Genomic DNA, 128,961 nt, shown 5'->3' on the forward strand with positions numbered 1-128,961 from the left:
GTTGTGCATTGAAAACGTTGAAGTGTTGTAAATATTTCCGTGCGTGTGTTTGTTACTCTTTCACAGCTGAAGCTACTGCCGAGAAAAGCTCACCCGCCAGGCAGCGCAGGGAAACCCTCCCCCTCCTCCTTAGGCAGCGCTGGTTAGCCCCTGTTAGTATTGTTACGTTTATGGGGGTAAGATAATACCGTAGGAAAAGTAGGATTGAATAGAAATAGTATGGACCGTGTGACAATGTGACATGTAGGAGCATTTCAATGTAATAAGTAGGGAAAATGTAGCTTAAGGTTGTTTAAATGTCATCATCCAAGGGATGCCGTGCTAATTAATAGTAGGGTTTAAGGCTAATTCCCCTGTTCATGATGCCCTCTGTGGCCATCCCTAACATTTATAACAACCGCTGGTCAAGCAAAACATCAGCCGGCTAGTATTCACGCTCCATGAACATATACGGCAAAGACCCGTCCAGGAGAGGCGGGGCAAAAATGGTTCGATGGGCTGGGATTTGGACCGGCAGGCCACACCTTCGCCCCCCCCCCCACCCCCCGTTCCCCCTCCCACCAGTGACGCAGCCGGATGAGGTGGGGAGAGCGGCAAGAAAGAGCTTGGACATTTTGTTTCTGAAGAGCGTTTTTGTGTGGTGACCGTGAGGAGGCTTGTCGTTTCTGGTGGGCTAGAGGCCGCGCTGTACTTCCCCAGGAGGGTGTTATCTCATAACAAAAAAAAGGAGAGGAAACTTTGAGAGACCAGAGAGAAGGAGGGCCGTCTACGCCACTCGCCTCGGTACCAGGTGCCCTCGGCGTTCGACATTGCTGCCATCTTTCCGAGCTTCTCGCTTGGAGCTTCCATCCCGCATGCGTCATAACTGCCAGATTGGGAGATTGCCTCGGGAGTTAAAGCTGGTTCGGTTCATCCGTTCACGGCTGGTGATAACTAGCTGCCGACTCGACAGTAAGGCAATTCTCTGTATATGTATGTATGTATGTATGTATCGACATCTAAACATAATAGAACTAGAAGGGCACTCGGTAGAGTGCACACCTCTGCCAAGCTGAAAAGTTTACATTTTGTATCCCACTGATGGGCCGGATCTGGATTCAGACCTGAACCAAAATCGAAGCGGCTTGTTCTTGTCAACTAACCAACTCATCCACCACATTTTGTACTTTGTACCAAGTTGTCCACAACCTTTTGAAATATCATGTTATTTATTATTTCTGTAACTAGTCTGTACTCTTCCAGAAGGACACAGTGGGATGCTTAACATCCACCGATTAATGCCAGAAGACGGGACACAGAGTTTAATGTCTTTCTGAGGAAGAGCGTACACATTGATGCTTTGTACACCTGCGAAACACCAGGTTGATAGTTCATACCTGAGCTAAGATTTGAATCCAGGTTAGAGTTGCCCTTTGGATCATTAAAATAATTCTTATAATTACAGAAGCGTTCACATAAGAAAGCTCACAAGTGACCATCTATAAAAAGTCTAACAGTGCGTCTCTTCCACAACTCCAAAACCAGGGAACCTCGCAGGCCGAAACTGCACACAAACCAAGGGAACTCCAACGGAGTGCATGAATGAAAACTGGGTGTTATGGGTAAATGTACCTTTCTAAGATCATTCAGGGCCTACCGAGGAAGAAAAAGTGAAAATCGTGACTTTGTGGTTTGAGACAAAATTATATGTGCAGGTGTGCCGATGATACTGTCAGTACCACAATGTTCACACCTGTAATGGACCTTCCAATGGGAGCATTCGGTAGTTTGTGGAGCACTTACAAAAACAAGGAAGCGTGAAAAACTGATCTTGTGAGAGATTCTGCTATCAAATGTCCAAAGAAATCCCACCATACCCCCGACATCATCTCGAAGGCATAAACTAACTGAATGACGTGGCAAGATGAGAAACAATGTTTGATTGGTTCAATGACCGAATGGAAAGGTACCCAAATTGGATCAACTCCTTGTGGTTCAGTGATGAAGAACACGTCCATTTGAAAATGTCTATCTATAATCGCAACATCTTCCGGGGTTCTGATCCTCCTGAGGAGGTGTCCGAGATGTCTCTCAAGGGCCCCAAGTCCACTTCTTTCTGTGAATTGAATGCGAGATGAGGTATGCTGGGACCGTATTGGTTCGGGGACGCCATTGTTAAGACTGTGACGTTCAACGGCGAGTGGTACCGTGAGGTCTTCCACCGATTTCATGCTGATCTCGCTCAACTTCTGTCTCCAAACCAACTCAGACTTGCATGGTTCATGCAGGGTGGTACCCCACCGCACACTGCAGGTGAAACCATCGACTTGCTCCACCAGCTGTTTGGAAATCGTGTCATCAGCCTGGGTGCTGCACATGAGTGGGCCATCAGCCTGGGCACAGCACATGAGTGGGCCATCAGCCTGGGCACAGCACATGAGTGGGCCATCAGCCTGGGCACAGCACATGAGTGGGTGCGCCCCACAGATTGCATCAGACGTGGCAACAAATGTGAATTGTTGCTCCCAGCTTGCCGGCTCTGTGACAGAAGATGCCATTTGCATTTTTTGCCACCTCCCTCCCTGCCTCATTTCGAATCCCGTGTGGCCATGGGAAACTTGGTCGTGTTGTAAAAGTTGAAAGTGTTACGGATCCGTCACTTCCGCCTTTGTTGTTATTATATAGTTGTAGGATTTTTAGTTTCAGGTAATATTGTTGTTCAGATTTTTGTGTGAAATGGAGATGACTTTAGTAAAAGGTAAAAATAAATGTTTGTGAAGGAAAAAGGAAAACGCGGTAAAGAGACCGGAAGTGGAGAGATCGATATGGGCAGAGAGAGGAGGAGACAGCTGTGAGTCACGTCGAGGCAGCGAGTGGACTTGTTTTTATGTATTGGTCGCGAATGAGTTGAGGTTTCCCGTGAAAGGGATTGCGCAAATCGTCATATATTGTGAGTGCAATTAAGGGTTGTTGCAAAATAAATGATACTTTTCCCCCCAAAGATGAAATGAAGATTCAATCGGATGAAAATCCAACCAAAGGCTTTATTTCATTCAAATATTAAAAACTCACGCATGTCCACCATTAGCTTCAGAAACCATTTGAAGTCGACTTAAAAAAAAAAAATTTCAGCAAAGACACGAACATTAGTCGCAAATATGACGGAGACAACACGCAGGCAACGTGCGCGACACGTCATGATGACGCACGTGAAATTTGAATTTAAAAATCGCGGACATGTGGTCAATACAATTTGGGGGGAAAAAGTATCATTTATTTTGCAACATGTGGTCAATACAATCTGGGGGGAAAAAGTATCATTTATTTTGCAATACCCTATAAACCTGCATCTCAGGTTTTATCACCAAGTATGTCATCGTTGGAGAAATCAAGCGCATTCATTACGGGTCTATACGCCATTTTGTCCTCGAAGAAGAAGAGGCTGTCCGCTTGGTGCATCTTGTTTTGCCATTGGGATTTCCATATCGACCTCATCGTGTTGATTGCCGTTGATTTACCTATCAGCTCAATTCCCATATCGACCTCTCACCTGGTAACTCCTCATCCACAGTCTATGTACCTGCCTATTGATTTGCCATTCTGCACGGCCTCGATCTTTAACCAGCGTGGAGATTAGTGCACGGACTTTGGGGAATGTTACATTCCACTCACGTTTGGCATATCGTGAGTTTATTGCTTTGAGAGCATTGGGGAATGATGGTACCATCATATGTATCGTTCATTTGATGCAAGTGATATTTTCATTGTACTTTCTTTAAGTGTTATTATTGTGTATGTGAGAGTTCTTAATATAATTAATTGTTTTGTTCTACAATTGCATTGGTGTGGTTTTACCATGGTTTATTAGAACACTCAAAATAACATCTTTCTGCCGCGTTCCCGCTCCAGACTCGGAGGTGCACCGTAGCCAGGGTTTGGGGAGGTAATACGTAACAAAAGCTACTGCCATGTTTACCAATCATCGCTGTAGATGTTGCTGTCACCAGCTTTGGAAAACAGCGAAACAAAGCCCGCTTCTGCAATATTGCGGTCACAAGCTGCAGCCGAACAAAGTAAAGTCACGTGACATTTGGCATGAAACTGCGCTGGGAAAAAGTAAACCCACCTGTGTGAACAGTAACAAAGACTCCTTCAAGAACAGGATGTAAAGATCAATTCCGTGCCTGCACTATGGAAGAGAAACGACTAACTCGGACTGTGAGGGGTCATTTGAGGGTTGAATTGCAACGTTAACATGTGCTTAGTGATTAATGTGAAAATATATTCCCTTGGTTGAGTGTAATTTTATGAGTAAAACGTTTTATACAAATTGGTTTCAACAAATAAAAAAAAAGGAAAAAAGCCCCATTTCCTTATTATTGAATGCATCATTTAAAGGATTGCAGGAAGTAATTAAAGTAGAACTCATCTTGATTGTATCGTTTTAGTCAAAATTCCGTGCATTAATATTATCCCTTAATCATCTGGGACAGAGGATTTGGTACACTCATCTCAGCCATCTTGTTTCCTATGCACCATAACGCTTGGGGTAGCTTCATTGGCTGAAGACGTGGCTGTGTGGCTGAGGGCGTGGCTGTGTGGCTGATGCTACGCCCCCTGTAGGTTGAAGCAGGAATTTGTAACTTGTTCATGGTGCCAGCGATAGCTCGCCGACTTCGTGGACACCGTGGGATCTTCATCGTCCACCAACTGATGCAGAAGGTGGAACACCCAGTTGGATGTCCATTTGAGGAATGGCACAGACATTGATGAGTCGCCTTACCTGTGAAACATTGGGATGACCGTTTATAGTTGGGTCAGGATTCGAACTCAGCCGAGATAGATTACAGGCGAGTGTGCGCAGCTCTAGACCATCCTGGCAGCCGAATAATATGCCGGTACATGAAACACCCTGCAACCCAAACCTACAGAAAACAGGCTTTTTGGAACGCTGGGTGTAATTTACATCCAATCACCATGTAACTTCGGTTTTAAAAAATATCTAAAGGTAGGTGCTCCTGTGGTGAAATATTCATGTCAATTGCTCAAGTGTTGCAGAGAAAACGAATATAAAGGTGAAAAAGTGAGGCCTTCGGCCGACGATCCACAACATGGTCAAGGATGGTTGTGGACGCCGATTACTAGTATAACCAGAACGACACTCAGCGCACACCTCCGCCAGGCTGAAGAGTTGTTAGGGTTCGGGTTGTTATGGTTAGGGTTGTTATGGTTAGAGTTGGGGTTAGGGTTGTTAGGGTTAGGGTTGTTATGGTTAGGGTTGTTAGGGTTAGGGTTGTTATGGTTAGGGTTAGGGTTGTTATGGTTAGAGTTGTTGGGTTGTTAGGGTTGTTATGGTTAGGGTTGTTATGGTTAGGGTTAGGGTTAGGGTTGTTAGGGTTAGGGTTGTTAGGGCTAGGGTTGTTAGGGCTAGGGTTGTTAGGGTTAGGGTTGTTAGGGTTAGGCCAGTTACCCATTGATAGGCCGGATCTGGATTCGTACCTGAACCAAAATCTAATCGGCTTGTTCTCGTCACCTACCCCAACTCATTCACCAAATGTCATTTGGACAAAAACACCTAACCAGCTCGTCCACCTAATTTCGTCCAAACCCCATAAAAAACCCTCAATGAGCGCAGATTTGATGCGGTTAATACACCTTCATTCGGCATCAGATATGGAAGCTTGTGGCCAAGTTTCATCAAAAGTGTGTGTAGTTTCGGAGAAGAGGATGAATACCTATTTTGAGGGGTCAAAGCCCCCTCCCCATCACCTCCCCCCCATGGACCCCTCAATGAGCGCAGATCTTGATGCGGTCAATGCACCTTCGTTAGGCATCATTAGATATGGAAGCGTGTGGCCAAGTTTCATCAAAATCGGGTTTGGTTCAAGAGATGGACTGAAGTGTTTGCAGACTCACTCACTCACTCACTCACTCACATTGACTGACCCACGGACACTGCTCGATCACATAAGCTCACCAGACTAAAGTCCAGATGAGCTAATAATTGTAGTAAGTCAAAGCTGCAACACGAGTGAGAATGAGAGATTGAAATGCTCCTTTCATGCAATTTTGGTGATTTCCTACGGACCGATTAATTGTTTGCTCTTCATTTCCATATCGATAGTGAAGACGGTTGAAGAACGTCACAAATGTCCCAAATGGAATCGAGCGTCGAAATGAATACTCGAGGCAATGACAACGTTTCCTCAAGTTTCACTCACTCATCGCAGGCAGGTTGGTGGTCTTTCCGTCATCTACCGACTCCTCTCCGGCCTTGCTCCTCCAGCTCTCTCTGGGCTCTGTCCCCCAAATATGCCTACAGGTCGCACAAGATCTGCATGCAACCCTCTTACGGTTAAACTGCCAAAATCAAGACTCTCTGCTCACCTTCACTCCTTCATTCCTCTTTTCTCCCGCCTCTGGAACAAACTCCCTCACTCTCTTCAATCCCACTCCTCCCTCCAGGTCTTTAAAACAGCTGTTCACCACCATCTCTTATCTTCCCCCATCCAAAACCTTGATCTTTTCTACCCCCGCTAATTCACCCCAAATCCACTTTTTTGAAATACCAACTTCTTTCCTGGAAGTCCTTGGTGTCCTTGTGTTTTATACTTCTCCCACCCCCTCCCCCTTCCCACGCCCCCTCCCCCTTCCCACGCCTCCTCCCCCCAAGCCCTCTCCCTCCCACACATCTCCCGATGTCCCTCCTCTCAAATGTTGTGTTTGTGTGCTTCCCCTTCTCTCCACATCTTGTCTACCGCTCCCTATTTTTATATATTTTGTTTGTCTGTTTGATTTGTTTGTGTGATAAATGTTAGCTCTTTCACGAGCCTCGATTCTGTATACAAAAAAAAAAGGTTTACAAGCTCCTGGCACAAGGGCTTCGTGAGTTGCCAGGTTGTTCTTTCTGAGTGGTATTACACCTGTTGACCTGAACACCCATCCATTCACAAAGGTTCTGCAGAACACCGTCCTTTCTCAAAGCTTCTGCTTCAGGTGGACGTCACAGAAAATTTTACTCGTTTGTCACAAGATGAAATTTTAAGTGCTCAATGAGTAAGAGCTGGTGAGCTTTTTACCTGGCGCTTGCGAAGCGAAAAGCAGGTATTCGGTTGCGTACGTGTCTGCATTTTAAAAATTCATTTTCACGGAAACCGTTGGTCCGATCGACACGAAATTTTACCATAGGAGTACCGCGCGTCATAGGTCACGACGTCATAGGTCACGACGTCATCGGGCACGTGGTACGAACGAAGAAGAGGGAAAGAAAGATAAAGAAATGGGGAATCAGAAGGATGAACCCCCTGTCAAGCTCATCTATGGACCCTGCCGTACATTTTGGGATCTCGCTTCCCATCGTCACCCAGACAAGTGCTGACCCATACGCCTCCACGGTCGTCGTCGTTAGCGACGGACAGCCGAAGAAGACGACATTTTGGGAAGAGGTTTGCATGTTGGTAGATCCTGAAGAATTGGGAAGAAAAGTAGAAGTAAAAGTATGAAATGCACGTTTCCACATTATGCATCACAGGGATGTCCCTCTGAACATTTCCTTGGTTGTAATATCGTTTCGAATCAGACTATGGCGGCCATTTTGGCTAGCATAAGGAAGCACCTCTCTCAATCGTTTGCTGCACTTGCCGAGCGGATAGTAAAGCGGTTAACACGGAACTTGTGGTAAAAGGTAACGAATTCCCCGCCCAAACCCACAACTAACCCTTTTCATCGTCGTACAAGCTAAGTACAAACGAGAAAGGCACCTATGTACAAAGAATGAATAACACTTTGGTAATGTTTTATTTTCAGACAAAAAGCGTCTCTGGTGAAAGTAGTAGTATCTGTAAGCAGGAGGCAGCAAACTTTTGTATCAAATACAAGGGAGTTGTCAGTTTACCGAGTTAATATTGTTACACAGGGAAGACCTGACTTTCAGAGGAAAGACACGAGTCGACATTTACTCTTACAGACAAAATTTGATGTCCCGAGTTTATCTATCACGTCCTGAGTTTACAAAACTAGAAACTCAATCAAAGAATAATGCTGTGCTCAGCATCAAGATCCATCTGTGTCTCCGGCGTGTCTGAATCCTCCTCGTTTACTGGAAGTTGATGACAAATTGTACCAACAGTGTAAACTACAAATCCAAATTGCTATCGATCATCAAATCCACCGACGTTGGTTATTTCTCTCCCCCTTCTTCCGTATACACAGAACTCCTCAAAACGGACGTTAGAAGAGGAGACGACAGTGTGCATAAGGGGTGTTAGAGGAATACGTCAACAACGCAAAAACCAAACCGACAGAATCAAGAAAGCACTTGGGTTGTAACAGTCAGTCAACATCGGTGATCGGTCATTTTGGCATTGAACGATTTACAACGCATCCTAACATTTTGGCATGACCCTAAAGTTTCCGCAACCCCAAAACCGAGTGCCAAACTCGTGTGACATGACCCTAAAGTTTCCGCAACCCCAAAACCGAGTGCCAAACTCGTGTGACATGACCCTAAAGTTTCCGCAACCCCAAAACCGAGTGCCAAACTCGTGTGACATGACCCTAAAGTTTCCGCAACCCCAAAACCGAGTGCCAAACTCGTGTGACATGACCCTAAAGTTTCCACAACCCCAAAACCGAGTGCCAAACTCGTGTGACATGACCCTAAAGTTTCCGCAACCCCAAAACCGAGTGCCAAACTCGTGTGACATGACCCTAAAGTTTCCGCAACCCCAAAACCGAGTGCCAAGCTTGTGTGACATGACCCTAAAGTTTCCGCAACCCCAAAACCGAGTGCCAAACTCGTGTGACATGACCCTAAAGTTTTCGCAACCCCAAAACCGTGTGCCAAACTCGTGTGACAATGCTGTTCCGGCCTAAATGTGCAAAAGATTGCTTTCGCCTTTTTCCAACCCAATCCCAGTGTTTGCCGATGCCCATGGGGAAAAGGGGCGAGTGAAGAACCGATAAATAGGTACAGGGAACTCCACAATGCACCTTGCCTCAACTTTAACACTCCAACCTTAACCGAAACACTGTTGAATGAGAACTGTTAGTTTCGAAAAGGACAACCAACAGCATTGGCAGCTCTTGCAACCCTCTCATCCCCGACCTCTCGATAAACACCTGGACATAAAACCACGAGGAAATCTGAAAGGGAATTGTGAAGGCAAAGTGAGGTGACAAAGATAAGACCGGTTCCTGACAGTCCATGTGATTTCCGTGTCGAATGCAAATTCTTCTTGATCTTCTTCGCCGATTCTGAAAAGCAAGTTCCCAGTCCCCTGACCGAATTTTTGCTTCGCAATTGCAAAAGGCCAAAAGGGCCAACTATTTATTAGAGAAGCATTCATGTCGTAGGTTGGGGGCGAAATTATCTCAAAAAAAATATACAAGGCAAAAGTTCCATATTTGCATATGTAATAAATAGATGGACCTTTACCGGTCGTCAGTTGGGTCTTAAAGAACGTTCTACTCTGCAAACAGAACTGGTCACCATAAGGGCTGCGTTACACATTGCATCACACGTGCTGAATGCAAGTTCACAGAAGCTATCCCACATGGCATTCGGTATGTGCACAAGCCGACAGCAACAGCGGACACTGCCTTAATTGGCAGCCGGAGGGGGGGGGGGGGGGGGTGAGGGGGTTAAATTAAATTACGGGGCATGCGAAGGCCAAATAATTGAACCTGAATGGATGCTGCCGTAAGAAAAAGACAACATGCTACATATTGTTTGAGAAACATTTTCATAATCAAGAAAATGCAAATTGAAGCCAAACCATACCGACCAAACTTGTCAGTTGTATGTAAAGAACAGCCGTGGGCTTTAGTTTTAGACCTGAGGTTTTCCGACCCCAACACCAAAATGTCCAAACCTCAGGTGTGTACCCAAAAGCCCTTTAGTCTAAGCTCGTGCAGTTCTTCCAGTGTCCAGAGTCAATAAGGTCCACAGAACGTGCGGTTTTTTCCAGACTGGAGGTTAGCCAACAGGCCCAGTTTTAGCAGCATATCTCGGGCTGGATTTCACCCTCAGAATCCATATGGCACACACCAGGCCGATATAGACCGGAGAGTGATGGCATCAATTGAGAACTCGCTCCAGGTACTGTGGCAGGGGGTTGTCCCGCACAAACTTTTGGATGTACCAGCAAGTGAGGTGTGCCTTCAGATTTTCTTCGACGACGAAGTCCATAGCTGCCTGTGGAGGAGCACAAGATAGAATGGGAGTGACCCTCTTAGTAATGATTTTTTTTTCATGCACCCCACAGATCTACTTTCAGTTCACACCCACTGCCACCTTACCGAGCCTCATTGTTATAGATAAAAATAAAAAAATAAAAAAATTGAATGAATATATATGTATATATATTGTTGCGAATATGGAATTTGGCCTCCATATCCGCTTGTAAATATTCCCCTATTTCCCCAATACTCCCCAACTATCCCCAATCCCCCATTCCCTAGTCCCATTGTCTGTAAACAACACTCTGTAGAACCGACCTTCCCCTTTTTCCCCCATTAAATGTCGTGCCCAGGTCCACCGCATCTCACGTAGACAACTTTCGGACATCTTGCTAGTTATTCTTAGTCTATGTCAGTTAAGGACTCCTTTCCATTAATTCTGACTCTTCGTTGCACCAGAATGTGATTATATGGCACCAGTAGTGAGTTTAGGACCTTCCCATACCTCCTCCCATCTTCTTCCCCAAACAACAACAACAACAACAACTACAGCAACAACAACAACTACAGCTACAACAACAACTACAACCACGGCGCGTGGGGGGAGTGTGCGTCCTCCCACCAGCTCGGTTAGCCGCCATGACCATGCGCTCCACGGGGTTACCACGAAGGGGCTCCCTGTCAGCCCCTCGTCAAGGGTGGAGCCGGTAACCCCCCCGCACGCACCCAATGAGAAGCAACGAGCCGATTCCATCTGGGGCGGAGCTAACGAGCCGAGGGCGTGTCACTCCCCGCCGGATATACGCAGCGACTTACCGGATGTGAGGTGAGATGCGCCCCGAGCTTGAGCCTTGAGAAGACAAGAGAGCCACCTCCGAGCGCTGAGAGACCTCCTGCATCTTTTGGGCCGCGCTATCCTGTCCCTGAGCACAAGGTGCACCTTGTGCTGGCCATCGAATACCCGCTTTCCTTGCCATCAATCCCCGTGTGAGTCAGTTTTTGTCCTGTTTCTCTGTGGTCTGTCGGGAATAATATAAGATTATGTCTAAGTGCCTGTCTTCCTTTGCTGTCCCTCTTGTAGTTGTAATCTAACCTTCCGAACGAATATAACCTCCTCCGGAGGTCTTGAGAACCGTATCCCTGGTGTCGTGTCATTTTAATCCCAGCCGTGTGTCTTTTCCTTCATTGACCTAGCGTAGCGCGATTAGTCAACGTTCGGGTATAATCGGGTAACCTGTGCAGACGTGGTCATACCAAACCGCTCGGTAAATAACATCTAAGCCGCGTCGGTAACAATATATATATATATATATATATATATATATATATATATATATATATATATATATATATATATATATATATATATATATATATATATATATATATATATATCTATATATCTATATATCTATATATCTATATATCTATATATCTATATATCTATATATATCTATATATATATATATATATATATCTATATATCTATATATCTATATATCTATATATCTATATATATATATATATATATATATATATATATATATATATATATATATATATATATATATATATATATATATATATATATATATATATATATATATATATATATATATATATACTGAAACGCAAAAGAAACTTACCACCTTTGAAACCTTTAAATATCAACAATAACACTGCGTGTAGTAAATGTGTGAACTTATTTGTGGACAATAGTGTCCTCACTGTCAGACAAAATGGTCACGGATGGTCACTTGAACCTTCAATGGTCACTTCATAGCACAGCTGTTGAACAGCCGTTTTGACTGTCAGTGATTAGCCAAGAGGTACGGGATGATTTTAATGAGCTGCACATGATGTCTTGATATTGGCATTAAAAAGGCCAGTGCAAAATGGGCATTTTGACCGAAAAATTTGACCATTTTGACCAACTTCAAAAAGACCGAAAACACAAAAGAAACTTACCACCTTTGAAACCTTTAAATATCAACAATAACACTGCGTATAGTAAATGTGTGAACTTATTTGTGGACAATAGTGTCCTCACTGTCAGACAAAACGGTCACGGATGGTCACTTGAACCTTCAATGGTCACTTCATAGCACAGCTGTTGAACAGCCGTTTTGACTGTCAGTGATTAGCCATGGGGTACGGGATGATTTTAATGAGCTGCACGTGATGTTTTGATATTGGCTTTGAAAAGGCCAGTGCAAAATGGGCATTTCAATCAACATGCCACGATTGTCAAGGGATCAACGGCAGCGTGCCCTGGGCATGCTGCAAGGCGGACTGAGCTACCGTGAGGTGGCACGTCGCCTTGGCTGTTCACACCAGACGATATCGGCCCTGGTGGACAGAGACACCCTCCACAACTCTGCAGATGACAGACCTCGATCAGGGAGGCCAAAAGTCACCACTGCAAGGCAGGACAGGCACATGGTCCGAAGTCACCTGTGGGATCGATTCCGTCCAGCATCCCGCACTGCGGCAGAAACGCCGGGGCGTGCAAACCCACGGATCTCCAATGATACTGCACGAAGACGACTGCATGACTATGGTCTGACTGCCAGAAGACCATACAGAGGCCCCGTGATGACGGTTGCCCATTGCCGCAACCGTCAGAGATGGTGCTAGCAGTATCAGCGGTGGACCTTGGCGCAGTGGAACGAGGTCGCTTTCAGCGATGAGTCAAGGTTCTGTGTGGACAGTCCTGATGGGCGTGAGTGTGTCTGGAGAAGAACTGGCGAGCAATATGCCGATTGTTGCGTGCGTCAAGCCAACAGGTGGGGTGGCCCAAGTGTGATGGTGTGGGCAGCCATATCAGGCCGGTACAGGACGCCACTGGTGGTTGTGGATGGGAATCTTAACGCCCAGCGGTATGTGGATAACATCCTGCGACCTCATCTGCTGCCATTCCTGCTAGACCACCCAGAACTGAGAACCTTTCAGCATGACAACGCTCGTCCCCATGCTGCTCGCTTTACCACTGCATTTCTCCAAGGCGAGAACATCAACACCATGCAGTGGCCTGCGCTCTCCCCTGACCTGAATCCCATAGAGCACCTGTGGGATGAGCTTGGGAGACGCGTAGTTGGCAGGGCCAGGACACGGGCAGAGCTGCTTCAGACATTGAGGACTGAGTGGGACAGAATCCAGCAGCAATCCATCCAAAGACTGGTAGGCAGTATACGCCGACGATGCACTGCCTGTATCCAAAACAATGGTGGCCATACACGCTATTGAAAGGGGACTGACATTGCACCCTGTGCTGTTCTGTACTGTAGAACAAACTGATGAGATGGTGTATCTTGGTCAAAAACTTGACATGTCATCAATAAAATGCCAATGTTTCAATTAGCAATTGTTGGTTTGTTTTATTTTGAACTGTTACAATTTTATTACATTTCAAACAAGTGGTAAATTTCTTTTGCGTTTTCGGTCTTTTTGAAGTTGGTCAAAATGGTCAAAATGGTCAAATTTTTCGGTCAAAATGCCCATTTTGCACTGGCCTTTTAAAAGCCAATATCAAGACATCACGTGCAGCTCATTAAAATCATCCTGTACCCCTTGGCTAATCACTGACAGTCAAAACGGCTGTTCAACAGCTGTGCTATGAAGTGACCATTGAAGGTTCAAGTGACCATCCGTGACCGTTTTGTCTGACAGCGAGGACACTATTGTCCACAAATAAGTTCACACATTTACTACACGCAGTGTTATTGTTGATATTTAAAGGTTTCAAAGGTGGTAAGTTTCTTTTGCGTTTCAGTATATATATATATATATATATATATATATATATATATATATATATATATATATATATATATATATATATATTGTTACATATTTATGTGAATGTATGTGAATTACCATTCAGGTCTTTGCTTATCAATGTGTAGTAGATTAAGGGTTGTTGTGGTTGGAGGGTCAGGAGCCCTTCTGAAAAAGAGACCGGAAACGGAAGAGGAAAAGACACGAGGAAGAAAAGCGACGAGGATTCTTCTTCCTCGCCCCGCTCCGACGAAAGGTGGGATTGATATTGAGCCGTGTGGAAAAGCGGCGTTCCCGAGCCCGTCTGGCGAGAGGAGTTACCGGGACGGATACCTGCCTGGTGGACGTCAAACTGTCGTGTGGCCGTGCACCGACCCAGCGTCTGGCACCGTTCGCGACACCGTCTAAAAAGACGCGTACGGGTCGCACGTTGGGGCCTAACACGCGTTGCAAGCGGCGTGGGGCTTTTGCTTGCTTTACCGTACCCGCTTCGCGTGGCCACGAGGGGCTGCAGCCGTGGTGCCTGGTACGATACTTGCCCGGTGGAAACACGTCCACCCGGGGTTCGTTCAACCGCCCGAGTGCGGCGACGCCGACCATCATCTTGGTCAGGAGGGGCCCAGAGACATTGTGAGGGACAGAGACCAAAAGGGGGTCGTGAGTACCAACGGGGACACACATATATAAGATGGCCATCTTAATCATATAGGGAATTGATTGTGGATTGGGAATTGTTGATGGTTGTTTGTTGTTGATTGCTCGGGGAATATATCCTGGATTGTATCATTGAAATTGTATGATATCCTTACCCTTGAAATATATCATTGAACATCAGTTTTCTCTTGGGTGGAATTCATAGGGATTGCGTTGCGAAAGCGCATATATACTACTACTTTCTGGCGAAGTTCCTCTCACGGTCCGGGGGTCACCGAGACCAGGTAGTCACCGAGAGGACCACGTAACAGAATTGGGGGCTCGTCCAAATTACGATTTGCGGATTCGCAATTGGGTCTACGTCCGGGATCTAAAATTGTATAAAATAATAAAATAATATTTTTATTAATTAAAATTTATTAATTAAGTATTAATTGGAAAATTTTTGGGGATATTGGGGTAAAGTCTTGGGTGAAGGTTAACAGGGGTTAACGATAGTCACCATGGCGTTTGTGGCACAGAACTTTGCGGTAACACCGAGTGAGGCACAGTTCCGAGCGTTACTAAAGTCGGACCTCTTGAAATTGGCCAAACATTTTAACTTGGAGGTCCGAACTAATTTGAGGAAGGCAGAGTTGCAGGCCACGGTGATACAATCTATGGTGGGATTAGGAACATGGGACGAGTTAGCCTGGGAGTGGCTACCCGAAGAACCAGAAGACGTTGAGCTCCGGAAACTGGAGTTGCAATTACGGAGCCAGGAACGGATCAAAGAAGAAGAAAGGAAAGCAGAAAATGAAAGATCAGAAGAGGAAAGGAAAGCAGAAAAGGAAAGAGCAGAAGAGGAAAGGAAAGCAGAAGAGAGGAGAGAAGAGAAACAAGCAGAGGAAAGGAGAGTGGAACGAGAACTCCAGGAAAGGTTAAAAGAAGAAGAAAGGAAAGCAGAAGCGAGGAGAGAAGAAGAGAAACAAGCAGAGGAAAGGAGAGTGGAACGAGAACTCCAGGAAAGGTTAAAAGAAGAAGAAAGGAAAGCAGAAGAGAGGAGAGAAGAGAAACAAGCAGAGGAGAGGAGAGCTGCAAGGGAACTCGAAGCAGAGGAGAGAAAAGCAGAAAGGGAATTAAAGGAACGTGACATGGAGCTTCGGCAGGAAATTAAATTCAAGGAGCTGGAGTTAATGAGAGAACGGGGAGAGGCACCACCCTTGCTGACGGGGTCGACACCTAACCAGAAAACCTGGGATGTGGGCAGACATGTGAGGCTGGTTCCACCGTTCAGTGAAAAGGAAGTCGCGAAATTTTTTCCACACTTTGAGAAAGTGGCTCGACAATTAAACTGGCCGGAGGAGGCCTGGAGTGTGCTGGTGCTGGTGCACACTCGTGCAAAGTGTGCTGGTGGGAAAAGCTCAAGAGATTTATTCGGCGCTACCAATGGACCAATGTGCAGATTATGAGGTACTGAAGAAGCACATCCTCAAAGCCTATGAGTTGGTTCCGGAAGCTTACAGGCAAAAATTCAGGAATGCCAGGAAGAGGGAGAGTGAGACCCATGTGGAGTTTGCCAGAGTGAAAGAAAACATGTTTGATCGGTGATGTGAGTCAAAAGGAGTCGGGAAAGACTTCGAAACATTGCGTGACTTGATCCTGGTGGAGGAATTTCAGCAGTGTGTCCACGAGGACATCAAAGTGTACCTGCAGGAAAAGAAAGTACCAAAGTTGTGGGACGCAGCCACCATGGCAGATGATTATGCTTTAACCCACCGAATAGGGGTCCACGAACCTAACTCCTCGCCGAGATCTCCGCAGGGGAGGTGGGGAACAGCAGGTGCGGAGAACGACAATACATGGCGGCGGCCTCGAGAGGAGTATGGGGACAACGCGGATACCCCACCTGTTCGAAATCAGAGGGATGCGGGCCCAAGACAAACTTATATTTCGGGGGGCCCGAGGCAGACCACGAGTTTTTCCTCCGGGCCTACTTGCGCTTTTTGCAAGAAACCTGGACACTTGATGTCCAGTTGTTACCGCATGAAAAGGGAAGACCCCGAGCGGAGTCCGACTATTACGACTCCAAATGCAATGGCCATTGTGAGAAATCGCCATCAAAAGGGTTACCAACCATTTATCTCAGAGGGGTTTGTGTCACTGGATGGAGCCTCGACTAACCGGAGACCGGTTAGGATATTGAGGGACACAGGAGCACATCAATCTTTAATGCTTGAAGGCATTTTTCCATGGTCCGAGGAGACGGCAACGGGGGATAGTGTTCGTTTACAGGGGATCGGGGGCGGTGTTAGTGCTCCACTTCATGTCATCCATTTGGAGTCCGATTTGGTGTCAGGACCGGTCACCGTCGGTTTACAAGCCACGCTTCCGGTAGAGGGTGTATCTGTGGTTATCGGGAATGATTTGGCCGGGGGTCAAGTTTATGGTAACCTGAGGGTTGGTAAAGAGCCCAGCAGGGAAAATAACACCACACCAGCTCGGGAGGGCGACAAAAGTACCAAGTTATTTGTAGGGGGACTGAACGTCAAAACAGAGGAAGAAGTTCTGACCTCTGTCTTCAACAGATATGGGCCGCTGGTGGAAGTGCGGTTGGTAAGAGACAGGGAAACGCAACAGTCAAGAGGGTTCGGCTTTGTCACGTTTGCAAGCACAAAAGACGCCAGAGAGGCAGAGAAGAATTGGAATGGCAAGGATTTGGAGGGTCGGACCATAACAGTAGGGAAGGCATTTCGTCGGCGTCGAGAGGTCTACAGGAGAGGACAACTGGGCGGTAGTTTTGGTGGTGGCCGCAATCAATATTATTATGGAGGCTCCCTGAGTTACGGCAGCTCCCGAAGGAAGGATTGTCAAAGTAGTGGCCGAGAAGGAGACCGCTATTCATGGGACTACAGGGACAAGCGGTCCCACCATAATTATTAGGGAAGTCGGAGAAGTTGAAGCACTGAAGGCGGCGGAGCCGCCGAGCCAAGATTCCTACACGGATTAACCGTGAACGCCGTTCCTAAAGGCGTCCATGTAGTGAACTTTCATGCACGGACTAACCGTGAACTCCACGTTCCTCAAGGCGCCCATGTAGAGAACTTTCCTGCACGGACTAACCGTGAACTCCACGTTCCTAAAGGCATCCATGTAGTGAATACTCGGCTTGGCCTCCCGGAAAAAGTGCTATCGAGTTGCTTAACTTTGGATCTTTGATCAACCCCTTAACCTTCATTCACAAGAAACTGACAGTCAAAGTCAGAGGGTCATGAGATGGAGTTTGGCTGGGCAGGAGTCCAAGGGGAAATTGAACATGTAAAGGGCAGGGACAATGTCGTGGCTGGTGCTTTGTCCAGAGGGAATTACCTTTGAAAATCTCTGGGGGTTGTGTGAAATTTTGTTGCTTTATTGTTAAGTGATAACTGTGCCCGGGGGGAACTGATAATGTGGGGGGGGGGGGGGGGGGGGTGAGCTATCTGGTTTGTTTATCCAAATTGGCCGGCAAAGAAAGTTTTCGCTGGGTTCAAACTTTCTTTCTTGAAGGGGGGGAGTGTTACATATTTATGTGAATGTATGTGAATTACCATTCAGGTCTTTGCTTATCAATGTGTAGTAGATTAAGGGTTGTTGTGGTTGGAGGGTCAGGAGCCCTTCTGAAAAAGAGACCGGAAACGGAAGAGGAAAAGACACGAGGAAGAAAAGCGACGAGGATTCTTCTTCCTCGCCCCGCTCCGACGAAAGGTGGGATTGATATTGAGCCGTGTGGAAAAGCGGCGTTCCCGAGCCCGTCTGGCGAGAGGAGTTACCGGGACGGATACCTGCCCGGTGGACGTCAAACTGTCGTGTGGCCGTGCACCGACCCAGCGTCTGGCACCGTTCGCGACACCGTCTAAAAAGACGCGTACGGGTCGCACGTTGGGGCCTAACACGCGTTGCAAGCGGCGTGGGGCTTTTGCTTGCTTTACCGTACCCGCTTCGCGTGGCCACGAGGGGCTGCAGCCGTGGTGCCTGGTACGATACCTGCCCGGTGGAAACACGTCCACCCGGGGTTCGTTCAACCGCCCGAGTGCGGCGACGCCGACCATCATCTTGGTCAGGAGGGGCCCAGAGACATTGTGAGGGACAGAGACCAAAAGGGGGTCGTGAGTACCAACGGGGACACACATATATAAGATGGCCATCTTAATCATATAGGGAATTGATTGTGGATTGGGAATTGTTGATGGTTGTTTGTTGTTGATTGCTCGGGGAATATATCCTGGATTGTATCATTGAAATTGTATGATATCCTTACCCTTGAAATATATCATTGAACATCAGTTTTCTCTTGGGTGGAATTCATAGGGATTGCGTTGCAAAAGCGCATATATACTACTACTTTCTGGCGAAGTTCCTCTCACGGTCCGGGGGTCACCGAGTCCAGGTAGTCACCGAGGGGACCACGTAACAATATACACACAACATGCATTTTAAAGGCCATTTTCCCTGCTAGAGCGGGGGTTAGCCTTGCGGTCCCCATGACAATCTTCTCCATTTTGCCCTATTTTCTGCATCTCCCCTTGTATGCCCCCTTGCCCGCATTTCTTCTTCAACCATCTTTAGCCAAGTCTTTCTCGGTCTTCCCCGTCTTCTACTTCCTTCTACATTGATTTCCATCACTTCTCAACCAGTCACTTTCATCCTTCCTCAACACATGACCAAACCATCTCAACCTGTTCCTCTTCACAGCATCAATCACAGGCTCTATTCCCATCATCTTTCGCAATTCATCATTTGTCTTCCTCTCTCTCAACGATACTCCGCACATCCGTCGAACCATTCGCATTTCCACCCTTTCCAACCTTCGTTGCTGCTCTACGTTCATTACCCATGTCTCGCTCCCATAAATCACAACACTTCTCACACATGCAGCATACACCTTTCCCTTCAGCTTCAACGACACTCCCCTCATCATCAGCACGCCACTCAATTCCCGAAACTTCTTCCATGCACATCTCACTCGAGCAATCGTTGCCGAGTCTGATCCACCTTCTCCATTCAGCATGTCTCCGAGGTAGCAAAATGTTTTCACACCTTCCAGCTTCACGCCGTCTCCAAGATCCAACTCAACATTTCCTCCATCTGCAGCTCCCTCTGTGCACACCTTACATTTGAATGTAGCTGCCACACTGGTTAATGACCCTCTCAGACCACTACATTTTTGATGAACCCACTCAGCGCACATTGTACACTGAATGGAGTTCACTCCGACACCCTTCCTACACACAGCACAGGGCCACTTCCCAGTTCTTTCCACCTCACCACATGCTTTACCACTTGCCATCACCTTCGTCTTTCCGATATTCACCTTCAGACCTTTTGTCTCCATACATTCCTTCCACGTGTTCATCCACGTATAAATATAAATCGGCAGAAATTAAATAAGTTACGGACATAGCTGAAACACAATTGATCTTTTATTTTGATTATTTTTTATTATATTTATTTTGATTTATTTATTTTGATTTATCTTTTAAACGCTTTCAGCTAAATAGGCCTTCTTCTCAGTCTTCCTCAAGTTAAAAAAGAGGCACCCTTGCTCGTATTGTGGAGTTTATGCTATTTCTCATAGTATTATACGTATATATATACATATATATATATACACATTATATTTTATATATATATATACAGTGAAACCTTGACTTACGAGTGCACCAACTTACGAGTTTTCCGAGATACGAGCCGTCGCTCGGGCGGTTTATTGCTTTGAGATGCGAGCCGAGATCTGAGTTACGAGCTTACGCCACCCGCCACCAGGTGGGTTCCGGTCACGTGGTTATCTTGCCGTGCAAGCATCTCTGCCGTATATCGCTGCTGCTTTGTTTTCGCATTTTGGTTATTTTGTAAAATTTCTTAGTTTTAACCATGGGTCCTAAGAAATTGAGTGTCAAGGGCAGTGCTGAGAAGAAGAAGAGGATGATGTGCTTGGATATAAAACACGCAATCGTCGAAAAACATGAGCGAGGTGTGCGTGTTGTCGACTTGGCGAGGCAGTACGATCGTAGTACTTCTACGATATGTACGATTTTGAAGCAGAAGGAGTCGATAAAGGCTATAACGCCAGCCAAGGGCGTTAGGATTATTTCAAAGCTCCGGACCTCTGTCCATGAAGAGATGGAGAAGTTGTTGTTTGTGTGGTTGACGGAGAAGCAGCTCGCAGGAGATACCGTGACCGAGAGCATCATGTGTGAGAAGGCACGAGACATTTACGGGGATTTGGTGCAGCAGACGGCGGGAACATCAACGGACGAGGCATCGGAAGTCATTCAAAGGCAGTCGGGGATTGTTTGATAATTTTAAGAAGAGGACCGGCATTCACTCCGTCGTCAGGCATGGTGAGGCAGCAAGCTCGGATGTGAAGGCAGCTGACGATTTTATTATAACTTTTGCCGAACTGATAGAAGCCGAACGATACATCCCCCAGCAAATCTTCAACTGTGACGAGACAGGGCTCTTCTGGAAAAAGATGCCGAGGAGGACGTATATAACGGCAGAGGAGAAGAGCATGCCAGGCCACAACTTGTTCAGAGTGCCGGCGATAGCTCGCCTTCTCTTTGTGGAAGACACGGATTTTTTTGATTTTTTTTGTATACAAGATCGAGGCTCGTGAAAGAGCTAACATTAATCACACAAAAAGACAAACCGACACACAAAACACAAAAAACAAGGGGAGCGGCAGACAATATGGGGAGAGAGGGGGAAGGACACAAACACAACATTTGAGATCAGGGACATCGGGAGGACTTGGGGGGAGGTGGGAGAGGAATAAAACATATGAACACTGCAAGGACTCTGGGGTGAATTACCGGGGGTAGAAAATATCAAGGTTTTCGATGGGTCATTGATGAGGTCATTTCGATGAGGTCATTGATGAAGACCAAAAATAGCACAGGGCCCAGAACACTACACAGATCCTCATTTCGATGAGGTCATTGATGAAGACCAGAAATAGCACAGGGCCCAGAACACTACACAGATCCTTAACATCCAACAACTAATGGGACGCAAACGGGGCGCCCAGTTTAGCGGTACACACATTGATGAATCACCCTGCCTGTGAAACACCGACATGACAGGTTATAGCTGGGTCGGGATTCAAACCCAGGCTGGACAGTTTAGAGTCAAGTGTGCGTACCTCCAGTCCAGGCCATCCTGCCAACTTGTATGCTGCATACAGGTGAAATATAAAGCGCGAGATATTTTTATATATACTGTATATTTAAAAAAAAATTGGTGTGGTTTTTGGCGGGCTGGAACGGATTAATAGCATTTCAATGCATTTTAATGGGGAAATTTAATTTGAGAAACGAGCAAATTGAGTTACGAGCTCGGTCACAGAACGAATTAAACTCGTAAGTCAAGGTTTCACTGTATATATATATATATATATATATATATATATATATATATATATATATATATATATATATATATATATATATATATATATATATATGTATGTATATATATATATATATATACATACATACACACATACATACATACATACACACATACATACATGCATACATATTGTTGTGGTTTTGTGAATAAAGAATGACCCCCCCCCCCCCCCCCCCGCCCCCCTCGTAGGTAGTTGCACCACAACATGTAGCCTCGCTGTAGTTCAGTTATCTCTTAGTAAATGTAACCGTAGTCTCCTTTCCTGTGTTAGTTTTGCGTTGAGCAGGCCAGTGAGTAGGCCTCAATTGGGCTAGGATGCCATGTGCTCGGCCTGGAACAAGTCTGGCAAGGCCGAAGGGAGGAGCTGCAGGGGGAGTGGCCGGTAAGCAACGAGCCGCCAATCAGAGCTCTAGGGGAGTGGCTCACCACGGCGACAGGAGGGGCATGGAACATTCGGGTAAGGCCGGGCGGAGCCATAAAACCCTGCCCAGGGCCCCCCGCCTCAGTTGAGTCGGAGCCCCTGTGAGAGTCAGAGCCAGAGAGTCAGTCAGAGTCGCCCAGCCCCTGAACGAGTCGGAGTGCTTGAATTGAGTTGCTTGTTATAGCCTCACTGTACACGAACATTCCCCGTGCCCTGCGCTCTGCGGCTGTATTAATCGCGCGTGTGGAGACGAACCATCCCGCAGCCACCTTCGCCGACGATCCTCCTACCTGGGCTCCCTGATACGTGCCGTGAACACCAGAGGGCCACGCCCGGTGAGCTCTCCAGGAGCGACCGACGGCAAGGCGCGTTTGGCGCGCGAACTTCCTTCCTTCTTTTTCCCCACATGAGTGAGTGGGCCCTGTGTCCGGGGATAAGTTAAGATTGCTTAAGTGCCTGCTCTGTGTCTCTTCACCTGTATAGCTGTAAATAAACCGTGTCCTTCCTCTTATTTGACCGTTCCCGTCATTTCACAATTGGCTTAGATTCGCACGAACAGAACCGCTCGAATCGGGTTCAATAAAAGGTAACGGCACGAGTCACGTGATACGCACACTGCTCGGGCATACTCGATTAGCGTGGCTTGTGCGAGGTCCGGTCCCCGTTTCCGTGGCAGCAAAGGTACGTGCGGCGTCGACTCGATACTCTTTTCCACGCTCGCTGAGGGAGTGGCGACTCGGCCTCGTGGACACGAGGACCCGAGGGGGAAAAGGGGCTTAACCCCCCCTCTGTACGTCGACGGGCTTCGGGAGATCCGCAACAATATATATACATACATACAGTGCATTCAGAAAGTATTCAGACCCCTTCACTTTTTTCACATTTTGTTATGTTGCAGCCTTATGATGAAATCGTTTAAATTCATTTTTTCCCTCATCAATCTACACTCAATAGATTGCTTCAAAAAGGGGACCAAAAAAAACAACAACAACCATGGTGCCCGAAAAAGGCCAACCACTGCTTTGCAGGGAAAAATGGCCTCTAAAGGTGGTTATTATTATATATAATCTACACTCAATACCCCATAATGACAAAGAGAAAACAGGATTTTAGAAAGTTTTGCAAATTTATTAAAAAGAAAAAACTGAAATATCACATTGACATAAGTATTCAAACCCTTTGCTATGACACTTGAAATTGAGCTCAAGTGCCTCCCATTTCTCTTGATCATCTTTGAGATGTTTCTACACCTTGATTGGAGTCCACCTGTGGTAAATTCAATTGATTGGACATGATTTGGAAAGGCACACACCTGTCTATATAAGGTCTCACAGCTGACAATGCATATCAGAGCAAAAACCAAGCCTTGAGGTCGAAGGAACTGCCTGCAGAGCTCAGAGACAGGATTGTGTCGAGGCCCAGATCTGGGGAAGCCTACAAAAAAATTTCTGCTGCACTGAAGGTTCCCAAGAGCACAGTGGCCTCCATAATTCTTAAATGGAAGAGGTTTGGAACAACCAGGACTCTTCCTCGAGCTGGCCGCTCGGCCAAACTGAGCATTCGGGGGAGAAGGGCCTTGGTAATAGAGGTGACCAAGAACCCGATGGTCACTCTGGCTGAGCTCCAGAGATCCTGTGTGGAAATGGGAGAAACGTCCAGAAGGACAACCATCACTGCAACACCCCACCGATCTGGGCTTTATGGTGGAGTGGCCAGACGGAAGCCTCTCCTCAGTGAAAGATACATGAAAGCCCAAAGAATCTTGTTTCTCACAGTCTGAGAGTCCTTTAGGTGCTTTTTTGCAAATTCCTCCGGAAATGATCTCCTCCCACCGGTTTTTTAAAAGGTTTTGTGAAACCCGGTATAAGCACCTCTTGGCATATCCCCATAAATAACTTTTTTTTCCCATCACATGAAACACACAACCATCTGAATTTGAGAAGACACACTGTTGTTTTTTTTTAGGTGATTTGGAGCTTCGGGAAATAGAGACGAGAGTCCACCACTTCATCTACCCCAGTCCACCCGATATTTAATTCCCTGAAAGTTTTCATCACAACTCTCAAAACTTTGTCCACCATTCTAGATGACCGAACCCCCACTTTTGATGTGAGAGAGCCGGTGGATAACCATCCATTTCGGGAAGGCTTCATCAGGTCTCGCACTCTGTTTATTCCATTACTGGTGAAGCAATGCATAAATGACCTGGAGGTTGAAATTTCAGGGAATAAAAGATTCAGAACCAATGGCTCATGCATATATTTTTTGGCATCGTAGGAGACCTCTAATCGTTGTATTCCAAGGACTTGCCAGGCATTCAAAAGGCTCTGATGAAACTCGGGGAGCAGAGTTGTGTTGACATGCTGCAGGTCCATGAGGAAGAGTTCTCGGTCTTACTTCAACCCATCTGCTTCCTGCAGCCAAGCATTTGTGAGGGGCCACCACGGGACACACTCACCATACAATAAACGCTTTATCATCAACATGTGGAAAGCCATTATCCGACTCGGGACATGCATCAAGCTTTGGCCACCTGCATTTTGGGGTCTGCACACCACGTCTGGTCGAAGCCAATGGTGGCCTCCCCAGAAAAACTGAGTTAGAACCCTCTGAATGCCTGTGACCAAGTATCTAGGAGGTTGGAGGGAGATAACTTTATGCCAAATAAATGGAACCACCAGGTTATTTATTATTGTCACCCTTGCCTTAAGTGATAGAAGGTGGTACAACCGTTTCCATCTAGCCAGTTTCTGCTTAATTCTTTCCAAGAAACCCTCCCAATTTTTTTGTTCATATGCTTGGACTCCGAGAAATGACCCTAAATATTTAAACCCCCTCTTTATTCCACTGCATTCCTCCTGGTTAACACAGGCAGAGCTGAGGAAGGCGGACTGGGGCCCACCCATAAGGCAACACTTTTGTTCCAATTTACTTTTGCCGTGGAAGTGAGCTCAAACTGGGACAGACATCGAGAGACCTCACCCACATCATTTTGGCTGGAAACAGCAACACAAATGTCATCCGCATAAGCTGAAGTGACCATTTTGTAGTTTTTTGTGAAGGAGACTCCTTCCACTGAGTTGCGGAGCAAAGCTAGTAAAGGTTCGACCGAGAGACTGCAGACAGTGTAGAGCATACCTGAAAGCGGGCAGCCCTGACGGATGCCTCGCTGAAAGGGAAAAGGGCGACATAAGCTGTTGTTTACCTTCAACAGACAGGATGCATTTTCACACAACAACTGAACATAGGAAACAAAATTTTGTCCGAAACCAGCTCTCCTTAGTACAGCAAACAAAAAAGAATTGTCAACGCTGTCAAAAGCTTTTTCTTGATACAAAAGAACCAAACCAAAACCATGAGATGTAGTACGACCGAGACTGATCAAGTCTCTCACCAAAAAAATGTTATCGTAAATAGAACGTTCGGGAACACAATAAGACTGATCAATATCAATCAAAAGGGGGATGACTTCCTTTAGACGTATCGCGAGTGCCTTTGACAATATTTTATCGTCCGTATTTAGGAGTGACACAGGCCACCAATTTGTGACGTCTTGCAAGTTCCCTTTTTTTGGAAGGAGACACAAAACTGACCTCTGGCAACTTAATGGCAATTCACCTTGTTCAAGGCTATCATGAAAGATGTCAAGTAGAGTAGGGCCTAGAATGTCCCAAAAGGCCTTGTAAAATTCAACAGGGAGGCCATCAAGTCCAGGGGCTTTCCCACCATGGATTCCTTTAAGAGCAGCAGTAAGTTCTCCAAGAGAGATGCCAGGCTCCAAGTTGTTGTTGCTGGTCTTCAGACAGAGATGGGAGCAGTTCAAACATCCCGTTTGTTTTCCTGGTTCACCATTCTCAAGGCAAACAGCTTTGAATAAAAGTTTTGTAATTCATTCTTGATGTCACTTTGAGAAGACAGAAGCGCACCGGCAGAAGAGCGCAAAGCGTGAATTTGTTGAGAGATCTTGGCTGTCTTTTCCAAATTGAAAAAGTCTTTGTTTGGTTTGTCAAGTTGGATATTGTCCATTCACAGTCGGACGAAAGCTCCAGATGCATGCTCTTTCACCATTTCAGCCAGTAGTGTTCTTTTCACTGACAACTGCTGGACATTTTTGTTGGACATTCCAGATTTCTGCTCACAATAAAGTATATCGTTTTTTAAGGCAGATATCACACCGAGTGTGTTACATGTATTATAACGGCAGTATTGCTGGCAAAAACACTTAATTTGGGATTTTGTGCAATCCCACCATTGCCTTAAATTTAGGTAGGAAAACTTGTATTTCACATTCTTTCCATACCATTCTGAATGCTTCTTTGAAATGTTCACTTTGTAAAAGTTTGACATTGAAAGTCCAATATGCACTTCTACAAACGTGATGAGGTAAGCCACATACAACAACGGATCATGTGATGATCAGAAAAACCAGATGGCCTCATATAAGAATTCTTGACAAGATTTACCTTATCACGGTTAACATAAATTCTATCCAAACGAGCCATTGTCAAAAGATTTCTTGCGGCACAAACCCACGTGCACTGCCGGATGTTAGGGTTCTGTACCCGCCACACATCCACAAGTTGAAAATTTAAAACGAGCTGTGCCAAAGGCCTTGCACTTGGTGGATGAGGCTCAGGAGTATTTCTATCAAGTTGTGGGTTGAGGGTACAGTTGTAGTCTTCCCCCCAGACAAACCAATAGTCAGGTTCACTATGTTTTTTTCGTTCAAAATTTTGGTAGATTAGCAAAACTAATCATTTCTGGAATACTCAAAGCATGAGGAATCCAAAAATTAATGTTTGCATTTGCATAGACACCTTTGCGAAAATGACCCTCAGGACAGTGATGAAGATCTGTAAAAGCATATTCCTGAACGGTGTAGACCTAGTAGATCCTGTGTATAGGACTTATAGTTCAATCTGATACTAACAAGGCTGCTTTCTTGCTTTATAAACCCATACCTATAACTTCAAAGGGCTTGCAATATCATGTATTATGTAATACAGTTATATCACAAATATAAAGACAATGGTTTTCAATTACCTTTGTTTGTTGCTTTTTTATAATCCTAAGCACTATTTTGAGGCCTTTATTGGATTCCTTAACCCAGAAAACATAGGATTAGCATATTTAATTAAGTTTCTAGGTTGACTAGAAGCTGAGATAGCGCAAAATATGTATTTTATGGCGGCCATTTTGAAAATCCAAAATGGCGGCCATGCAGGTGTCTGTGCAAATGCCAACATTGATTTTCGGATTCTCCATGCTCTGATGATTCCAAAAATGTACAGGTTTGCTAATCTCCCAAAATTTTGAACGAAATTATATTTGTTAACATAGTGAACCTGACTCTTCATCACTGCCCTGAGTGTCATTTTCGCAAAGGTGTCTATGCAAATGCAAACATAAATTTTTGGATTCCTCATGCTCTGAGTATTCCAGAAATGTATAGTTTTGCTAATCTACCAAAATTTTGAACGAAATTATATTTGTTAACATAGTGAACCTGACTACAACATGGACAGGTCAATAGTGCTTAAAAAACCTGCTAACTTGTGAAGAAAAGCACTTCTTGCAGAGTTAGCACGAGGGCAGTATACATTAGTCGTGCAAATCTTTTGGTTACCACTGACAAACTCCACAGATAGTAAATGGCCCTTGCAAATTTCCCTACATCTGATCTCCAACGGCTGGAGTCTAGAATGTAAGACTACTGCCACACCAGCCTTGGCATCAACTAAAGCACTGGAGAAAAAGTGACAACCTTTAAAGATTTTACACCACTCAACCTCAGAAGACTGATTTGCATACGTCTCTTGCAACATCAGGTTGTAACATGTGTCCCTCGCCCCGTCTGTGCCTGTGACTTGACGCCTTAGTTTTTATCGGATTTATTTTACTTCATTGAAAATAGTTATTGATTTCATTCTCCGTTTATTTGTTCGGGATTAAACCCATTTGGTTTTATTCAAAGTTTATCCCGGTGTGTACCCTGGTTAGAATAGGTACACCGTATCCCTGCGTGTCGTAAGAGGCGATTAAGAGGGTTGGCGTCAGGAAGGGCATCCGGCCATAAAAACATTGCCTCAAAAAGAGAACCATGACAATTACAACTACATATGGGCAGGGTACAGCCCGAAGTGGAGATCGGTTTCTGAGGTTTGGGACATGGAATGTAGGGACAATGACAGGGAGATCAGAAGAAGTGGTGGAAGTATTGATCAGAAGCAGAGTGGACATATGTTGTGTGCAAGAGACGAGATGGGAGGGAAGCTCAGTCAATCGCGTGAGATCTCGAGACGACGTCACAAATTTTCAAAGCTCCACACGGTCTCCATCTTTTCAAAGTTGTCTGTTCACAATTGTATTTTGTCGTAACTGTATTTTATCTTTCGGCGTGTGAACTTATAGTGTGTCCCTTGGATGTTTCTCGGTGTTTATCTCGGTGTTTATCATAAATTAATCGTTTGTTTGCGTGTTCCTGTCGAAGTTTGTTTCTTCCTTCGCTGGTTTTGCTAGGTTTTTGATTTTCCCTTCTCCCCCAAACTTCACCGAACATCTAATATTTGTCTAAAGTTGTAACCCCCACACCCCCCCCACCCCCTCCACCAAAAAAACAAACAAAAAAAACAAACTTTTATTTCCCTTTCTCCTCGTGTGCTTTTATCCCATCGTGTGCTTTTGCCTCTGCCCATGTGCGCTGTCTCGCCCCGCCCCCATTTTCCCCTTGCCTTCCACATTTTGCCCTGTTCAAGTGACTCGTGGTCGTCCCTCTAGGCTCCCTCTCCCCATTGGTATTTTTGTGAATATAAGATTGTTCTTCACGGTTCTGTTTAAATATGTTTAAACTTTCTCCTGGAATGTTTTATTCAGTAGTAAATTACAAAACGCTGTTTTTCTTCCTATTTAAAAGGCTCCTTTCAATTTCCTCTTCAACTCATTCCATTTCAAGAAAATATTCAATCTCTTATGATTCCAAATCACTCCATGCTCTAAATTCTCATTCATTCCACCCCTCCTCCATCGTTCTTAAATGGATCGCTAACTTGAAAATCACAACAAACCCAATTTGTTATAAATGTTCATATTTCATTAATCATCCAGTTTCTAAACTCCCCCCTTGCCCCTCCCCTCCAAATCTCCCCCCTTGCCCCTCCCCTCCAAATCTCCCCACTTGCCCCTCCCCTCCTAAACTCCCCCCTTGCCCCTCCCCTCCTAAACTCCCCCCTTGCCCCTCCCCTCCAAATCCCCCCTTGCCCCTCCCCTCCAAATCTCCCCCCTTGCCCCTCCCCTCCTAAACTCCCCCCTTGCCCCTCCCCTCCTAAACTCCCCCCTTGCCCCTCCCCTCCTAAACTCCCCCCTTGCCCCTCCCATTCAACTCTCTCCCCCAACCCCTCCCCCCCAACCATCCCTCCCAAATTCTCCCTCCTCCCACCTCCTTCTCAAAGCTGCCTCCTCCCCACTTCGTCTCCCTTCTATCTCATACCTCCACCTCCCCCAACCTTCTACTTTCCTCTGCACCCCCTCAAACAACCCCTCACTGTGCCTCGTCCCATCACCATCAAACCTTACGTCCTCCTCATCCTTCCCTTTCTTGTAACTCTTCTGTAATCTCTGACACACTATCAACTGCTCTTCCTACCTCCCCCTCTCATCCTTCATCTGACCCTACCCCTCCCCTCCTCTGCCCTGCACCCGATGCTCCCCCTCTCTCCTCATTAACGGTATGGACCTCAAACATCCGGGGCCTTCGCTGAAACCTGATTGATCTCTCCATTCAGGTTGCTTCTGACAATCCAGACTTGATCTGCTCAACAGAAACTTTCCTCCTTCAAGATGTCTCCGATTCCTTAATATCTCTTCCTGGTTACTCCCTCCTCCGGTATGATAGACCTGAGCCTCGTTCTGGTGGTGGGGTGGCTATCTTTATCAAAAACTCTCTTCCTCACTCTCCCTGCACTGCCCTCTCTCCACCCCACCCCCAGGAGTACCTCTGGCTACGGCTTCCTCTCCGCTCCCACCTTTTGTTCATATGTGTTCTGTACCGTCCTCCAAACAGTGATGACTCCATTTACATTTCGCTGTCGGACAACATGGACCAACTTCTATCAACTCATCCAAACTCTCTCTTCCTCATATGTGGTGACTTCAACTGTCATCATGCCAGCTGGCTGGGTGTGGGTTCATCTCTCACCAGCCAGGACACCTCAGCAAAGGACTTCTGCGACTCATTGGGACTGACACAATCTGTCAATTTCCCGACCCGGATCTCAGTCAATGGAGTATCTTCTCTTCTGGACTTGGTTATGACTAACTTCCCTGCAAATGTCTGCTGCTCTTATTCTGCTCCAATCGGTTCTTCTGATCATGTGCTTGTTAAAGTGAACATCTCTCTGGCCATTCTCAGAGAGCCTCCTCGGCGCCGACGAGTCTGGCATTTCACTCAGGCCGACTGGCACGGTCTGCAAGCAGCCATCAATCATCTGGACTGGTCTCCCATCTCTACTGCCTCTGACATCAATTCTTCCTGGGAATTCTTCCAAAGCAAACTGCTCTCTCTCATGCACAGATTTATCCCATCTCGTCTTCAGTTGTCTTACCCTTCCTCCCGCCCATGGTACACTGAATCTTGTGGTGAGGCAGTTGCCCTGAAACAACTTGCCTTTGCCTCTTGGAAGGCAAATCCAACTGAAGGCAATCTCAGTTCCTTCCACCAAGTTCGAAACAAGTGTGTCTACCCTCAGGAGTGCCAGGAAGCACTATCTCTCCACACTCAAGATTGAACTCTCAAACCTGTCTCCTTCCTCCAAATCCTGGTGGCGTCTGGTCAAATCCGTTTCTGGTGCTTGTTCCCCCTCCATCCCCTCCCTTCCCTCAAATGGCTACACAGTTGACACCGCACGTGACAAAGCCGAATGCCTCAACTCTGTGTTTGCCTCAAAATCTTGTGTCCCAAACCCATCTCTCTCTCTGTTCCCACCTTTCCCAGTCGAACCCAACTGCTCCTGGACTCTGTGTCCTTCTCTCCTGACAAGGTGGAGAAGTTTTTATCAAACCTCGACTCTGATTCTGCAACTGGACCAGACGGCATCAGCCCACGGGTCCTAAAATCCTGCTCTGCCACTCTATCTCACCCTATCCCTCTGTTCTTTTCACCCTCTCTTTTGCTCAAGGTCATCTGCCAGCATCTTGGAAATCAGCAAACATAACCGCTTTACACAAAAAGGTGCAAAAACAGATCCTTGCAACTTCAGACCAATCAGCCTGCTTCCAATTATCAGCAAAGTCATGGAATCCATCATTGCTTCGGATATCAAATCCTTCCTCTTCTCCAATGGCTGATGTGATGATCAAGACATGTCAAGTGAGACAAGTGAGACAAGTGAGACAAGTGAGACATGTCAAGTGAGACATCTCTGATGATCAATTTGGATTCAGACCAGGTCATTCTACTCTGGACATGTGCTTCTGCTGTCTCAACAATGGATGGAGGTCCTCAATGCCAAACAGGAAATCAGAGCTGTCTCACTTGACATATCACGTGCCTTCGATACGGTCTGGCACCCAGCTCTGCTCACCAAACTCTCCTCCTATGGTATCCATGGAAATCTCCACTCATGGCTTGCGGACTTCCTCTCTGGTCGTAGGCAACGTGTGGCCCTGAATGGATTTCTCTGATTACATCTCCCCTTCCTGTTCTGGCTGGAGTTCCCCAAGGTAGTGTTCTGGGCCCTGTGCTATTTCTGGTCTTCATCAATGATCTCTCCGACTCTCTGGAAAATCCTCTCTATCTCTTTGCTGATGACTCCACTATCTGCCGCTCCATTCCTCATCCCTCAGATCGGCAGTCTGCAGCCTCCTCACTCTCTGCAGGCCTGGACAAAATCACAGACTGGTCAAACAAGTGGAACATGTCTTTCAATCCTTACAAATCTCACACTCTTACAATGTCTCTCCGAAAGGACTGACTGGAAAACCCTCCCATCTACTTTCTCAACAATCCTCTCCAAGAAGTTCTGTCGCTCAAGCTTTTGGGTCTCACTATCTGCCATGATCTTTCTTGGGAAAACCACATTTCCAAGCTGGCTTCCAAAGCCAGTCGCCGACTGGGCATCCTTCGTCGTGCGAAGTCCTTCCTTGGCACACCTGAGCTCCTCACCACATACAAGGCTTTCATCCGCAGCTCAATGGAATACTGTTCCCCCCTCTGGGCTGGTGCTCCTGCCTCACACCTAGCTCAGCTTCACGCTGTTGAGGCCAAAGCTTTCAGAATCATTGGAATCTCCTGCGATGAAGTTAACTCCGAGGGCCTTTCACTCACTCACCGCAGGCAGGTTTGGTGGTCTTTCTGTCTTCTGCAGACTCCTCTCCGGCCTTGCTCCCCCAGCTCTATCTGTGCTCTGTCCCCCCAATATTCCTTCAGGTAGCACAAGATCTGACTGCAACCCTCTTATGGTTAAACTGCCAAAATCTAGGCTCTCTGCTCACCTTCACTCTTTCCTTCCCCTTTTCTCCCGCCTCTGGAACAAACTCCCCCACTCCCTTCAATCCCAGTCCTCCCTTCATTTCTTTAAAACAGCTGTTCACCACCATCTCTTATCTTCCCCCATCCAAAACCTTGATCTTTTCTACCCCTGCTAATTCACCCCAGAGTCCTTGCAGTGTTCATATGTTTTATACCTCTCCCACCTCCCCCCAAGTCCTCCCGATGTCCCTGCTCTCAAATGTTGTGTTTGTGTCCTTCCCCCTCTCTCCCCATCCTGTGTGCCGCTCCCCTTGTTTTTTGTGTCGGTTTGACTTTTTGTGTGATTAATGTTAGCTCTTTGACGAGCCTCGATCGTGTATACAAAAAAAAAGAAAAAAAAAAAAAGTTGTGTGAGAATGGTGAAGGGTAGGCAGGGACAGAAATGCAAGTTTGTGTGGCAAGGGTGCCCGGAGGGCGTGAATGGTGTTGGTATCCTGTTTTCTGAGGAGTTTGTAGACAGTGTGGTGAGTGTGACTAGAGTGAGTGATAGGTTGATGATGGTGAAAATGATGATTGGAAAGCTCTTCGTGAACGTCATCGCGGGATATGCTCCGCAGGTTGGTCGGAGCGATGAAGAGGACAAGTTCTGGTGTGCGATAGAGAAGCTGATGGAAAACGTGAAAGATGAGGAAGTTGTTGTGGTAGGAGGAGACCGAAATGGACATGTGGGAAGGAGTATGGACGGTTTTGAGGGAGTTCATGGGGGTTACGGATATGGTGTGAGAAATGGAGAAGGTGAAAGGATTTTGGAGTTTGCTGATGGAGCTGATTTGTTGATTTGTAATACTCAGTTCCAGAAAGAGGATAATAAGCCTGTTACATACACGTCAGGTGGGTCGACGACAACCGTTGACTACCTGATGGTGCGTAGGCGAGATAGGGGGCACCTCCGGGACACAAAGGTGATCCGGTACCACTTGGTTGTCTGCGACATAAGGGTGAAAGGTGCGAGGAGAGCTCGGCAGGTAAAGTACCAACTGAGAATGAAGGTGTGGAGGTTGAAAGAGGTGACAGTAAGGGAGGCATTAAAAGAGAGGCTGAGTCGGGTAGAGGATGATGCATGATGTGGTTGAGCTTGAACGTGGTTGGATGTCAATGAAAGATAGTCTGTTGGGAGCCGTTGGTGAGGTATGTGGATGGACAAAAGGACCACCGAGGCACTCGGAAACATGGTGGTGGGATGAGGAAGTTGGAAAGAGGATTGACGAGAAGAGGAAGAATTTCAAGGAGTGGCAGAAGGCGAAGGGTACGGGAGCAGAAAAGCAGAGCATGAAAGTTATAAGGCAGCCAAGAAGGCTGCAAAGAAACAGGTAGCAAAGGCGCAGGAGGCATGCAGGAAAATGTTCGGAGAAAGCTTGGATTCGGAAGAGGGTCAGAGAGCGGTATTCAGGATTGCAAAGCAGATAGCAAAAGAGAGGTGTGATGTAATGGGGGTGAGTTGCTCGAAGGATGAAGTGGGACAAATCGTTGTGGACCCAGATGGAATTAAAGGAAGATGGAAAAGATATATGGAAATGCTGTTGAATACAGAGAATGAATGGGATGGCAACATAGAGAGTAACCCAGTTTTAGGACCGGCAGAGAAGATAACTGAGAAGGAAGTTGAGGAAGCGATTAAAGCAATGAAGAGAAGAAAGGTGGGAGGGCCGACGGGAGTTGTGGGAGATATGTTGAAGGCAGCAGGAAGTTGTGGTGTGAAGAGAATGAAAGAGATCTGTAACCTGGTGGTGAAAGAAGGCCGCATTCCAGTGGATTGGGAACTGAGTACCCTCGTCCCTCCATACAAGGGGAAAGGTGACCCCCTGGAGTGTGGCTCGTACCGAGCGATAAAGTTATTGGAGCATGGAATGAACGTATTGGAAAGGGTGTTGGAGAGGAGGATAAGGAAGAAGGTGAAGATCGACGAAATGCAGCTTGGATTTATGCCAGGAAGAGGAACGACAGACGCGCTCTTTATTGTGAGGCAGTTGCAGGAGAAGTACATGGAGAAGAGGAAGAAGTTGTTTCTTGGGTTTGTTGATCTGGAGAAAGCATTCAATAGGGTTCCACGCGAAGTATTGACATGGGCATTGAGGAAGTTAGGAGTGGAGGAATGGTTGATCAGAGTAGTGATGGCAATGTACAAAAGAGCACGCACAGCTGTAAGGATGAACGACGGGAACAGTGGTGAGTTTGAGGTGAAGGTGGGAGTGCATCAGGGGTCGGGACTAAGTCCACTACTATTTGTGGATGTGATGGAGGTGCTGGCTCAGAACGTAAAGGAGGGTTTACCGTGGGAGTTGTTGTATGCAGAAGATCTGGTGTTGATTGCGGAAAGTATGGATGGACTGAAGGAAAAGATGAACAAGTGGAAGGAATGTATGGAGACAAAAGGTCTGAAGGTGAATATAGGAAAGACAAAGGTGATGGCAAGTGGTAAAGCATGTGGTGAGGTGGAAACTGGGACGTGGCCCTGTGCTGTGTGTAGGAAGGGTGTCGGAGTGAACTCCATTCAATGTACAATGTGCGCTGACTGGGTTCATCAAAAATGTAGTGGTCTGAGAGGGTTATTAACCAGTGTGGCAGCTACATTCAAATGTAAGGTGTGCACAGAGGGAGCTGCAGATGGAGGAAATGTTGAGTTGGATCTTGGAGACGGCGTGAAGCTGGAAGGTGTGAAAACATTTTGCTACCTCGGAGACATGCTGAATGGAGAAGGTGGATCAGACTCGGCAACGGTTGCAAGAGTGAGATGTGCATGGAAGAAGTTTCGGGAACTGAGTGGCGTGCTGATGAGGAGGGGAGTGTCGTTGAAGCTGAAGGGAAAGGCGTATGCTGCATGTGTGAGAAGTGTGATGATTTATGGGAGCGAGACATGGGTAATGAACGTCGAGCAGCAACTTTGGCTGGAAAGGGTGGAAATGCGAATGGTTCAGTGGATGTGTGGAGTATCGTTGAGAGAGAGGAAGACAAATGAAGAATTGCGAAAGATGATGGGAATAGAGCCTGTGATGGATGCTGTGAAGAGAAACAGGTCGAGATGGTTTGGTCATGTGTTGAGGAAGGATGAAAGTGACTGGTTGAGAAGAGTGATGGAAATGAATGTAGAAGGAAGTCGAGGACGGGGAAGACCGAGAAAGACTTGGCTGAAGATGGTGGAAGAAGAAATGCGGGCAAGGGGGTTAACAAGGAGAGATGCAGAAAATAGGGAAAAATGGAGAAGATTGTCATGGGGACCGCAAGGCTAACCCCCGCTCTAGCAGGGAAAATGGCCTTAAAATGCATGTTGTTGTTGTTGTTGTTGTCTTGTAACATCAGCACATCAATTTTTTCATTCTGAAAAATTTGAAACACCTGGAGGCGACGCACACAACTGCGACCCCCGTTGATGTTTAAGGATGCTACTTTCATCTCCATTCTGTTAACTATTCATGAAGTTCCTTACCCGCTCGAGTTACACATTTTCTTAGCCTCTGGAATTGAGGTTCTGACATGTTAACCTGATAAGGTTCACGAATCATGTTCTTTGCAGTCAAAATAAAATCATCCAGATTCGGAAAGTAGTCTTTGATTTTTACATGTCTTTTCCTGAACGTTTCATCAAGGAACTTAATAACATTTTCTTGAGAAACCCTGGTGATGGTGTTGTCATCACCCGCCTCACTCTCTTGAGCACTTAAAGCACTAAAGAGTAGGGTAGAAGAGGTTTCATCAGAATCAAGTGCTTCATCTTGATCTGCTGCTTTTCCTACTATTTGTTGAGCACTTCGTTTTGGAAACAGCAATTCTACAGGGTCAAGGACCTCCGCGCTCTTTGGAGACCCTTCCAAATTTACCATATCCCCTGTGGCTATAAGTATGTCCCCCACCTCATCATCCCTTTCATATTTATCTGTCAGGGAAGGGTTAACGTTATCCTCACAGTCGCAAGGACTTTCCCCCTTTATCTATTTTTTCCTCACTAGCAGATCCAGCTGCTAACTCGCCTGAGGGAGTTTGGTTATCAGGACAAGGACTTACCACATCCTGAGAGGATCGACTATTTTCCGGGTCATGCTCAATCTCGGCAAGTGGTGCAAGCGAATCTTCCTCACGTACACACACTCCCGGTACCATTTCCGTTACCGCCAAAGAGTTTCCGGTGTAGGCCTCACCCTGGAGGTCCTGCGAGCCTGACCCGATCTGAATCTTATTTTGTTTTTCTTTGGAATCACAGGATTCTTCACTTGAACGCTTCTGACCTTCTTTCCTGGTGTCCGCTACGGGTACTTCCATGTTATCATCCGCACTGTCGTGTACAGTGGACGAAATGGGAGAGGGTTCAACCACTTTCATTCCCACCTTAAGTGGAGGGGCGGGGTTAGTCACCTCACGTTCTAAATCTATCACTTCCCCCCCCCCGGTCGGGGTGGTCGGGTCTGGCGCTTTGCTCACCGCAGTAGGTGCGGTGGGTGGGTTACACACTCGATCCACTCCCTCCCCGTCAGTGTGCGGTGAAGAGGAATCGCTCCTCACCAATCCTCCGCTTTCCTGCGGTGTAACCACATTGGGGCAGGCACTCTTCACATGCCCGTAAGCCCCACAACCGAAACACGTCATAGCCTCCGAGGAGGCATACATTTTGTATTCAAAAATGTTGCTTTTCACACTCAACATGACATTGAGCGTTTTTACATTTGCAGCAGTATCATGTACACCACTCTCTTAAAGGACATGACATGTTTGAATCGATCGCAAACATTTCGCATCGGCACCATCAAAATCCTCGATACGACCTTACCAAACTTGCTTAATTGTTCACGTAAATCCTCATTTCTAATAAATGGCGGGATATTACTGATGGTAATCTTTACCGTAGGGGCTTGCAAAGTGAACACAGAGAGGAACGTGTTCGGTTCAATGAACAAGCCTTGTTCAACTACACTCGCTACCATGTGCTCCTCGGAAAAAAATACGACAAATTTCTTATTCATACGAGAGGCAGCGCGAATACTGTGTGCACCAACGATGTTTCCAATGGCGAAAACCACATCGTTAATTTCCACCTCGTTGGGAGGAACACAAACTAGCCCGTGTTTATGAGTTAGCGATTCGTAAGTATCAATGCGGAAACGTTCGCCCGCCATTCTAACTTGACCAAAGACAAGTTCGTAACTGAGAACCGAGGAAGCCCAATGTTTGTCGAACACAAACAAACAGATCAGCTATAGCCTAAAGCCATTGAACACAGCCACAGAGTGAAGAAAGAACCCCCCCCCCCCCCCGGCGGCCATACCAAACCGCCGGCTTAGGACCCTCTCAACACCGGACTGTGCTCTCTCTCTCTCTCTCCCTCCCTCTCTCTCGAAGATAAAGGTACAGAAAGGATGAAAACAAAACGCCAAAGCACACAGGATGGAAAAGGAGAGGGAGGGGTAGGGCAGGTGAGGAGAAAAACACACAAAGGACTCACCACAACACAGAGCAGTTGCTCACAGCCACCATGACGCCACACCCAGATCACAACAGCCAGCAGGGGACGACAGAGAGAGAGAGAGAGAGAGAGATAGAGGTGGGGGGGGGGGGGGGGGGGAGAGGAAGAGGGAGAGAGAGAGCTGCATGCAAATGTGCGAGAGTGGCGGAAAGTGATGGGGCAAATTTGTGGCAGACAACTACAGCTAGGGGAGTCGGAGATGGGAGCGGAAAAGAGGCAGGATGAGATGAGCAGACTTTGTGGGCGACAGTCCAAGTGTCGGATAGTAAAAGCATACCTGTGGGTTGGGCTGGAGCCACAAGCCCAGACACGACATTGCCTGCCATCTCCCTCCCACCAAGACCACCACCAGCAATCCATCGCCACCCAGTGTGTGGAGAGGGTTTTGCTGTCTTTCGTTATTTAAGCTGCCTTAGTGCACGTGAGTGACTGGCCCCAAAGTTATATCACATAAGGCGTCAAAGTCTAAGCGTAGAAGGTGTGGGGGAGAGGAGGCGAGGGTGTGGGGGAGAGGGACAGGGGTGGAGAGGATATAGCTTATTTATAGATAATTTATAACTGATCATTGTGTTTGCATCTCGTCTTTCCCACCTCTTTTCTTTAATAAACCCTGTTTCTCCCCCTCCCCCGGGTGTGTGGTCCGAAATTTGAAAGGGTGATTAACAGCATAGATAAGACCTCGACAATGATCACATTGGCAGAAAGACCTCCTTAGGAGGATCAAAATGCAGTGATTGTTCCAGGGTTATCGCTCGGCCCTCATCATTTCAAACGGACGAACCTACTGCAGGCGACAGAACCTGCTGGAAACCGAAGTAAAGATCTGTTCGGCTTTCCCGGCTTACCCAAACACCTTTGGTCACTAAATTGGTGTCCATCCTGGTGGAAGATTTGACCTCGTAATCGACCCACCGCCAACAGTAACAATATTGTGTACCATGTCAGAAGTGGAGAGGTACAATGGATGGATGTGAACTGGCAGAGTATGCCCAATAAACCCCAGCACCGATCTCAATAAGCCAGCTTAGAAAAGTAATTTGACTATGACAGTAAAATCTGATGAAGATGTTCAGCTGAAATTAGACTAGTTTAAGATGATGCCCAAACAAAAAATAAAATAAAACACTAATCAAGATTAGAGGACAGCAACTTACTGGTCCTTCTGGAGTGACAGTAAGAATCCGACACGTGCGTGCATCAAATATTTTGATATTGGGTCATTCCTGGTGGAACTTTTTGCCATCTTTCAACTTTGCTTTTGGATGGGAAGCGTGGGGACTTGTGATGGCACGTCATCGACCACTCCAGTTCTGCTCTAAAAATGTGTTATTCGTGAAATTTTAACCACAGAAAAATACCCGAGTTACATTTATGGGGTTAGGTATAGTAAGGGAAACATATGAAAATCTGTTAACTAAATTGTTACCAAAAATTTTCTTCACCAATATGTTTGTAAAGGTGTGTAATAACATGTGTTAAAATGTTGAAGGTCAACTCCCGTGGGAAACCCAGAAAAAAAGCTGTTGAATTCGGGTACCGAAAAATTATTTTCGAGAATTTTTATTTTTTTAAATCGGCCCTTAAGTAACTTATGAGGGGTCAAATAAGGGTTTTTCATGATTCTGAGTTGATTGTTAACATTTATATTTCACCACAGACACTCCTTTGTGGAAAAATAATTTCTAAATATATCTCATTTTCTACTTTGCAGGACATGGAGTCGAGCAATATGGATGAAGACGTTACTCCACCTGTGCTCAATTGCTTCATCTGTGCACGCTCGGATACACCAGCTGAAAGGCTCATACAGGCAACTCCAAAGGGATACTCAACTTTATTGAAACAAGCAGAAACTGTCGAAATTGTTACTGTTGTGGAACGTATGAAGGAGGCTCAAAAGGAAGGAAAACTGAGGTACCACCAGAAGTGTAAAAATGATCTGTACAACAACTTTGTTGCAACCACCAAGAAGTCAGCTCAAGCATCAAAGGCAGAGAAAGAGTCATCAAAGTTGAAGAGAAGACGCACTACTTGTGAGTTCAGTTCATCAACTGGCTGCAGTTCTAGAAGATCACAGTCAGTTGACCTCCTGTATAAGGATGTATGCATTCTTTGCAACCAACCAGCCCAGCTCTACAAAAATAATCCAGCACAAGCTAGAAAGAAATACAGAGTGCCAGATAATTTGACTGCAGATACACTGAAGGCAAGCTTGCTGAAGACAGCACGGAGTCGCGGGGATGACTGGGGCACTGAAGTCACTGGACGCCTGGAAGGGATCAACGACTTGGTAGCAGAAGAAACACTGTACCATTTGCGATGCAAACTTATGTTTGCGAGAGGTGACAGTTTGTCCAAGACTGATGAGGAAGGAAAAAGGAAGAGAGGACAGAGGAGTATTGATGAGGAGCGAGAGGCAGTTTTTATTGAATTCTGCGAATGGTTAGACTCAGAATTAGAGCATGGGGTAATGAAAAGCTGCAGGAGTTTGATCAGTCACCAGAGAAGAGCCTTTCTTATTCAAAGCATTGGCTAAAGATAAAACTTCTAGAGAAATACGAAGACACCTTGTATTTCACAACACAGGAAAGAAGGGCAGATGTACTCTGTCTCAAAGATGGCACCGACAATATTCTGCGAGTGCATCATGCTAATCTTGACCATGGAGATGAGAAGACTCAGATCATAAAGACGGCACTCAAGTTCATATCCAATGATATTGCCTTGATTGATTTAGGTCCAAAGTCATACCCCACCACACACAGTATGACTGACATTGATAGTCAGCTGACACTTGTTCCTGCAAGCCTTCAGATGTTCTTGAGACCGATTGTCAAGACAGACGAAAGAGTTGCCGTTTGGGGGCAGAATTTTATTAAGGCCTGTCGACCTCGGTCTGGAGTATTGCCACACCAAATGGGGCTTGCCATACAACTTGATCATAGATTTGGGTCAAAATGGATGCTCAACAAGTTCCACCGGCTGGGATACACTGAGTCTTACACGGAGACACAAAACTACAAATACTGCTTCCTTAATAGTAGGAGTGGAGATGATGTTCCAGATACTTCTGGCACTCTTGACACCATTGTGGAGGAAACCGATGAACAGATCAATGATGAGGTTGCGGTTGATGCTGTGCTTGAGGATCAATCAGTGATGACAGCCAAAGTGCCAGCCAGTGAAAGTGAATTGTCAAGTAATGATCAGGTGGTCTTTATAGAGGTTGGGGAAACAAACAATGCAGTCACTCAGTTTGTTGGAGACAATATAGATTTAAACATTGTCTCTATTCACGGAAACACTCCCTTTCACTCAATGGGTTGGATCGTAGTCACCTCTCCGGCACCACCTTTGCCAGATCCACAGACAACAGCAGCTTTCCCCCGGGTGAAGTTGAAGGCACTCGACAAAGCTAAGATCCTGAGAGGAACTGAAGTAAAGATTATTCCATTTACGAACAGGAAACAGATAGGAACGAACGCGATCATGTTTCTCCCCCTCGAAAAAACATTTCCTCCTCCCTGGCTCATGATCAGCCACTCCTCACTCCAGGTGACACACTCTGGGCAGCGGGGTGGGTGATCAAACCAGAGACTCTACCTCCAACAGAGGGTGCAGCTGCACAACATTCACTCCGTGCCTACCTGCAGACCCGGGACTGGATCCTTCTACAGAGCATGTCTCTGAACCCCAGTGACTATGGATGGACAATAGGTGTGCATGGGTATGAGCCAGTTCCAACACTGGACCCCACGGCTCCTGAGGAGCTATTGCAGTTCACGAGCTGTAATTGTCATGGAGATTGCAGCAACCGGCGATGCAGCTGCAAGAAGAATGGGGTCACGTGCATCTCGGCCTGTGGAGTCTGTAATGGCATTACATGCAGAAACTGCAGTTATGATGTTGTTGAGTCTGAAGAAGACATAGACAATGACTGTTGAAACTTCTGACATTGTGAATGAGAAATAACTCTTGAGTATTATATATGTATGTGAAATAAAAGCTACTTTGTGTGTAAATGTAAAAGTGAAAATATAAATGTTAACAATCAACTCAGAATCATGAAAAACCCTTATTTGACCCCTCATAAGTTACTTAAGGGCCGATTTAAAAAAATAAAAATTCTCGAAAATAATTTTTCGGTACCCGAATTCAACAGCTTTTTTTCTGGGTTTCCCACGGGAGTTGACCTTCAACATTTTAACACATGTTATTACACACCTTCACAAACATATTGGTGAAGAAATTTTTTGGTAACAATTTAGTTAACAGATTTGTGAAATATCTCATAAAATGCCCTTACTAGTAAGAGAATACAGTAGGAAAGGTAGAATTGTACAGAAATAGTATGGACCGTGTGACGTGTAGGAGTATTTCGATGTAATAAGTAGGGAAAATGTAGCTTAAGGTTGTTTTGATTTGCATCATATGGGGGATGGTGACATGTTAATTATAGTAGGGTTGAAGAATAATTTTCCCTGTAAGTGAAACCCTCTTCGGTTATCCCTAAAATTATAATAACCACCGGCCAAGCAAAACGGCAGCCGGCCAAGCGATTCATGCTCCCAGGACACCTACGCCAAAAGACCCGCCCAGGAGAGGCGGAGCGACCGTGGCTCGGTGGGCGAGGAAACAATGCCGGCAGGCCACACCCCCAAGTGACGCGATTGGTCCGGATGACATGGCCAGCTTCGCGATTGGTTCTTCGAGAGAAGAAGTAGTGCTTGGTTCTTGATGGACAAGGAGGACATTTTATTTGGTGTTGGCTGAGGAGAGCATTGATGGACAAGAAGGAGGACATTTTCTTTGGTCTTGGCTGAGGAGAGCATTGAAGGACAGAGGAGGCTTGCTGGCTCAGCTGTGTTGCGGCAGGACGTGCGTCCCTTTATCGAAAATGAGGATTCCTTTTATTTCCCACACCAAGGTGTTTGGAGCTTGGAGAAACCGAGCGGAAAGGGGGCCGTCTTCGAGACTCGACTCACGCCCGTGGCTTCTTCGCCGTGCAGCGTCACGGCATCTTAGCCGGGTTCCCACCTGCGTAGCTTTGAGCTTCAGTGACCGCTAACCTCCCAAAATGACCCATTGGGGCCAGGTAAGTGAAAAAGGGGAAATTTTTCTTTTGTTACTTTTACCCTGTGTATTTTTATGTCCGTATGAGAGGATCCTCGAAGTAGAATTTATTTACCTCAGACATTTTTTTGTTGTCTTCATTTGGCACCTTATTTTGTTGCAAATCATTATTGTTACCTTTAGTTGTCGCGTTTTGGATGGGTTTCGGAACAAACCCGTGTGTTTTGTGAGAATAAGCCTTTGTGTCTCTTCCCTTTCGCACGCATGCGATAACTGCCATAATCGGGAGGTCGCCTCGGGAGTTAAAGCTGGTTCAGCTCATCCGTTCCAGGCTGGTGTTAACTAGCTAGGGACGCAACAATATCTTATGAAACAATGCGGGATAAGTTTTGGCCTCAAGCAGGTAAAGGGAGACGTCGTCAAGAGAAGCGACTTGTATCTTATATTGTGAGGAAAGACTGAGCAATTTCCTTACAAGAAATTCATTGTTGTTAACAAGTCAAGGACTTGTGGTTTAGATATTCACAGCAAAACGGAGGGTGCGTTGGACGATTTCTGATTGCATGGTTGACCACTTGTCATTTGCAAGCTCATAGCGAGTGAAAATGCGACCTGGCATCACGATGAACTTCATACGACGCACCACAACTGAAATCCTGGCATCACGATGAACTTCATACGACGCACCACAACTTAAATCCTGGCATCACAATGAACTTCATACGATGCATCACAACTCAAATCCACCGAAATGTGTATACCTTAGCCAAAAGCCTAGCAAGGCCTTGCCCTCTGTAGCCATCAGGAACCTCTGTATGCTGCAGATCCACCGCACGCCGACCGATGTACGCGTAAAGCAAAAGTGCACGGTCGTGTGTCCCTGTAACAGTAATAAAAACTATTTTAAAAAAAAACAGGATACAATTTCAATGTTAAAAAAGTTATACTAAGAAAGTGTCCACCTGAACGATCACCTGAATAGCTCTTCCCAACCCATCAGAATAGTTTAAGGAAAGGTTTAAATATCAGGTTAACAAAGCCAAGGGTTAGATGGTCACGGTGAAGGTGAGATGGTCACGGTGAAGGTGAGATGGTCATGGTGAGATGGTCACGGTGAAGGCGAGATGGTCACGGTGAGGGTGAGATGCTCACGGTGAAGGTGAGATGGTCACGGTGAAGGTGAGATGGTCACGGTGAGGGTGAGATGGTCACGGTGAGGGTGAGATGGTCACGGTGAGGGTGAGATGGTGAGGGTGAGATGGTCACGGTGAGGGTGAGATGGTCATGGTGAGGGTGAGATGGTCACGGCTAAGGTGAGATGGTCACGGTTAAGGTGAGATGGTGAAGGTGAGATGGTCACGGTGAAGGTGAGATGGTCACGGTGAAGGTGAGATGGTCACGGTGAAGGTGAGATGGTCACGGTGAAGGTGAGATGGTCACGGTGAAGGTGAGATGGTCATGGTGAAGGTGAGATGGTCATGGTGAAGGTGAGATGGTCATGGTGAAGGTGAGATGGTGATGGTGAAGGTGAGATGGTCATGGTGAAGGTGAGATGGTCACGGTGAAGGTGAGATGGTCACGGTGAGGGTGAGATGGTCACGGTGAAGGTGAGATGGTCACGGTGAGGGTGAGATGGTCACGGTGAGGGTGAGATGGTCACAGTGAGGGTGAGATGGTCGGTGAAAGTGAGATGGTCACGGTGAGGGTGAGATGGTCACGGTGAGGGTGAGATGGTCACGGTGAAGGTGAGATGGTCACGGTGAGGGTGAGATGGTCACGGTGAGGGTGAGATGGTCACGGTGAGGGTGAGATGGTGAGGGTGAGATGGTCACGGTGAGGGTGAGATGGTCACGGTGAGGGTGAGATGGTCATGGTGAGGGTGAGATGGTCACGGTGAGGGTGAGATGGTCACGGTGAAGGTAAGATGGTCACGGTGAGGGTGAGATGGTCACGGTGAGGGTGAGATGGTCACGGTGAGGGTGAGATGGTCACGGTGAGGGTGAGATGGTGAGGGTGAGATGGTCACGGTGAGGGTGAGATGGTCACGGTGAGGGTGAGATGGTCACGGTGAGGGTGAGATGGTCACGGTGAGGGTGAGATGGTCACGGTTAAGGTGAGATGGTGAAGGTGAGATGGTCACGGTGAAGGTGAGATGGTCACGGTGAAGGTGAGATGGTCACGGTGAAGGTGAGATGGTCACGGTGAAGGTGAGATGGTCACGGTGAAGGTGAGATGGTCATGGCTAAGGTGAGATGGTCACGGTGAAGGTGAGATGGTCACGGCTAAGGCGAGATGGTCACGGTGAAGGTGAGATGGTCACGGTTAAGGTGAGATGGTCACGGTGAAGGTGAGATGGTCACGGTGAAGGTGAGATGGTCACGGTGAAGGTGAGATGGTCACGGTGAAGGTGAGATGGTCATAGCTAAGGTGAGATGGTCACGGTGAAGGTGAGATGGTCATGGCTAAGGTGAGATGGTCACGGTGAAGGTGAGATGGTCACGGTTAAGGTGAGATGGTCACGGTGAAGGTGAGATGGTGAAGGTGAGATGGTCACGGCTAAGGTGAGATGGTCACGGCTAAGGTGAGATGGTCATGGTGAAGGTGAGATGGTCACGGTGAAGGTGAGATTGTCACGGCGAGGGTGAGATTGTCATACTCATAGTGAGATGGTGCGGGTGAGATGGTGATAATTGTAACGTCCTCTGCCAACACACAACAACAACTGACGCGTTCGTCGTGACCAGACCACCACGTCAGACCTCACCCAGACTCCAGAACGGACACGCAACACCAACATGGTGCTGTGACCGCCCTGAAAACGGGGTCACGTGGTCTACTTACACATGGCGGAGTTCATCCACACACCATCGATAGAGAATATTACGTCGGTCCTCATTTATGGACAGTATGGACCCTCATGGCCGCTCTCACCTACTAGTCGCACGAAGAACTGTCGCTTCTTGCGATCGTGTTCGACCCTCACAGCACTGGGAACTGGGACGAGCAGCTCGGCGGCGGCGGCAGCGGATTCCGCCAGAGCCATGGTACGAAATGGACGCGGGAAACGAGAGACAGAGACACGCGTTTGGTGTACAAGGGAAGGTGTGTTATGTATGTACACACGGACAGAGCGCAGGGCATGTGGTGACCACGTCCCCAAAAAAGAGGGGGAAGGGAAGGTACAACCCCAGACAGATGTGAGAGAAAAAAATCCTCTGCTACAAACAAAAACAAACGCACCAGCAGCGGCACGACGGATCAGCTGTGAGGAGGATCACGTGACCAAGCATGCTGAAGGCGGGGTCACGTGGCCTTCCCGGAGGCGGGGCCTCGGCGCACGTGCTCGGACCGTTTCGTTTTCTAGTTTGTCGACTCGCACTCTCGCAGTCTCGCACACCGTTACCGTGTGCGTGTCAGTCATGGGACGGCCGAATCGGGTGCAAACCGGATAAACATTATTTATTTAATATAAAATTACGATTATTTTATGAAACATTATTTTAAAACAATAATTCGTTCGACCGTTTAGTGAACTGCAATGACTCGGCCTTGATTCGAACCACGAGCTCCCGCCTCCCAGACTCGGAGCGAAGAACCCTGAAGCCCACTACACTACACCACCCAGTCTGAATTTCGAAATACCGCACGCGAAATTCTTTACCCAACATATAATTAACGTACAAACTCCCTCGAGCCTTCAACCAAAAAACATTTTAACTTGGTACTGCACTACGAGGAGCAACAAAAAAACAATTATTTGCATATTTTATTAATCTCTGTACAAAGCATGCCTTGCATATCATTGTTCAAATTCAGCACAGCTGAAATGACATTTCAACAATGTTCACAAATCGTTCAAAAATATATCATGAGCACCATGCGATTCATACATGTTCACTCTGATGACCCTGTGTGTGGTATGAGTCAAGAGCCCTGATAAGGTTTCAGTGAAGAATCCCAAATCACACAAATCGAGGCATTTCAGGAGAAACACGGCAAACGCCATCGCCAACATTATTCCACCACCAAAAACTTCGCCTGCTGTTACCCGAGGAAACTTTGGAAGCTGCGGCTCGATTCAATCGTGCTCTAAATTTTCTAGTCCCCAGAGGCAACTCGGCATCATCAACTCGGCAATTGTGGAGGCAGGTGCCGCCGGCTCACTGCTCGACCGCCCGTCGTTGGCGCTCACGCCTCGCGCGGCGCGCCATCACGAAGAAGTAGATCGACGGCGCGAGGGCACGCAGGCAGATGGCTGCTTTGGGAACAGGGCCCGCCAGCACGACGTCCTTCTTTCGGTTCACCACCGCTTGATACACCTCCTTGGCCACGGCTTCTGGCTCCTGGCCTTCTGCGGTGGTTGCGTCGAGTCCTGCCAATGACGGATAAAAAACGGTGGCAGCTCTGAATAGGACAAAAACAACAACTTGCCAAAGCAACATATTATCCAAGACCCTTCCAAAACACCAGGCTCGCCTTTTATTTCCGCGGAAGCCATGTTCTCCCTTGAATATGGTGAGAATATCTACACCCCACAGCCTCCTCCACAAATGAAAGATGTGCAACCAAAACCGATTGGCGGGATGGCTTATAAGCCACAGAGCAGCGAGTGAATATTTTGCCCACTGTTCCACAGGCCTAGATTTTTGTTTGCGGAATAAAAAATATTCTAAAGTATAAGCTGTGGCATCACATCTGAAGTCAAAATGCCACAAAACGTGCTTACGTCCGTAAGGAGATCCGTCAGCCGAGACGGCGTTTATCGACAGGTTGGTGCGGATGTACCCAGGGCTGATCACGGTCACATCGATCCCGTGCTCGGCCACTTCTGCTCGAAGACAGTCACAGAATGCCTGCAGGGCGTGCTTAGACGCAGAATCTGAACCAGGGCGCACATCCACAACACGCACGCCACTTAAAAGCCCAGACCTGTCACTCATCTTCAATCATTTCATTCCGACTTCTCCAGGTTAAACACCTGGTCTGTTAGGATCAGAGTGTGCACCTATGATATCCGAAACTCACTGCGTTCAAGACTCGATCCAATGAACGCTTTCCCAGCACGAAACTGGATTCGATCGTGATTTCATGCATTCATTTTGTGTGCAGCTTATGGCTGCTGGGTTTCATCATTGCTGGCAGCACAGCTGTGCCACTGATGCTGTGCCCCTGTAGGTTAGGACAGGAATATGTGATCTGTTCAGGATGCCGGCGATAGCTCGCCTACTCTTCACGAAGGACACCGTGGGATCTTTGACATCCACCAAGTAGTGCCGGCAGAAGGGACACGTTTAACATCCATCCGAGGGACGGCACAACACATTGACGAACCATCCTGCCTGCTAAACACCGGGATGGGAGTTTATAGCGGGGTCGAGAGTCAAACCCAGGCTGGACAACCCTGATGGCGAATAAAATACGAGACAACAAGCATCCTTGAGAAATCAGAATAACGGTAAATCAAAGCGATCCTCGTATGTAGCAAATAAACACCATATGCTGCGTCGAATACATCTTAAAAGGGACAAATATGGTGAGGAAAACGAATGGTTGCAAGGAATTAATTAATTAAATCATGGGTATACTTACTCAGGTAGTCGTAAATGGGCATATGTCAGGATGGAGGGTAGTAGATGTAGTATACTGACAGGGATACGGGTCCATTACTGTTTATCTTGTAAATATTTTCAAGTGTTTGTGTGTTTGTATGTTATTCCTTCATGGCTGAATTGTAGCACCTGGAGGCCCCAAATTTGGGTGAAGGTAGTTCAGAATCTGCGTGAGGTTTGACGGCCTTGACGCAAGTTTTGAGACCACCAAAGGCCGCTAAAAGGTGTATATTGGGATGTGCAGTGAGGCAGTGGGCCGGTCTGCAGGTAAAAGGTAACCACCACCAGGCCAATAACTCCACAACTTTTCAATGTCCAACACGTCCCAAAACCACCGCCTGGAAAAGCTCGCCCAGGCGGGCAGCACCGGGTGGTAATTAATAGAAATCATCTGTGTGATGAAGTAGGGGTGAGTTAATCTACATTTGTAGATGGCATAAAGCCAGGAAATAAAGCAAATAGAAAGAATGGAGAAAAAAATGCTGCGGGTAATTGGGCCACAAAAAATGCCAGGTAAAGAGAAGAGGTGTAAACATTGGTCTGCGTGTTGGTCTGCGTGTTGGTCTGCGTTTTGGTCTGCGTTTTGGTCTGCGTGCTGGTCTGCGTGCTGGTCTGCGTGCTGGTCTGCGCGCTGGTCTGCGCGCTGGTCTGCGTGCTGGTCTGCGTGCTGGTCTGCGTGCTGGTCTGCGTGCTGGTCTGCGCGCTGGTCTGCGTGCTGGTCTGCGTGTTGGTCTGCGTGCTGGTCTGCGTGCTGGTCTGTGTGCTGGTCTGCGTGTTGGTGTGCGTGTTGGTCTGTGTGCTGGTCTGCGTGTTGGTCTGCGTGTTGGTCTGCGTGTTGGTCTGCGTGCTGGTCTGCGTGTTGGTCTGTGTGTTGGTCTGCGTGTTGGTCTGCGTGTTGGTCTGCGTACTGGTCTGCGTGCTGGTCTGTGTGCTGGTCTGTGTGCTGGTCTGCGTGTTGGTCTGTGTGTTGGACTGCGTGCTGGTCTGCGTGCTGGTCTGCGTGCTGGTCTGCGCGCTGGTCTGCGTGCTGGTCTGCGTGTTGGTCTGCGTGCTGGTCTGCGTGCTGGTCTGCGTGCTGGTCTGCGTGTTGGTCTGCGTGCTGGTCTGCGTGTTGGTCTGCGTGTTGGTCTGCGTGCTGGTCTGTGTGTTGGTCTGTGTGTTGGTCTATGTGCTGGTCTGCGTGTTGGACTGTGTGCTGGTCTGTGTGTTGGTCTGTGTGTTGGTCTGTGTTTTGGTCTGTGTGTTGGTCTGTGTGAAGGTCTGCGTGCTGGTCTATGTGAAGGTCTGTGTGAAGGTCTGCGTGCTGGTCTGCGTGTTGGTCTGCGTGCTGGTCTGTGTGAAGGTCTGCGTGCTGGTCTGTGTGTTGGTCTGCGTGCTGGTCTGCGTGTTGGTCTGCGTGTTGGTCTGCGTGCTGGTCTGTGTGTTGGTCTGTGTGTTGGTCTATGTGCTGGTCTGCGTGTTGGACTGTGTGCTGGTCTGTGTGTTGGTCTGTGTGTTGGTCTGTGTTTTGGTCTGTGTGTTGGTCTGTGTGAAGGTCTGCGTGCTGGTCTATGTGAAGGTCTGTGTGAAGGTCTGCGTGCTGGTCTGCGTGTTGGTCTGCGTGCTGGTCTGTGTTTTGGTCTGTGTGTTGGGCTGTGTACGTCTATGTGCTGGGCTGCGTGTTGGTCTGCTTGCTGGTCTGCTTGCTGGTCTGCGTGCTGGTGTGTGTGCTGGTCTGCGTGCTGGTCTGTGTGTTGGTCTGCGTGTTGGTGTGTGTGTGCTGGTCTGTGTGCTGGTCTGCGTGTTGGTCTGCGTGCTGGTCTGTGTGCTGGTCTGCGTGTTGGTCTGCGTGCTGGTCTGTGTGTTGGTCTTTGTGCTGGTCTGTGTGTTGGGCTGTGTTCGTCTATGTGTTGGTCTATGTGCTGGGCTGCGTGTTGGTCTGCTTGCTGGTCTGTGGCAGGTGTACTTTCACCTCATACTCCCCCTTTCCAACGTTTCTCCACATTACACAAAACAAAAAGACCCTAATGCTGTCAGACTATCAATTACGATAATGGGTTCTGGTGTTCCGTTTTAGGGTTGAAATGTATGCATTCGATGTTGTGGAGGTAACATGACACAGGCTAGACAGGCCGAATTGCCTATTGAATCTCCCTTCCCTTTTAAATCCGTCTTTCCTTGTATTTTAATACAAAAACTCACAAGCTGAGCGAAACGGAATAGCTATTCTGCCTTGGACGCTGCTGATGACCACCACATGCCCACTGCCACGGTTCACCATTGATGGAAGGAGAGCTGCCAAAAGGAAAGAGAGAGAGAAAGAGATGAAAAGAAAACTTGTGTGTATATATATAATCCATTCTATTGTAACCAACGAGCACACTATTAAGGAGCTTGAAATATTTACAGGTCACGTGGTGCTCCAAGTCATCAAGTTGACAGATAGAGGAGCAATAGCTATAATTATGTCATTCACTTCATAACATGGATGTCTCAAGTAGCATTTTTGGAATTTTTCAAGCTGGAAGCACACATGTGGAGCTAAGGTCTGTGTCTCTACCAGGGAGGAGGAAGCTCGGGTTAGACTTCATCATGCTACTGAAGCATGCTACAATGAAAGTTAATTAATGTTAATGTTCTGTGCAGGTACATACAGGCAATATTCCGTCAGGTGGAGGGGTCCATCGGTACCAACTGGGTGGACAAGGTTCTTTGGTATAATTTGATGGGTCTGTGTGTCAGGATACCATTTATGCCGGGTAGCAGTTTCAAATGAGTAGCTTTCATTTCAAAATTTGTTGTTCAAATAAACCTCTATCAGTTCAATGTCGAGTACAAACGTATGTTTGTCCGAATTCGTCCGAATCCAAAGATTCTGGTCCTATATGTGATGACTGAATATAATACACATATAAATAAGGTACCAAATGAAAGCTTTCACCCTACTGGTACCTCCAAATGCTATTTTTATATTTCTAAAATACTACAAACGCGAACGGCACTCAGTAGAGAGCATTCCTCCGTCTGGTTGGCCATATCACTCAATGGTGAAGAATCACTTCAATAATTCTCATATCCGAATCCATATTCAGATCTTCACAAAAATCGAATCTCTTTGTCCTTGTCAGACACCCAACCGGTCCACCAAGTTTCGTCCAAATCCGTCCACAACTTTTTGAGATATCCTGCTATGTATCGTTTTTGGCCCGATCCCCCAATGGTGAAGAATCACTTGAAAAAAATCTAGTAGCCGGATCTGAATCCGGATCTTTATCAAAATCTAATGATTTCGTCCTTGTCACATTCGCTACATCTCTGCTAAATTTCGTCCGAATCCGTCCACAACTTTATGAGATATTTTGTTCACAAACAAACAAACAGACGGACAGACAGGGGTGGAAACATAACCTCCATCCACCTTTGGTGGCGGAGGTAATAAAATATGCATTTCTCACCAGTATATACGAGTATTCTCATATTTTCCTTGCAGGATTACTGACTTCCTTATTGTTTCTTGACACTTCAGAAATTGCTGTGATTATTTCTAATGCCATTTTATTTATTTTAGGTCAATTCAAAAATGGACAGCACGGAAACCATTTGCATTATTCACACGACTGGTGAGGATCCACATACTGGTCTCACTTCACCAAGGGATCTGGAATCCTGGAATTCCCTCCTAAGAGCTAGTGATGGCACGGACAAGACAGTTTGACATGTGAGAGGTTCTGAAGCATCCCTTGGGTACACTTCCAAGGTCCCTAGCCACTGCAGATGGCATACCAAGGAAAACCAACAAATCAGCTCTCGCCAAGGAACTCAGGAAGAACATCTCACCCGTGGAATTCATACAACCAAAGTCGACGTGTCTCATTGATGGAATGGCACTTGTGCACAAGACAAAAAGTGAGTACAAGACGTTTGGTGACATCGCTTCTCTCATATTCTGAAAGGCTGTCAACAAAGCTGCTCAGTCTTCTCGTGTTGATATTGTCTTTGATACGTACAGAGAGAATTCCATCAAAGAAGTGGAAAGAGAAGGCAGACAATCAAAAACTAGATCGATACAGTTGAAGAACATCACAACAAAGCAGACAGTAGTCCAGTGGAAGAAATTTCTCTCAGCAACTCCAAACAAAACCAGTCTCATTGAATTTCTTGTACAAGAGTGGAAGCAGCCAAAATACACAGAACTAAGAGGAAAGGTTCTCGATATAACCTCTGGGGAGAACTGCTTCAAAATCACACACGAAGGAAGTGTTCTGGTCCCAGAGCTCTGCTCTTCACAAGAAGAGGCAGATACGCGACTCATTTTACATGCGACACGTGCAGCAGGTCAAGGCTTCCAGTCTATTGTACTCGTAGCTGATGACACCGATGTGTTTCTGCTCCTACTGGCCTTCACGGAGACATCAGTGCAACACTGTATCTGAAATATGGATCCCAGGCAAAGTCACATTACATGGACATAAAAAAATCGCATCTGCGTTAAGATCGTCTCTACAAAGCATCGTCTCTCTACAAATTTGGCTGGTTAGACAGTTCACCAGCTCCAGAAGCTGTAATATAACTCCTTTCTTGTGACTGTTCCAGGTCATGCCGACGGCCTGGGTGCACCTGCTTGATGAATAACCTCAGGTGCTCCGAATCCTGCAAACTAAAGACATGTGACAACCAGGCGTCTGAGGAGGGAGAGGACATGGTTGTGCAGGATGATGCTGATGATGTTGATGAACTTGAAGATCTTTATTAATTATTCTTCTGCAATTGATGATGCTAATGATTTCCATGATTATGTTCATTTATTTTGATGAAATTAATTCATTTATTTTGATGAAAATCAAGTTATTTTCATTTTGATGATGATGGAGATTAAAGTGTAATGTAAGGTGGCTGTAAATGCAAAATAAACTGTTTGCAAGAGCTTACATGTGATCTTCTGAAGCCTAGTATGTCTGTACAACATATACATATTGCTAAAAATCGAACCAATAGGGGGCCTTTTCAACATCATATTTCAGGGTGAAAGCTGCTACTTACAGACTGCTACCAGGCAGAAATGTGTTCTTGAATAGCCGAGCATTCATATGGTACCCATGAACCTTGGCCACCCCGAGTGGTACCGGTGGCTCAATTTTGGGGTCGTACCTGACGGACTACAAGGCTTGTATTGATGCAAGTCAGTAATTCGTGGTGAATACTTCACAACAAACGACTCCTCTGTACCGACCTCGGTTGAAGGATAATGCACGTTTTTGTCAATCAGAAAGTAACGACGACCCACGCATGGAGCTAGTTAACTGTGTTCGAAGGATAATTCTAGAAAGGGCAGTGTGCTCGAGGTTTGAAGAGGAATTCCAGGCACTGCCTTCTCTTAAGGATCATCACGAAAATACAGGGATAGCATGTGGATGTCAAGATTGACGGCAAATTGTGTGACGGCCTGTTTGGGAGTGCGGATTAACGCTACAACTGTTGCAAAAAGTTCTCCTGCACTGATGTCGTGATTAAAGTTGACCATTGAACTTTAGGATGTGTTCCACCTCTGCTACTCCAGGAGGATTTTCGGGCCAATGTTTGAAAGTCCCACCATGGTTTCAGACCAACTTCAACATAGCATAAACTTCCTTGCGAATACTACATATAAACACCTTTTTTTCTTTTTTAGTTGAGGGATGTGGGCAGATAGAGGAGGGTTGTGGTGTGCTGACAAGGAGGGGAGTGTCGTTGAAGCTGAAGGGAAAGGTGTATGCTGCATGTGTGAGAAGTGTTATAATTTATGGGAGCGAGACATGGGCAATGAACGTAGAGCAGCAACGAAGGCTGGAAAGGGTGGAAATGCGAATGGTTCGGTGGATGTGTAGAGTATCGTTGAGAGAGAGGAAGACAAATGATGAATTGTGAAAAATGATGGGAATAGAGCCTGTGATGGATGCTGTGAAGAGGAACAGGTTGAGATGGTTTGGTCATGTGTTGAGGAAGGATGAAAGTGACTGGTTGAGAAGAGCGATGGAAATGAATGTAGAAGGAAGTGGAGGACGGGGAAGACCGAGAAAGACTTGGCTAAAGATGGTCGAAGAAGAAATGCGGGCAAGGGGGCATACAAGGGGAGATGCAGAAAATAGGGCAAAATGGAGAAGATTGTCATGGGGACCGCAAGACTAACCCCCGCTCTAGCAGGGAAAATGGCCTTAAAATTCCTGCTGTAAAATGTGTGTTGTGGCTAGGCCTACCCCTCGTTAGCCGGTGTGCAAATTCTGTCCGTTTTTACACCGCGTTTGTCCTTCCGCTTCTTTTCCCCCCCAAATACAGTATCCCATGCACCCTCCCTTACCCCTTATTCCTCCCCACATCCCTCATTTGTCCAAGTCCCCCCTCTATATTTGCCCGCAACCCTGCTGCTTGTGTGCCCACCCACTCTTTCTACTGTTTATTTTGTTCTGTTGCGCCCTGATCCGTTCTCCACTCTGGCTCTGCCATGAGCCTTGAGTTTTATACAAGAAAAAAGTTTCTCGTTGGTAGGATTTTAGTTTCCATCCCCAGTTGCCTGATCGATGCCTTTACGAGTCAAACATAAACTGTCGACTGGTATTATGTGTCGACAACACCAAGACAGGCAGGTGACATTCTTCCTGAAGACCACAAGTGAGATGAGCGATTGATAATCTGATGGTGTTGTCTTGAGTTCCAAGATCTTAGTGTGCCTTCAGGACTTGATCTCACACCCTCTGAGATTTCAATCCAGTCTTCTCAACACGAAGCCACCATTTACAGGACACGATGTTCTGAACAAAGTTCACAAGGGAGGTGACAGAAGCCTATCAGCTGATAAAGATGTCTATCAAAACATGTCTACTTACAACTAGCGTCGTGGATTCCCTAATCCCTTCCAGTTCTGGAAGAAGCACCTGCTCAACTCGGACCAAGTGTACAAGAGGTCTATTGAGGTATAAGGGTAACATGCATGGTAGACGATCGGCGCATCGGCCAGTAACGCCATTTCAGGAAAATAACATCACACAGCCAGCCCCAAGACAAACTCAGGGACTTTCAACGTACATTCGTCTTTATATACTTTCTTTAAAGGACAAGGAACTCAAAACATTTCCCCAGTTTACACAGACTGCCCCTGGGAGCAAGATCTGGCAGTTTTGGAGCTCATGGGGAAGGAATGTCGCCACAAGGTCAATTAAGGATGTTTATCAACAGCTTCTCAAATTGAGACAGTCAGACCTTAGCTTTAGCGGAGAAATGGGATCATACTGCCCCCATGAGCCTGGGATTCGACTGAAATCCCTTACGTGGATGAAAACCGAGGTAGAAAACCTTTCATATTTGTTTGACTGCCATGACATGAGCCATCCAAAGCACCTTCTTTGGTACATCTAAGATCAGCTCTCCTTCGGCAACAAAACAGAATAAAGTACCGCTAAATGTCATTGCTTGTGGAATTAAAGCCGAGTCACGTTGCTGTGGCCAAAGGTCACCAAGGCCGCTATTAAATGCTCTACGATGTTTGCTTCTTGACTGTGACAGTTGCAGTTTGTTGTGATGCTGAAGGATAGTTAGAAATTAATGACTTCAATTTAAAAGATCTAGTATGTATTCCAAAGCATGTCTTGGTGGCCTCCTCCATGCTAGCAACTAGTATGTTGTCCTGATGGAGAACTCTCCTTCTCCCCTCTCTTTGGCAGCTGGTTTCCCTCAAAGCTCATCCTTTCCTGGTATACATAAACAACCTGTAAACTACATTCCATCACTTTTATGGCAACGCTACTTGCGGTACAGTTTCAAAACGCTGCGACAGACCAGCAATGCAACTCCAAATCAAATCTGGAAGAAGAAAAAGAAGAACACTGGTTTAAAACGAGGAAGAGACCTTCAGTCCTGGGAGGTTACACAAAAGTCAGCATCCTATGTCTCCAGAAGGATTACCTGACTGACCCTTCCATCTCATCCTGTGGCCAATTCTTGACAGACGCCCAAGCTCCGGTGCGTGTGAGCCACACTATCCATCTTGCACTGTCCCTATTTATAGAGTGGTCTCCAAGGCAAAACACCCACGAATCATGAAGTAGAGGTGCAGAGTTTGTTTGTTCGCCAATCAAAAGGTATCTCAGTGGCTTATCAACCCTTTTACACCTTTGCTTTGCCCTCAATTTCAATATCCTCCAGCCTCAACCCAACCCTCCTCCCCTCTTCAACCCTGTATGGCAAGTTCGGCCTATTTTCACTTTTTCATCTCCCTCTATTCTTTTCTTTGGAAAATCGTTTTTAGCCGCGTCGCAGACGCTGGTCATAGAGTGCCCTCTGCTGTTGTTGTTGTTCTTCTTGTTCTTCTTCTTCTTGTTCTTGCAGAGAAGACAAAACCTCAAAGCTCCACCCATTCTGGGAACCATAGCTCCACCCATTCTGGGAGAGGCTTCATATAAACAAATATCCACCATTTTATTAACTCGCATAGCTTTGAGGCCTGTTTTGTAGGCCCGTGGTGTCTTCCTCTCTCACACAGTTTTATTTCAAATCAAATTCGATATATAATTTCATTTTTCACAGTCGCTAACATAGTTTTAGACTCGGTTGAAAAAAAACGGGAAGAAAATCCGATGAAAGTTGCCCTTTATAGAACGAAATGAATTCTCAAAGGCCTGTAACTTCAAGTCCATTGAGATATATATTTTTTAAATCGCGGCATGGTCAGTCATACACCACCCGAAATAACAGACGGGAAAATGCCGAGATATATATATATTTTGTTTAAATCGCGGCATGGTCAGTCATACTGCAATTGAGTACAATTGAGTGCAATTGAGTACCAGTTCACTGGTAATTCCCTGCTTGTCGTAAAAGGCAACAAACAGGGTTGGCGGCAGGAAGGGCATCCGGCCGTAAAACATTGCTTCAAAAAGGGGACCAAAAAACAACAACCACGGTGCCCGAAAAAGGCCAACCCCCGCTTTGCTGGGAAAAATGGCCTCTAAAGGTGGTTATTTTTTTTTTATGGTCAGTCATACACCGCCTGAAATAACAGACGGGAAAATGCCGAGATATATTAAAAATTCGCCCATTTGATGACAATCGTCACGATGAAATATTTAATTTATACGTCGTCACAATAATGTGGAGAGAGGAGCATAGCTTCGTTCACGTGTCGCCACACACGGGAAATTGCCGAGATATATTTTTTTTAAATCGCGGCATGGTCAGTCATACACCGCCTGAAATAACAGACAGGAAAATGCCGAGATATATTAAAAATTCGTCGCCACACACGGGAAATTGCCGAGATATATTTTCACTTTGCACAAAAATAACATCAAGTAATCGAATCAATAGGAATGTCCTGTGTCTATAACATCGACGTTATAGGCACAGCTGCATCTAGGCATTGTGTAACATCGACGCGGCTTTTGTTTTAATTAAAACTTTTTGTACTTGTTTACTCTTCCCTACACTTCCAATCTGTCCCCTTTATGTTTGTCAATTTTTGTTTATCTAGTCTGCTATCCAAACTATTTTTTATCTAGGCCCTGGGTAGAGCACATATGTCTGCCAAGCTGAACAGTTTACACTTTGTTTCCCCTTGATAGGCCGGATCTGGGTTCGGTGCTGAACCAAAATCTAATTGGTGTGTTCTTGTCACCTAACCAACTCATCCACCTAGTTTGGTCATAACTCGGCCACAACCTTTTGTGCTGTATTTCTCAATGGTGAGGAATCATGTAAAAAATTATAGTATCGATATCCGGATCTGGATTTTAACCAAAACTGAATCAATTCTTGTCACACACCCAACCTGTCCACCAAGTTTCGTCCAAATCTGTCCACAACGTTTTGACATATCCTGCTCACAGACAAATAAACAGACAGGGGTGAAAACATAGCCTTCGCCCACCTTTGGTGGCAGAGGTTACAACTCATTTTTAAAGTCCTTGATCCCTGTACAGTAAAAAAAATGTTGCGAATACCTTTAGTTAAAGCCATTGTCCCAAAATAATTGACATCCATGAGACGTCGATGAACGGCGAGCGTTGTATCTTGAACATCCCCACGTGCGCTCAGTCCAGCACAATTCAGTAGCACGTCCACACGACTGTAGCATTTCAGCACAGTGCGCGCCGCCTCTTCCACAGCCTCCGACTCCCCCAGGTCAAATGTCACGACGCATGGCACACGAGCCTGCGGAAAGCTCACAAAGTTCAATATCTCACAACCCGTTTTAGATATTTAGTACCAATTATGACCTTGTGATATTTACTTGCTCAATCATCCAAGAGAAAGCAACGGCATCACCTCCGTCTCTTGATGGACCAATGAGAAAGCATGCAAACTAGATATGGTCCAATAGGCCGGATACTTTCATTACATTGAGGTAACGTAGTACATAACAGGAACCACCCAGGAAGTGTGAAAGGATAGAACGAGGAATCAAATGGAATAAAATACCTGGTATGCCCGTTTCGTTTATTACATCACTTTATTTATTTGGAATCCAGGTTTACATTTGCAGTTTATTGGAAGGCGGATATGTCCTGACAGGAAAGAGAACGTTCGCAAAGGTGTGGAGGGAGAGTGGGGGTGGGTGAGCGGGATTGGTTTTGTGGCAATGGTAAAAAAAATGTGCTTTTTTATAAGTTATAGCAGATTCCTCCAATGATGCATCGACTCATCGTAATGACTCAGGAATTCGAAGAAGATCAGTTAGTGTGTGTCGTGTGATTCTAAAATGTTCTTCTTGAAAGTCCTTATTGCGTGAAGGAGTAACGACCTGTCCGATATTTATTTTCAGTTATGATTCATGACTAGTGCTGGGAGGATGGTATGTACCCTCACGTCTAAGCTGTGTAGCCTGGGTTTCACTCCCAGCCATGAACTGTCATCCTGGTGTTTCACAGGCAGGGCGATTCATCAATGTAGGTGGCATCCCTCGGATGGACGTAAACGGGTGTCTCATCTGCTGGCATTAGTTGATGGATGTTAAATATCCCATGGTATCCTTCATGAAGAATAGGTGAGTTATCACTGGTACCAAGAACAAATTCCTGCCCTAACTTCCTGAGTCGGAGCAGTGACCCAACCAGGATTGTAGCCAAGTAACTGCTTCATCAGCACCAACGCCATGCATAGGGCATCGTAGATGATGATGATTAATGACTGGTCATGAGGTATCTCTACACCTTCAGGAATGACAACAGCAGCGGCAGCAACAACAAGAACAACATTGATGACGCCTTGTAGAGTGTATACAACACAAAAATACAGGAGAAAGGGATGGGGTAATAATAATGAGGGTCAGGGTGAATGTCAAGAAGTGCTTATTCTGTATGAGAATGATGAAATCACCATATGATGCTCACTTTGTCGTTGTCCTCAGCTGGGTTTGCCAAGCTATCCCGGAGCTCCTCAAGCTTCTGACGGTTCCTCCCACATATCACAAGACGTGCACCAGCAGCGTGGAACACACGTGCACATTCTGCCAATGTCACACACACACACAAATGGCAGAAATGCATCACAAAGCGCAGCGGCTTGGTCAAACCATTGCTTTGCTTCCATTGACGATACAGCAATCCTTGTGTGGTTTTCGGCAAGAGTCTACAAAATTACAGCTACATGCACCCGTAAAGAAACAGAACAAATGCCACTTGGCGAATTGTCCGCAGAACTACTGAGAAAATACCCAACTTATTCCACTTCAAGTTCCCTCTTCTTCCCCGACAACCACTCCTCCATCGTACATGTAACGATGCATCAAATCATACGATCTACAGCAGGGCCATGAAGCCCTACCCTTTCAGAAGTATAAATCATTATAATATTGTATGCAGCCTGGGCTGCTGGTTGCATCATTGCTGTTGCAGTGCTTCTGATGCAGTGCTTCCTGTTTCCAGCAAGCTGCTAATCATTTTTCTGGCCTCAGAAGGATGGCTGACTGAGTCAACCCAACTGGTGTTATTTAACGGCACAACAGGGGCTCAATCTCAAGACCCTAAGATCTTAAGCCAGCAATCTTATCCGTTATGGCTACACCAGCCTTGAAGTATAAATGAAAATTTGAAATGCATGCGTGACATGCACTGTGCTCAATGAAAGCCATCTCACGGTCGAAATGTTGCACTTCCCCATGGTGGACAGCCACGACACAACTCCTACCGACATCAGCTCATCTATGATGGCCTCCATCAGTCGTGAAAATTGCCATCTCCTATTGAGTTAACCATGGGCACATTCTCAGCGGATGATGTGATGTTTTAATCAATTCTCGATATGCAGAGTGAAAATGTGTCTAAATCTCCAAATTATCATATCGACATAATTACATTAATGCCTTGTTAGACAATTACATAATGTCCTTAATTAACAAGACTGAAGGCCTAACAGCGGCGTAGCTGGGCTTGTAAAATATTATAAACCACAAACACATATAATTAGCTTTTAAAATAGTCGCTAATGCTGCTTATAACATTAAACAAAGAAATTTGGAGGAATACCGACATATGTGAGGTACGTTTTACTTACAGAACTGAGGGAAGATCTACTGTAATCTATATAACCCACAAGGGTTGGGTTAATAACATGCTATCAAAAAACCGAGGCAAATTCCTTACTTCCGCGGTTGTTAGTCCGTACACCGCTTGCCATGGAATCATGAACCATACACCTTTTCAATCCATCAACTTTGTATTCACGACATTGGGATTAAAGTGTTATGGTCATATTTACTATATTATTATTACTATTATGAAAACGATACAACTGAAACGATACACCACTGAATTAAGAAACATGGGCTTAATTTATCCGAAGCGGTCCGAAGGGTAGGCATAAAGCCTAAGGCCTATACGTACCGTTTTGTTGCAAGGGTCCTAACGCTGATGCTTTCGATATTTCATGGTCATTTTAACAATCGGTTTGTTTGTGTTTTACACTGAATGGAAAACGTAAAGGTAGAGCATGGCGATTGTGATATACGACAGGTTCGGCGATATGTTTGGCCTGAACGAAATTGCAATCAAAATGCCGGAGTGTGGAGAGTAAGCCGCCGTACTGCCATAATGACATCAGAGGTAATCACATCACCCGGTCATGTGACGAGATCCTCAGCTCTGATTGGTATACGTTTGAGGGGACATACATACATACATACATACATAAACGGACAAACACTGTTCGAGGCGGGCTTTGCCCTATGGGCTACGCTGTAAAAAAAATTGTTTGAAGAGGAAACCAGAAGCCAGCGCAGGCACTCCTTGATTTACACACAATATGTGTTCCTAAAATACTGAATGTAAAACAAAACTAGAACGGCACTCTTCAATGTCATGACGTTGACCGATATGCCAGATACGCCCACATTATTAAATCATTATACATAGTACATACTCGTGCCAAGTTCGATTTACATCCCTTCAGCTGTTCCGAAGTATCACATTTCTACCGGACATGACCTCTGACCATTGACCTTTGATGTCAAAATCTAATCAGCTCATCTTTTCATCATAATATGCAGTATACTTATACCAAGTTTGGTGAAAATCCCATGACTGATTCACAAGTTAACTCGGGAACATTTTTACCTGACGTAACCTCTGACGTTTGACCTCTCAACCCCATAATCTAATCAGTTAATCTTTCATACGAACTTGCACCAAGTTAGACTTCAATCCCTTCGTTCTTCGCGCCCATAAAGCCGTTCTTAAGTTATCACGATAAAGAAAGCCTATCACAGACGGATTTATGGGCGCATGGACAGTGGGACGGATAACCTGAAAACATAAAGCTTCCAGGGACTTTGTCAACATAGGCATAAAAACCTGAATAGAAAACGATTTTCCCATAGGTATAATGTTATAAATTGAAGATGCATTCCTGGGAGAAAATGGCCAGTTCTAACCTAACTTTAACCTAAGTTAAGACAGTAAATGTGTAAATACAGTTTCTGTAAATAAATAAGACATAATAACTAAATAAATCAACAAGTACAGATACAAAGTACGACATAAAATAATCTCTCCATGCCACATAAACAAGCGTTACGCCTAGGTCCCCGTCGTTGAAGTGATGTGAGTTGACAAAGTGGAAGACGCAAGGCGGCCATCTTGGATTTTGACCTAGCGACCCAATTTTCAATAGCGTTCTCCCTTATGCGTAGATACACCCACACACCAGATTAGAAGATAGTAGTTCGTATATTTTTCAAAATATTTCGCTCACAAGGTTCAGACATATATATGGTGGCGGCCATCTTGGATTTTGACGTGGCGACCCAATTTTCAATAGCGTTCTTCCTTATGCGTAGATGCACCCACACACCCGATTAGAAATTAGTAGTTCGTTTATTTTTCAAGATATTTCACTCACAAGGTTCAGACATGTATATGGTGGCGGCCATCTTGGATTTTGACGTGGCGACCCAATTTTCAAGAGCGTTCTTCCTTCTGCCTAGATACACCCACACACCAGATTAGAAGTTGGTACTTCGCTTATTTTTCAAGATATTCCACTCACAAGGTTCAGACATACATGGTGTCAGACATACATGGCGGCGGCCATCTTGGATTTTGACGTGGGTTGCACCCACACACCAAATTCGAATGTGGTCCTTCGCTTACGCACGCACGCATGCATGCACGTACACACGCACTCACGTACACACGCATGCACGGACACACGGACGGAGGGGAAAACCATTGTCCCCCTTTCGCTTCGCGGTGCGACGGGGTACAATAAATATCCTCCAGCGCGGCATTGTGCCTGGCTATACCGCCGTGCAACTCATCGAGACTGTATTGGGAGGGAGAGAAGGTGTACAATAAATGATTGATTAATTGCATAATTAAAATCAATAAATAATGATCGTAAAATATTTTCTTAATCAATTGGCTAATAGCATACCTTAATGTTAAACTATGAGTGCTTCATCCAAAGATGGATCCTTTAGAAATTTAATTAAATAAGGCATTAATTAAAAAAATTAAGTAATTAATCGATAAATAATGAATCATTTAAGTGATTAATCAATAAATCAAAAATATCCTTTGTAGCCACATCACTTGGTCACTGTCATGTCCAAATATTAGCTTCCTAGCTCAAAAGGTGTCTGTGATATTGCTCAGATGAGAAAGAAAATAAATAAATAATTAGTAATGAAAATAAATAAATAATAATCATTAAAAAATGAAATAATTAATAAATTCGCTAATACAACACATAAACCACCACCATTTCATCAGAATCGAACTAAAAAAATTTTTTTTTTTAATCATTAATCAAATAATTAATCGATTAACCAATAAATCAAAAATAGCCTTTGCAGCCAAATCACGTGGTCATTGGCATGTCCAAATATCAGCTTCCGAGCTCAAAAGGTGCCTGAGATAATGGGCAGAAGAGAAAGAAAATGTATAAGTACTTAATTAATCGCTAATAATTAAATAACTCATCAATTAATTGATTAATCAAAAAACAAAAAATACTGTTTTTGACAAAGTACTTGCTCACTATTGTGCCGAAATTTCAGCTTCCTAGCTCAAAGGATGGCTGAGATATCGCCTGGACAAACAAACAAACAAGAAAGAAAACAAGAAAGCAAGAAAACAACCAGATTGAAAACTGAGTACTCCCTTTCAGCATGCGTCACTGCCGAGCCCCCTTCGGTGCCCGGCAATGACGTCATGCAGCGCCTGGAGATGGCATAGGAATGGTGCGGTGTACAACAAGAAAGCAAGAAAACAACCAGAGTGAAAACTGAGTACTCCCTTTCAGCATGCGTCACTGCCGAGCCCCTTGGGTGCCCGGCAATGACGTCATGCAGCACCTGGAGATGGCATAGGAATGGTGCGGTGTACAACAAGAAATCAAGAAAACAACCAGAGTGAAAACTGAGTACTCCCTTTCAGCATGCGTCACTGCCGAGCCCCTTGGGTGCCCGGCAATGACGTCATGCAGCGCCTGGAGATGGCATAGGAATGGTGCGGTGTACAACAAGAAAGCAAGAAAACAACCAGAGTGAAAACTGAGTACTCCCTTTCAGCGTGCGTCACTGCCGAGCCCCCTTCGGTGCCCGGCAATGACGTCATGCAGCGCCTGGAGATGGCACAGGAAAGGAGCGGTGTACAATAAAGATCATAAATATATGTTGAAACAAATAAATTAGGGACGGTTCTAACCAAGTGTGTGCGGTAATCACCAAAATCTACGGCACCCAGTGAGTGTCCAGGCCTGGGAGGTGCGTGTGTAGGTGGAGCAGTTACTGAGACAATGAGGTACTCCACTTTAGTGGACGAGTCTTTATTTGGAGACATTACTAGCAACTATCCTCACAGTCGAGGGAGGAAGGCTGAGCACACTGACAATGCCCATGAAACTCCTTATGTATAAATCACTTCACCACATCCGTTTTAAAGTCCAAACAAATAGTTTTCTGGGCCTTCATGGTGGGAGTCACAGTTAGAGAACTTGAGCATCGTTTACCACTCACGATGAAGGGGCTTGGCATAAAAATACTGTATCACTGTACGTCGTACCTCCACTTCCATTGCGCAATGGCACAAATTTCTATTTTTTCCCGTGTGAAAAAAAAACGTTATCTCGAAAATTACGAGGAGTAAATAGAAAATTGTCCAATCGTTGTCTAAGGCATCAATTCGAAAAAAACACGCAAGGAGAGGAGTGAAAACAGATTGGGGGTGGGGAGGGGAAAACAGGAAATAACTCATATTCGAGTTTTTCAAGGCTCGATGGTTCACCTTCGCCGAGACCAGAGCTTGCACCGGTGACGACCACCACCTTGTCGCGACAATAACTGCGTGTACGTAAACGTCGCACAAGCCAGAACAAGATCCACAAGCCGAACCCACCCGCAACCAGGACTTGCAACACACTCGGCGACTGTGCCTCAGTTGCTTTTGTCCGAATCATGGTCCTGGGAGAAAAGAGAAAAACAAAGCCGTGCTGTTTAATTGAGTAAATGTCACGGAACAAGAATCCTGCTTTGGATCATTTTTACGGCCATCGGATCAAACAAATACATATCTTCTTGGACCTATCCATGCAAGCATGGGCAAGTCGGTTCGTCTCAACAACTATACAAACTGGAGAGCCATATTGGTGGCCTCTTCTTCACTCAGATCCTGCACCACCTCACATGCCACATCCACTTCCCATGAGCTGTGCTTGACAGCTCCTATTACAAACACCACCTTAGAGAACACGTCCAAAGTCCTGCAAAACTTATGGTTCTTGGAAGTATTATGAAGGGGATTTGTGTTGTGTTCTTTCTTTTTAAGGATATACTTCTACCCAAAAGAAGGGGAAGTAGTTCTCTGAACTTCTTCTAGACACTCCAAACTCAAGCAATGGATCTCGATCTTGTTTTCATACATTGCCGTGACTACCTTCGCTGTCCATTCATCAACTCCAACTCTTCGAAGAGCCCATATCACAACATGACGAAAATCTTTCTCCAGATCACCAAAACCGAGGGAGATTTTTAACTTTTTAAATAATTCTCTCAATAACTTTCATAACTCGATCCAAAATATTTGTACGTCTGTAATTACCACATTCCAAAATGTCACCCTTCCCTTTATAGACAGTGTCAATTATACTCTTATTCCAGTCATTTGGAATACCATGCTCACTGATAATTTGATTGAACAAATCAGTAAAGAGTTTAACTCTAGGTCCCCAGAGACTTTCACCACCTGTGCTGCAATACCTGAGGAACCTACAGTCTTTCCCATCTTCGTTTTTCCAAAAGCTTATTTGACCCTCTCAAAATCTATCTTAGGAGGAAATGGACTAGGTAGGAGTTCAGCACTTACCAAGACATCCTTATCCCAGTCAAATCCTTCATTGAAAAGCTTCTTGAAGTGTTCTGTCCAAGTATTTCTGATGCCAACATCTTCAAAAACAACTTCTCCTTTCTGGTATCTAACACATTGCTCACCAACATCTTGATTTTCACACCTCACCTGTTTTGCAATTTTAAAAATCTGGTTCCTAGCCTCCCTAGTGTCTCGGTTACCAAACCTTTACCTCCACCATTGAAGGTGGATTTCGGCTAAGTTTTCACCCCATCTGTCTGTGAGCATGATATCTCAAAAAATTGTAGATAGATTCGGACCAGATTTGTTGGACATGCTGGGTGTGTGACGACGACGAATCAATTAAATTTTGGTGAAGATCCGGATCCAGATACGAGAATTTTTAACAGTGATTCTTCACCATTGAGAGATAGGGCTAAAAACGATGTATAGCAGGATATATCAAAAAAATTTAGACAGATTATGAAAAAACTTCCATGATCACAATGTGCAAATATGATCACAAATATGATCTCACAATCTGCAATGATCTTTCCTGGGAAAAACACATTTTCCAAGCTGGCCGAAGTCCTTCCTTGGCACACCTGAGCTCCTCACCACATACAAGGCTTTCATCTGCAGCTCAATGGAATACTGCTCTCCCCTCTGGGCTGGTGCTCCTGCCTCACACCTAGCTCGGCTTCACGCGGTTGAAACCAAAGCTTTCAGAATCATTGGAATCTCCCGCGATGAAGCTAACTCGGAGGGCCTTTCACTCACTCACCGCAGGCAGGTTGGTGGTCTTTCTGTCTTCTACAGACTCCTCTCTGGCCTAGCCCCCCCCCCCCCCCCCCCAGCGCTGTCTGTGCTCTGTCCCCCAAATATTCCTACAGGTCACACAAGATCTGCCTGCAACCCTCTTCTGGTGAAACTGCCAAAATCAAGACTCTCTGCTCACCTTCACTCTTTCATTCCTCTTTTATCCCACCTCTGGAACAAACTCCCTCACTCTCTTCAATCCCACTCCTCCTTCCAGGTCTTTAAAACAGCTGTTCACCACCATCTCTTATCTTCCCCCATCCAAAACCTTGATCTTTTCTACCCCCGTTAATTCACCCCAGATCCACTTTTCTGAAATACCGACTTCTTTCCTGGAAGTCCTAGCAGTGTCCATGTGTTTTTTTTTTTTTACCTCGCCCACCCCTCAATCCCCTTCCCGCGCCTCCTCCCCCCCAAGCCCTCTACCTCCCACAGATCTCCCGATGTCCCTGCTCTCAAATGTTGTACTTGTGTGCTTCCCCCTCTCTCCCCCCATATTGTCTCTCCCGTACCCTTTATTTTGTCTCATGTGTCCGTTTGTTTTTTGGCATTAATATTAGTTCTAAAACGAGCCTCGATCTTGTATACAAAAATAAAACACAAAAAAAACAAAAAAAACAAAACTTGTTGGATGAGTTTGGTAGGTGACGAGTACAAGCGATTACATTTTGGTTCAGGTCCGATGTAGATCCGGCCGATCAGTGGGATAGAAAACGTAAACTGTTCAGTCTGGCGGAGGTTTGTTCCCTACCGATTGCCCTTCTCGTTGAAATTGGAAGTATCCCCATCACTAAGGTGCACTCCGCTAAAATTGTAGGTGTCATCATTGATGATAAACTCAGCTGGTCAGATTACATCTCCTTTATCATGAAACTGTTGTAATACAGGTGTTTTTATCTAGATTATGTTAATTTCTACCCTCAATCACGTTACTTTCTCTTCACAATACTTTACTTTTACCTTATCTCGTTTAGAGTAACTAGGGCATGCCCGTACTATATATATGCCCGTACTATATATCTATCTAAAATTATATCCCCCCCCTCTATTTACATGAAATGGTTTGGTCCATTCGCAACGCCAAAGCGAACGGCGAACGGCTTGCGAGTACAGTGACAATCCCCCCCCTCTATTTACATGAAATGGTTTCGTCCATTCGCAACGACCACAGAACCACCCCCTCTATTTACATGGAATGGTTTGGTCCATTCGCAACGCCGGCACACGCGATCGTTCGCTGCTCTCTGATTGGTTGAATCGTTTTTTGTACATAGCTCGGTAAGTAATTGTCCGATTAATATGAAACCTTGAAAAGGCACATCCTCGGGTCCCCAGCAATATACCTGGCAAGTTAAAAGTATATCGGACCCGTGGTTGTCGAGAAACAGCGGTCACAGACAGACAAACGTACAAACGTACAAACGTACAGACAGAGATTACTGGAATTATAGATAGATATTACACACCAGAAACAACAAGCTTCTTCACTCATTGTTGCTCAAAAACGAGCCTTGGGGGTTTGTACAAGTAGCTTCTCTCTTCCTCGAGACTACACTGTGCACCTCTTTTCGCTGCACTTAAAACTGATTCTTAATGATTTTACAAATTACACACACAGGGATATCCATGTGCAAGTATATCGATAATCATCATCCCTACACTACTTCTTCTTCACCCCAATAGGATATATACACTTATCACACAACATCCTGAAACGACACACACAATTATCACACTGGATCCTGAAACAATTTGTTCTTTCCCAACATTCGCATGTCACATTCCATGAACACATGCGATTTTAAGAGTTTCGTCTTTGGAACACCATTGACAGAGCAGTGAAAATCCAACCCCCTTGTGACCAGATTCTAATTTTCCTATTGGAACATTCTCATATCCAAATATGTCGGTCTAAAGTATAAAATATCCCCCTGATGATGTTCAAACAATTCATGTACAGTATTTCATTATTTTGTCGATTATTGTGTTTGCTGTTGCTCATAGACATAGTCAGTAGTTTGTCGTTTAAAGCATTTCACCACAAGCTTTAGCTTTTTGGAAATTCCCCCATGGATGCTGTGTGCCACACAATATGTAAATTATTATTTATTTTTTACTTATCCTTGTACAAAGTATGGCAATAATATGTATGTATGAAAATGTATGAAATATAAAAAATACAACACAAAACTAGAACGACACTCCGCCTGGTTGGCCATATCACTCAATGGTGAAGAAATCACAAAATCACCCGATCTGGATCTTCACCAACATTGAATCGATTCTTCCTCGTCACACAAACAACCTGTCCACCAAGTTTCCTCCAAATCCATCCATAACTTTTTCAGATATCCTGCAATGTATAGTTTTTGGTCCTATCTCCCAATGGTGAAGAATCACTTAAAAAATTAAATAATTCTGATATCCGAATCCATATTCAGATCTTCACCAAAATCGAATCTATTTGTCCTTGTCAGACACCTAACCTGTCCACCAAGTTTCGTCCAAATCAGTCCACAACTTTTTGGGATATCCTGCTATGTATCGTTTTTGGCCATATCTCCCTCACTTAAAATTACTTAAATTTTATTACTTAAATTACTTATTACTTAAATTACTTAAACTTAAATTAACTTAAATTAACTTAAATTACTTAAAACACTTTTAAAAAATTAAATAATTCTGATATCCGGATCAATATTCAGATCTTCACCAAAATCGAATAGATTTGTCCTTGTCAGACACCCAACCTGTCCACCAAGTTTCGTCCAAATCAGTCCACAACTTTTTGAGATATCCTGCTATGTATCGTTTTTGGCCCTATCTCCCAATGGTGAAGAAACACTTAAAAAATTCTAGTTGGCGGATCCGAATCCGGATCTTCACCAAAATTGAATAATTTCGTCCTCGTCACATACACAACCCCTGCCAAATTTCGTCCGAATTTGTCCAAAACTTTACAGACAGAGGGGTGAAAACATAACCTCCATCTACCTTTGCTGGCGGAGGTAAAAAAAAAAAAAAAAAAAAATAGATAGGCCTATTAAAAAAAAAAAAAAATTAATAATAATAATAAATAGCCTACAAATACAAAAAAACAAACAAATACAAAAAATATATACAAAAAAAATACAATACAATACAAATACCAAAAAAATAGTATGGAAATACAGAATATGGAAATACTGTAACCCTTGGAAACCTTGGGCCGATTCAGGCGTTGTGGCCTTATTGAGGCCTAATCAGGCTTTGTGGTCTGAGGCCTAAACGGCTAATACTAATAGGATCAATGACGAGGCAACAGTTAATTTATGTCATCCATACTCTGTTTATAAATAATTGGGGTGCGAAATACAGTGGTTTACACTCGGATTTGTGGACTAACAACCGTGGGGTTCACCGAAAGGGTAAACCCCAAGTCTAGCCCTTGCATTGTTCCCAACGAACGAGTAAAACACGTGATTATAATCAAAAGCAAACCAGGAATATAATATATAAAAAAGAAAAACCTTGCTTCGAACCAAAAACGGAGATTCTGCTTTTTCTTTTCGCGTGCGGATGAAGGTGCCTTTTCTTCGTTCATTCATTTATTCAATCACTTATTCATTCCCATCGGCGGAAGTGGTAATTGTAATGCTCAAATTAAATTTAGTTTCGCAGATTATTTTCGGAAAAATGAACATTTCCAAAGGCGATACAGTACTGAGAATGAGATTAAGTTCGTCTGTTCGCCAAAGAAGGAAGGATATGACAGAAGAGAACGTCAGAAGGACACGGCAGGAAGAACGAAGAAGTCAGCGGTGTTCATACTTCATATGGTTAGCGCCTGAGACTGAGAGCCTGGGAGGTAGGTTGGCGGTTCGAAGCCTGCCGAGTCGTTCTGCAAAGACGAGCATGGACAAACAACCATATGTTGGTAATCATACCGCAAGTTTTGATGGGCCTCATGGCCTCGTCCTATATGGAACTTCCTTGTAGTTGTAAGAGAACGTGTATAAGAGACAACGGAAGACCCCAGACGGAGAAGACACGGAACTATTCAACCAGACTCAGAATAGTAAAACTACGAAGCATTTTCCTGTATACTTGATTTTTTTTGTACAACATTACAATAACTGCATCAAATTTCACAGAAAGTTTAGCAAGCAAAATCAGTTTCAAGACTTTAAGCTGTGTTGAAATCCCTGACGGTATAATCCGTATCAGGATCATTTATTTGTTCGAAACACCAGACTTAAAAAATAGATATATCCCAATAATCGGCATTGTTTCGATTACATTGCTATTTTTTTGACTATTGTAAATGGATGTCAATTTTTGCGTTATTTCAAACACACGTGGCCAAATTGACGCAATGCCTTTGAGCTAGATGCGTGTACACTGTACAATCTTCAATCGTGGGATTATCTAATGTGGAGCAAAACCTAATCACAAGCGTTTAAATAAAAGAACCTTTTACACGTCGGCGAGGGCAGTGTGTTTAAGGCCTTGGAGCAAGCATTGCATGGCTTATCATTGTTAGTTTACATGGGAATTGTGAATATGGATGCGTTAGGGGTGCTTGAATTAGCTCAAGAGGAGGCAGAAGAGCACAGGAGTAGGACAGTTCGTCGACGTGCATTGAGAATCTTCGAGGATAGATGCAATCCTCTGGAGAAGTATGACGACATCAAATTTGTCTGGCGTTACAGACTCTCGAAGGAATCATTTCGTTGGCTGCTGGATCTAGTGAAAGATGACCTGGATCAGCCCACGATGCGGAGCAATGCGCTGAATCCCCTCCAACAATTGTCCGTCGCGTTGCGGTTCTATGCAAGTGCATCATTTCAATTGGACGTTGGAGACATGGGCGGAGTTTCACAGGCGACATGTTGCAAAGTCATTCATCGCGTCACTGCCGCCATTTGTGCCAAGAAAACGCACTTTATACATTTCCCGGATACTCCAGAAGAAAGGAGAACCGTAACACAAGGATTCCATGAGATATCGCGATTCCCTGGGGTTATCGGAGCTGTAGACGGATCTCACGTGGCAATTGTAAATCCTGGCGGTCGAAATGCGCTCAGGTACATGAACAGAGACGGATACTACAGTCTAAATTCCCAACTTGTTTGTGACCATCGACTTCTGTTCACTAATGTCGTTGCCAGATGGTATGGGTCAGCGCACGACTCTAGAATCTTTGAAGAGTCGCAGCTATTTGAGAAATTCCAGAGAGGAGAATACCGAGGCATTTTGCTGGGAGATCCGGCGTACACGTGCCGCACGTTCATGCTGACCCCGGTGCGCATCCCTAGGACACCAGCGGAGAGACGCTACAATCATGCAAAAAGGAGTACGAGGAGAGTGATTGAAAGAGCCTTGGATATCTGGAAGGAAAGATTTTCTTGCGTAGCCAAAGGAAATCATCTCAGGTGTACAGTAAGTACATTTTGAATGAAGATTTTTGATCAATTGTGAAGAAACCGCATAAAATGTGCAACTTTTTCTGCATGTACACCATCTAATTTTTTTTTTTTTTTTTTGTATACAAGATCGATGCTCGTGAAAGAGCTAACATTAATCACACAAAAAGTCAAACCGACACATAAAACACAAAAAATAAGGGGAGTGGTAGACAAGATGGGGAGAGAAGGGAAGGACACAAACACAACATTTGAGAGCAGGGACATCGGGAGAAATGTGGGAGGGGGAGGGCTTGGGGGGAGGTGGGATATGTATAAAACATATGAACACTGCAAGGACTTCCAGGAAAGAAGTTGGAATTTCAAAAAAAAAGTGTATCTGGGGTGAATTAGCGGGGGTAGAAAAGATCAATGTTTTGGATGGGGGAAGATAAGAGATGGTGGTGAACAGCTGTTTTAAAGACATGGAGGGAGGAGTGGGATTGAAGGGAGTGGGGGAGTTTGTTCCAGAGGCCGGAGAAAAGGGGAATGAAAGAGTGAAGGTGAGCAGAGAGCCTAGATTTTGGCAGTATAACCATAAGAGGGTTGCAGGCAGATCTTGTGCGACCTGAAGGAATATTGGGGGGACAGAGCACAGAGGGAGCTGGGGGAGCAAGGCCGGAGAGGAGTCGGTAGAAGACAGAAAGACCACCAACCTGCCTGCGGTGAGTGAGTGAAAGGCCCTCGGAGTTAACTTCATCGCAGGAGATTCCAATGATTCTGAAATCTTTGGTTTCAACAGCGTGAAGCTGAGCTAGGTGTGAGGCAGGAGCACCAGCCCAGAGGGGGGAACAGTATTCCATTGAGCTGCGGATCAAAGCCTTGTACGTGGTGAGGAGCTCAGGTGTGCCAAGGAAAGACTTCACACGACGGAGGATGCTCAGTCGGCGACTGGCTTTGGAGGCCAGCTTGGAAATGTGGTTTTCCCCAAGAAAGATCATGGCAGATAGTGAGACCCAAAAGCTTGAGCGACAGAAATTCTTGGAGAGGATTGTTGAGAAAGTAGATGGGAGGGTTTTCCAGTCGGTCCTTTCGGAGAGACATTGTAAGAGTGTGAGATTTGTCAGGATTGAAAGACATGTTCCACTTGTTTGACCAGTCTGTGATTTTGTCCAGCTCTGCAGAGAGTGAGGAGGCTGCAGACTGCCGATCTGAGGGATGAGGAATGGAGCGGCAGATAGTGGAGTCATCAGCAAAGAGATAGAGAGGATTTTCCAGAGAGTCGGAGAGATCATTGATGAAGACCAGAAATAGCACAGGGCCCAGAACACGACCTTGGGGAACTCCAGCCAGAACAGGAAGGGGAGATGAGAGAAATCCATTCAGGGCCACACGTTGCCTATGACCAGAGAGGAAGTCCGCAAGCCATGAGTGGAGATTTCCATGGATACCATAGGAGGAGAGTTTGGTGAGCAGAGCTGGGTGCCAGACCGTATCGAAGGCACGTGATATGTCAAGTGAGACAGCTCTGATTTCCTGTTTGTTATTGAGGACCTCCATCCATTGTTGAGACAGCAGAAGCAACATGTCCAGAGTAGAATGACCTGGTCTGAATCCAAATTAATGATCAGAGATCAAGCCATTGGAGAAGACGAAGGATTTGATATCCGAAGCAATGATGGATTCCATGACTTTGCTGATAATTGGAAGCAGGCTGATTGGTCTGTCGTTGCAAGGATCTGTTTTTGCACCTTTTTTGTGTAAAGCGGTGATGTTTGCTGATTTCCAAGATGCTGGCAGATGACCTTGAGCAAAAGAGAGGGTGAAAAGAACAGAGAGAGGGTGAGATAGAGCGGAAGAGCAGGATTTTAGGACCCGTGGGCTGATGCCGTCTGGTCCAGTTGCAGAATCAGAGTCGAGGTTTAACAAAAACTTCTCCACCTTGTCAGGAGAGAAGGACACAGAGTCCAGGAGCAGTTGGGTTTGACCAGGAAAGGTGGGAACAGAGAGAGATGCGTTTGGGACACAAGATTTTGAGGCAAACACAGAGTTGAGGCATTCGGCTTTGTCACGCGCGGTGTCAACTGTGTAGCCATTTGAGGTAAGGGCTGGGATGGAAGGGGAACAAACACCAGAAACGGATTTGACCAGACACCACCAGGATTTGGAGGAAGGAGACAGGTTTGAGAGTTCAATCTTGAGTGTGGAGAGATAGTGCTTCCTGGCACTCCTGAGGGTAGACACACACTTGTTCCGAGCTTGGTGGAAGGAACTGAGATTGCCTTCAGTTGGATTTGCCTTCCAAGAGGCAAAGGCAAGTTGTTTCAGGGCAACTGCCTCACCACAAGATTCAGTGTACCATGGACGGGAGGAAGGGTAAGACAACTGAAGACGAGATGGGATAAATCTGTGCATGAGTGAGAGCAGTTTGCTTTGGAAGAATTCCCAGGAAGAATTGATGTCAGAGGCAGTAGAGATGGGAGACCAGTCCAGATGATTGATGGCTGCTTGCAGACCGTGCCAGTCAGCCTGAGTGAAATGCCAGACTCGTCGGTGCTGAGGAGGCTCTCTGAGAATGGCCAGAGATGTCCACTTTAACAAGCGCATGATCAGAATAACCGATTGGAGCAGAAGAGCAGCAGACATTTGCAGGGAAGTTAGTCATAACCAATCCAGAAGAGAAGATACTCCATTGACTGAGATCCGGGTCGGGAAATTGACAGATTGTGTCAGTCCCAATGAGTCACAGAAGTCCTTTGCTGAGGTGCCATGGCTGGTGAGAGAGGAACCCACACCCAGCCAGCTGGCATGATGACAGTTGAAGTCGCCACATATGAGGAAGAGAGAGTTTGGATGAGTTGATAGAAGTTGGTCCATGTTGTCCGACAGCGAAATGTAAATGGAGTCATCACTGTTTGGGGGACGGTACAGAACACATATGAACAAAAGGTGGGAGCGGAGAGGAAGCCGTAGCCAGAGGTACTCCTGGGGGTGGGGTGGAGAGAGGGCAGTGCAAGGAGAGTGAGGAAGAGAGTTTTTGATAAAGATAGCCACCCCACCACCAGGACGAGGCTCAGGTCTATCATACCGAAGGATAGAGTAACCAGGAAGAGATATTAAGTAATCAGAGACATCTTGAAGGAGGAAAGTTTCTGTTAAGCAGATCAAGTCTGGATTGTCAGAAGCAACCCGAATGGAGAGATCAATCAGGTTTGAGCGAAGGCCCCGGATGTTTGAGGTCCATACCGTTAATGAGGAGAGAGGGGGAGCATCGGGTGCAGGACAGGGGAGGGGAGGGGTAGGGTCAGATGAAGGATGAGAGGGGGAGGTAGGAAGAGCAGTTGATAGTGTGTCAGAGATTACAGAAGAGTTACAAGAAAGGGAAGGATGAGGAGGACGAAAGGTTTGATGGTGATGAGATGAGGCACAGTGAGGGGTTGTTTGAGGGGGGGCAGAGGCAAGTAGAAGGTTGGGGGAGGTGGAGGTATGAGATAGAAGGGAGATGAAGTGGGGAGGAGACAGCTTTGAGAAGGAGGTGGGAGGAGGGAGAATTTGGGAGGGATGGTTGTGGGGGAGATTTTAAGGGGAGGGGTTGGGGGGGAGTTTTGAATGGGAGGGGCAAGGGGGGAGTTTAGGAGGGGAGGGGCAAGGGGGGAGTTTAGGAGGGGAGGGTCAAGGGGGGAGATTTGGAGGGGAGGGGCAAGGGGGGAGATTTGGAGGGGAGGGGAAAGGGGGGAGTTTAGGAAGGGAGGGGGGAGTTTTTGAGGGGAGGGGAAAGGGGTGAGATTTGGAGGGGAGGGGCAAGGGGGGAGATTTGGAGGGGAGGGGAAAGGGGGGAGATTTGGAGGGGAGGGGCAAGGGGGGAGTTTGGAAAGTGGATGATTAATGAAAGATGAACATTTATAACAAATTGGGTTTATTGTGATTTTCAAGTTAGCGATCTGTTTAAGAATGATTGAGAAGGGGTGGAATGAATGAGAATTTAGAGCATGTCATGAGAAAGAATTATAAGAGATTGAATATTTTTTTGAAATGGAATGAGTTGAAGAGGAAATTGAAAGGAGCCTTTTAAATTGGAAGAAAAACAGAGTGTTGTAATAAACCACTGAATAAAACACTGCAGGGGAAAGTTTAAACATATTTAAACAGAACCGTGAAGAACAATCTTATATTCACAAAAATACCAACGGGGAGAGGGAGCCGAGAGGGACAACCACGAGTCACTTGAACAGGGCAAAAGGTGGAAGGCAAGGGGATAATGGGGGTGGGGCGGGACAGCGTACATGGACAGAGGCGCACGATGGGACAAAAGCACACGAGGAGAAAGGGAAATAAGTTTTTATTTTTTTTATTTTTTGGGGGAGGAGGGGGGGGGAGTTACAACGTCAGACAAAGAGTAGATGTTCAGTGAAGTTTGGGGGAGAAGGGAAAATCAAAAAACCTAGCAAAAACAGCGAAGGAAGGAACAAACTTCGATGGGGGAAGCCTGAGGCTGCAAGGCCTCACACGCGCGGCGCAGCAAACAGAAACGATTAATTTATGAAAGATAAACACCGAGAAACTTCCAAGGGGCACACTTTCGGTTCACACACCGAACGATAAATACAGTTTCGACAAAATACAATTGTGAACAATGACTTAACTTTGAAAACGTGGAGTAATCTGGTCATTGCTTTTATTTTAGTTGGAGCACAACATGGCCATTATTGTTGCAACAGTCTGTTTGCATAATTTGGCGAAACGAAGGAATGACCCCCTGCCAGAGCCAGACCATGATATACCACATGAAAACCTGCCAGAACCAAACCAGCGGCCAAATAGAGTTGAAGCGGATTTGCATGGGAACATATTTCGACAGAGGTTCATTATGGAACACTTCAATCAGTAAGTACAATATATCACATTTTAAACTTAGTATTGATGTTTTATTTAACAATCGAATTATTTGACAGATCTAAGCAAAGCTGTTTTTCTTTTTCCATGTAATACTCCATTTTGCCTTTGCAAGCACTTTGTTTACATCTTGCAGTCTCTTGCTGAAGAGCAATCGGTTTCATTTTGGCCTCATGCTCTTCTTTCAGGCAAGACAATTCTTCAGTAGTCTTTAGCAGTACCGGGGTCACCTGCTGACCTGGAGATGTCGACGATTTCTGGCCTTTCCTGGAATAAAAACATTCACGTAAAAGTGGACAAGATGGAGCCGATCGCATATAAAGTGAAGTGAAGTCTGTTAAAGTTTTATAAACAAGAAAGCCAATCATTACATACCATTTGGACTGGCCTGCTTGGTTTGTATGAGCATTCTGCGTTAAATTGCCATCATCATCATCATCATCATCTTTTATTCTTCAAGCTCTTTCAGCAGAATGCCGTCTTCCTCCTCAAGCCATCATAATAAAAAAATGGCTATGTATTTTTGAAAAAATAAATAAATAAATATATATTTCGACAAGTAATTAAATCGATTAGAAAGAATGTTATTGTATTTTCATAATATGATTTCTATTGATTGTAAAGATACAATAACAACAACAGGTATTTTAAGGCCATTTTCCCTGTTAGAGCGGGGGTTAGCCTTGCGGGGCAACCCCATGACAATCTTCTCCATTTTGCCGTATTTTCTGCATCTCCCCTTGTTAACCCCCTTGCCCGCATTTCTTCTTCCACCACCTTTAGCCAAGTCTTTCTCGGTCTTCCCCGTCCTCTACTTCCTTCTACATTCATTTCCATCACTCTTCTCAACCAGTCACTTTCATCCTTCCTCAACACATGACCAAACCATCTCAAACTGTTTCTCTTCACAGCATCCATCACAGGCTATATTCCCATCATCTTTCGCAATTCATCATTTGTCTTCCTCTCTCTCAACGATACTCCGCACATCCACCAAACCATTCGCATTTCCACCCTTTCCAGCCTTTGTTGCGGCTCTACGTTCATTACCCATGTCTCACTCCCATAAATCATAACACTTCTCACACATGCAGCATACACCTTTCCCTTCAGCTTCAACGACACTCCCCTCTTCGTCAGCACGCCACTCAGTTCCCGAAACTTCTTCCATTGATCGTAAAGATAACAATATCATAATTACCTTAAGTGAGAATCAGCTGTGCTGGTCGATGGAATCAGACGAATATTGCTTGTTTCAGACTACCAGCTGCTGCCAGAGCTTCATCATCCATGTCATTATGGACTTGATCTAAGCAATGTACTTCATCTACGTCTCCAGCTATGAAAGTCAATATCGCAACAATTTCTTTGCCGAGTTCACCAAATGCAGCCTCCCCACCTCCAGTTTCTTGCATGTCGATTTCTTTTCATGAGCCTATGCCTTTGCCTTAATCTTCATCCTCCTACAAAGTTCTCAGAGGTTCCTGGCAGAGGATTTGGGCACTCTGGGAAATGGGCTGCCATTCTTTTTGAAATGTCCCCTTTTCTTTGCTGACATGTTGCCGTTGTTGGAAAACACAAACTAAAATTGGCATCTGCGAGGTCAATGCGGAGTCATTCAGGTGAATTGGTTAGGTAACTTCATATGTGGCACACTGAAGAAAAGAAATGTTTAAAAGGCATTGAATCATAACTTAGGCGTGCACAAGTAATTGGCTGTTTATCTCCCTTTGTAAGTTGCTTTCTCGATGGCCGATTAGATGTGCCCATACAACAAAGTTTTTGTCACCGTTTAAGGACTAGGCGTGCGTTAACAAGACACTCGCTAAGCGCCTTTCGTAAATTCGGCCCCTAATGTTTATTAAAGGACGTACAATTATGAAGTTAAATGCAGGATGCCATCATGCACACCATGCCCATGCATTTCTGCCAATTTCCATAAACTCCTGCACCCCCAACTTCTATAGATAACAGCTTCGTTATGTACTCAATACTCGTGGATGCATGGTGCTGGGGAAATGGCCCTAGTGGGGTAAAACTGTTTAGTATAACGTTAATTATTTCTTACTCCTGTATTTGTTTAGTATATAAGCGGAGGCATAACATAATTAATTGTGATGTTAGATATGTGTCGCTATAACATGTAGATAGATGTTTGTCTCCTCTGCCATCCTGACTGTTTCTACCCCCCACAAACCTTTGGCTTTTTTTGATGTTCTTTTCCTTAAATCTGTCCTTTATGGTTCTCTTTTAAAAGTGCCACGCAGCCAGAAGAATAAACCGGGGCCATCAAAAGGCAGTTAAATTATCTCAGACGATTCATGTCCCAGCCCTTACACACGTGCTTTTTTTCATTATGCCTCCATGCAGAATGTTTTTAATGATAATTCTGACGTCATAGGTCACGTGGTATGGCAGCAATCTTGGATTAAAAGCAATATAATAAAAAATTATTTCTTGGAAACCACTGAATGGAAAAATTTGAGTTGACATTTCAGGACATTTCAGGCTGCTGTTAACAATCCACTGCAATAAATTAATTCCTTTGCCCACAATTAATTAATTAGTACAAATTGAGGATGTTATCCCTATCATATTCATTTCAAGACAGGTATACTGTCGTTTTCAGCAATCTTTTGAGAGAAAAAAATACACACAAACTCATGCATTATGTATATTTGTTTGCGTTGGAACCATTATTTTCATATCAAGGTGGGTGTCAATTTCATAAAGTTTGTCCCTTAATTTTTAGAAACGCAGATACACAAACAGACCAAAAATTTCTTAGAAAACCCCTACAATGTCCACATTGAAATCACCCTTTGTCTCCCACAATAACTTATCCAAATTTGACAGCACCCCCGTTTACATGCCAGTCGACCACTGACATATCAATCGTGCAAAAACAATAGTCCGAAATTCCCACCTGATCATCATGTCTCTCGTCACTTGGTTCCCAAAAAGAAATTTGCAAGCCAATTGTTTCAAACTTTGTAAATTCAAAAATTGTTTTGCCCAAAATGCTCCCTAAAACCACATTTATAATTGGCAAATATGAGGCTTCCAGAATTAACTCTAATCCTGGATCTTTTAATTCAATGTTCCCAAAATTCTCCAATTTTGGCATTTGATCAATTAATTATTATATTGCTAATAAGCAAAAAGGAATCATTCTTGCTCCGAAGACTTTTCAGCCACAGGAAGCACAGACACTTGCTCATCTTGGTCTGGTTATCTAGTCTGTTGAGGCCAATCGTCATTTGGGATCTGCAGCAACGAAGGCCTAATCGTTGTCTGAGGTGCGGGTGAGCGCTGGTACCCTTGATCTTTGTTTTTCCCTATGAAATAGTCTCCTATTTGAATACGGACAATGTTGTCTCCAGTGTCCCAATTCTCTACACTTGAAACACCGGTCCTTGTCATTGCCTGTTCTTTCAGGCCTACCTATCCTGTTACTTCCTTGTCGATTGGGTCTCTGATTTTCCCTTGGATCATAAGAAAATTCTCTGTACCATTGTATTTGGGGAGACAAATGGTAATCAGGTGGGGCAAATGTTACTTTCACTCCTACATTCGAAGGCAGTTGTGCATGTATCTCCTTCAATGTATCCTGTATCCTTTTTAGTTTAAGTTATAGGTCCGTTATCCTTTCTTGCTGTTCCCACTTCCTGGACTCAATATCCCAATGATGGAATGCCAGCCAGTCTACCGTTAGGTTCTGGCTCTTCCTGGCTTTCAATTATTGTCCTAATCTCTCCAATCGACTTCGCTCAAATGTACCATCTCTTGGAAACTCCTTGGCATGTCCTTTTGTCCACAAATACCAGTTCTCAACATCCTTAATGGCCTCTATACCATAATGGTTGTACATATAATATGTACAAGTACCTTTTTGTGGAATATCTGGTTCAATTTTTCTACCGTTACAGGCCCTATTTCCCATTATGCCTATATGACTGTACTAGGTAAACTACTAAGATCTGCACTTCTGCGTACACCTGTACACACTATCCGCTGTGTGTACTATAAATAAAATCTGCTGGGGTTATTCCACCTTGTACACCGTAACCTGGATGTTGCGTCTTCTGAGGTTGGTATGACAGTCGTTCTTCACTGGTGATTCCAGGAAGAGTCTCTCCAGCTTTAAATTGGCGATTGCAGCTGAGTCCAGGAACACCTCCTTTTTGTACAACCGTTTCACCAACCGAACCCCAAACTGATCGGGCAGGTAAATCACCACCGATAGGTGGAGAACCACGTATCGGTCCCTCGTCACCAGAGCCAAAACACCTTTGCGGAGGCCAAGTAATTGCGTTCCCTGTTGAAGAGTCACACCAGATGTTAAGCACATATGTAATATATATATATATTGTTGCGGATATGAGGTTTGTGTTTTTTTTTTGTGTTGTATTATATAGTAAATTGTTGTAAATATCACCCTCTGTAAAATGTAATGATTCCTTGTAAATACCTCCGTAGTGTAAAGGTCAAAGGGCGTCCCATAATTAGTCCATAAAGCATACACGTTAGCCAATCATAGAATACCCCTGTTCAATAGTTATATCTTTATTATGTGTATTAGGGTAAGGCCTTGTCTCCCATTAAGATGACACTCCATTGCACCAAGTGAAATAAGATAGCTTCCCTTCATTCTTCATTCCCATTCCCAAAACCTCCATTTCCCCTTTCATCATTGCCAAGCCTCGATTGCCAATTACATCCCCTCCAAAACCACCATTGAACATGTGCTCGGGTCGGGAAAGACGGGCGTGCCCGCCCGTCGTCATCAGGGGCGGAGCCAGAGGGTCGCGCGACCAACCAGGGCCGAGGTGAGCACACCGAGGGGCGTGTCCTGAAGGCCGGCGGCTTGATCGCCGGGGGGGCTATAAAGGCGCGCGCAAGAAGCAAGTGGTTGTCGGTGGTGAGGAGTGATTGGACCAAGAGAGAGAAAGAGTGGTTGGACCAAGAAAGAGAAAGAGTGGTTGGACCAAGAGAGAAAGAGTGGTTGGACAGGGAGACGTGCAAGAGTGTTGTTGAGTTGAGGGTTTGGACCAGACGAGTCAGACGAGTCCTGGCAAAGCACGCGACATCCACAGCCGCAGCAGAAGCGGCAGCAACAGCAGCTTGGGGCCTAAACGGCGGTTTTGAGCAGGGCCGCGAAGGAACGGCGGCTGCTAAACGCGCCGATCGTGCTGCAGGACCCCTTGGACCTTCCTCTCCCTCCAGCCATCCACCTCCTGCCTTTCCATCCTTTTTGTGTACGTGAGTTTGTTCTGTTTGTTTTGTCCCTGGGGATTTAATTAAGCTTGTATAAGGAATTTGCACTGTGTCTCTAATATCTTCTGTATATTATTTTCTTATCTTTCCTTCTTCCTTGGTTTCTTTGGTCCTGTAAATAGCAAATAAATTATATTCGTATTTCCAACCTTTTTGTCTGCTTCTTCTTCACATCCGTGTCGCCTTAGTCTTTTCCCTATTGAATATCTGTGGCGCGATCCGGCCAACGTTCAGGAATCGGGTTAGTCGGGGTAACTGTTAGGGCCGCGGGGCCTCCGCTCGGCAAAAACCAACATCTTATCCGCGGTCCTTAACAATATATTTGGACCTTTCCTGAGCTTTTCTCAACTTACCACCTTGCTCATTTTTCAGGGTATCTTCACATTGACATGTGAAATTTATCACATTATTTTATCAAATTATCTTCCACTCAAATCAAAATCAAAAATCAGAATGGTTCATCAAATTTTGCTTTTCAATCAAAGTTATTTTCACAATCTTCTGATATCCACTCTAATCCATTTCCCTATCAAATCTTATGGAGGAGCCTGGAAGAGAATGGAAAATCAAAAGCTCTATCAAATGAACAATATTGTGTTGTTCATACCCACCAAAAAACAAAAACACATCAGCAAAAATTCCTAATAAAATCCAATAGAACACCCTTTAGCTCAATGCAGCCTGATTCCTCATTTTACGAGTAGGAAACACAATGCCGCTTCCTGGGGGCCATCCAAGAAGCGACATATGCTTCCCTCTCATCCTATTACCTCCATCAAAAGAGAGGATATTATATTTAAATCCGTTTGTCTGTCTGCACAGAACAATTTTGATTTTCTCTGCATTCGTTGATACGAATGACAGGAAACTTCCATCACAGGTGCAACATCACCTGTACAAGTTTGTAAAATCATGATCATGTCATAGATAACATGGTATAGGCACCATAATTGTTTTCACACAACAGTCTTAAAATCACTGAAAAACACATCCTGCCGAGGGTCCACAATCTCTGATTGCTGTTTCCTTAGCTCCTTACAATGGTGATATTACCTACATAACATATCAATATCGATTTATAATAAAAGAATAAAATTGAGATATGATATCTCATGGGCAAGGAGCAATGCCATCTCATGCCATGCCTGATGGTTCAGAGAAAACAGCAACGTTTACCTCCAGGACATATTCCCACCCCAGGCAAGACCTACCGTCAGTCAGGTCAACAAAACCCCCAAAAACCCATGCATAACGCTGATCTGAACCACACCCTACCATCTACATCGTTCACAAACCACCCACCAGCCTTTTTGGTGGGGTGGGGGTGGGGGGTGGGGGGTCGAGAAAGATGGATGATGAAAGGGATAAATTACATCCAACACCAATCCATGTTGAACAAGGGAGAAATTCATGGTTTACATGCATCACATAGATTCAAAACATCATCATATTTTCAAGTCATTCCTTCGAACAAATGAAACATTAAGATTTCATATTTTCATGTTCAGAATCTGAATGAATTTTCAAAGGATGGATTGAAAACATTTCAATTTTACCAGGCTACTACATCACAAAATCCAACATCTGTAGCCACTTAAGGCAACTTATCCTGCATTTGTGAGAGTCAGACAAAATTGATCAGGACAGATATGAGACTTCATTGGAAAAAATGTCTCAATTTTAATGGTACTCAAACCTCTTGACAATTAAAATTTTGTAAACCATCTCGAAATGTTTTGCCAAAATCATGACAACCAATCCAAAATTATTGACAGTTTTGATCCAATCGTACTCAAATTATTATTGAAATTTGTAGGTATCCTGTAATTCAACTCTATTGCTCGTAATCCTCATCGAATCCTACAGGGCTTGAAAACTCTTCTTTATACCAGTGCAATCATCTTAACACCGGAAAGCCTTGTGGTACCATTCGTACCCTTTAATCATGCTAATCATTTGAATCATAATCATAATCATACTCATACATGTATGACAATATTCATCCATTTAAAACAACAAACATTTCCTGTATAAGCATTATACATTTGTCATCACATCCACGTAACAAAATCATTGTATAATCAATCATTCCTTTCTTCATGAGCTGTAATCGTGAAAAAGGGGGAAAAAAAAAAGGATGGATAGAAAAACAGGAGAGAAAGAGTGAAAATGAGACTGAAAAAAATTAAGATGAAGATAAAGAAAAGAAAAATGAAAGAAAAGTGAGACATGGACATAGTAAGAGGCTGCAATAAGGGTTTGAGGGTAGGGGTGGGGTGGGGTTTGAGGGTAGGGTAGGGGTGGGGTGGTAGGGGTGGGGTGGGAGGGTAGGGGTGGGGTGGGGTGGGGTGGGAGGGTAGGGGTGGGGTGGGGTGGGGTGGGGTGGGAGGGTAGGGGTGGGGTGGGGTGGGGTGGGAGGGAGGGAAGGAAGGGGGAGGACAGAAAGGGAGGTACAAGGGAGAAAGGGAAAGGGAGGGGGGTACAGGTAAGGTACAACAACACAGGTAACACAGGTAACACAGGTAAGAGGAGAGAGGGGTGAGGCGGGGAAGGAGGGAGGAGTGAGGCAAGGGAGGAAAGGGGATGGGGTGGGGGAGGAGGAGAAGAAGGGGTAGAGTAAGGGAATGGAGCAGGGGAGGAGAAGGGGCATAAAGATTAAGGAAAGAGAGGAGGGGGAGAAAAGGATAGAAGGAAAGGTATGGAGCGTGGGGATTGGATAAAAAGGAGGATTAATGGGCGGCATAGTGAAGAAGAAGAGGACAAAAAAAACGAAATGAGGAACAAGGGAAACAGTAAATAAATTAACAACAACAGTTAACAACAATTAACAACAGTAAATTGAAATACCGTACATCCGTGAAAATTCTTATTTATGGGAGAGGGGGAGAGGGGGGGGGGGGGGAGGGAGAGAGAGAGAGAGAGAGAGAGAGAGAGAGAGAGAGAGAGAGAGAGAGAGAGAGAGATATATATATATATATATATATATATATATATATATATATATATATGGGGGGGGGGGAGAGAGAGAGAGAGAGAGAGATATATATGGGGGGGGGGGGAGAGAGAGAAGAAAGAAATGAGAGAGGAGAAGGAGGATTAAAGGAATGCGCAGGGCGTTTTGCATTGGAAAAAACATTTGCACCGCTTAAACAGTATGTAATATGTCAACAGGAAATATGAACATGAAGTCATTGCCGTTAATTGTGGAATTGCATATGTATGATGTCCAATAACTATTGCTCGCCGAGATTACTATTGCTCGCCGAGAAAAAAACGTTGTATCAATTGTAATTCATCCCTGTTCTATTTATCATTTTTATCAATCGGTTAAAAGATGTGAAATAAATATATTTTTGCTAAAAAAAATGTAGACGGCTCACTGCTCCGTCATGGACACTACACTCTGCAGAATCTTTTCAAATATGCTCCCATGTGAATTATTTCAACAATCTATCAAGTCTCACATGCAAAACAGACCTCAAATATGTTCGCATCCCATTTTGCACCTAATTCTGCCAGAGATTTGTATAAAATAACCGTATTAAACGATCGATATGTCCAAAAATAATAAAATGAATAAAATACGGCTGCCCGGGATTCGAATCTTGGACACCAGATCTCGTCCTAAGCGTTTCTAACCACTGGGCCATTTCCAAGTCAGAACACTAACCGGTAACAAATATATATGTAGGTACCGCGCTTTTCGTGCGCGTCGAACGGGTATCGACACGATCGCGCAAGGCCCGAGTACATGCACGAAGCGTCCACTCGCGCGCGCGTCCGATGGACCGTGAAGCGATGATTTACGTGCGTTTGGCCCGCACGTACTGTGTACGTGTGCTCAGCGTCAACACACGCTTCGACCAGCGAAGCGGTCACTGAGCAGTGAGCATGCGAACGCATCAAGACGAACGTGTCACTGTCAGTCATGTGATCCTTCGCTAAACGGTTGTTTATTAAAACTGATATTTTGAACTCAAAAAAAAAAAAAACTGCACGGATTGGTCTATTTTGAGCCCTCGTGTTCATTCGCTGTCTATTACAGCATGTATCTGATCATCCAGCCTCTGCTTGCTCGCTCGCTCGCGCGTTAAATGGACCTTGGAGCTCACGGCTCCGCTAATGAGGTGCAGGACGTCTCTCTCACCGCAATTTACGCGCCAAAGCACACATTTACAGCGCGATTTAACAGCACGTTTCCGATCGCTGAATGCAAAATGCAAAATCGCATGCACAAATACTCGCAAAAATTGTATATACTCACAAAAATAATCGCTCATTATCGCAAAGTCGCATATTATTGAAAATAATCGCTAATAAACGTACCATTCTTCGTTCTTGTTCATTCCTTCACTACTACTGGTGCAGGACAAAAGATCTCTACCATAATTTATTATGGAAAACTCGATTTAATCTCTTCCAGGAGCGAAAGGTTATAAGCAGGACATCAGAATGTCACCTCCATCAACGTATACCTTTAATCAATATACAAATATACAACTTGAGGTCGACCATATTATACACTATTGTACATTAATGAATCCCCAGCGGATCTTCGCTTCGTTTTCAACGGATTAAACGTCACCTAGCCCGGGGGTTCAACACCTTTACTGACAATTAAGACCAGCAGGTCTCCGTCCAGCACACGTCACCTAACTGGGTCTTACTTTTACTGCTTGCATTTTCTTTTCAACGGATAAACGTCACCTAGCCTGGGGTAAAATTCCCAGCGGATCTCTGCTCCGTGTTTTTAACTTGACATGCACACGCAATAACTGTACAAATCTTGATTCTACCTGCGTCCAAATTCAGCTCCACCAGGTTCGAATTGCAGACCCCATTTGAGGTTCGCAGAATACAACAAAACATCGTATGCACAGACAGACCCCTTCATACCTTGAAAAGTCGCCTGGATGTGTTTGGAGCGATACGCGAACCTCTTCCAGCGTTGCATCCCCGTTCGGGCCACCAACTGTAGTAGCTGCTTTTCCAGACTCTTTTCTTAGCGAGACTTCTCGATTAAGGATTAAGACAACCTCACTGAGTTTAAACCGAGATTTATTCAGATATTGCGGAGAGAGGGAAACCGACACTATTAAAAACTTACATGCAACAAAACACACAGACAATGCGTCCTTCAGTTGAAGGAATACTCTTTCTGGGCCAAACTTGCAGTGTTCCCGTTTAAATAGGAATCGTACCCTCTTATCTTCCACCTTTGGAATTCTGGGGTCACTTAAAGCCAAGTTAAGCCTTAGACTCTTTGGCGCCAAAAAGATCTGTTTGTCATTACGGAGCGACTTAAGAGTTTACCCAAGCTGACAATTTATCCACTTAAGGTCATTCCTTGACCTGTTCGGCTCCACTAATGGTGTGTTACATACCAACCCCGTGCCAAGTCAACATTCTCGCCTTGTGCTATTTGACAGAGTGACAAAATCAATTCCAGATGTTGGGTCCACACGTTCCTTTGCAGCTTTGAGAACCCCTCTTTACATTGAAATGTAATTTAACTGTTTTTAGCAATAGATTGACATACAATGGATAATTATATAATTATATATAATTCCACACATTGCTGTGTGCTTGATTATATATACCTGTCAGCAATGGGTGTGGCTGAAACAGCCAAATCCACTAATTAGAAGGGGTGTACGGCTAGGGTGGAGTGAAAATAGCCCAAAATTATTTTTTTTTGAATTTTAACTACCTAGATATGCCAAAAGGTGCCATTACATCTATGGAGCACTGTCTTAAAATTGTATTAAAATTGAACAATATTTTGATCTCCCTCAGTAACTTTTTATTTTACTATACTATGCAACACAGTAAAACAGCTCATAGATGCATTCAAATCATAGGTCTATTATAGTTTGTCTCAGAATGTTACAGTCACACAGTTACAATGTGAAGTGTGTGAAGTCGTGCTTTGATTCAAACGATGGCATCATCTGTCGCGAGGCGACACGGGCATGGATGAAGCCGTCTCGCCTTTTCTTGCCACACACAGCTGGAGCGGCCTCGGTCACAAGTTTCACAGTCCTTTCCACAGCCTGTGTGTGGCAAGGGAATTTAAGGAAGAGGACAGTTGGGGTGACATCCATCGTGATAAGTTCCTTCAGCTCAGGGTCTGACATGCCTTGGATCACGAGAGGCTCAGAGATGGCGCACACTACCCAGTCAATTAGGTTGAAGTACTCCACTGCGTCAAAGTTGAGTTTAGCGGGGACCTTGAACCGTCGTATCTGTCCAGTAGGCTGTCTGTCTGTTGCTCTGGCTTTCATCACTCGCCGCAAGCCCCATTCTCGTATTTGAGGTCGATGGTCAGTTATCATGGCCAGGAGTATATTTTCCGGATGTGCAAAGTACGCGTTGCGGTGCATAACAGGGTCAATGATCTTCTTGTGTTTAGCGCTAAGGTATCGTGACTTGACGATCATCTGGTGGATGTGCCTGGCTCCATCTTTGCATGACGAGTGGACTTTGATGGAAAACCACATTGGAGCATACACTCGAATGATATATGTCACCATGGTTTTCAACTTCTCGGGTGGTGTCTTGACGCTGACGTACAGTCGGAGTATTCTATTAGCTGTTGTAAGCCACCGAGAGTGATTCAGGCATCCAGGGTTTCGTAGGGCCAGATCGACGCTGCATTCACCTTCGCTAATGCCATTGCACATTTCCAAGAGATATCGCTGGTCTGTACTCCAGTCTCTCGGGTCCACGTTCGGCAATGCCTGACTCAGTTTCACTGGCGTAAACGATGTTACAGGCTGTTCGTTACACGTTGATAGACGTTTTCCGATGGGTCCTGAGAATCCACGCGGGACTGTAGTTGTGCCGTCGAGTTCCTCGAACAGATGCCACAGCGGAAGTTCATTGGCATGAAGAAGACATACCAGCCACTGCAGTGGACGATTGAAGGTTTCTTCCAGTTGTCGTATAACACCTCCTGTATGTCCCGTATTCACGTTAGTGCTGCCACACCCGACTACATTGATGTCCTCTGTCTTCACATTCCGTTCCTTCAGACTAGCGACTAAAGACTCTGCAATGCTTTTGCTGGATCCTGATGATGGAGTTGTGTGGCTGAAGTACAATGAACCGGGTTCTGCGATGATGCTGACGTGTTCTTCTTTGACTGTTGTTCGGTGATTCTTGTTGTCAGTGCCGTGAACCTGAGTCATGGTGTTATCCTTCCTGCCATCAAAGTATAGTCCCTCTATGACGGTGCAGATATCACTTTAAAGTTCTTCTCGAGTTTTGCTACGTTCTCTGCGGATCTTGCTGCGATCAATTATTTTAGAACGGTCTTTTGGTGAAACTACGCCGAGATCGTGTAGAACTGATGTCGCTAATATAGCAGCTGATCTGTCAGAGACGCCAGTTCGGTCGCAGGCTTTAGCGAGCGAAGGTAGTGAGATCGTCATTTGTTGCTGTTGTCGAACCGGTTTTGGTGTGCTCTGGAGATTAACTGATTCAGAAATATACTCATCGTCAGTCACGCTATCCGCGTAGTCTTCTTTGCTTTCGTCATATGTAGAAGCAATCTGACTTTTGGCATCTTCGTAGTGAGTTTTCATTCGTTTGAGATTGGTCTCTTCTCTTTCCGCTTTCCTCTTCAATCTTGATGTCTCTTCTTGATCTATTCCGCCAATTACCATGTTCCTCGGTCCTCTCTGGTCTTGAAGGAACTCTCGCGCTTTTTGCGGCACTTTATGTTCTTTCAAGCAGTTACAGTTAGACACCATGTCAGAACATTTACATTTACTAAGATCAAACAGATTGTTAGATTTGTCGAGAAAGTCTGTGAGTCGATGTTTGTAGGTGGCTTGATCCTTTCTTCCCTTGTAGAATTGTACTTGTCATGGAAAGATCTGAGTTTTTCAATCGCTTGCGCGTGCGATACCGTTGGAAGAGAGGCCGTTTCCCATACCTCTTGAATTTCATAGCACAGTTTGTGAGATATGTCACCAAATGAAGGGTATTTGCCATTCTCCGTCCTAAGCTGTTGCCGAGATTGAAGGTATCCTTTCATGACATCAGTGTACGTTGGAAGAACGTTAGTTTGGATGTTTCGTGGAGCTCCAAATATCACGCATGTAACTTGATCTCTTGTGACCGCCATCGTTCTGAAAACAAACAAAAACAACTTATTACAGGCTTAACTTAGGGTTCCCCAGACAGACAGACAGACAGCACAAACAACACAAACTCACTCACACGAATTGAAGGGGGGTGGCAGGAGTGCAGCAATCGCCCAAGTGCAGCAAATCGTCTCATCTGGCATAAATAGTCCCAGCCAGTGCTAATATAAACGGGGTGCGTATCACTACGCAGCTCACCAAACCACCCCCGTCGGTGACGCTCCTCAGCCCTGGTTGGCTGGCTGAGGGCTTTGTAGCCACGCCTTTGATGACGCGGGGGTGGGCCACACGCTGTTCTGGCGCCCCGCCCCCCTTCTTCTCCAAGTCACCTCGTGGTCAATGGCGGATCAAAGCATGTATCACGAAATGCGATACATGTCGAAATGCGATAATATGCCAACATTTCAATAAGATTGAGGGTGATGAAGGAGTGGTCAGAAATAATTATAATTTTGCAGGATTGTTTCTATGGTCATTTGGCACATTTCCCATATACTAGCTTATAAAAAAATTTAAAATGATATTTTTACTCCACCCTAGCTGTACGCATACCTTTGGTCATGTAGTGTATGTACGTCCCTTCCGCCAGCATTTTCCGGTTTATCTCCTTTAAAATTTGATTTATCTGCAACCGTTGGTCCGATTGACACAAAATATTCACTAAAGGAGTGCCTCCTCCTGTAGAATTTCTTTTTAATGATAAATATGACATCATAGGTCATGTGGTACAAGTGCAGTTCTGGAAAAAAACGAAAAACTGCACCTCTATAATCTCCGAAACATCTCCGAAAAATATATACAGTCACGTGAAAAAATAAGTGCACCCCATGTAAAGTTTTGACTTTTTCAACATATTTCAACATACAGCTATTTGATCTTCATTTCAACAATATTGAAGGAGTGATATAATATAATATAATATAAAGGTGATATAATATAACAAATATCATGAAACATTTACATTTTGTAGTCCATTGTATAATTTAAATAAACATAAATGCAAATTTCGCATGTGGAAAAAGTAAGTACACCCCGACATTTATCACTACTTCAAATACCTAAAATTAGAATCAGGTGCACCAGCTCAGGTGCAAATGATTAGAACATCGTTAGAGAGGATCTTGGAGGAACCTGTCTTATCCAAACCTCAGACATTTAGTTTGGTTTGCTCTTTGTTGTTGAAGTGTGCGGCGTCACCATGCCAAGATCAAAAGAGTTATCTGAGGCCTTCAGAAAGAAGGTTATAGATGCATACGAGTCTGGGAAGGGATTTAAAAAGATCTCCAAACAATTTGAAATCAATCATTCGACTGTCCGGAAGATCATCTACAAGTGGAGAAGATTGCAAACAACTGCCAACTTGTTCAGGCCAGGCCGCCCCAGCAAGTTCAGCCCAAGAGCAGACCGCAAGATGCTGAAAGAAGTCTCTAAGAACCCCCAAAATGTCATCACGGGACCTACAGGTAGCTCTTGCTACTGTTGATGTCAAAGTGCACGAGTCTACCATGAGAAAGAGGCTGCACAAATTTGATCTACATGGGAGGTGTGCCAGGAGGAAACTTTCGCTGTCCAGGAAGAACATCAGGGCAAGACTAAAGTTTGCCAATGAACACCTAGGCAAAGACCAGCACTTCTGGAACAATGTGCTCTGGACAGATGAGTGAAAGGTAGAGCTATTTGGCCACAGTACCAGAAGACATGTTTGGCGAAAACCAAAGACAGCATTTGACCACAACATCCTGATACCAACTGTAAAGCATGGTCGTGGAAATATTATGGTTTGGGGCAGCTGTGCTGCATCAGGGCCTGGGCAGCTCACCATCATAGAATCCACTATGAATTCTTCATTGTACCAGAGGGTGCTTGAGGATAATGTGAGGCCATCTGTCGGAAAGTTGAAGCTCAACCGAAGGTGGACCTTGCAACATGACAATGACCCTAAACATACCAGTAAATCCACCAAGGAATGGCTGAAAAGAAAGAAATGGAGGGTTCTGGAATGGCCAAGTCAAAGCCCGGATCTAAATCTCAACGAGATGTTGTGGGGGAATTTGAAACGAGCTGTGCATGCAAGAAACCCCTCAAGCATCGCACAGCTGAAAGAATTCTGCATGGAGGAGTGGGCAAAAATTTCTCCCAGTCGATGTCAGAGACTGGTAGACAGTTATAAGAAATGCCTACTTGAGGTTGTTTCTGCCAAAGGGGGCAATACCACCTATTAGAGCCAAGGCTGTACTTACTTTTTCCACAAGCGAAATTTGTATTCATGTTTATTTAAATTATACAATAGACTACAAAATGTAAATGTTTCATGATATTTGTTATATTATATCACCTTTATCTATCAATATTGTTGAAATGAAGATCAAATAGCTGAATGTTGAAATATGTTGAAAAAGTCAAAACTTTACATGGGGTGTACGTACTTTTTCACGTGACTGTATCTCCGAAAAATATATATCTTTCAGAATATATCCGAAAAATTGAAAGGTGGCTCATTGCAAAGCACTCCCAATGGGGAATAACATAGGTTAATGATGTCATACTGTCGGTGCCTTCATTATGATGTCATAAATCGACGTGTAGAACGTTTTCTCCAATCAGCATGAAATTTCTCGAGCGTAATTTTGAGATAAATTGGTCGAGAAAAAAAAATGGATGACATCATCAGTCATGTGGTTCAGCAGCCATATTTTTACGTTGTAGCCCGTAGGGCAATGTCGTCTGGAAAAGCGTTTGTCTGTCCGTCCAGTCTATGTATGTATGCCCCTCACAAACCTCCACCAGTCAGAGCTGAGGATCTGGTCACATGACATTGGGACAGCAGATCCTCCACTCAGCAGATACAAGCCTGTCTACGCTGTTGTTCAACTATCGATTGGTCTTGTTTCCAGTTAACTCATCAAACCCACTTCGTTCATGAAATGTTACAAAATGCCAGAGAATGTTATAAAGATGGGATAATTTACTGAACTGGTTGAATGAGGGTTCAGGACATCGAGACTACTATTTTTTTAACTGTTTATTTTATTTTAAAGTCTTACAATATCCCCCAATTTACATGATAGACCCCATAATGTCAATGTGTTTCTAATATATAAAGAAGAATGTTTGTTTGTTACTTGCCGGAATAGATTCCGGCAAGTATGTTGGTTGGTTGGTTTGTCTGTCTGTTTGTCTGTTTGTGCGCAGTACTACGTCTACATCGTTTCACATAGCATCGCCAAACTTTACACACATATTTGCCTTGCCCTGGAATAGACTGTGCCCAATTTTTAACTCTCTAGGCCCAAGGCCTCCATTATGATGTCATAATTCGACAAGTACAAAACTTCATCCAATCAAGATGCAATTTCTTGAGCGCCATGTCGGCATAAACTGGTGGAGAAAAAAAATGATGATGACGTCATCGGTCATGTATTTCGGCCGCCATCTTGGAAAAAACGAAAAACTTTGCACCTCTATACCTCCGAAAGTGCTGAATAGCAAAAATTGAGACATGGCTCATTGTAAAGAACTCTCCATGGGGAATAAAATATGTTAATGATGATGTCATAGGTGCCTCCATTATGACGTCATAATTCGACAAATACAAAACTTCATCCGATCAAGATGAAATTTCTTGAGCATTAGGAATAAATTAGTTTAGAAAACAAATAATGATGACGTCATCAGTCACGTGGTTCGGCTGCCATATTTTTAATTCCGGCAAGTCTTCGGTCTCTGACCAATTTTTCATTTGTTTGTTTGTTGGTTTATTCATTCAGACCCTGCAAGAAACAGTGCAACCAAACTTTGCACAGCCTCCTCTTTCATCCAGAGGATAGTTGAGGGCTATGTTCGGGTAAAAAAAATTGCCCCTTGACCCTTCTGCCCTTGTGTGAATTTCCCCTAGACATTGCTTGGGTTTTCCCTGGGAGCGATCGAGTCATATGTTTTGTGAAGATCGTATGTTGACGTTGTAGCGATTTGTTGTCAACAACACAAATTTCATTACCAGAGGGTTCACACGTGCACCTGTTATTAAAAACATAGGGGCAATACGCCCGGCGCTCACCTGGTAGAATAAACAGTATACTGCACCGACTAAAGGTATTTTAAACAAATTTCAATGCTTGCTAGTTAAAAACATAGGGGCAATACGCCCGGCACTCACCTGGTAGAATAAACAGTATACTGCACTGACTAAAGGTATTTTAAACAAATTTCAATGCTTGCTAGAAGACAGGGCAGCATGTAGAATCATACTAACACAATCATAAGACTTTTAAATTAAAAAAAAATTTTTTTGGTATACAAGATCGAGGCTCGTGAAAGAGCTAACATTAATCACACAAAAAGTCAAACCGACACATAAAACACAAAATAAGGAGAGCAGTAGACAAGATGGGGAGAGAGGGGGAAGGTCACAAACACAATATTTGAGAGCAGGGACATGAGAGAAATGTGGGAGGGAGAGGGCCTGGGGGGAGGTGGGAGAGGTATAAAACATATGGACACTGCAAGGACTTCCAGGAAAGAAGCCGGAATTTCAAAAAAGTGTATCTGGGGTGAATTAGCGGGGGTAAAAAAGATCAAGGTTTTGGATGGGGGAAGATAAGAGATGGTGGTGAACAGCTGTATTAAAGACCTGGAGGAAGGAGTGGGATTGAAGGGAGTTTGTTCCAGAGGTGGGAGAAAAGGGGAATGAAAGAGTGAAGGTGAGCAGAGAGCCGAGATTTGGCAGTTTAAACATAAGAGGGTTGTTGGCAGATCTTGTGCGACCTGTAGGAATGGTTGGGGGACAGAGCACAGAGATAGCTGGGGGAGCAAGGCCGGAGAGGAGTCGGTAGAAGACAGAAAGACCACCAACCTGCCTGCGGTGAGTGAGTGAAAGGCCCTCGGAGTTAGCAACATCGCAGGAGATTCCAATGATTCTGAAAGCTTTGGTTTCAACAGCGTGAAGCCGAGCTCGGTGTGAGGCAGGAGCACCGGCCCAGAGGGGGGAACAGTATTCCATTGAGCTGCGGATGAAAGCCTTGTATGTGATTAGGAGCTCAGGTGTGCCAAGGAAGGACTTCGCACGACGGAGGATGCCCAGTCGGCGATTGGCTTTGGAGGCCAGCTTGGATTGGCGATTGGAGGCCAGCTTGGAAATGTGGTTTTCCCAAGAAAGATCATGGCAGATAGTGAGACCCAAAAGCTTGAGCCACAGAACTTCTTGGAGAGGGTTGTTGAGAAAGTAGATGGGAGGGTTTTCCAGTTGGTCTTTTCGGATAGACATAGTAAAAGTGTGCGATTTGTCAGGATTGAAAGACATGTTCCACTTGTTTGCCCAGTCTGTGATTTTGTCCAGGTCTGCAGAGTGAGGAGGCTGCAGACTGCCGATCTGAGGGATGAGGAATGGAGCAGCAGAGAGTGGAGTCATCAGCAAAGAGATAGAGAGGATTTTCCAGAGAGTCAGAGAGATCATTGATGAAGACCAGAAAAAGCACAGGGCCAGAACACTACCTTGGGGAACTCCAGCCAGAACAGGAAGGGGAGATGAGAGAAATCCATTCAGGGCCACACGTTGACTACGACCAGAGAGGAAGTCCGCAAGCCATGCGTGGAGATTTCCATGGATACCATAGGAGGACAGTTTGGTGTGCATAGCTGGGTGCCAGACCGTATCGAAGCCACGTGATTTGTCAAGGGAGACAGCTCTGATTTCCTGTTTGGCATTGAGGACCTCCATCCATTGTTGAGACAGCAGAAGCAACATGTCCAGAGTAGAATGACCTGGTCTGAATCCAAATTGATGATCAGAGATCAAGCCATTGGAGAAGAGGAAGGATTTGATATCCGAAGCAATGATTGATTCCATGACTTTGCTGATAAATTGGGAGCAGGCTGACTTTATACGAAAAACAAAAAATACCTATTTTTGGGGGCAATTCCCCTGCCCCCCCCCCTCCCACCTCGTGTACCTCCTCAGACCGCAATTTTTCCAATGCCTTGAACAAACATTGATACATCACAGATGATGAAGGTAGTGGTGAAGTTTCCTAGAAATTGTGTGTGAAGGTTCTGAGAAGAAAGCAAATACCGATTTTGGGGGGCAATCTCCCCCCACCCTCCAGTAGAGGAAAAATGTTGTTCCTGGACCACCCTCATTTCTCCATTCTCTTACATGTAAATTTTCCTCTCACCCTCACTTTCCCTCTATTCCCCTTAACACCTCTATTTCTGCCACCCTGATCTTTATGAACCTTTTGGCCTTTTGACATACTAGCTATAGCAAAAGATAACCTACTCTTATCCTCAATGTTGTTCATTAGACCCCTCAAACAATGATCCTCCGAATATTTGCTCCCTCTCACCCTCTTAATATCAATGATCCCTAGTAGACCACTCAAACAATGATACTACAAATATTTGTTTATGCGTAGGAAATAATTTAATTCTCTATTTATTCTCTACCCACTCATACCAAAGTTAATTACACCTCCACTCTTTAGTCTGGTTGATACTTGGTTCTATCATTTATATTATAGTAAAAGGGACAACATTAACCATACTCAAACCGTTTCTCATTAATTCCCTTCACTTTTGAGAAATGACATGTGTTATAACTTGGATCCCTTCCCAGAATTATTCATTGTCTTGTTTCCTGTTTTTCACACACACACGCCCTGAGTTTCTCCGAAACAACGACAGGCAGTTTGAGTTTCAATTCCCTAAACACATTATAAAAAGCTGTATTCAGTTCGTTGTGAAACTCTAGCGAATCGACGAAGATGAGCATCAACTTGTCTTATTCCAGTCTTTCCTCTGATGAAGAATACTCACCAGGATATTGGTAAGTTTTGTTTGGTGTTAAACACTGTTAATGAGAGCTTTGTATGTGATTAATTAATTATATTATATAACTAATTATTTATTTTTTCTCTTTATTACAGCAATTCAAATATTGTGAATATCCTGGCAGAATTTCAAGTTGTTCCTCAAGAGTTTCACAACGAACTGAATACGGGTTTGAACAACCTACCGAGATGAAGGTCTCTGAATGATAGGTTCTTAGAAGGTTCTTAGAAGATTCATGTGGAAGGTATGATACAAAATAAAATACGTTGATATTAAATGAGGCTGCCTTAGAATGTGTGTGATGTTTTGTCTGGCTTTCTTCAGCACAGTAATTTTTCTTTTTTTAATTTTGTCTGTAGTAATAACCTCGAAGAAGACACAGACGAGATGTTGTCTCTTGTTCAAAACCACCATCAGAGTCGACCCCTGGTTATTCATTATTCATCTCTCTGACTAGCACCAATAAACAGGGGCTGACATTTATTTATTTATTGACAATACGATGTATCTTTTAATCATTTCTCCTCATGTTTTTTCTTTCTTTTTTTAAACAGAATATAACACCGCAAACAAACCCTTCATTAACAGAGATGAGAGTTGAGATCGATGACCACAACCTCGAAGACCACAACTATGATTGGGATTATTTTGAGATCCCAAAGAGTGGTTATTTACTACCAACCTGTGATACCCTAAATTTTCAACTCAACTATCTTGACAAAAAGCTTGATCTTTTAGAGGTATGGTTTATTTATTATATATTCTCATTTACTTTACCTTCTCCTTGCTTCACCCTATATTAATATTTTCTCTCCCCTCTTGTCTTAAACAGAAAGAGATTCAAAACCTAAAGACATCTGCTGCTGCTGAAACTACCTTCGACTTGTGCTGGGGAGAAGCTGATGGCTTATGCTGGGAAGAAGCTGAATATATACCTCAAGAAAAATGTTTTAATAATATAAGGATTTTTATGTTTTCACTATTATTTAATTATATTTGCTTTGCCTACAATTATTTAATTCTTAATTACAAAAAGAGAATAAAGGAAAAAAGAGGGGGAAGTGTGCCCCCACCCTTGATCCTCCACCCCCCTCATCCCACCCCTCACCTCCCCTTGTGTGTGTGGGGAAGGTGGGGGTGGGATGAGGGGGGTGGAGGGTCAAGGGTGGGGGTGCACAGAGGGGTGGGGGATGATGGGTGTGGTCTGTGTGGGCGTGGTCTGTGTGGGCGTCGTCTGTGTGGGCGTGGTCTGTGTGGGCGTGGCTTTTGCATTTCTATATTTTTTTTACGAGTAATTAAATTAACTAATCTGGGTGGGGTGGATAAAAGTATGGATGGTTGTTGTTTAATGGCTTATCAGCTTTGTTTTTTGTAATTCTTGTGAGTAAAATGAACCCAAGATTTCTTCCCCATTCCTATCATATAATTTGTAAGTCCAAGGGACTGTATCCATTACATCAACGATTTTAAATAATTCATTAGTCCATCTCTTTGTATAACCTTTCTCAAAATGGCTTTTCCATCTGTATATTCTTACAATATTACCAACTTTGAACTTGGGCTTTCTCAAATTAATCTCCTTTTCATATTCTAATTTTGTAAATGTTTCCGATGGTTTTGATTTTGTTGATGAATGATCTGTATTATTGTAATTATCTACAATATCCTGAATTAAATATACCCATTGTTGAGAACCGAGTTGTGTGAATTTTTTATATAATCTATCTTTCAAAGTGCGATTAAAACGCTCAATAACAACTGCCTTTCCTTCATTAAAGGTGCTGTATAATTTAATACCCTCCCCCTTAAGAAATTTCATAAATATTTTGTTATAGAACTCTGTTCCCTCATCAGTCCATAACTTCTTTGATTTTCTTTTACTTTTACTAAATATTCCACTGAAAGCTAACATAAGAGTATCACCCCTTTTGTTTTTCAAAGGAACAACCCAAGCATATCTACTCCTCAAATCAATAACGGTTAAAGCATACCTGTATCCCCTATCATTATTCAATTCAATTAAATCGGCGGACCAGATGTGGTCGGTGTCTTTAGAATAAACCTTCCTTCTTTTAAACTTTGTGATTATAGGTTTGTGTAATTCATTAGCCAAAAGCTCCTCAGTCTTGATGACATCATTAGAGCCTAATAGTTTTTTGAGGGTGAATAACCAAGACCAAGTTTCAATTTGGCACTTATCATTTTTTCCACAATAAACCTATCAACTTTCTCTCTCAACGTAGGATTTCGTATCAAAGACAAATTATACAACATTTCTTTATCTGCTTCATGTTTTTCATCCAATGTAGTGGTATTCCCATAAGCATTATCATGCTTCATACACACTTCATCAACCCTATTTATAGGTTTAGACCAAGGTTTAGGATTGTCAGCCTCATCTAATCTTTTATCCAAGTTTGTTCCTGGACCACAGAAAGAATATCCAGGAAGATGTAGTTCCCCAGGAATTCCAGTTGTTGTAAATTTACTTCCTGACAGAAACTTTTGTATGTCTCCTCCACTTTTAGGAGAGATGAATTGGCACTTTTTAGAGCCACACACTTGATGCCTTTTTGGCACTTTGGCACTTTCATTCCTTTTTGATAAACTCTATTATTTTTAGCTTTAACATAAGAGATATTTTTAGATTTAGTTTTCTTTTTACATTTGAGACAATAACTCATATTTATTTATGAGAAAAAGTCCTACATAGTGCCAAAACCTGTTTGGTTTTCAACATATACATTTCGATCTTTATTTTTAAAACATAAAGAATCCTTAGAAATGTCTTCACTCTCTCCTCCATTTATTTACAAATAAAACGAACTAAAGTCAATAACACCAACATCATCAACCACATAATCTTTTCCTTCTTCTTCTTCTTTATCCCCACTTTCTCGTTTAAATCTCCTCCCTGAAAGTGAAGACATTGTCATCGTTATTCTTGAAAATAATATTTCCATTAGACTTTTCATTTCTTTATTTTCCTCCTCAGTGCGAGTTTGATTTATTTACCGTAATACATTCAATCTTTTATGAATCTCACTGATTTCCATCTTTTTATATTTTTCCTCCCTCTCTGTTTCCTCCCTTTCCTCCTTCTCCTTTTTCTCCCTTTCCTCCTTCTCCTTTTTCTCCCTTTCCTGCTTCTCTCTTTTTCCCTCTCCTTTTTCTCCCTTTCATCCTTCTCCTGCTTCTCCTTTTTCTCCCTTTCCTCCTTCTCCTTTTTCTCCCTTTCCTCCTTCTCCTTTTTCTCTCTTTCCTCCTTCTCTTCAACTCCTTCCTCATCCCTTGCTACCCTTGAGTTTGAGCCCCATATAATATTATACATATACTCATCTGGATTTTGAGATATTCTTGTATCTGTAATTATTTTTCTCATAATAGGATACCAATAAGATTTGTTGATGATTTCTAAAAGAGTTTTATATTTCATAACTTTGAGAAGTTCATTTTTATTTAATATTTTAATCAAGTCTCTATTTGTGGGTTTAGCAATATCAGTATAAGGCCAGTTTTTAATGACAAAATTTCCATGTATATGTTCCAATTCACAAGGTATGTAAAACCGAGCACCCTTTTCTTGTAGGTATCCCTGAATACAAAAATTATAATTCTCTTGTAGTCTTCTTCCTGCCATTTATGTATCAGAAATATATGTGAGATTAATATTATGACAGGTAATACCACCCCATCTTCCCACTACCAAATCGGTTTGTATTCCTCGGCTTTCTATCTTTATCTCATTACCTTCCTTCTTTGTCATATAAACTATTGTTTTGCTGCCATATGATTTTGTATTCTTAAAATCATGTATTTGTTGTTTGCTAATTGTACTTCCACATAACTCCTTATCCTCACCAAGCGGATAATATTCTTCTTTATGAGACTGATTTAAATCATGTAGGTCTTCTAAGTTTATTGAAAAAGACCAATTATACCCTAAATCAGGCATATCATACCCCCATTTATTAATTCGCATATTAACTATATGGCCTTCTTTATAAAATTCAATTGTAAGCAGATAGTTCAATTTAATGAGGAAAGGTGTATGGTCAGTATAACCAGGTGTTGTGGTTGTAAATTTTACTTGTTTAACAAAACGTGCTGTTTTATTTAAAGATATATATTGTGATAAATCACTGAATCTAATCAAGTCATTCGCATCTGTAGGGTTTGGATAATTGATTAATTTATAAGTATTTTTCATATTAATATTTTTACTTATACTATATTTTTGTTGTTTAGCCTGTGCCTTTGTATAATAATTTGATAAATCAATATCCTGAGGGGATTCTCCAAAGATAGAACCATCTTTTCCTACATAAGTCATTTATATTAGATTAAAAATGACATCATCAAAATTTTCATTATTGTTGAGTTGAAATAATACATAAAAACATAATTGACCACAACATTTAGAATTAATTTCTCGAACTTGAAACGTTTGATAAACACCATTCTGTAAGAATTGTATTACTTCAACAGGTGGTGGCATACCATAACTATCAAAATAATATTTATCCTGACTATTATGAATACAAACCCAATGAGAACCATTCTGTGTGTCTAAATTCATAATAATATTCTTTGTAATCTTGGACAACTTTGTTAATTCATCTCTCATACAAATAACCACATTATCAATTTTTTGTTTTTTACAATACTTAGCAAGTTCAATATTTGACGTTGTATTCTTTCCAAATTGTTTAAATCATTTATCCATTTATTTATGAGAAAGATGTAACCCATTACCCCTTTTAGTTAGTTTAACACCCGCTTGAGCGATAGAGGAAAGCATATCTCCAACCAACAATCTAGCTTTAACAGGTAGACTTTCAAGTTTTTGAGCAAAATCCACAATTACACCACTTCCACTAATTTGTTTCTCCATCTCCTTGTTATGTCTTTCCAATTCTTTTTGAGCTTGAAGTTGTGCCTTCCTTTCGTTAGCGGTTTTTACCACTGCTGAAATACCACCCGTCAATGCTCCTGCCGCACTTAAACCAGCAAATATAGGTATTAGAAATGGAAGAAATCCTCCACTCGTTTCCCTTGTTGAATATTTCTTTAACATAGGTTTTGACATTTTAATTTTAAGTGATCCAGCATCATTTAGTGTTTTTACCTGCTCTCTTGTGAGTAAAACATCAATTCTTACTGCTCCTTTTCTTTGAATTGTATTAACATTAATAATACAAGGCTTTTGATTTTGAATACAAGATGTTAATTTATTAAGATTGATTTGATTAACATATACCCCAGTTGGTTCTTTCCTACTCATTTATTTATGAGAAAAAATCCACGTGATATTAATCATAACACCATTTCTGTTTTAATCTGTAATTCTGTTTCTTCCAAAAGCAAACAATAAGCATCAACTTCTTCATTCTCTCCTCTTTCAATGTATATAGAAGTATCCACTCTATTAGACTTTATAGTTTCCTTTTGAGAACTCAGGTAAATTGCGTAGATTGTATAAAGTTTTTGAAACGCAGTCATAACCAAAATAGGATCATTATTACCGTTGCTTTCACACACCTTTTGGTAAGACTTGTCGGCTTCCGCATAATCATTTTTTTCTCAATCAATTTCCAATCTATCTCGCGGATAAAATGTGCCATCAAGAGCAACCCGAAGTTGTTTCACCTTAGCATTATCACTAAGCACATTATTCTTATCAGTACCGTCCTCTTCATCTGGTTTTTAAAAAACGAGCCATAGGTATCGTGGCTTTCCTTGAAGAACACCTAAATTCCAAGTGTAGATAATGTTTTCCAGTTTAACGTGTTGACTTCTTCTTTTAAGGTATGATACATTTAGCGGGGTCTTTGAGTTAAGTCTTCTATTCAACATCTCTTCCGTTTTAAGATTAGGAGTATATTCACTGATATACCAACACAAATCATTAATAACAAATTTATTATTGTCGTCAAAAGCATTTTCAACCCCAAAAAGCAACCGATTTACATTATCATTTTTTTGGAGTTGAAATCTAATTTTAAGCCCACACAAAACTTTGTCATAATCACAAAATCCAAATATACCTTTCAGAGGTACTGCTACGGTAAAACTATTCTCTGTTTTTGTATCATCATTATACATTGCCTTCCTTTGACTATAACCAGGGTCTGCGTTTGTACCCGTTGACATATCAGGAATAAAACCTTCAACAGCTCCCTTACCCATTCTATCACTAAACGAATATAGTGTAAATTTCATCATTTCAGATGTAGCAGAGACATAATCAACCGCTTCAACCTCTTGTGTTCCAATATACAGGCGGACACTATCAAATTCTCTATTTATTCTCTACCCACTCATACCAAAGTTAATTACACCTCCACTCTTTAGTCTGGTTGATACTTGGTTCTATCATTTATATAATAGTAAAAGGGACAACATTAACCATACTCAAACCGTTTCTCATTAATTCCCTTCACTTTTGAGAAATGACATGTGTTATAACTTGGATCCCTTCCCAGAATTATTCATTGTCTTGTTTCCTGTTTTTCACACACACACGCCCTGAGTTTCTCCGAAACAACGACAGGCAGTTTGAGTTTCAATTCCCTAAACACATTATAAAAAGCTGTATTCAGTTCGTTGTGAAACTCTTGCGAATCGACGAAGATGAGCATCAACTTGTCTTATTCCAGTCTTTCCTCTGATGAAGAATACTCACCAGGATATTGGTAAGTTTTGTTTGGTGTTAAACACTGTTAATGAGAGCTTTGTATGTGATTAATTAATTATATTATATAACTAATTATTTATTTTTTCTCTTTATTACAGCAATTCAAATATTGTGAATATCCTGGCAGAATTTCAAGTTGTTCCTCAAGAGTTTCACAACGAACTGAATACGGGTGTGAACAACCTACCGAGATGGAGGTCTCTGAATGAATTCAATGTTTCACCGTTCTTAGAAGATTCATGTGGAAGGTATGATACAAAATAAAATACGTTGATATTAAATGAGGCTGCCTTAGAATGTGTGTGATGTTTTGTCTGGCTTCCTTCAGCACAGTAATTTTTCTTTTTTTAATTTTGTCTGTAGTAATAACCTCGAAGAAGACACAGACGAGATGTTGTCTCTTGTTCAAAACCACCATCAGAGTCGACCCCTGGTTATTCATTTATTCATCTCTCTGACTGGCACCATTAAACAGGGGCTGACATTTATTTATTTATTGACAATACGATGTATCTTTTAATCATTTCTCCTCATGTTTTTTCTTTCTTTTTTTAAACAGAATATAACACCACAAACAAACCCTTCATTAACAGAGATGAGAGTTGAGATCGATGACCACAACCTCAAAGACCACAACTATGATTGGGATTATTTTGAGATCCCAAAGAGTGGTTATTTACTACCAACCTGTGATACCCTAAATTTTCAACTCAACTATCTTGACAAAAAGCTTGATCTTTTAGAGGTATGGTTTATTTATTATATATTCTCATTTACTTTACCTTCTCCTTGCTTCACCCTATATTAATATTTTCTCTCCCCTCTTGTCTTAAACAGAAAGAGATTCAAAACCTAAAGACATCTGCTGCTGCTGAAACTACCTTCGACTTGTGCTGGGGAGAAGCTGATGGCTTATGCTGGGAAGAAGCTGAATATATACCTCAAGAAAAATGTTTTAATAATATAAGGATTTTTATGTTTTCACTATTATTTAATTATATTTGCTTTGCCTACAATTATTTAATTCTTAATTACAAAAAGAGAATAAAGGAAAAAAGAGGGGGAAGTGTGCCCCCACCCTTGATCCTCCACCCCCCTCATCCCACCCCTCACCTCCCCTTGTGTGTGTGGGGAAGGTGGGGGTGGGATGAGGGGGGTGGAGGGTCAAGGGTGGGGGTGCACAGAGGGGTGGGGGATGATGGGTGTGGTCTGTGTGGGCGTGGTCTGTGTGGGCGTCGTCTGTGTGGGCGTGGTCTGTGTGGGCGTGGCTTTTGCATTTCTATATTTTTTTTAATAGTAATTAAATTAACTAATCTGGGTGGGGTGGATAAAAGTATGGATGGTTGTTGTTTAATGGCATATCAGCTTTGTTTTTTGTAATTCTTGTGAGTAAAATGAACCCAAGATTTCTTCCCCATTCCTATCATATAATTTGTAAGTCCAAGGGACTGTATCCATTACATCAACGATTTTAAATAATTCATTAGTCCATCTCTTTGTATAACCTTTCTCAAAATGGCTTTTCCATCTGTATATTCTTACAATATTACCAACTTTGAACTTGGGCTTTCTCAAATTAATCTCCTTTTCATATTCTAATTTTGTAAATGTTTCCGATGGTTTTGATTTTGTTGATGAATGATCTGTATTATTGTAATTATCTACAATATCCTGAATTAAATATACCCATTGTTGAGAACCGAGTTGTGTGAATTTTTTATATAATCTATCTTTCAAAGTGCGATTAAAACGCTCAATAACAACTGCCTTTCCTTCATTAAAGGTGCTGTATAATTTAATACCCTCCCCCTTAAGAAATTTCATAAATATTTTGTTATAGAACTCTGTTCCCTCATCAGTCCATAACTTCTTTGATTTTCTTTTACTTTTACTAAATATTCCACTGAAAGCTAACATAAGAGTATCACCCCGTTTGTTTTTCAAAGGAACAACCCAAGCATATCTACTCCTCAAATCAATAACGGTTAAAGCATACCTGTATCCCCTATCATTATTCAATTCAATTAAATCGGCGGACCAGATGTGATCGGTGTCTTTAGAATAAACCTTCCTTCTTTTAAACTTTGTGATTATAGGTTTGTGTAATTCATTAGCCAAAAGCTCCTCAGTCTTGATGACATCATTAGAGCCCAATAGTTTTTTGAGGGTGAATAACCAAGACCAAGTTTCAATTTGGCACTTATCATTTTTTCCACAATAAACCTATCAACTTTCTCTCTCAACGTAGGATTTCGTATCAAAGACAAATTATACAACATTTCTTTATCTGCTTCATGTTTTTCATCCAATGTAATGGTATTCCCATAAGCATTATCATGCTTCATACACACTTCATCAACCCTATTTATAGGTTTAGACCAAGGTTTAGGATTGTCAGCCTCATCTAATCTTTTATCCAAGTTTATTCCTGGACCACAGAAAGAAGAATAATAATAATAATAATTCATTTATTTTGTATAGCGCTTTTCCAGAAGCCCAAAGGCGCTTTGACAGAGTGGCAAACATAATGCATAACAATACATGAAAACAACAATTGCAAAAAGACAAGAATCAATAGGGAAATATTTAAAGCAAAAGGAGGGAGAAGGAGAAGAGATAGTCAGGGGTTAAATGCTGTGGGTTGAATGTTGAATGCAGTGTTGAAGAGGTGGGTCTTTAGTGATGTTTTGAATGTGGTGAGTGAGGAGGAGTCTCTGATGGTGTGAGGTAGTGAATTCCAGAGGGTGGGAGCAGCGATGGAGAAGGCCCTGTCCCCCCAGGATCTGAATTTGGTCCGGATGGAGGGGGTCAGGAGGTTGGTACCAGCAGAGCGGAGGTTGCGGGTGGGAGTGTGTCTGGAGAGGAGGTCAGCCAGGTAGGATCGGGCCAGGTTATGGAGGGCTTTGTATGTTAAGAGGAGGATTTTGTACTGGATTCTCTGGGGGATGGGGAGCCAGTGAAGCTTGTAAAGGACGGGGGTGATGTGGTCACGGGTCCAGGAATGGGTGAGTAGACGGGCAGCGGAGTTCTGAATGTATTGGAGTTTATTGGTGATTTTTGAGGGTGAACCATAGAGGAGGCTATTGCAGTAGTCCAGACGGGAGGTGATGAAGGCGTGGATGAGGGTTTCTGCAGCCGTGGAGGAGAGGGATGAGCGGAGACGGGCAATGTTTTTCAGGTGAAAGAAGGCTGACTTTGTGATCTGTTTAGTGTATTTGTCGAAGGAAAGGGTTTGGTCAAAGATGACGCCAAGATTCCAGATGTGAGGGGAGGTGGATACTGGGATACCGTCGATGTTGAGGGCAAAGTTATGGGTGGATTTTGTGAGCGTTTTTGGGCCAATGATGATTATTTCAGATTTATCACAGTTAAGCTTGAGGAAGTTGATTTGAAGCCAGGATTTTATTTCAGTGAATATCCAGGAATATCCAGTGAATATCCAGGAAGAATATCCAGGAAGATGTAGTTCCCCAGGAATTCCAGTTGTTGTAAATTTACTTCCTGACAGAAACTTTTGTATGTCTCCTCCACTTTTAGGAGAGATGAATTGGCACTTTTTAGAGCCACACACTTGATGCCTTTTTGGCACTTTGGCACTTTCATTCCTTTTTGATAAACTCTATTATTTTTAGCTTTAACATAAGAGATATTTTTAGATTTAGTTTTCTTTTTACATTTGAGACAATAACTCATATTTATTTATGAGAAAAAGTCCTACATAGTGCCAAAACCTGTTTGGTTTTCAACATATACATTTCGATCTTTATTTTTAAAACATAAAGAATCCTTAGAAATGTCTTCACTCTCTCCTCCATTTATTTACAAATAAAACGAACTAAAGTCAATAACACCAACATCATCAACCACATAAACTTTTCCTTCTTCTTCTTCTTTATCCCCACTTTCTCGTTTAAATCTCCTCCCTGAAAGTGAAGACATTGTCGTCGTTATTCTTGAAAATAATATTTCCATTAGACTTTTCATTTCTTTATTTTCCTCCTCAGTGCGAGTTTGATTTATTTACCGTAATACATTCAATCTTTTATGAATCTCACTGATTTCCATCTTTTTATATTTTTCCTCCCTCTCTGTTTCCTCCCTTTCCTCCTTCTCCTTTTTCTCCCTTTCCTCCTTCTCCTTTTTCTCCCTTTCCTGCTTCTCTCTTTTTCCCTCTCCTTTTTCTCCCTTTCATCCTTCTCCTGCTTCTCCTTTTTCTCCCTTTCCTCCTTCTCCTTTTTCTCCCTTTCCTCCTTCTCCTTTTTCTCGCTTTCCTCCTTCTCTTCAACTCCTTCCTCATCCCTTGCTACCGTTGAGTTTGAGCCCCATATAATATTATACATATACTCATCTGGATTTTGAGATATTCTTGTATCTGTAATTATTTTTCTCATAATAGGATACCAATAAGATTTGTTGATGATTTCTAAAAGAGTTTTATATTTCATAACTTTGAGAAGTTCATTTTTATTTAATATTTTAATCAAGTCTCTATTTGTGGGTTTAGCAATATCAGTATAAGGCCAGTTTTTAATGACAAAATTTCCATGTATATGTTCCAATTCACAAGGTATGTAAAACCGAGCACCCTTTTCTTGTAGGTATCCCTGAATACAAAAATTATAATTGTCTTGTAGTCTTCTTCCTGCCATTTATGTATCAGAAATATATGTGAGATTAATATTATGACAGGTAATACCACCCCATCTTCCCACTACCAAATCGGTTTGTATTCCTCGGCTTTCTATCTTTATCTCATTACCTTCCTTCTTTGTCATATAAACTATTGTTTTGCTGCCATATGATTTTGTATTCTTAAAATCATGTATTTGTTGTTTGCTAATTGTACTTCCACATAACTCCTTATCCTCACCAAGCGGATAATATTCTTCTTTATGAGACTGATTTAAATCATGTAGGTCTTCTAAGTTTATTGAAAAAGACCAATTATACCCTAAATCAGGCATATCATACCCCCATTTATTAATTCACATATTAACTATATGGCCTTCTTTATAAAATTCAATTGTAAGCAGATAGTTCAATTTAATGAGGAAAGGTGTATGGTCAGTTTAACCAGGTGTTGTGGTTGTAAATTTTACTTGTTTAACAAAACGTGCTGTTTTATTTAAAGATATATATTGTGATAAATCACTGAATCTAATCAAGTCATTCGCATCTGTAGGGCTTGGATAATTGATTAATTTATAAGTATTTTTCATATTAATATTTTTACTTATACTATATTTTTGTTGTTTAGCCTGTGCCTTTGTATAATAATTTGATAAATCAATATCCTGAGGGGATTCTCCAAAGATAGAACCATCTTTTCCTACATAAGTCATTTATATTAGATTTAAAATGACATCATCAAAATTTTCATTATTGTTGAGTTGAAATAATACATAAAAACATAATTGACCACAACATTTAGAATTAATTTCTCGAACTTGAAACGTTTGTTAAACACCATTCTGTAAGAATTGTATTACTTCAACAGGTGGTGGCATACCATAACTATCAAAATAATATTTATCCTGACTATTATGAATACAAACCCAATGAGAACCATTCTGTGTGTCTAAATTCATAATAATATTCTTTGTATTCTTGGACAACTTTGTTAATTCATCTCTCATACAAATAACCACATTATCAATTTTTTGTTTTTTACAATACTTAGCAAGTTCAATATTTGACGTTGTATTCTTTCCAAATTGTTTAAACCATTTATCCATTTATTTATGAGAAAGATATAACCCATTACCCCTTTTAGTTAGTTTAACACCCGCTTGAGCGATAGAGGAAAGCATATCTCCAACCAACAATCTAGCTTTATCAGGTAGACTTTCAAGTTTTTGAGCAAAATCCACAATTACACCACTTCCACTAATTTGTTTCTCCATCTCCTTGTTATGTCTTTCCAATTCTTTTTGAGCTTGAAGTTGTGCCTTCCTTTCGTTAGCGGTTTTTACCACTGCTGAAATACCACCCGTCAATGCTCCTGCCGCACTTAAACCAGCAAATATAGGTATTAGAAATGGAAGAAATCCTCCACTCATTTCCCTTGTTGAATATTTCTTTAACATAGGTTTTGACATTTTAATTTTAAGTGATCCAGCATCATTTAGTGTTTTTACCTGCTCTCTTGTGAGTAAAACATCAATTCTTACTGCTCCTTTTCTTTGAATTGTATTAACATTAACAATACAAGGCTTTTGATTTTGAATACAAGATGTTAATTTATTAAGATTGATTTGATTAACATATACCCCAGTTGGTTCTTTCCTACTCATTTATTTATGAGAAAAAATCCACGTGATATTAATCATAACACCATTATCTGTATTAATCTGTAATTCTGTTTCTTCCAAAAGCAAACAATAAGCATCAACTTCTTCATTCTCTCCTCTTTCAATGTATATAGAAGTATCCACTCGATTAGACTTTATAGTTTCCTTTTGAGAACTCAGGTAAATTGCGTAGATTGTATAGAGTTTTTGAAACGCAGTCATATCCAAAATAGGATCTTTATTACCGTTGCTTTCACACACCTTTTGGTAAGACTTGTCGGCTTCCGCATAATCATTTTTTTCCCAATCAATTTCCAATCTATCTCGCGGATAAAATGTGCCATCAAGAGCAACCCGAAGTTGTTTCACCTTAGCATTATCACTAAGCACATTATTCTTATCAGTACCGTCCTCTTCATCTGGTTTTTAAAAAATGAGCCATAGGTATCGTGGCTTTCCTTGAAGAACACCTAAATTCCAAGTGTAGATAATGTTTTCCAGTTTAACGTGTTGACTTCTTCTTTTAAGGTATGATACATTTAGCGGGGTCTTTGAGTTAAGTCTTCTATTCAACATCTCTTCCGTTTTAAGATTAGGAGTATATTCACTGATATACCAACACAAATCATTAATAACAAATTTATTATTGTCGTCAAAAGCATTTTCAACCCCAAAAAGCAACCGATTTACATTATCATTTTTTTGGAGTTGAAATCTAATTTTAAGCCCACACAAAACTTTGTCATCATCACAAAATCCAAATATACCTTTCAGAGGTACTGCTACGGTAAAACTATTCTCTGTTTTTGTATCATCATTATACATTGCCTTCCTTTGACTATAACCAGGGTCTGCGTTTGTACCCGTTGACATATCAGGAATAAAACCTTCAACAGCTCCCTTACCCATTCTATCACTAAAGGAATATAGTGTAAATTTCATCATTTCAGATGTAGCAGAGACATAATCAACCGCTTCAACCTCTTGTGTTCCAATATACAGGCGGACACTGTCAAACATTTTCCAGAAGAAATCATTTACGAGTGTAGCATTAGTATTATTCGCAGCCTTAGTGAATTTAAATTTACACAGCAAGAAACTATCAGCTAGATTCAAGTAAGTTTGTTGATTATTTATTTCAAAACTTTTTGTTCCGTTTGAATTCCAGTCTGTTCCTGTTATAGCATTTACCTTAAAATAGTCTTCCTTTTTAGTGGAGTTTGAAATGATAATCGTATCATCCAAATCATAGATACTATCAATCGTTTCCATACTTGTATTTATATAGCATTAAAATCGTTGAAACCCTGACCCAAGTATTTTAATGATTTTTTGTCATTCTTGTGAAGATAGTTGAGTTTTACCTTTTTTAATTTCTTTGATCGATTGTAATTTATATGAGACTCCTTTTGAGCATCTTTTATACTCTTTATAGCACCCGCAACTGAGCCCATGGCAGAAGCAGTTGAACCAATTAGGTCTTTATGTTTAAGAATGGTTGAACCAATACCCATTAGAGTATCAATTATCCCATCTCCTTTATTTCTAAATTGATGTCCCACACCCCGTTGTCTCTTTGGTTTATAGTATCCTCTACCAAGAAACATACCTTCACCCTTATAGTATGGTGAAAGGAACATGCCCTCTCCAATCCCATCCCCTGTAATTATTTTATATTTTCCCAACTCGTGATTTCTCACAATAACCATTATTTATTTATTGAAAAACTTCACGTAGGTGAATTCTGATGGATATAATTTCTTCATTAAAGGAGATCATACGATTATCTTGATCGGTTATCCTAAAATTTACTCTGTATATGGTTTTTCCTGACACAGGTAAATAGACAAGATTTTTTGGTTCCATATTAAATTTATAACCAATCGGGGTTGAGTATGCGCTGAATGAAAATATTGTATTTGTTCTTATTCCATCGTTATAAGCACCATCAATCAAATCACAATGACTTAATACTGAATTTATACTGGAGGATATTTGAATGACATTATCACTGTAAAACGTCCCATTAGTTTCAATCTTTTTTGAAGAGAAACCCAATAGCTCTTTAAACGATTTTTAAATCGTGAAATCAACTTTATAATTATTTTTAAGTTTAATAGTTGATTTTGAAGTGTGTTTTTGAATATCTGTTACAATATTTTTTGGTTCATCACCTTGTTCTTTCATAAGGCGAGAGACTTCAGAAGATATTTGAGAAATCTCGTAAGCTCCGGGTGAAACGGTTATAGTTTTATATCCACTTCCTGGATTATAACTAAACTTGTTGTTTTTCTCTGTGATATTAAAAAGGGTATTATAAGTTTCCATCGACAATAAAGATGCCTCATATTCTTTTGTGGGGTCAAGTTGTAGTGGGTAAGGGAATGAAGCTGTGTAATCACTCGTTGTGAAATTAAAACTAAGAATTGTGCTTCTCATCTTATTTAATATCTAATAAAATATCTTTGTATTGACATTTATTAATTATTTTCATATTCATCAACTGATCTAAAATGGCGGATGCTTCATTAAAACAATTGTTGTTTCCAGCCTTCTTACTACCTAACAACAATAATAGCCTCTTAACTAATTGTGATGGGTCATTTGGAAGAAAGCTAACACCCGAACCAAGCTTACTTAAAGCATCAATAATATGTTTCTCCTTCTCATACTTCTTACTTTTACCAGCAACAGAAACTCCATAATCAAGTGAGTTTAGGAAATCAATATATACCCTATCTTCCGCATTTTCCATATCAAGCGCTTCCTCAAAATAAGGTGAATTAAGCCTATTACTTGTTGCTCGTTTTCCATCTTTTGTTAGAAGAAACATTAATCTTGGAGTTAATTCAACATTTGGTTGAGCAGAACTTAAGAACACCAATTTATCATTAAATATCAATACCTTTTCTTTCACAAGATAGAACTGTGCTGGTTCTTCTGTTGGAATGAGACCTGCTCTGGTTTTTGAATCCGCCGAATATTCATTGTTTTGAAGAGCTGCCACAATATAATTGGGGGGTTGATTTACCTCCTCAAGTTTCCGAAATAATCCTTCATCATCATATTCTAATTCTCCAAGTTCTTGCTCTGTCATTTGACTAAAATCTTTGAGCATTTGAAGTTTTTTCAGAGTAAATTCTACCGTGGGAACTGTAGGTGAAATCATTTGTTGAGTTTTTTAAAGTGGTTTTTAAAATTTCTCTTGTTTTCTTTCAAACGCTTCTTCACCCGTCAGTTTCTGTCTCCTTTTCTTCTTTATGTCTTCCTGTTGCTTTACAACTTTTGAAACCAACTCTTGATGTTCTTTAAACTTTCTTGCTCTTTCTTCGGTATTCATTTTCTGTATTTATTTATTGAAAAATATCATTTAATGAATTGTAAAGGTCAATGGGAAAATTTTCCTTTTCTTCGTCATTATAGTAAATGTGTTGAAATAAATCCTTTTCTTTAAATATTTCATAAAATTCTTTATTGGTATTAATACGAGTTGTTATTTCTTCTTCACTAATACTTGTATCTCTGCTTTTCATACGTTTGCGTTGAGTCTCCTCATCGATATCAAAACCGAATGATAAAATCTTAACTCCATCACCACGCAAATGTTTAATAATTTGTCTCATTCCTTCAGGATTAGTTTCTAAAATCCCAAGACCATTAGATTTTACTTTATTTAACTCACTCTTACAATGTGAATATTTTGTAGAACCAAGAGAGACCTCAAATATTTGACCTTCGTTCCTCAATCGCATATGTTCGTCCATTGAAATGTAGTAATAATCTTTCCCTTCTAATTCTCCTGGTCGCATTGCTCTGGTTGTAGTACCTACAAAACGAATCATAGGGTGTTTTTTTTTTAAACTTACAATCTTTTCATTTTTACTATTCAAGAGTTTAGATTTATGAAAGTTCTTTCCTGAAGCAGATTTACCCACAAGATTAATAATAATTGTTGTCTTAACTGTGTAAAATATCAGTGTAAATACTGTGTGTATACTGTGTAAATACTGTGTAAAATATATATATAATGTGTGTAAAATATCAGTTAGTAGAAAATATCAAGATACAAGAAAATATCTTGTATCTTGTTTCACAACAATATATTTATATTTTACAATCGTGTGTTTCATATAATTTTCAAATTCCTTCTTACTACATAATGTAGAACAATTATCTCTCCTAAAATTATTTGTATCTATTGAATTCAACTTAAATAAAATAAAAGTATTAGCATTGTTTCTTATTGAGCGCCGAGGGGGTTGAAAATATGACTGACTAAGATAAATACAATTACAAGAAGAATGTCTCCCTCTTGTATAGTAGCTATCCATTACTGTTTGGTTTCTCTCATTAACACAATCATCAAAGATAACAAGATTCTTTTTTGATTTATCTAAATCTTGGGGTGAAGAAAAAACATCCGTATTATCACTGAGAATACAAGTTATGGGTTTTGGTTTCGGTTTTGATTTCTGTGTATCACAAAATAATTTTATTATATCTTCAATATTATAATCATTTAGTTTGTTTTGAAGTTTAAATAAACCGATAATGTCTTCCTTTTTAAGACCCGCATTAAAACCCTGTGAGAGTAGTTGATACTCAGGTTGAAAACTTGACTTTGTAAAAATTATTAAATTATCATAATCTAAAAAATTAGGGCTGAGGAGCATCTTTAAAAGCAAACAGGTTTTTCCACATCCGCTTGAACCAACTATTAGACATCTCAATGAATTTGGAAGATTTTTATGGTTATTAAATTTTATCTTATTTTCCCAAACGGGTAAAAAATCATTCATTTATATATTTTGAAAAAAGGAGATCTAACTTTTTTGGAGCTTTTTTAGAAACTCTATATTTTATCCTGAGTTCAGGTTTAATTTCAAAATAATCCATTATTTTATTTATATAGCATCTTGTATTAACATTTCCATTAAAATTATTTTGAATAATACATATCATTAAACCCTTATACATTTCCTCAATACAAATAGTCTCTTCCCTTGTAAGAAATGGTGTATTATAATCATAATACTTAACATTCATCTCTCTTATTAATCTTGTAAAGTAATTCATTTTTGGTTCTAATTTAAAAGAGTTATATATATATTTATATTTTTTATTATCATTAATTAAAACTAGGGCATGCCCGTACTATATATATATGTAAAATTATATCCCCCCCCCTCTATTTACATGAAATGGTTTGGTCCATTCGCAAAGCCAAAGCGAACGGCTTGCGAGTACGGTGACAATCCCCCCCCTCTATTTACATGAAATGGTTTGGTCCAAAGCGAACGGCTTGCGAGTACGGTGACAATCCCCCCCCCCTCTATTTACATGAAATGGTTTGGTCCAAAGCGAACGGCTTGCGAGTACGGTGACAATCCCCCCCCTCTATTTACATGAAATGGTTTGGTCCAAAGCGAACGGCTTGCGGAGTTTGGTAAAGAAATCGCCATAGCGTGCACAAACGCGCAGGAAAGCGAAAGAATCGCAAATTAGTTTTAATTAGTTTTAAAACATAGTTTAACGCCAACATAGCGGCAACATAGTTTGCCAACGTGAAATAAATGAATACGCTCTCAAATGTGCCGTCCGAGGCAGAGTCTGTTCGGCACGTTCGGCACACGTGATAGCTCGCTGCTCTCTGATTGGTTGAATCGTTTTTTGGACATAGCTCGGTAACTACTTGTCCGATTAATATGAAACCTTGAAAAGGCACATCCTCAGGTCCCCAGCAATATACCTGGCAAGTTTAAAGTATATCGGACCCGTGGTTGTCGAGAAACAGCGGTCACAGACAAACAAACACACAGAGATTACTGGAATTATAGATAGACTAGGGCATGCCCGTACTATATATATATCTAAAATTATATCCCCCCCCTCTATTTACATGAAATGGTTTGGTCCATTCGCAAAGCCAAAGCGAACGGCTTGCGAGTACGGTGACAATCCCCCCCCCCCCCTCTATTTACATGAAATGGTTTGGTCCAAAGCGAACAGCTTGCGAGTACGGTGACAATCCCCCCCCCCCTCTATTGACATGAAATGGTTTGGTCCAAAGCGAACGGCTTGCGGAGTTTGGTAAAGAAATCGCCATAGCGTGCACAAACGCGCAGGAAAGCGAAAGAATCGCAAATTAGTTTTAATTAGTTTTAAAACATAGTTTAACGCCAACATAGCGGCAACATAGTTTGCCAACGTGAAATAAATGAATACGCTCTCAAATGTGCCGTCCGAGGCAGAGTCTGTTCGCCACGTTCGGCACACGTGATAACTCGCTGCTCTCTGATTGGTTGAATCGTTTTTTGGACATAGCTCGGTAACTACTTCTCCGATTAATATGAAACCTTGAAAAGGCACATCCTCGGGTCCCCAGCAATATACCTGGCAAGTTTCAAGTATATCGGACCCATGGTTGTCGAGAAACAGCGGTCACAGACAAACATACACACAGAGATTACTGGAATTATAGATAGACTAGGGCATGCCCGTACTATATATATATCTAAAATTATATCCCCCCCCTCTATTTACATGAAATGGTTTGGTCCAAAGCGAACGGCTTGCGAGTGGTGACAATCCCCCCCCTCTATTTACATGAAATGGTTCGGTCCAAAGCGAACGGCTTCCGGAGTTTGGTAAAGAAATCGCCATCGCGTACACAAACGCGCAGGAAAGCGAATGAATCGCAAATTCGTTTTTATTAGTTGTAAAACATAGTTTAACGCCAACATAGTTTGCAAACGTGAAATAAATGAATACGCTCTCAAATGTGCCATCCGAGGCAGAGTGTGCCCGCCACGTTCGGCACACGCGATCGTTCGCTGCTCTCTGATTGGTTGAATCGTTTTTTGGACATAGCTCGGTAAGTAATTGTCCGATTAATATGAAACCTTGAAAAGGCACATCCTCGGGTCCCCAGCAATATACCTGGCAAGTTTCAAGTATATCGGACCCGTGGTTGTCGAGAAACAGCGGTCACAGACAAACAAACGTACAGACAGACAGACAGAGATTACTGGAATTATAGATAGATGAAATCACAGAAAATACATTGTTTATATGAACCCTCATTATTAAGCCCTATTCTACCACAACAGCGGCAGATTTCTAAATTATCATATGGAGAGTCTGGAAATTCTAAATCTCCTTCAGAATTTATCATATTTAAACACTAAATTTTTACTTAAACTAAACGCAAGTTTATTAGTTAATAAATACAATGTTTCAAAGCACAAAAGACAAATTTCAATCAATCTCTACTTCGGTGGAAGATATAGAAAAATATGTCAAAGATGTGAAATTGAACAAAGATAAATATGGAAATTTTTGGGTAAAACCAGTTATGGAAAATAACATGCGCCCCTCTATTTCATTTGAAGGAAGAGCTCTAACTATGCCTGGAAAGACATTTATTAAAGTAAATCTAACAAAAGTTTCTCCTCTACTCCTGGCAATTTATTCAAAGCTTGAGAAAGTGATCGGACGATTGAGAAAGAAAGTGAGTATTTCAATGGACTCGGAAGATTTTACTATTTAATTGGGTGATAGTGATTCATTGAGTGATAGTGATTCAGTGTGCTCGTATGACAGTAGCTTTATTGATGATGATTTTATTGTTGAATTTTGTAATGGTAGCTTTATTAATGATGATTTTATTGTTACATTTTGGGCTGGGAGGGGGCAGGGGGAGAGGGGAGGGGGTGGAAGGGAGGGGGAGAGGGGGAGGTGGGAGGGGGAGGACGGAGGGGGAGAAGGGGCGGGGGAAAGGGAGGGGGGGGAAAGGGAGGGGGAGGGGGAAAAGGGAGGGGGAGGGGAGAAGGAGAAGGGGGGGGTGGAGGGGAGGGGGAGGGGAGGATGGAGGGGGGAGGGGGAATGGGGAGGGAAGGGGAGGGCCAGTCAACAATGACGTTGCAGTTCTCATGGTCGGAGAGCAGCACAACAATCGTGACATCGTCCTGCATCTTCGCAACAGCACGAAGCGGCTTTTGGAGACTCACCGATCCTGTGACGCCCTCCAGTACCGGCGTTGTCGGGTGGGGGAAGGGAGACCCGTACATTCCCAACCCGTACATTCGCCCTCTCGACTCAAGCTCACTCGGACAAAAGCCTCGCACAAATTACACCGTGAAGGCCCAATGGCCATGTCTATGCCACAAATCAAGTACGTGAGCGAGTCGGGCGCACTGAATTGAAAATATATAGAACGCTCATACTCCGTGAAAAGTGAAGCCGCCGTGTCGCCATCTTGGTTAGCACGACTCGACCAACTCGCTTCGCGGATCTCGTTTGTTTTGAACGTGTGAATTACGTGCGAATGCGTAACTGTGAGTTTATGGCGGCAAGGAACATCACGTGATCGCTCTGAGCGAATCAGCACGCTGCTCTGCCACCTGCTCAGATTCCGTGTATAATATTCCTCGCTGAAATGCGCTGAGGTAAATATGAATAAAAAATATGGATCTCGTAAAGATGAAAGAAAAAAAAACCTATGTGGTGTGAATGGCAATGTTCCTCGCTGAAATGTGAAAAAATGCAATCGCTTTTCGCTCTGAATTACGTGCGAACGCATAACTGTGAGTTTATGGCAGCAAGGAACATCACGTGATCGCTCTGAGCGAATCAGCGCGCTGCTCTGCCACCGCCTCAGATTCCGTGCATAATATTCCTCGCTGAAATGCGCTGAGGTAAAAATATGGTAAAAAAATATTATGAATTTTTTTTTTTTAGGTCGGCCATGTTCTTCCCAGGCTCAATGGCCATGTCTATGCCAAATATCAAGCACGTGAGCCTCTCCGTTTAGGAGTCTATCGGTAACATTACACACACACACACAAACTGTGTTTTATATATATAGATGGTGATGGTAGTGGTAAGAGAATTAAATTATTTCCTACGCATAAACAAATATTTGTAGGATCATTGTTTGAGTGGTATACTAGGGATCATTGATATTAAGAGGGTGAGAGGGAGCAAATATTCGGAGGATCATTGTTTGAGTGGTCTAATGAACAACATTGAGGATAAGAGTAGGTTATCTTTTGCTATAGCTAGTATGTCAAAAGGCCAAAAGGCTCGTAAAGATCAGGGTGGCATAAATAGAGGTGTTAAGGGGAAATGAGGGAAAGTGAGGGTGAGAGGAAAATTTACATGCAAGTGAATGGAGAAATGAGGGTGGTCCAGGAACAACATTTTTCCTCTACACCCCCCATAGATTGCCAAAGGCGCAGATTTTTTTAATGCCGTGAACAAACTTTGGTACATCACGGGTGATGAAGGTAGTGGTCAAGTTTTATCGGAATTGCGTGTGTACAGTCGTGGCCAAAAATATTGGCACCATTGCACTTTTTTCAAATAACTCACAATTTTCTCGAAAATAAGTTGAAATTGACAAAAGTATTTGGTCTCCGCAATTCTTTATTTCACCGTTAATCTTACAGAACCTTTGTTTTTGATTCAGAACTTAATATATCCTTTTAAATCAGAAAATAAAAAATAATGGCATTGACAAAATTGACACCCTCGACGTAATATTTGGTAGCACGGCCTTTGGACAAAATAACTGCAGTCAAGCACTTCCTTTAGCCATGAATGAGCTTCCTCCACCTCTCTACTGGCAGTTTGGCCCACTCTTCTTGTGCAAACTGCTCCAGTTCTCCCATATTTGAAGGATACTTCTCCCAACTGCTGTTTTCAGATCTCCCCACAGGTGTTCAATGGGATTTAGATGTGGACTCATTGCAGGCCACTTCAGAACAGTCCAGCGTTTTGTCCTGAACCATTCCTGGGTGCTTTCTTTAAAGTTTGTTTGGGATCATTGTCCTGCTGCAAGACCCATGACCTTCGACTGAGACCCAGCTTTCTGACACTGGGTTGAACATTGCTCTCCAAAATGCCTTGGTAACCTCTTGATTTCATGATGCCATGCACACATTCAAGGCACCCAGTGCCAGAGGCAGCACAGCAACCCCAAAACATCACGGAACCTCCTCCATGTTTGACTGTAGGGAAGGTGTTCTTTTCTTTGAAGGCTTCATTTTGTTTTTTGTAAACAGAGATATGATGTGCTTTACCAAAAAGCTCAAATTTGGTCTCAACTGTCCACAGGACATTTTCCCAGAGGATTTTGGCTTGTTCAGGTGTGTTTTGGCAAACTCTCGTCGAGCCTTCTTAACAATGGGGTCCACCTGGGTCTCCTACCATTGAACCCCCTTTCATCGAGTTGGCGACAGATGGTGCGAGTTGAAACTGTCGTACCTTGTGTCTGAAGGTCGGCTGGAATCTGTTTGACAGTTGATCGAGGTGCTTTCTCCACCATTCGCACAATTCTTCACTGCAATCTTTGATCAAGTTTTCTCTTGCAGCCACGTCCAGGGAGGTTGGCTACAGTGCCATGGGCCTTAAACTTCCTGATAACATTGCTTACGGTGGACACAGGAACATCACGGTCTCTGGAGATGGACTTGTAGCCTTGAGATTGTCCATGCTTAGCTACAATCTTGTGTCTGACCTCCTCAGATAATTCTCTGGTTTTCTTTATTTTCTACATGCTCATTGTGACACACATTGTCTCTGGCTACACACACAGTGACACAAAACAGCAGAATGACTCATTTTCTCTTTTCAAACTGGTTGAATGAGTGATTTTTATATTGCAGGCACCTGCAACTCACCACAGGTGAGTTCAATTCTAAATTAAAGGAGAATCACCGACTTGAAATCTAATTATTTCAAGCAACTTGTAAAAGGTGCCATTAATATTGTCCGTGCCATTTTAGGATTTCTGTGTTGAATAAACTAAGATTTAGTAGTTTTTTCAGCTTTTTTGGTTTTGTTCCACGGCAAACCAAAGAAATACATATGTGGATACCAAAATATTTTTTTATTTCAACATTTTTCTGGAAGAAATGGTGCATTATTTGAAAAAAGTGCAAGGGTGCCAATATTTTTGGCCACGACTGTAGTTTCTGAGAAGAAAGCAAACACCTATTTTGGGGGAAAACCCCACACCCCCCCCCGTCCCCCCACCCCATAGACCACCAAAGGGGCAGATTTTTTTTAATGCAGTGAACAAGCTTTGGTACGTCATGGGTGTGAAGGTTGTGGTCAAGTTTTCTCGAAATTGTGTGTGTAGTTTCAGAGAAGAAAGCAAATATCTATTTTGGGGGGTCAAACCTGGACCCAATTTTACCCCCGTAGACCCCATCAGACTTCGATTTTCCTAGTGCCATGAACAATCTTTGGTACATCACAGGTGATGAAGGTTGTGATAAAGTTTCATTGAAATAGTGTGTGTAGTTTCAGAGGAAATAGCAAATTCCTATTTTGGGAGGTCAAACCTGGACCCACTTTGACCCCGGTAAACCCCCCTAGTCGCCGATTCTTTCTTTTTTTAATGCCGTGAATAAACTTTAGTCACAACACAAAAAATATCATTTGTGCCAAATTTGGTCGCAATCCCATCAGCGGTTTCGGAGAAGTTTCAAGTGTTTACGGATGGACAGACTGACTGATGGATGAACAGACGGACTGACTGATGGACGACACGCCATTGCAAAAGCTCCCCTGAACTTCGTTCCAGGTGAGCTAAAGATTGCTTCACACAGGTTTATTATAACATTAACGTGTTCAGGCCTCGAGTCAGTATGTTGCTTATACACTGCCTGGCTTTTCCCGGGAGCAATCGAGTTAAATATGTTTTGTAATGATCGCATGTGGAGGTTGTAGTGATTTGTTGCATTAAAAAAATGTATTTAATAAAAAAGTTTTAAGGGGGGAAAGCGGTGATCACCTGTTGCGGATGTTCTCCGATCACCTGTTACTAACATTGTTTATCCTAGTTACGTGATTGGTGATAATAAAGTGTCATGTAAACCATATTTTTGTTATCTGCATGCAGTACTCAATATTCATTTCTCCTCCTATATACAGTACTGACCTCTAGCTGCTTGTCTGACGATGGATAAGGTGCACAAGGTGATGGATCCTCAGGAGGCTGGGACGTTGACGAGTTCTACTCAGTCCCGCAGACTGGGACAAATGTTTTCTTTCTCAGGAGGACACATCAGAAATACTCCATTATCCAGCCAATTCAAGACGTGGTACAGAAGGGGCAGGTTACAAGAGCATAGTTGGCAATCTCATAGATTTCAGTAAAACTGATTGCTTACCGAAAACAATACAAGTGTCACAAATGAATGATGGTGAGGGCATGGAGGCAACACTCTGGCAGCACAAGGCCAGATGTCATGATTAATGCAGACTACAGTTTAACAATACCAAACTACAATGGACAGCGAAGAAAAAAAAAATCACCTGATGAAGACGGTGCTGATATTTTCAAAAAGTACACTCGTAAGAGCGTTGAAAAAGGTCAGTCTTTTGCTGCAACATGTTTGTTTGTGGTGAATCAGCAGCTTGATACTCATTCTGTGAAGCCTCAACATTTGAGCTTGATGTTCATTTCAAGCAGTGTGCTCTCAAGTTGCAGGATAAGCCTCTCCTCGCAAAACGGAGTGCTGGTAACTTGAGAGCATAAGATTGTACCATTAAAAGTGATTGGTCTCTCTTTACAACAGAGTGTGTGAAACAAAGTCACCTGAAGAATCAGACGTCAATGCTATTATCCATGGCAAATGGTGTCCAATATTCAAAAAACCCCATATGGACAATCTTGTGGCAACAGTTTTCCAAATGACAGACCATCTGGCAAATCTATACAGCACCATACTGAAATTACAGAGCGTGTTCACTCAACGAAGCTGAATAACGCATTCTCGCCTACTTTCCTGACATGGAAACACGTAAAGCAAGGCCGAAATGTGATGCCCATTAACAACCAAGATGTTGCATCTGCTATAGAAAAAGCATGTGTGCATGATGCGGACAGTGATGATGTTAATCTCACCATGGATGCAAAAATTGTCCTTCGAGATATGTTCAAAATCAAAACACGATTCGTCAGCTCATTTGTTAACCATATGCCAAGAGGAGTTGGTGTAAAAATTGTTTTTGTCATGAGTGGCTATGATCCTTAATGGCCCAAACATCAAGTCCCAGGCAAGCAGTTAGTCGGTGCATCAGTCAGCTTTCATCCTCTCGCAGTTGCCTATGTTCAACAGTTCTGTATTCCACCAGGAGACAGCTACTGTACAAGAAGAGGTGTTTGGCACAGCCAAGATTGAGAAGCACCACTGACGGTGTATCTTGGAGTGATGGTCCACACAAAGACTCGCAAGTGTGACCTAATGGACACCATCTTCAACCTGGGCCTCTCCATCTCATTGAATATGTACTGAAGAGGTCAATTGATCTTGGAAACAAAACCTGTCATTACTATAAGATGGAGAATATCATCTTCCCTGCTCAACTCAGGGGGCCTCATCACTACTGTTGCAGTGGACAATATAGACCACAATCCCAGCTCAACAATTGCACATGACCAATTCCATGAAACTTGTATATCCGTTTTCAGCATCCAAGCATTGATGTCAGTGGGGTGGTGCCAGCATCACTTGTGACCAGGCTCGCCTACCAGAGTCATACACTGGTGTGTCTTCTGTTGCTTTCTGTAGACAAGATCCACCAGTGCCAGAGCTACAAGGTCCAAACAAAGTAGACTGTCAGCTCATCCCTCAGGCCATGCAGAAGGAATACAAGTAGGTTTAATTTACCAGCCTGCACTGTTTGTTTAGAGCAGATACACAATTCGGATATGCAAAGACCTGATGCAAAGACTACTAATCAATATATTGTTACATTTATGGGGGGTAGGCAAGGAAATACCTTCGGGCTAGGTATGATTGTATACGTTGTGTGCTCCTACTGTCATGAAGAAGACAAAACCCTCATGTAACTTAAGTCGGCTCCATGTGTCCGGTAAGAGCGTATCTTTGTCCCCACGATGAAGGGTGGGGCTATATTAATTAGGTAGGGTTTAAGGGTAAATCCTCTGTATGTAAATGCCTCTGTGATTTTTCCTTTGTTCCTTATGACACACACCACACCAGCCATGCACTCCACACCCATACTAAAAACACCATATAAAAGTAACCGGAACCAGGACATTCAAATACCGATGGAGCCTCCAGCCGAGTCATCGCAACACCAAGCAGGCAGGGCCGTGAGGTCCCTTCACAAAAGGTGATGATTGGTCGGTACCATGGAGTGATGAGATGGACTCTTTTATTGGAGCACGTGCGAACGTCGTCGGATGACGTTTGAGACCGGGGAACAAAAAGGCCAAGGACCGCCATTTCCCTCTTTTTGCGTTGGGACATTTATTGCGAGCGGAAGCATTCTGTCTTCTCTCGTGTACCTGCACTGGGTTTGATTATGGGCGGACGCACTCTTGTTCGTGCTCGCTCTGTTCCCGGCTGCGTGGCGGAGCAGACGCATCCTTTCCCTGGTTCGTTGGTGCTGACTTCATGACGGCCATGTGTGCCTGAGAGACCTCGGTGCTTTGTGGAGCGTGGGATGAGGACGGAACGCAGGCTTGCTCGCTTCATGTTCGGCGGAAGTGGCGGGGAACGGACTTCGTGCCAAGGCGCGTGTTTTCGCACGCATGGACTCGGGGACTCATTCGAGGGCCGACGGGGTTGAGGGTCGCTTAAAGCTGAGTAAACACACACAAACACATTTCTTTTCCATTTATTTATCCCTTTGTGTTGTTTTATCCCTTCCTTTAGGTTGTTTGAAAGGGACAAAAGGGAAAGGGCCAGTCCATGGGTACTTATGGCCATTTATCCACTTTTGTCAGAAGGGGCATCCTCAATCGTCGTTTTCAAGTAGTTGGACCATTTGGTTCAGGTGGTGGCCTCTGAAACACCCTAGGAGGATGAGGCAGTCTCTTGGCTGCATATCATACCAGCCAGCAAACAGCCAATACAATATCAGACATTGGTATGGAGCTCACTGCTCTTCTACCCCTTATCCATGACCAAGCCAACTCCATGGTCATGATTCATCATTTTATGAATGTCGTGCAGAAAGTCGTGGAGATTCTGAATCCTGGAGAAGTGCTCATCATCACTGTGGATCAGTCTTTGTATGCAATAGCGAACACGGCCAACACGCCATGGTGAAGATCACTTTATTGTGACTTTTGGCGGCCTACACATTGAAATGGCAGCTCTCAGGACACTCGAAGATCTTCTGGAGGCCAGTTGTTCGACCAGTGCCCAAGTGCAAGCTGCCATTGCAACACCTATATCATCAGACTCATTCCGCAGTAAATGATGCTTTTTTCTGTTTTACAAAATAACCAGGTAACACTTAGCAAGTTTTACACAGAAACTTGTGTCATGAGCAATCACAAATTGTGTCTGTGTATATATGTGTGTGCGTGTATGTGTGTTGTTGATTGTTCTCTCCATATGCAGGTTTCAGAGGTGGAACAGAGTCCTCCCTGGTGGTGGTGAAGGATCATGATTTATGGACCAAGTTGTGAAGTTTTCATTTTCTCAAAGTTTTGTTCTGGGGGCTCTTTTGAGGATCGTCACCATGCCCTGAACAGCGTCCAACTGCAGTTCGTATGTAGTAATATTCCCAGAATCCCAAGGATGGTTTTCAAAATCTACATACGGTTATTTCTTATCATTCCCGTTGCTCCAACTATCACTTGTACAATTTTGGTGCTCTTCAGCTTGGAAGGAGATCGTTTCATTTCATTTTCGGGATCTTGATATTTGGTCATTTTCTTGATTTTTGTGATGTTTAGGTGAAAATCGCTGGGTCCTGACACCTCAACTAGCAATGCCGTCTTTTCTTTTTTTGGGAACAGTTGGACTCCGACATTCGGACTCCGACATTCACGGGGGATGCTCGTGGAAGAGCTATGACAGAAAAAAAATCAGGACACAACATAACAAAGGGAACAGCAGGAGAAAGGGGGAAACACCAACAGCAGGGTGGAGGGAGAAACTGAGAAAATAGACGGAGACGGACAAAGAAGGGATGCAGGTAACAATGAGGGGTAAGGGAGAATGCAAAGGCTGGACAAGATGGATACATAAGCAGAATTTTTGGGAGGAGTGGTGGATGTTTTAACAGGTGTAGAAAAGATCATGATTTTGGATGGCGGATGATTTGACTTGAAGAGCTGGAGGGAAGAATGAGATTGAAGAGAATATGAAGGTGGTTCCACAGCCGGGAAGAAAGAGGAATAAATGGATGAAGGTGAGCAGCAGTGGTTCTGGATTCAGGCAATTTCACTAGGAGGGGGTTTCTGCTGGACCGCATGGGTCCTGGGGGAAGGGGAGTGTGGTAAGGAGTCAAAGCATGGAGAGGACAAAGTGCAAGTCTTGACAAGGTACCACCGGGTTTTAGAGGAGTTATTCACGTTTGAAAGCTCATTCTTGAGATTGGACAGAGGTTGTTTTCTGGCTCTCCAGAGAGTAGACACACTTGTTGCGATCTTTGTGGAATGATCTGAGGTTGTCTTCAGTTTGGATTTGCCTTCTAGGAGGAGAATGCAAGTTGTTTTAAAGCAGCTGCCTCACCACAGGATTCAGAGTACCAAGAGCGGGATGGGTAAGACAATTGACGACGAGATGGGATGAATATCTGCATAAGAGAGAGCAGGTTTATGTGGAAGAATTCCCAGGCTGAATTAATATCAGCCACAGTGGATGTAGGAGACCAGTCCTGACGTTTTTTAAAATACACAAATAATAATAAAAATAATTATTTTAAACCGCAAATACGCGAATGAAGAAGCAGGTCACATGTTATGAATCCCAAATACCTGGGATCCGTGAATGTTGGGACTACATTGTTGTTTTGAATGATTGACTTTGGTTCATATTTCCATGAGTTTTGTGGAACTGGGATTTTGAATATTTTGCAGATGTGCCATTGCATTCCTCGACATATACCTTGTTGTGCCTTTGTATGTACAGCTGTTCTCACATGAGTTGTTTTTACATCCTGATAGGAGGTGGCTCATGCTTTGTGTTTCTACCTTGCAAAACATTGTGACTTGGCTAAAGATGGTGGAAGAAGAAATGCGGGCAAGAGGGTTAAACAAGGAGAGATGCAGAAAATAGGGCAAGATGGAGAAGAATGTCATGGGGACCGCAAGGCTAACCCCCGCTCTAGCAGGGAAAATGGCCTTAAAATGCATGTTGTTGTGTACCTTGCATTGATATCGTGTTCTTGGTGCTGGCAGCCATTTATTGATGTTCTCCATCCCAGTTGAGCTAACCTCTTCTTAGCCACTCTAATGACTCAACTTTGTCTATGTCCAATATATCCAACTTTTTTTTTTACACTTTCCTTCTCTTTTATCGTTCTCCCAGTTGTCGTGGAAATATCTGCTGATATTCCGTTTTATAGTTTTCTTTTTTACAATTATTGGGGCTGTATTGGTTGCTGTTTGGGCTTCATGTGTGACGTGTTCTTTTTGCACCTGTCTTTGGAAATCCTTTGCTAGGTGGGTTTGGGATACCTTTTCTGGCTTGTTGTCTTTGTGTTTGTGTATGTATCTCTCAACATGTCTCTATGTCTGGGTGTTTATGCTCGAGTGTTTGTGTATGCATACATATGTTTGTATCTGTACTTAAATGCATTGGTACAAGTGTATGGTCATGTGATTAAAGGCATCACAATTATATTTCTATACTTCTCCAAATAATGGGAACTAGCGTGACTCGGCACGCTCCGGGTGCCTCACCACACGTCGTTTCAGAGGGATAGGCATCTTTGACCATTTCAGTGTCTTTTGGCCAGTTTTGGG

General features: G+C 43.3%; 3 protein-coding genes and 2 long non-coding RNA genes across 10 annotated transcripts; 2 read left to right on the forward strand and 3 right to left on the reverse strand.

Moving 5' to 3' along the window:
- Window positions 1-7,753: 7,753 nt before the first annotated feature.
- Window positions 7,754-46,822, reverse strand: NATD1 (N-acetyltransferase domain containing 1). 2 transcript variants are annotated; one of them, XM_068127284.2, is made up of 3 exons: window positions 46,420-46,822; window positions 44,250-44,386; window positions 7,754-10,174 (listed from the first exon to the last, which is right to left on the reverse strand). In XM_068127284.2, exons 1-3 carry the CDS (start codon window positions 46,529-46,531, stop codon window positions 10,058-10,060), a joined length of 366 nt encoding a protein of 121 aa, XP_067983385.1. In that variant the 5' UTR covers window positions 46,532-46,822; the 3' UTR covers window positions 7,754-10,057. The 2 variants fall into 2 exon arrangements, with proteins under 2 accessions (XP_067983385.1, XP_067983386.1); XM_068127285.2 differs by having other exon boundaries at window positions 44,250-44,368; window positions 46,420-46,815.
- Window positions 46,823-47,236: 414 nt separating this feature from the next.
- On the reverse strand, window positions 47,237-71,758 carry DHRS7B (dehydrogenase/reductase 7B). Of its 3 annotated transcripts, none has more exons than XM_068127271.2 (7): window positions 71,629-71,758; window positions 65,825-66,000; window positions 60,434-60,549; window positions 59,045-59,255; window positions 51,279-51,371; window positions 48,215-48,367; window positions 47,237-47,860 (listed from the first exon to the last, which is right to left on the reverse strand). In XM_068127271.2, exons 2-7 carry the CDS (start codon window positions 65,994-65,996, stop codon window positions 47,649-47,651), a joined length of 957 nt encoding a protein of 318 aa, XP_067983372.1. In that variant the 5' UTR covers window positions 65,997-66,000; window positions 71,629-71,758; the 3' UTR covers window positions 47,237-47,648. The 3 variants fall into 3 exon arrangements, with proteins under 3 accessions (XP_067983372.1, XP_067983370.1, XP_067983369.1); XM_068127269.2 differs by lacking the exon at window positions 71,629-71,758 and adding an exon at window positions 71,224-71,321; XM_068127268.2 differs by lacking the exon at window positions 71,629-71,758 and adding an exon at window positions 71,212-71,307.
- On the forward strand, window positions 71,332-83,404 carry LOC137434358 (putative nuclease HARBI1). 3 transcript variants are annotated; one of them, XM_078785429.1, is made up of 4 exons: window positions 71,332-71,549; window positions 72,394-73,123; window positions 77,771-77,970; window positions 78,168-83,404. In XM_078785429.1, exons 2-4 carry the CDS (start codon window positions 72,458-72,460, stop codon window positions 78,214-78,216), a joined length of 915 nt encoding a protein of 304 aa, XP_078641555.1. In that variant the 5' UTR covers window positions 71,332-71,549; window positions 72,394-72,457; the 3' UTR covers window positions 78,217-83,404. The 3 variants fall into 3 exon arrangements, 2 of the variants coding, with proteins under 2 accessions (XP_078641555.1, XP_067983368.2); XR_010985853.2 differs by having other exon boundaries at window positions 71,340-71,549; window positions 72,853-73,123; XM_068127267.2 differs by lacking the exon at window positions 71,332-71,549 and having other exon boundaries at window positions 71,560-73,123.
- Window positions 77,410-79,317, reverse strand: LOC137434360 (uncharacterized). Its single transcript, XR_010985854.2, has 2 exons — window positions 79,181-79,317; window positions 77,410-78,246 (listed from the first exon to the last, which is right to left on the reverse strand). It is a non-coding gene; the product is annotated as an uncharacterized LOC137434360 (long non-coding RNA).
- Window positions 83,405-102,597: 19,193 nt separating the features above from the next.
- Window positions 102,598-106,001, forward strand: LOC137434390 (uncharacterized). Its single transcript, XR_010985856.2, has 3 exons — window positions 102,598-104,926; window positions 105,027-105,673; window positions 105,766-106,001. It is a non-coding gene; the product is annotated as an uncharacterized LOC137434390 (long non-coding RNA).
- The last annotated feature ends 22,960 nt before the right edge of the window (window positions 106,002-128,961 follow it).

Source organism: Myxine glutinosa, chromosome 10 (assembly GCF_964187855.1).
Source record: "Myxine glutinosa chromosome 10, kmMyxGlut1.1, whole genome shotgun sequence".
NCBI classification, from domain to species: domain Eukaryota; kingdom Metazoa; phylum Chordata; class Myxini; order Myxiniformes; family Myxinidae; genus Myxine; species Myxine glutinosa.

What these genes read in the sequence shown, in the direction of transcription:
- NATD1 (XM_068127284.2), bottom strand. Translation starts at nt 46,531, where the DNA reads ATGGCTCTGGCGGAATCCGCTGCCGCCGCCGCCGAGCTGCTCGTCCCA. An exon ending in GTTCTTCGTGCGACTAGTAG is followed by an intron (nt 44,387 to 46,419) that starts GTGAGAGCGGCC and finishes TTTTTAAAATAG; the next exon opens with TTTTTATTACTGTTACAGGG. An exon ending in TTGCTAGGCTTTTGGCTAAG is followed by an intron (nt 10,175 to 44,249) that starts GTATACACATTT and finishes GCTCCTCCACAG; the next exon opens with GCAGCTATGGACTTCGTCGT.
- DHRS7B (XM_068127268.2), bottom strand. Translation starts at nt 71,285, where the DNA reads ATGAACGAAGAAAAGGCACCTTCATCCGCACGCGAAAAGAAAAAGCAG. An exon ending in GACAATGGCTTTAACTAAAG is followed by an intron (nt 51,372 to 59,044) that starts GTATTCGCAACA and finishes TCCTTTTGGCAG; the next exon opens with CTCTCCTTCCATCAATGGTG. An exon ending in TGACGGATCTCCTTACGGAC is followed by an intron (nt 47,861 to 48,214) that starts GTAAGCACGTTT and finishes CGTCATTGGCAG; the next exon opens with GACTCGACGCAACCACCGCA.
- LOC137434358 (XM_068127267.2), top strand. Translation starts at nt 72,230, where the DNA reads ATGGGAATTGTGAATATGGATGCGTTAGGGGTGCTTGAATTAGCTCAA. An exon ending in GAAATCATCTCAGGTGTACA is followed by an intron (nt 73,124 to 77,770) that starts GTAAGTACATTT and finishes CTTTTATTTTAG; the next exon opens with TTGGAGCACAACATGGCCAT. An exon ending in ATTATGGAACACTTCAATCA is followed by an intron (nt 77,971 to 78,167) that starts GTAAGTACAATA and finishes CTCTTCTTTCAG; the next exon opens with GCAAGACAATTCTTCAGTAG.